Source organism: Melozone crissalis, unplaced genomic scaffold (genome assembly GCF_028551555.1).
Source record: "Melozone crissalis strain CALT ecotype California unplaced genomic scaffold, PUWL_Pcris_2 ptg000005l_1, whole genome shotgun sequence".
Taxonomy (NCBI): domain Eukaryota; kingdom Metazoa; phylum Chordata; class Aves; order Passeriformes; family Passerellidae; genus Melozone; species Melozone crissalis.
In genome coordinates, this window is record NW_026535783.1 from 2,498,728 (window position 1) to 2,620,124 (window position 121,397).

The following is a 121,397-nucleotide window of genomic DNA, read 5'->3' on the forward strand; positions in this document are numbered from 1 at the left end:
GTTGGCTTTGTAATGCCAAACAAATGCTGTTTGTTCACGTGTCACTTAGGAGCAGTCAAAAGGGATAGTGAGCATGTGATGGGAGAATTTTGGTCAGCAAAGGGGCTGCTGCAACCCTCACATAATTTACATGGCCCAAAATTATACACATTATTTCACTGTCCTGTTATTCTTCAACTGTATAATCTCAGACATGAGGGGAGTAGGGCATTGCTGATACCATCCACCACAGGAGCCTTAACTTATTTTAAAATAAGTGTTTATCCTAGACCCCATAAAAACCTCCATCTTCTCCCTCAAATACTCTCCACTGAGGTGAAATTTATGTAAAGTAAATTTCACCATTTAAAAAGCTGCTAAACACAACTTGGTCTTAGCACTCGGAGCAAACATACCACAAATTATTTTATGTGCTGCATGCAGAAGAATGGCCTGACCCAAGGCTTTTTAAAGGGAAGAGAAAGAACAGCATTGATTTCCAATAGCCTGGAACCCAGTGCTGTCTTGGTGCTCAGTAAATTAATTTTTGGATGCCGTGTGTCACCATGGCAATGGTCCAATGGAAAACATGGGATACAAGAATAAATTCAAAATGCTGCTCACATTGCTGTTAGACAGTGTGTCAATTAATGTGTCACCATGTTCAGTGCTCAGATGATCCTTGGGCTAGCAGACAGTGAAAAGTTCATGGGCAGGCAGTCCCCTCCCTTCTGCAGGTCATTTAGGCAAATGAAAATGTTCCTCCACTGGCATTCCTGATTTAAGGAATACATTATGGGGTTTTTTTAAGCATATTCCTCAAGGTGCTTTTCCTCAGGCTAGGATCTCTAAAAGCTGTCCTTTTACAGCCAAAAAAAAAAAAAAAAAATCTCTTATATTAGAATCAAATCCTCTAATACATTTTTTTCTGGTGTTCCTCTGCTCCTTATTGAAGTCACTGAATATGTGATGCTGTGATTATTTTTTCAATTTGTCACCTTTTCCGTACTCAAGTTATTTGAGCATTAAGAATTTCACTTTTCACAAAATTATTCCTTCCCTTGGGCAGCCTGTTCCAATGCTTGATAATCCTTTCAGTGAAGAGTTTTTTTAAACTTAATATCCTAAACCTGCCCTGGCCCAGCCTGAGGCCGTTCCAAACTCTGCTGCTGTCCCTGTTCCCTGTAGCACAGCCTGACCCCCCCGCTGTGCTGTTGTGAGGGCCCCAGGACGAGGTGAGGGGTGAGAATGGACTCCAAGTTCTCAGAATGCTGATTTATTATATAATGATGTTATATTATGTTAAAAGAAAATTATATACTAAAACTATACTAAAGGAAGAGAAAGGAGACATCAGAAAGGTAGAAAAGAATGAATAATAAAAACCTGTGACAGTTAGAGTCTGACACAGCTGCCTGTGACTGGTCATTAATTAAAAACAATTCACATGCTGGATAAACACCTCTCCAAATCACATTCCAGCGAAGTACAACATAGAGAGGCTGAAGCTTCCCAGCTTCTCAGAAGAAAAGATCCTGGTGAGGGGATTTTTCAGAGAATATCACGGTGACAGCCCCCGGCTGTGCCCTCCTGGCAGGAGCTGTGCAGAGCCACAAGGGCCCCCCGAGCCTCCTCTGCTCCAGGCTGAGCCCCTTCCCGGCTCCCTCAGCCTCTCCTGGGGCTCCATTCCCTTCCCAGCTCCGTTCCCTGCCCCGGCCACGCCGCAGCCCCTCCATTACCCGTGTGAGGGCCCGGAGGTGCCGCAGCCCTCGAGGTGCGGCCTCAGCAGGGCCGGCCCAGGGACGGGCCCTGCCCCGCTCCTGCTGCCGCCGCACGGCCGGCACAGCCCCGGGGCCATCGGCCTCTGGGCCCCGGGCACCCCTGGGCTGTGTCCGGCTGCTGGCACAGCACCCCCGGGACCTTTTCCTGTGGGAACCCACAAAAGCAGAGGGTTTGGGGAAAGCTGCAAAGGCAGGCCCCAGAGACAGCGGGACTGTGAATAGAGCCAAGCAGTAGCCATGAGACTACTTGGAGTGAGGTGCTCGAAACTGACCCCAGGATTTGAGGTGTGGAACGGCTTTAAGCTGAAAAAAGGTAGATTTAGCCCAGTTATTAAGAACAAATCTTTCCCTGGCAGGGTGGGCAGGCCCTGGCACAGGGTGCCCAGAGCAGCTGGGGCTGCCCCTGCATCCCTGGCAGTGCCTGAGGCCAGGCTGGACACTGGGACAGTTGGAGGTGGCCCTGCCACGGCAGAGGTGGCACTGGATGGGATTTAAGTTCCCTTCCCTTCTGTGATTCTAACTCAAAATAACATAGGGAAATAAAATAGAAATCTGGAGTAGAACCAAATTGAATGCAATCCATCAGAGCATGAGTTCTTTCTAGTTCAGATTGCGAAACCATGTCCGCACTTTATTTAAGACATATATTTATAAAGAAAAAATAGGAACACTTGCGCATGATATCATGGTACCTATGCAGCAAATTTAACCATTGAGTCCTAACTGCCCTTGAAATTTAAAGATGTCCTTTGTGCCATAATGAAAAATAGCATGGAGTTGCACTTCTTTCAGATGTCAGAACACATTTTTAAATACCAAACTTTACAGCAATCCATCTCATTCCTAAGCACAGTGATAGTGAGACATGCTCTAAGTAATAATTCTTTCTGCATCTGTCACTATGAAGATTAAGAAGATTCATCTCATAAATACTGGATTAAAACCAAAGCTAATTTTGTGCTGAGATATCTACAGTGGTGTATCAAAAACCTGCCAAAGCAAAACTGGTTAATTGCAAAGGAGATGTTTGTAGCATAAGAAAACTTTTTAAAAAAGCAATTCTTTTCTCCATCTTTTTTCAACCTTTTTTTTTTTTTTCTTACTTATATACTGTATTATAAACAATCTGATTTGAGGGTAAAACCTGTCTATACCTGAGTGCACAACAATAAACACATGTGGCAGTGTAAGAAAATTCTGATTTGGCAGGACCAGTCGGTGGTTTGGTTAATTGAACTTTGTTAGGCAACAGAATGACAATCCTGCTGAAACCAGGAAAGGAACACAGCCAGATCACTTCTTGCCTTCAGCAGCAATTTTATTTAAATAAACTGACCAGTTTTGGGAGCTCCGTCCTCCAAGTTCTTCTTGGAATTTTAGACACATGTCCCAGAGAAGGACAGACTTGCTTTGGGAGCAAGAGGGATAAAACTGAGACCTGAGATGTCAAGAGCATGCTGGTCTCTTTATTTAAACCTGCTTCCCAACCTGCCTCTGCCCTTTCTCTTTGGATGTCCTCCCACCCTTTCTGAGAAAGTAAAATCCAGGTGAGAGCCAGCTCAGCATTTCCCTTGTGTGGGGCTCATCAGGTCTGTCCTGTAGCACAGCCAAACACCAAAGCCTGACACTGGATTTTCTGATGCTGGGAAACAAAAAAAAAAATCCAAAGCAAAGCAAACCAAACCAAACAAAAACAAAAACAAAACAAAACAAAACCAAAAAAACCCAAAAACCCAACAACCACACAAAATGAAACAAAAAACAAAACAAAAACAACAACAAAAAAAAACAAACCCAAACCAAAACAAAACAAAAAAAAAAAGAGCAGCCAGTGTGAGCTTGCCAGCATTACATCTCTGTTCAGCAGCAGGGATTAAGAGAGTGTCTGAAAAGGAGTCACCAAGATCCCAAGCTGACTCTCCCCTCTCCCTTGTGTTAATTTAAATGCTGGTTAATTACATGTGTCACACCAGCAGGGTAGGATCACACCCCTGGAGACCCTTTCCTCTGAGTGCTGTTGTGCTTCTCAGAGCACAGATGAAGAGGAGAAGCTGACTTGAGCCTCTACCCTAAAGATTTGTCTCCTACTCTAGGCCTAGGGACTGCTAGCTACTGTAAGAGTCTAAATGAAGGATGCAGGACTCCAGGCAGCTCTCCAAAATGTAGTTTATTGCATCCAAGGGGTCACAATAGCCCAAGACTATGAGTGACAGAGCTGTGCCCACAGCTGTCAGCTCCAGCTGCAGGCAGCCTGGAGACCCTTTGATTTTTGGTTACATTGCATTCTATACTTTTCTTTTGGTTACATTGCATTCTATACTTTTCTTTTGGTTACAATGCATTCTTTACTTTTCTTTTGGTTACATTGCATTTTGTACTTTCCTTTGCTGAGCATCTTAAAACAGCAGAACCAATCTATACCTTAACTATTATCTATAGCCTATCACAACTACTATAATTACCATATTCATGTTACTGTTCTCCAGTCACTAAAAGTTAGTACATTACAGTTTAAGTTAGAAGTTGTTTTTCAGTTTTCTTGCAGTGGAAAATCCTGAGACCTTTTTTCTACTTGCAGCTTTGCTGGCTTGTTTGCTGTGCTCTCTTTCTGCTTGATAAAAACATCTTGTTTGAGGTGGGTTTATCCTTTGCTCTAAGTCATAAAAACCCCTTCTAACTAACACACCTTTGCCTTCTTGGTTATGCAGTAAGACCAGCTCAGAAATTCTTTTCTTCCATATCAAAACTTGCTTCTATCTCTATTCCTTCATCAGACTCTACATTTAAAAATCTTTCTGCCAAGCATATCTGCGAGACTTTCTTGTCAAACTTTCATCCTTCCCAACAAGCTACTATGGCAAAACCAAAATCCTGATAGAAGTACAGTGTGCATTTACAGGATGTAAACATGAACCTGCAGCTTTAGTTTCCCAGCAGTGGACATTTTTTGCTATTTTTTACTTAAAACTTTTCTGGGGAAAGGAAAATGAACACACCTGACGACTGAAACACCTCAGAGTAGTCAAATGGAGCATCAAGGGCATCGTCCTAGCACCTGTCTTGGAGATATTTATATGCACGAATGAGATCCCATCTCAGTCACCTCTACACTAAACAGACCCAGCTCTTTCCCTGAGTGCTTTTGTTGTTGCGACCCTTTGTGCTCCAGTGATACCCTCCAATAATGTGGATTTTTCCCATTATACAGTACACCTACCTGAGTGAGTGCCCAAATTTCAGGAGGATGGAGGAGAAGATTTTGAGGCTGCTGCCCACTTTCTGGTACATAACAATGTGGAGTGAGGGGAATGTGGGAGCTACCAGCCAGGATTGTGCCCTGGGGGCAGAACTGGAACAAGTGCTGGCCATGGGGAGCCCGATGGCTGTGGAGCCCACCAAGGCTTGTTGTTGCCAACACACTGAGAAAAAGCAAGATGTGAATGGAAAAGGGGCCATGGAGGCAAGGCAGCACTTTTCAGGGACAAAAATCCTTGTTCTAGGACACAACAAATAAAAGGCAGCATCAGCACAGAAGTGGGCGTGAAGTGATGGCCAAAGGTTGATTTGTTTCATTACTACTATTACTCTTGCTATTTCTGTTATTACTATTACATTAACATTATTTCTATTGCATTGTTATTATTGCTGTTGCATTACTGTTGTGGGAAAATGCATATTTTATGATTTTTTTTTGCAAATATTAAAATGAATATTACATGTGTTTTGTTAGAAAGTTATGCTGTGTTAATTTTCTGAAGTAGTGTGTTAAACATAGTTTTAGGTTATAACATAAGGTTGAAATAGAAACTATGATATGTAAGATACCTTTTTTAAGAGAGAACTCGCACTGAGATAGCAGCCACAGGACATCTAAATCTTTCAGAAAAAGAGAATTTATTGCTCTCTTTTCGAGCTTTCTCGCCTCGCTCAGCCCTGAAGACGCCGTCAGGATCCAGAGGAAGAAGTTGACACTGACCAGACAGAATCGTGTGTTTGAATGGAATTTATGCATCATGTATGAAGTGTATGAATATGCAACAGGTTATGGTTTTAAATGCTTATTTCTCCGTTAACGTGGGTCCTTTTTCGGGCTTATGCTACCCAGGAAAAGGTACCCGGACCGTCCGTAACTCTTTGTTTTTATTGTCTCCTATTGTCCTAAACCCTAATTATCCAAATTTTAATTACTCTAAATACATTACTATTTTTATAACCATTTTATCACTATTAAACTTTTAAAATTCTAAACCCAAGCGATTTGCCTTTTTTCACGCTCCTATTCCCATCCTTAATACCTAATACATAATACATAATACCTTAATACCTTAATACCTCGCATTTTACTTCCCCTTGCGGACCTCGGCCGCTCCCTTCGTGCCCCGGCAGCGCTTCCCGGGCCGGCGCCGCTTCCTTCCCGTGGCGCGGGCGCGTCACAGCCGGCGCTGCCGCCCCGCCCGCGGCCCGGCCGAGCTCCACAGGTGCGTGCGGGACCGCCGGGGCTCCTCGGGGCTTGGCTCCTCGGCGTGCTGCTCCGCCGGGAGGCGGCCCTTCGGCATGCAGCGGCCCCCGGCATGCGGCGGCCCCCGGGATGCGGCTGCCCCGGGATGCGGCTGCCCCGGGATGCGGCTGCCCCGGGATGCGGCTGCCCCGGGATGCGGTACCCTGGCTCCGTGTCCCCGCGGAGGGTCCGGGTGCAGGTTTGCGGATATTGGCATCACCTGGCGGGCCGGCTGCTTGCTGGGGAGAGGGAGGAGGCCTCTGGATACACTGTACCCTGCTGGGCGGGGGGTTTCGCTCACAAGTTTCCAAATGGAAATGTTTAAAACTCTTGTTATGTTGTATGTCTATAATGTATATAATGCCTGCATATATATATGTACACATACTCGCATATATATGTATGTGTATATGTATATATATGTGTGTATATATAAATATATGTATGTGTGTACATGTATATATGTATATATGTGTGTATATACATATATGTATGTATGTAAATGTATATATGTGTGTATCTATGTATGTATGTATATGTATATATGTGTGTATATATGTATGTGTATACATGCACATATGTATGTATATATATACGTGTATATGTATATATAAATATATATGTGTGTATGTATGCATGTATGTATGTAAATGTGTATTTATATATGTGTATATATAAATATATGTATCTATGTATATGTGTATATATATCTATATATATACACATACATACATGTGTGTATATATATTTCTGCATGTATATGTAGGCATTATATACATTGTAGATATATAACATAATAAATAGTTTTAAACATTTATATTTGGAAACTTTTGAGTGAAACCACCCAAGCCCTGTTGGCTTGTAGATATGTGTGTGTATATATATATATATATATATATATACACACACACATATATATATATACACAGACACACACACATATATATATATATACATACATATACATATATATACACATATACATAGATATATACACACATATATATATACATATATATGAACATTATAATTGATTTTATAATTTTATACTTATTTATATCTATAATACATTTTCAGATTTATTTTTCACATATACACACAGAAAAATATCTATCATATTTTGTGTTTGGTTATATGTATAGGCACACAAATGTGTATCTTATATGTAAACATTATCTATAATATATTTCATATTATCATCTATTTAATTTGTATGCATATCTGTAGGTATATGTGTATATGTATGTATACATATATGTGTATATGTAATGTATAATGTATACATAAATGCATATATGTATAGCATAGGGATGATATGTATATGCAATTTATGTTAATATATGTGTGTATTTGTACATACACATATATTAACATAAATTTGTATACATATATATAAGTCCATATACATGTATATACACATGCAAATATTTGTATGAATATATGTACGTATAGGTATGTATATATATGCATGTATATATGCGTATACTTAAAACATAAAAGCTGTACATATAAATGAAATATATACATATCAATATATTGATATGTATCAATATAATATACAATATCATTATATACATAATTAATAGACTGTATCACTATATACATAATATATATTTAAATACAGTAGCATTAATATAATTATTCATACAATACACCAAAGCAATATTGTGTATTAATGACATATTGATATTACCTTAATATGACCTACATAAATATTAATATGTATTATATCAGCAATATCCTATATTTTAATGTTATTGATATGTTTGTTAATATGATAACATTATAGACTCTGTAGCATGTAAGATAATATAATTTCATGAGATACATGGTTACATATAAAATATTGTATGCTGTGTTCTATAATATATATGATGTATATATTATCCTCTATTATGCTATTTTTACTATTAATTTTTAAGCTCCATTAGTAACTTTACATTATGGTAGTAGTGTGGTTTTTTGTGCAAGTTCTGCACAGTACTGAGAACAGGCCATTACAGCAACCTGTTGGGTGTAATTTAAATTATCTGGGATTTGGAGTGTGGCCCTGCACCAGATTCTGGGATGCACTTCCATGGCTCATCCCTCTAATTTGGAGGGATTACTGAGCAAAATGTGTTGACAAATGTGACACTTCCATCTTTTCTGGGATGGAATGCAGTTTCTTTGTGGCATTTTCCCCAGGTTACTGTAGGAGAAAATGCATGGAAACATGCACTGATTGATGCATAGCATCACCCCACAGACATAGCTGGTATTGCCGATGATACCTTTGAATTTTGAGCTGCTGCAAGAACCTGATTCTCCCTGAAGGACGTCTAGAGTTATGAGCATGTGCAAACAGTTTTCCTTGTGTTTTGCAGGCCTCCTCTGAGTGTCTGGTGGGGTAAAAGCTGCCTGGGGATCTGCACAGCTGCAGGGCTTGCTGTCCCCACTCACGTGGGCTCCCTGGTCTCTGTCACCTGTTTTCCTACTTAGCATTTCCTTGGTAGGTAATCAAATGCAGACTGCCAGAAAATTTAGTTTCCTTGATGGCCATAGCTGATTTTGAATGAGGGACAAGAGGAGACAGGTGTTTTGAATGCCATCAACATGCATTCTGATAGTTGCACCTACTTTCTCCCCCCATTCTCTTTCAGCTGTTACTTAAAAGGTAAATACTTCAAGGGGAAAAAAAAAATCCATGCTTGTCTTTCCTTGATTGATGCTGAGATTAAGTTTATACAGATACTTACCTCATCTAAATAATGGATGGTTTTAGTGTCACAACTTACTTTTCCTGCAGATGATAATTTATTGGGTGATGTAAATTCAGTTTAATAGGAATTGAGTCCAACTTGGCTTTGCAAAATAGAGCATGGGCCAAGCTCAAACTCAAAAGAATAATTTGTTAAATCTGTAGCATTGTGGTTTAGGGGAAGGTAAATTTTCAAGTTTGCAAGCATCCTTCTTTGCATTTATGCATTTTTTTCCCTCCAGCAAATCTTTATAATTGGGGGTAGTCTAGAGAGAGATCCAGAATAATGATATGGGAAGTTTTGTGCATTTTAGTGTCTTTGGTATCATTTTGCTTAGGTGAATAAGTAGAAAGACAGGACTCTGTTTTCTCTAGGTTATTTGTAAAAACATCCAGCCAGAGTCATGTTAGCCATGGAAACAGCAGATTCTTCTGGTCAGTGGAAATTTGCTGCTGGATTCTGATGGTAGAATTTCTTGTAATTACATAAAATTGATGAAGAAGTTAAGGCACTTCTGGCTTTTTTTTTTTTTTTTTTTGGTGGAATCTCAAAGCTTAGGTACTGAAACTGCTTTATTCATTCCTCTTCAGCTGATGTTTTGGTAGTTGTTGTCCTCAGGACAGCAGAGCATGGAGGGACCAAAAAGTTGCTATATAGGACTAAACTGGAGCTCTTTTATGCACATATATGTGTGGAAAGGAGAATGTGATCTGTGGAAATCTTTGCTTTTTTTCATTCTACTATCCAAAAAAAACCAATTTGAGAGCATCTTCCTCATTTGGAAGGCTTGCTAGGCTGGCAACAAAAGTGTTGTTACAAAACTTGTCAGCAAGCAGACCCTTTTTTTTGCCCCCGTTTTTTATCTTGCATGTGAGCAGGCCAGCATGCTGTAAACACCTCATGCCAAAACTGCATCTGCTCTGGTCTTCCATGTGCTGTGAGTTTAAAAATTTTCTGCGTCTGACTGAGGCTCTTCCTGCCATCCAGATCTGCATTTTTCCAAAAGGTGCCAGGCTTGCCTGTACGTTTAACATGCAGAATCCCAGGCAGTTGTATTTCCACTTTGCTAAGTGAAACAAATGCAGTAGCTGCCAAGGACTGTGACCTTTGGCAGTGTGTGCTGTGCCAGTCGCTGCTCAGTGACAGGAATTTTACTGCTCTGCCCCTTGCAGCTGACTCTTACTAATAGCTGCTGTCTTTTGGCTGTGCGGGAAGATTGGTGGAGCAGTGCCCTGTCAGCCATTTGATTTTTTTCCTTGTGGTTGTGGCTTAGAAATACAGTATTTAAAGTTTAGAGTCCACTGCAGTGTTTTTCCTTAGCAGTTATTCTGGATAAACTGTCCTCTTAGAAAAAAGCTTTGTGGTATCAGTTCTGAGAGATCCAGTTAAGAAGAAGAGCACTGGGTTCTTTTTAACTAAACATCCTAAACTGTGCCTAGCAGTTGCAATGAGATCCTCCTCACTCTTTAGCTGCTGGAAATTGTGACATCAGGTTGTGTGTTTAGCTTTAGATAATAGAGCTACAGGTAAGTCAGGCCTGAAACTGAGCAGAAGCAGTTTGGCTTTGGGTAAAAGGGATTCAGTTTTGTTTTTCCAGTGTAAATTCTGGTATCGGGTGTCATGCCTGCGGGTAATGACCATGCAGACTCCCTTTGGCTTCCTTCTTTGTCCCTCAGTCTTGTAGAGGTCACGTTAAGACAAAAGTTTGGAGGAAGCAGTGTTGCTGTTAATGACATGAACAGGTGACGTCAAGACTCCAGGGTGGCACCCTTCAATAACACTTAACTTATTCAGACTATCTCAAAGGAATCACAAACCCATCAATTAATTTGCTGTTGCAGGAAGGACTTGGGGCAGTATGAATACTTTTAATATTACCAAGTTAAATCAACTTGAGCTTTTTACTCACTGCAGAACACATTGTGTTAATATTCTGATTAGGCACAGATTAGGTTTTTTTTGATGGAATAATTTGGGTAAGTAGACTATGTCAAACGCTGCAGCAAGATTACAGAGGTTCAAAGCACAGCACTTTGCATTTTTAAATATGTAATTCCAGCTGGCATCTGTGGAGCTGGAACAGCATAGTGCATTTATGTCAGCATTTGTGTTAGGGAATTTAAAAGAGGCATTTCGACAAGATAACGTAGGTGTTTTGTTGTTCTTTTCTTCTTTTTTTTTAATGGAACTGCTGCTTTTCGAGCTGCACAATGTTTCTGGCCTGCCACACAGTAAACCCATCTCCCTGATGAATGTGTTGATAGTGTGAGCATAAAATCCCTGGGATGAATGTTTTGGCTGTGTGTGATTTAGAGCCGCCACAGAAGCGTCGCGTTTATCCTGACATTAAATTTCATGAGCTATAACTTGGAACAACTCAGAGTTTTTTTTGGTTTTTTTTCTGCCTGAAACAGGATGATGGTGCTCTGTTTCCTGAGCAGAGCCCTGCCACGAGCCAGGCATTCACCCAGCCCACTGGGGAGGCAACTCTGCTCAGCCAGCATGAATAAACCAATCTTGACTTTATTCACCAAGGTGAGAGCTGTTCACACAATAGAGCTGGGCAAGACTGTGTGTTTGTCAGCTCTGAAACACAGGAATTACAGGTTTAATGGCTTGTCCTTGCCTTTTTTCCCCCCCCCATTCAAAGTAGTGTTGGTTGTTTTACTTAGTGGGTTTCTGCACACCAGGCTTTGCCGCACAGTCCTGCTCTCATTGTAAGAATTAGCAATCAACAATTAGCAATCAACAAATATTTCAGGACAGTTTTGCCTCTGTGACTCTGTGGTTCATTTACTAGTTGAAGATTTGGCCCGGCTGCCAGAGTTTCACCCAGAAAATGGAGAGCAGAGATGAAATGTTACACACAATCTGCCAACCACAAGCATCAGCAGTCAAAGCAGGCTCTTCAAAGTGCTCATGTTTAATTTCAGCACCACCTGTGAGACTGTAAAATGTATTCAATTAGTGTTGGGAGCACGTGAGGGAAAAGTAGATTTTCTTTTACCCTCTTTTTTGCTTTATTGGCAGTGGAAAAATAGGTGTAGAATTCCTAGGCATATTTAGAAAACAGATGAGATGAGCAGGAAGGGTCATTTGTGGTGTGTCACATTCCATGAATTGTTTTCAATTATTACCTCCATAGTTCTGCACTTTTATAAAGGATGGCACAGGGTGGGTTAGGCTGAATTTATGTGGTTGTTGCAGCTTTTAAGAGGAGAATAACTACAAATGCAAAGCACTGAGAGTGCTGACATCAGTGTGGTGGTTTTAGATATGATTAAAATAATTTCCTCCTCCTGCACATATTCCATCCATATTCCAATATTCCATCCATAACCATACAGGAGTGTGGAAACTGTGTGACAAATGAATAGGTTAAAAATAATAGGTCAGCATCCATTTAATAATCAGAACTGTACTTTAAAGTTGCAGCTTTCTCTCCTCGTGCCCAGTTCAGCCTCAACTAATGCATAATTCAAATGGCGTAAGGTAGAGAATACTGCTCTTACCTTTGGGTTAAAAATTGGAAAAAAATTCTCTTTGTGTCTTAAAATTCCTAACTAGTAAGGCACTGTGTGAAATCAAATTTTCTAGTAGCAGATTTCCAGCACTTCTCTAAAATGGCCTTTTGTTGGAGGTGTTTTTTGACTCTAAATGTTTACTGCTAACTTTAAATGTTCACTGGCAATTGCAAAGAAAAGTGCAGTCTATTAAAAAAATCTGATCTACATTATTAGTTTATGCTAATTGACCCCTTGTTTGTCTCCTTATTTTTAATAAGGTGAAAAGAGGAGAAAGCAGAAGGGAGTTACAACTTCTGGATCAAACTGATGGAAACTACCAAATGGTAGTTTCCCCTTGCAGTCCCCTTTTCTGATCACCCCAGCAACATTTCCTTGTACAAATCTACTTCTAGAAAAGATTTCACTCTTTGTTAAAATAATAATTCACTTCTGATTTTAAGCCAGTACCACCTAGTGCTTAAGCTTGCCATGAGAGTAAAAACTATATTTTTTCCTAAAAGTTGGCCATCTTTACCAAATGCATTTATGTGCCTGGTATGTTGGGAAGCTCTCCACAGGCCTAGAGGAACCAAGTGTGTCCTGGTTTAACAGGGTGGAGTTTTTGGAGTTTTTTTTGTGTGTTACAAAACTGATGTGCAGGGTTCTGGGTCCATCCTTTCAGTCACCAGTATCTGTTAAACCAAAAGCAGCCAAGACTATGAAGAACACAGCACTTCAGTGTCCTGCATAGGTTTTCAGAGCACAAGGGCTTGTCCATGTGGGAAAGGCAGTTTAGGTTGGATCTAAATAAAAGCAGAGTGTTTCACCTGAAGTAATTCACATTACTGGAAATTTCACTTTGCAGGAAATAAAAAGTAGCTGTTTCAGATTAACTTCACATTTAAACAAGCTGAAGGAAGACTTTTCAGTGGGAGAATGAGAAGAAGATCTTTTCCAGCTGTGGGAGGTGTTTTGGGGCAGAGGGACAGAGCAGTCATGTTCACCTCCATGTACTTTGCCGTGTGAATTTTTTGGGCCAAATTTTGCTGTTGCAAACATTGGAGCAGCATGCCTTCGTATGAATTACTTTTTCAGCTACAGCCTGGGTGGTCAGCAGAACTCAGATGGGGCAGTTTTCAGAAATGTGAGGGTTTTTTTGACCTGGTGTTTGCCAGTTCTCTTTTCTGGAGGTTACTTTCCTTCCAGCTCTGCAGTTTGGAGAGGATCCTGCTTAATTTCTTCCAGGCAAAGCCATCCAGTGTTAAGCTGCCTTCTTTTCCCATTTGAGCTGAGGCAAGTGTCTTGATCTGAGACAGGCTGGAAGTTCCTTGTGTGGCTTTCTCATTCCTCTTTTAGCAGGAGTGGTACCTGCAGCTGTCTTCATTTGGTGATGACAGTGCTTTCAGATCATTCCCTTGGATCTGCTTTTAGAAAACTGTCAAATTTGCCCCCTGAGAAATGCAATAGCAAATGTAAAGTAATTAAATTCAGTGGCTGGATAGTTTGTTGGGGCTTTTTTCTCATCCATACTGCACTGATAAGTAAAGTTTTAGAAAGCCCTAAGGCAGGGTCCTTGGTGCAGGGAAGAGAACCTGAATTTACAGTAATGAATGTAATGCCTGTGTGTGTTATTTCACAGTACAAACATCTTTTGTGTTTTCATGCATGCTTAAGCTACTCTGAATGTTTTAATTTAGAAACCATGCCCTCTGTGTGATGAAGCAAAAGAAGTTCTTGAGCCATACAAGAGAAGGGTAATGTATGGAAATTCTGTATATGTTTTCTATATGGAAAGAACAGTTAATCATGATTCATTATTTGTAAAAAGAAAATTGCTTGGATTTATTTGCATGTGTTATTCTTTCATGGATGACCTCTTCAAGACAATTTCAGCACTGATTTACATAAAACTCATTATCCAAAAGCATTTTGTGATAATGCTACTCAAATAAGTATTGGCAAACTAAACCAATATAAACTATGTTACAGGAGTAACATAGTTGAATGCTTGAACTTGAAAATACTCCTTTTGCAAATACCGTTGCCTTGTCTGAAGGAGGAGTTTGCAACTCTTATGAGCCAGGATGTGTTTTGGGAAGGATGTAACTAAGTGGGGCTTTGAATATTTGAACTATGTGGCTGCAATTTTTGCCGTTTCTCAGCCAGGTTTTTGATGTCTCTGTTGAAGGATGAAACTTTTAATGGCAGCATTGAGAGCTGTTGCACTCTGCTGCCTGTTTTGTTCCCAGCTGTGTGTTTGTTGATGTTGCTGCCCACAGGAGAGTGGAACAATAATACTCTGGGCTGGGGAGGGAGTCCCTTGTGGAGAGGCAGCCAAGGGTTGTGGCTACATATGTTTTGTGCTCAAAAAAAACCAGGCTACAGCACAAAGAATGAACGCACAAGCTTCAGGAAAGCAGCCTTGCATTTCCGAGGAAAGCGCTGATCAGAAGACAAGCAGGTTTTGTTTTACAGTGTCCAGTAGGAACTGCCATGTCTCTTCTCTGCCACAGTTCATTCTGCAGGAGGTGGATATCACCCTTCCAGAGAACACAGCCTGGTATGATAAATACAAATATGACATACCTGTTTTTCACTTAAATGGGAAGTTCCTCATGAAGCACCGAGTCGACGTTCCGAAGTTTGAGGACCGGCTTAGGAAGCTGGAGCTGCGAAGTGAGGGAAACCAGTGAAGAAAAGGCAGCTGCTCTGAGGCAGATCTCAAAGGGGAAAAGAACTTTGTGAACAAAAACCAAAACATATTCATTATCTGGCCTTAAATTTATTAGGACATACGAGTGTGAAAAGCTTGAATGGCTTGTGTTCTGTTTTGTATTGATCACCCAGCCCAGCTGCACCAGGAGCCACTTTTCCTGTGCTGTTCATTTGCTGCTCTCCTGGGCTGCTTTTTGTTCTCTGAGAGAATAAAAGCGGCTCCACAACGGCAGATGAAGTGAACTCTGTTTGTGTGGGGCTGGCATGGCCAGGTTTGGGTGGTGGTACAGGGGTGGTTTCTCTGAGAAGCTGCTGGAAGCTTCCCCTGTGTCCTGCTGAGCCAGCCAGCTCCAGGATGGATCCTCTGGCCACATCTGAGATGGTCAGTGGTGAGGAGGAGGAAGGAGAGAATGTTTAATAAAAGGACCACAAACCCTGTTCTCCATCTCCCTGAACCACTGAGGGGAAGGAGGAAGAGAAAATTGAGAGTGGAGTTAAGCTTTGGAAGAAGGGAAGGGTGGGATAAAGGAGTTTTAAAGATTTCGTTTCTTTGTCTTTATCCTACTGTGATTTGATTGGTAATAAACTAATTTCCCTAAGTCTCTTCTCTTTGTGTTCTCATCTCAACCCAGGAGCCTTTTATTGTATTTTCCCTCCTCTGCCCAGCTGGTGAAGGGACTGATGGGGTGACTTTTGTGGGTGTGTGCCATCCAGCCAGGATCAGTGTTTAAAAGATGATTAGCACGTGTAGATGGAGATTAGATGTGTAGGAGAATTCCTTGAACAAGTCCAGGAGCCCATCCTGAATGACAATTCAAATTAGAAAATAGGGCATTTACTGTTAAGTTAAAAGGGCACTTGATTAAAGACCACACACTCTCACTGGAATTGTATCTGTAAAATGATCATCACAATTTGATACAGTTATTGCTAACACCTCACACTGAATCGTTTATTTTTCACATTTCAGTTCTGTCTGCCACACAGCTGCAAATCCATTTGTCATGTGGCAAGAAAGCCATTTTTTCCAAGGATTGCTGCAGTTACATTAGTTACATAGGCAATGCAGGCCTGTGAAGGAGACAGAATGCCCAAGTTAAACATATTTTCAGGAAGTAGAGAATGACAGATTCAGGAAAAGACAATCATTTTAGGTTAAATAATCTGTAACAGACTACAGAAGGTTGCTGGTATTTTTGATGTACTCAATAGATTCTTTAACACAGAAATGAATCCCTACCTGCTGCATTTTTGTTCTTCTTATGGCGATACTCAGTCTTTTCTTCTCACTAGGAATTTAAGCGGGTTCACTTGACAGATGTGTCTTCACAGAGGGAAGAATCCAGATGCAATGCCTGGCTGGAACAGCAAACTGAAATACAGCAGGATTCAAGAAGGGCTCTAAGTTTTGGAGTATGGTTTAATGAAAAGTCAGCTGATGGGACAATGGGCTTCATGGCCTCACCCTGCAGTGTCTTTAGCATTTGACAGATTATTTGCAATCTAGTTTTGATGTAATCCCCAAGATTAAAAATTTCTGGGGAGGAGTGAGTAAGAAATTAAAACTTTTCTCCAGTTTAGCAGCTTCAGTCCACTCAGGCTCGGGTCTGAAACTATCCAAGGTTTCCCAGGAGGGAGAACTGTGCCATTTTTATAGCAGAGAACTTGAGGTAAGTTCAGCCAGATCATGGATCCACAGAGTTTTTCATCACCATTATCAGAAGAACAGGGCTCTAGAGACAAAAACTTCTACACTTTCTGCAGTTCATGATGCTACATTCTGTCAAAATTCTGACTGTTTCACGAGTTACTGTTAAATAAAAAATCTGAATTATCTCTGCATCAGCAAGTGCCACTTGCCTCTCTTCTGTGATTTGAGATGGTTTCAGAGGGCCCAGGTTTTTTGCTTACTGAGGTTTTTGTGATAAGAGAACTGCATGGAGCACTTGTCAACCATAGCTCAAGTGCTCTCCTGAAATGCAACAGCATTATCTCAAAGGTAGGGACAACAGAATTCATGTGGACTCACCCCACTTCCCAAAATACATAACTGACAGGGACTGGCAGGGCTCTCAGAGAGCTCTTTGCCTTTGTTTTATTTTAGTAAGGTCTGTTTTGGGAAGGAAAAAATAAAAAAAAAGAGGAAGCTGAAACCAAACTTCTTAATCTTTTTAGAGTTGATGAATCCCTTGTTCCTTTTTGTGTCAGACTGTGGAGAGTTTCCTCTGTAGCCACTGCCAGATACTTTTCCCCCCATTTATTTTGTGAAGTGAATGATAACAGGATTTCCGTAACAGCTTTTGTCCATTGCATAGCTTTTATGAGTGAGATTGAGCTTTTCCATCAGGGCTGTGCTGCCAAAAACCTTCCAGTGGCTTTACTGTTCTGCACTTTTAGGAGAGTGGAAACCCTCTTTTCATCAGCTTGGACACAGGGATGGGAGGTGGGAATGTGTCAACATGGAGTGTGGGTGGCACAGGCTCACCTTCATTTTCCAAAAGCAGGAAAGGATGCATCCTATATAAATTTGAGATATTTTTTCTCCTTCTCCTTGAGTGTAAGAAATGGAGCTGTCTCCCAGCACATGCATCTCTCTAATGATAATCTATGAAGTATAACACAGATATTAAAAGGAGAAGGTATTTGCCCCTGCTGAATATACATTTATGGAGCAATGTGCAACTTTGTGAAAACTGGCAATTTACTCTTCTGGCAGTGAGTATTGGCAGGAGTGCAAAACCTTGTAATGCACTAACTCTGTAGTAAAGGAGAATGAATACAAGATGGATTCATTTCCTATTTCTGGCCAATTAAAAAGCACACAGACAGTGTCCCGTCTTCTTCCAGTAACTATAAAAAGCCAAACACCCACTGGGCATACTTTCTTCTGTGTTCTGCTTCTCTCACTGTTTCTTTGTGTCTTTAAATTGTACACAAGACATGGAAGAAAATGTCTCCTTTTCTTTTAGGCACAGCACTCCAGGCACAACGTCTCCCTGTCCAAAGTGCCCTGTGGTACATAATATCATATTTAGCTGTAATCACATGGCCATCTGGATTAACTACATGTGGAAGTAAACAAAGACCAGTGTGCAAGTGTTTAAAGTGTTTACAAGATCTTTTTTTCTTTTTTCCTTTTTCTTTTTTTTTTTTTTTTTAAATTTCAATGGCAATATCACTTTCCAGGCAGTTTTTCTTTACAGTCTACCAAAACCATCTCCTTTTCCATCATACCCTGGAAGGCTCCATCCCATTCCTGTGAAACTGCTTTGCCTTGTAGACCCAAGCCTGAGTTTTTTGAAAGTCATGACTGGAACTGTGAGAACAGAACAGTTTCCTCCAGTTAGGGAACTCCATCTGAATAATAGCTTGAGCTGCTTAGGCAAACAAATCATGGTAAGAACAACAAATTTATTCTCTGTCCTCTGCCCTCGCCTCTTGTAGCATTTGAGATCAAATTCTGGTTCTTGGTCTGGATCTTCCAGAGATAAATGACATATGAACGGGCCGTCCAAAGGGTAGAAGGAGTTCCTGCAGGAGAAAAACACTCTTTGCTTGTCCATGGAATGCGCTGCAGGGACTGAGGGCACTCCAGACCTTCCTCATTTTCCCTCAGTGCTGCCTTCTGGGGCGCATATGGTTGATTACAAGGATAAAAATTAAATCCCTGCCAGTCATGCACAGATCTCACTGAAATGAGACACTGCCTGCATCCACTCCCTTCTCCTGGAGGGAAGGCAGAAGATGTGGAATGCGTGATATGGATTGCTGGAATGCACCTAGACGCAAGGCCAGGGTGTGCAAAATTCAGGGTCTTGCTACAGCCCAGGTAGTTTTAGCCTGCCACATAAAGAAATGAGACTTACACCACATAATCCTGAGTCAGTCCAATCCTTTCCCTTCTTTTCTCCCCTTCCTGAGTCCTTCCCAGGAATATTTAACCCAGGAACCCATACAAGGTGATACAGATGGGGTTTTTTCTTGAGGGCTTTGGTGCTGCATTTTTTTGTTTGGTTGGTTTTGGTTTTTTGGGGTTTTTTGATTGTTTGTTTGTGGTTTTTGGGAGGGTTGTTTGTTTGGGGTTTTTTTGGTTTTTTTTTTTGTGGTTGTTGTTGTTGGTTTTTTAAATGTTTGGTTTTGTTGTTTTGGTTTTGGGTTTTGGTTTTTGTTTAGTTTTGAATTGGGTTGGTGCTTCTTTCTTCAGTATGACATTCCCTGAACATTCCCTGGAGATCTGCCCCCAGAAAGGTGTCACCTTCCTCTCCACCCAGTGTAGCAAAGCACAGTGAACCAAACCACCAAACCACACTCGGGCCTGATTTGTACACCAGCACCAACTCGAGCTGCTTCTCCAGGAGGTGAGACATCCACTGCTCCAGCATCCTCGAGGTGCCCGGAGCTGGGGCTGCACATCTGTTTGCAAGGCTGGCATCCAAGAGACCTCACTGATGTCCCCACTGCATTAAAACCTAAATTTCTGCTAAATTTGCCTTTCCTGCTGAGATGGGCTGAGTAACTTGAGCATGCCAGGCTCTCCTTTTTTATTTCAATACACACAGGTATCACCTGTGTGCTGTTTCCATCTCCACCTGCAGGTGCAGCTGTGTTGCTGGGGGTGAACATGCAGGTGCAAATATTGGTGGGCATGTCTTTGGAAAGCCAACCGAGGGCAGCTCCTTCCTGCCCCTGTGGTTTGCCTTCTGGTAAAATTTTAGTGCATCTTGCTGCTTTAACAGCTGCATTCAAGGAACGCAGCAATTTCATGAACTAGCGTCTCAGCCCTGCAACAGTCCTTTCATTTCTGAACAAAGCAAGTGTGACAGAGGCAGTGGAATGGAGAACCGTGGTTGGGCAAGGAAAAACATTAGCCTGGGGGGCTTTTCTTTGGAACTTGGGGCTGCATCATTTTTGGATGCATCTTCAACTGAGTCTCAGCAGCTCTGGACCTTCCAGCGCTGAGGCAGCTTCGGGAAAGCTTCTCCCCCTCCCGGACCCTGGACACACGGTGCTTGTGAGGCTTTTTGATCAGGAAAAAAAGACAGGAGAACAAGACGCCAAGATGGAATTCCCTGATTCCCAGCGCTGTTCGCGGCTGGCACGGCGCTGTCGCTAACCCGGGCGCTCCCTTTGTGTCGCTGCTGCTCCGCGGGCACCGCCGGGGAGGAGGAGGAGGAGGAGGAGGAGGAAGAGGAGGAGGAGGGGTTGATGGAGAGAGGTCCTGCGGCCGCAGCTGCTGCTCCTGGCTCTGTGCCGTGGTTCGGCCGCTCCATCCCCGTGTTTGGAAGGGCGGCGGAGGGTCCGGGAGCGGGAGGTGAGTGCGGCACCGGGATGGGAATCCGCGCTCCTCGCGTTGTCGGTGCGGCGGGAAATCGCTGCTTCTTTCTTCTCCTTCTTCTTCTTCTCCTTCCTAATGTTATGGTCATCGTCGCCAGGTGCCCAGCTGGGGTTTGGGGTTTGACTCTTTCGTTAAAGACAAGGAAGGAAATCCGTGTGGAGAGTGGTAATGCCCAGCGTGGAGCGATCCGGCTGGAGGCTCTTTCAGGCAGAATTACCTTCGGCACTTCGGGGAGGAAAGAAATTCAGTTTCTGTCTGTTCCAGAGGCTGTGACAAACTGTAGCCATTTCTGGGATTCAGCCTAGGAACTATAAATCCTTTTGCCTTTTTATTTTATAATTTTTTTTAATTCTTTTTTTCCTTTTAACTGCCGGGTCTCATAGGGCTCTTTGCAGATATATAAGGGGTTACGAAACTCCCCAGTAATGTACCTGCCCAGGTCAGAGGAGTTTACCTCTCGACGCAATTCAAAGCAAAGTTTAAATTTCAAAGCAATTGTTTAAACTTAAATTTAACCCTGTGTTGCCCCCTCTGGGGCTGCTGGCGGTGCGTGCAGGATGTTTTACCAAGTACTGCCTCAACTTTGGCATTCCTGAGCCATCAAACCGGTGAAAGCAGAGCATCTAAATGAATTAATTTGTCTATCAGAGATCACTTGTTTTGGCAATGATGCTTACAAGCCATCCAAGGTCCGTTGGAATAAACAGGAAAACTCTCACTGAGGATGACTCATGTCTATGGGCTTTGGACCCAGTGCAGGATGCTGGAAATGTGCTTTGCCAAGTGGAACTCTGTGGGTAACCCTCCCACAGCCCCTTTGGCTTGTAAAAGGGAGTGGGATGAGGTTTTTAACGAAAAAACCGTCGAGAATGGTCTTGGGGAGTAGTGTCAGACAAAAAAACTTGCGGGTTTGTGGCTTGCTTTAAATACATTTGCTAATTGCACGTGTGCTCCCTGGGGTTTTACATGCCATTGATCTTTAATTAATTGCTAATGGCTGAGCCGGCTGCTGTTTGCGCGGCTGATGAGGCAAATTGCAGCCCGTCCTTCTGCAGTAATTATTTATTTGTGGTGGCACCTCGGGGTGTGCAGCCCTGGGAGCTCCAGGTGTGGGGGGCTCGTGTGGGACTCACCTGGGAGCACGCAGGGCAGCTGGATGATGGATTTCCCCCTCAGAAAGGACTTTTCTGACACCTTCCCTGATCTCTTGCCTATCGCAGGCCGCACAGGATTTCACAGATAAGTTGTGCATCGAGCCCACGGCTTCTGTGAGGTCTCCACTCGCCCCTATGGACGGGCTCCATCCATGGCAGGGCTCCAGGCATGTCTGAGCCACAGGCTTCAGCTCTGAAAGGGTAAGTGATATCTTCCATTTGACACGGCTGTGATTGGGCTGAGAGCTGCTCTGATCTGTCAAAATGCGTGGTTTTGCAAATAATGCCCGTTAAAGCACGCCAGGGTGGCTGCGGTTGTGGTGGCACTGGTGTTGGCAGAGCCACTTTGAATTTGTGCGTGTTCTCCTCCGCAGCAGATGCAAAGGGATGTGTGCAGTTCCTGTAGCAGCAGAAACTTCACCTACATTTGGAAACACACCTACCCAGCCAGTCCTTTCCAGTCCTGCAGGGCTTCTTGACACCAGTTTTAGGGGGGCTGCTTCTGAATGATGTTCTGAGCAGATTCATCCTCGGAACACCATTGACCAGATAACAATATTATCCTGAAGATGACTCCAGCCAGATGGAGCAGGCCCAGAAGAGCCATTGTGGGCATCCTTCCCTTAAAATAAAACAGATTATAAACCAATGAAAAGTATCTGTGAGCATCACAAACGTGACTACAGCAGATTTCTGCTGCCATGAGGGTGTCCTGCTTTCCTTATGGGACCTGGCAGGAAGAAATGCTGCTGCTGCTGCTGCTTAAAAACCACCGCCTGAAAGGGAGGGAAGTTATTTGTGACACAGGGCAGGAAGGCTTGGCACAAAGTCAAACTGCTGGGAGCCACCACAGGGATAATGTGAGCACCTATCCAGGGGTTCCTGCGCTGCTCCTGTGCCACCCTCGCTGTGCCAGCCCCCTTGGTGATGTGCTGAAGGTGATTTTTGGTGTCCTGGCTGTGGTGCACCCCTCCAGACAGCAGAGAATCCCACGTTTCTCTTTCTGGTGATCGCTGAGCCTGTTGTCAGAGCAATGCAATACAAAGCAGCAGGGAGGGAAAGAGACTCTCTGACATCTCTCTCATTTAAGCTTCGTGCAAGGCAATGTAGACCAGAATTAATTACTAATTCTAATTATACTTTGTGTCTTGGAGATATTGATGATATTTTCAATTTCAAATTTATGCATCTGCGGCTTCATTTTTTTTTTTTTTATATTCCACTGCAGCAGCAAAGCCAGGGAAGCTCTTAACACAGATGCCTATTTTAAGCCTGCCAGCAGTCCCTTTGACTTAATTCAGCTGAGTGGCCCAGGGCAATTGTTTGGTATAAAACTCTCTCTTTCCTGATGGCAGTTGAAATTGTTGTGGTTTTTTTCATGGTTTTGAGGGGAGAAGGGAAGTTGCTTATTCCTGAAGATACAGATACTTCCTTACACAACTTGGCCAAGCTTTTCTGGGTAAACCTTCAAAATGGGGATTCTCGTGTGATTCTGGTGTCTTGGTACTGGCTTTCACCCTGAAAAAAAAACCTCTGGGTTTTGTGTGACACTCATTCCGGACGGTTTTAAAAGGCCTTTTTCATTCTCACAAAACTTATTAATTATATATTAATTAATATAATTATATTAATTAATATAATTATCTTAATTAATATATTATTTATAGTGATATATTATATATTAAAATATATAATATATTAATTCTATATTTTAATAATTATAATGAAACTACTGATAGATCTGCCTCAGACATGTCTGTTTCTGACCTGGAGTGAGTCCATGCCTTGGCACTTTACCATCCTTCCACTCTTCCTTGTCTTCACCTTTTTTCTGCATTAAGCTCTTGCACTTTCCCTTTTCCCCCGACAATTTGCCAGTATTTACCTCACAGTTTTTCTTTCCTGGGTAACCTTTCCCCTGCTGGAATGCAGCTGGCAGAACCACTGGATTTGCCAGCATCTTCGCTCTGCATTTTGTGTTTTCTGTGTTCATTGTGGATGCTCTGAGCAGCTCAGGACAAGGATTTCAGTCAGATTTTCCCTTCTGTGTTTGCCCCCATGCTTGGACATTGGCGTGGTGACCACAGTGGGGTTTCTTTGACTGTGTCTCCGAGAGGTGTGCTAGTGGAAAACTGCATGTTGGGTTTGTGTGGATTTACATGGGACCAGTTATTTATGTGGATTTATGTGGGTTTATATGGATTTATATGGGACAATTCAGCACCCAGATCTGGGAGTTACGAGTGGAAAGGAGGGAACAAGGATCAGCACCAGGGCTACAAAGGGAATGTGGCAGTGACACTGATGAAATTTGACAAATATGGGCTGAATATCACCTCATACATCATTGGGCCTGATCTTTGGGCCCACCCTGAACTGAGAGCTGCACCTTCCCATCCTTACTTTTCTTGGTTCATGGGTGTTGTAAGGAATTCCCATCCAACAGCAGTGTGTTTGTTGTGCCCTGTTCTGAGAAATGATGATTACCGGCGCACTTCTTTCCTAACAACCGGCTTCCTCTTGGAGCTGTCGCTCAGTTTGATTTTTAATGCCACAGATTAGCAATATCAGACTAATTCCTGCTGGTGGAAGCCAGTGCTTGACACCCTGGTACCTGGAAATACACAGAAAGGATGAGGGGGCTATTTATAAAACAGGCAAAAAGCTTGTAGCCTGTATGAAGTGATGGAGAAAACGAGGCACTACTTGAAAGAAGTGATGGCAAAAGAGCCTACAAATTACCTGTCCTTGAATTCAGTATTAAATTGAAGTTATGAACAAATCTGTCCCTGACATTACCATGTGGTAATATGCATGAATATTATCTGCTAATCTTTGGTCTCATTTGAAATGCTCTTCTGTTTTTTTTTTTTTTAATTAGCATTTGGTCCCCAGCATTGAAGCTACCAGTGTAAGGTATCTGTATTAAATTTTAAAGATTATCTCCATCAATTTTTAACAATCTCCACTTCTTAAATGTATTACATAAAGAGTTTTAAAAATGCAGTTTCCTGAGAGTTCCTGAGCCACCTTTAAGCAGGTGTAAAGCTGCTTTCACCCCATTTTGGAGGTTTTGGGCAGCAGTGGCAGGGGAGGTGCAGGGCTGTTAGTGATTCACAGAGAATTTCCTTTCTCAGGTCACTTTCAGGTCAAAGGTAGCAAAAAACACCAGAGATTTCGAGTGGGCTTTGATAATAATAAACAATAAGTATAACTTATATATATAAGATATAGATAGATAGATAGATAGATATGTAGATATATAATACTTGTAAGTATTATATATAATATATAATAAGTATTATATATAATATATATTATATATATAAGATTATAAATAACATTATTAATATTATAAATAATAAGATAAATAATCAGTATAACTCCAGCCAGTCTTCAGACAGGTAATTTTCATTCAAACAGGTATTTAAAAAGAGGAGAGAGATATTTCTAAATAAGAGCACCCGTGGTTTAAAAGCAATGACACTTAACATTGTGTTTTAGTCTTAGTGATTATTCAAAATGAGGTTTTATATTTTCCTTTTGCCTTCCAGCATTGCAAGTGACTTTTCCTTGTACTTCTGCCCCTTTTTGGATTAAATTCTGCTGTCTGCTCCTCAGTGAAGAAATTTTCTCTCGTGAAGCCGCTGCCAATGTAAATTGAAAGGGCAATTTCTGGAGAGTTTTGAACATTGTGCCCATAATACTTTTTATCAGAAACACATAAGAACTGCAGTTCTGCTATCTCTGTGAGGATAATATTAGCAGAGTTCTCATCATCTTTGCACTGTCCTTACTGGAGTCTTAGCTTTGTGTTAACAGCTCTTCTGGAGGCATTCCATAAAATTAAATGGAGATTAAAACTAATTGGTTTCTATGTTTCTAAGCCACTGTAAAAACTTGAATAATAAGTTGAGGAAATTGTCTTTTTGAAAGTGTTTTTTTTTTTCCTGCTGTTGAAAAATTTTGTCACAAAAGAGTTATTTTCCTCTCCTGTCCTGTAAAACTTTTACTAATGGCAAAGAATCATTCATTATATGTCTTAAAAGAAAACTGTAAACAATAAGAAATAAGAATCAATGTGATTATTGAGCACAGTTTTTATCCCCAAAGTTTCAGTAATGCAAAAGCAAATTACAGAACTTCCAGTATCTCATTTATTGTATTCTGCTCATATTAGTCATGGTGAGTTTCTGGCTAGAAAGATGAAAAATGCAGTTTTCATATTTAATACCTGATATTTAATCTTTGAAAATCCCACCAAAAAGATGGAATGAGGAGGTGATTTAGAGGTATAAAATGGGACAGGAAATGTCACAGGCTTTAGAAGCCAAACCAGTGCATTTTGTGACCTTTGCTGTTGTCCTCTGGTGCTCATCTGAAATCCACCATGGATTTCTCTGCTTAGGAAAAACCATTTCTTCAGTCATTCCCCATTGCCTGCAGAGGGTTGTTCCCACAGTGAGGAAAATTGAGAATGGGTTTCTCTGCTGCTGACCAAATCTTTGCAGCAGGATCTTCACTGGACCTTCTCTGATTTTTGAGTCCTCTCATCTCTGCCTCTGTTTCCTCATGCAGGGGCTGAGTCTTGGTATTCTCATCTGAAAATACATTTAGGGGGGATTAGCTGAGGCATGGGAGCCGGGACGCTTTTGAAATGCATTATGATCTGAAATAATTCCTATGAACTGTTAGGAACAGTTTTTAATTTAATCTACTCATAATGGAAAGGGAGAAATACAGTGTCAAGGGGAAAAACACATGTAAACATGTGAAACATGGGTAGGTACTTGTACTCTAAATTCCTATGTTACCTTACATTCTGTTTTACTTAGTTAATCTTGGCTGTTAGGTGTCTGTTGCCCAACCCAAATATTTGGCTCCTGTTTAAATTGAATACTTCAAGTAATTTGCCAGTGTTTTGTTTGCTGTCATTGTAGTCAGAGAACACACCAGTGGCTATTCAGACTTTTTTTTTCTCTAAGATGAAAATTTTAAATGAATATTTTATATGAATATTTTAAATGGAAATCTATGCTAAAAGGTATTTTTTAAGTTAGTATCAATAAAGGATTTTTACAAACCAACCTGTGAGCCAGAAGGGGAGAGGCAGAGGTGCTTTCTCAGATCTGTGAGATCCTCAGCATTCTGTAAGAGAACCTTCAAGACTTTGTTGGAAGTTGAAAAAGAAACTGACTCAGTTTATCTCAGAAAATTGCAGTTATTAAAAAAAAGAAAAGAAAAAAGAAAATAGGTGGAAAAAGCAGAATTTTCGAGCTAAACAGAAATCTTTTCTGCATCCCAGCTGCTTACAGGAATGCATCTACTAATGCCAGACTGAGACTGGCTCTGGTTACTGATGGGAACCATCTCCTCATGCTGATTTAACTGGCTGAATAGATGCCCAGAAGTCTGGGGTTATTTAGCTAAAAGCAGGTTTATAGTAGAGTTTTGAAACTGAATCTGTTTTGAGAGAGACTCATCCTTCACTTGCTGGAAGTCCTGAGCAGAAATAACCCAAACCCAGGGTACACCATGCAGGTGACTGCTGTGGCAGCTGTGGAAACTCCTGGGCTCACATTTCCATTTAAAATGCTCTGGATTGAGCACTTTTCAATTCCGCTTTTAATCAGCCTCTCGAGCCCTTCTGGAAAGAGCATTTGGGGGGCATTTTTCTTGCCAGGGGACTTCCAGTGCCATGGAAGGTTTCAGTAAAGTTCCAGAGCCACAATCTTCATTTTGTTATGGATCTGATCATGAGGTCTTGTGGGCATGACCTGGATTCCCTCCCTTCTCAAGGGAAGGAGTGGATTTGCAAGCTATGGGTTTGTGTTCTGCATGTTGGAAGGAATTTGAGGTCTGGCTGTCCAAGATCAGCAATAATCAGTAATAAAAGCAGGCAATATCAGAGAGGCAGCTCCAAACACACCTGTGGCTGCCCAGCCAGGTTGTGCTGGATCTGGCTGGGGTGGAGATGATTCCCTTGAGTGGGAGCCCATAAATTGCTGAGATTTTGGGTTTTGCTGGATTGTATTGTCACGGTTTTCGCTCTCTGTGCCTCCCCTGCCCCACAGAGGGCAGGCTGTGGGTTTTTGGGGGTGACCTGTGCTGACCAAAGGGTTTTCCACAGAATGTGTTGTCATGCCCAGCAATGAAACCTTGGGCAGGGGGAGGTGGATTGAAGGTCTGCCCCCACAGCTGGCATAAAGCTTTCATTGACTGTGATATTTATAAACACAAATGAATAAATAAATGCTGTTGTGAAGCTGTTACAAGCGAGGTAGTCTGAAGCATTTTAGAATTGAAAATTTGTAAAAAGCTAGTATAGAAAAAGAGCTGTACCATATTTCATCCGACATTTTACCTTTTATTTAGTGATCAGGTTATGGCACTATGCGTTTGCTGCCAGTCTCCACTGGGACCATCTCCATCATTCCTTTTGCTCCTGTCTGAAGCCCCTGCTCCAGATTATCTTCATGTTTCACCCATTAAACTGCTGAGCCATGTCCACAGAGCTGAGGGTCACCCTGGGAATGTGGTGGCAAAACAAACCTTTGTTTTTTTCTTTGCTGTGAGTGCCACCACTAAAGCTGGAACCTGTTCCTGTTCTCTTCAGTGAGGTAATGGATAACCAGCAGTGAATTTGAATGCTGCCCCACAGGCAATTAACTGCAGATTGCTCCAACCTTGTTTTTCCCAGGCAGTCCTTGGCACTGATTTGTTCCCTTTTCCCTGGATTCCTCCATGGAACCGAATTAAAATCCCCTTCAAAGTCCCACATAACTCTGCCCGCTTGACACCTCCCTCTGCAGCGTGTTGTGTCCCCTTGAATCATCTCTCTGACCACTCAGGCCTGCCTCACTTTATCCCTTGAGCCTCTTTTCACCATCTCTGTGTTTCCATTTGTGCTGCCACATGTGGGAAGATGTTCGTGGTGTTGTCGCCTGAATGTTCTTGCGGATGGAGTGGAAATGGACCAGGTGGATTCTGGAGGTCCCTTCCAACCTCAATCTTTCTGTGATTCCACTTGGAAAAGCTGTCCTTGACCCCTCACCCTGCAGTTTTCAGCATTAGATATGAGATATGTATTAGATAGATAGATAGATATGTAATATATTAGATATTACATATTAGATATGTGTCATTAGAGCTGGCTGTACATTTTAGTTAAGCTCCAGCCCTATCTCATCATTAATTCCTGTACCACTACAAAAGGGGAATTACCTAGATGTGAGCACCATTTGCCTAAATAAGCTGTCACATTTCCCTCTAATTTACACCCTGCTGCTTCATTGTGTTTGGATTGCAAGTGCCCTAGGCTGAGGAGTTTACTTATTGTTCCTATTTGGAAAATATTTTATCTATCAACACAACCATTAAGAAATAAGCAGACAATTATTTTTGGGTGCAGCGAAATTATCACTTCATGGCTGTGGCCTTCCACAGGAGCGTTGCTGCAAGTCTGCATGTGGTGTCCATCTGTTCCTGTGGTTCTGGAAAGCCAAAATGAAACTTCAGCCCTAACTGAGGCTGAAATTCTTGTGCACGTGCGCTGGCCCCCATCCTGCTGTCACCCAACAAGCTGCTCCAGCCCATGGTGGCATTTTGAAACCCTGGCTTCACCAAACCCAGGAGGATTTCCAGAGCTGACAAAGGCTGACGTGCACTTTTGCAGGTGGTGGTTTTCTCTTTGCTCTCCGGATATTTGAAAAGTTGTTGTGGTAATGAGGATGTGGTAAATGTATAAGTCCTACCTTAAAGGTTTTGGTAGCAAAAAATGGTGGGGTCTCACTTAACCTGAGAAAAAAAGGAATTATTTGTCTATCTCTGAATTGTTAATTAGTCCCTGTAGTATTCAAGGTATGTAAGCAACATAGAACAACAATAGAAGCACAAAAGTGCTTAGAAATACAGGTTTGAAGGCTGTGCTGTTGACCTTCCCAGGAGCCTGTGTTCAACAACTGCACTTCAAAAGAGTGAAGTGGGGATACTTTAAATTTGTTCACTGAGGGTTTGTAGAGTCATGGTGTCTGTAGGTTATCAGCTGTAATGTGAATATTCTCTATCCTGTGCATATCCTGTACAATAATTACACATTAATCTGCAATTATGCGAACACAACTTTTTTTGAAAATCTACTTTCCTTCCCTTCTGAACTTAACAAGTAAAACCAATTCTGTTGGGGTGCTGCTTGTGACTAAACTAATTTTTTAAGTGAATCCTTGTGAATAAAATCTTAGTAGTGAGGCTAGAATTTAACACATTTCTCAGTTGCAGGCATAACGCTAAAGAAAACTTGAATTTTCCTCTGGCTCCTGTTTGAACAGTGAATCCCAGACAACTTGTGGAGCTTCACCTTTGCCAGAGTGCAATCAGTGCTGCCAAGGAGAGTTCAAGGGTTTTCTGGGCATTTGTACATTGGGCAGAGGAGAGGGATCTTTCAACTCGTTCAAGCAGTTTGCAGTGGAGACATGTATAAGAATTTCAGGGAAAAAAAACCTTTTCAGCAGCACCCTTGCATCTGTGGAAGGACCAGCTTAAGCCCAGAGTTACAGATAAATTGGATTTATAGACACAGCAGCCACAAATTGCAATGCGAACAGACATGTGTGTCCTACATCATTTAAAAAAAAAGCATTTTTGTATGTTGTGTGATCCGGTTGTGCTGTTAAGCAAAGCTGGAATTCCTCCCTTTTCATGTTTTTTGGTTTCTCTGCATCCTGCTGGAGCAGCCAGCAGAGAGTGTAGCACCAGAGAAAACGTGGGGGATTAAAGCAGGAGACAAAACCTTGAATGGAAACAGTCTTTCAGAAAACTGTAAATTAGTACAGGAAGAGATGCTGTGAACATACTGCTGTCTTCTTTAAGGAAAAGTGAAATTCTGGCTCACTCTGATCATGCCCATGATTTGTTGTGGCTGTATGAATGTTTTGTGTGGATCAACAAAGCTTAGAGTTTCTCCACCAACTTGTGGTAAATATAAATATTCTCAACCTCTCTCCCTTCCTCTCTCAGTGGCAAATGAATTTAACAGGACTGAATATAAATCTTTGCAAATCTCCTCCTTCACAGAGGTGTTTTTCCCTTTCTGTTCCTCTCTCAGCTCTCAAACTGCACCTTCCTTGTAGACGAGAGCTTTGGGTGGCTTCTGATATTTTCTGGCGTTTCTCATATGTGAATGAATCTCTGTGTGGTCACACAGACCTTCTCAGAATGAAAATCTGGCAGTTTTCAGCCCAAACCAATAGTTTCATCCCCAAAAAGGCGTCTGAGGGAGCGAGTACGGGCAGGCTGGAATGGGAACACGGGCTGTGCTCAGTGCAAGGTGGAAACAAGGCTCTGCCTGGAGCAGCTTTGGGTTTGTGTGCATTTGCTCCACAGCTGACCTTAACGTGCTCACTTTTGGCTGTGCTGCCCAGAGCACACCTCAGGCTGCGTGGTGCTTTGAGAAAGCGATGGAAAATTGCCCTACAGTGTCACAGACGTCTTTTATGGAAAATCCCATTTCCTTAGGATTGTTCCTCATGAGAAGCTGAGAACAAAATGTAAACAATGGTTTACATTGTTTACATTTACTCAGGAACAAAATGTAAACAATGGTTGTCTGCTGCTGTGGAATGCAACAGGTGCATCTGGGATTGGTCTCATGTGGTTGTTTCTAATTAATGGCCAATCACAGTCAGCTGGCTCGGACTCTCTGTCCAAGCCACCAGCCTTTGTTATCATTCTTTCTTTTTCTATTCTTAGTCAGCCTTCTGATGAAATCCTTTCTTCTATTCTTTTAGTATAGTTTTAATGTAATCTATATCATACAATAATAAATCAGCCTTCTGGAACATGGAGTCAAGGATCCTCATTTCTTCCCCAATCCAAAAACCCCTGTGAACACGGTCACACTACAGAACTCAGCTATTCTGTAAACTCACCAACTTTTACACTCTGTGTGTACTGAATGTTGCTGCTGTGGCCTCTGGAGAGAGAAAAGGGAAATTTGCCAGCCTGTTCCTGCCACTGCAAGTGGGAGAAAGCCAGGCAGTGCTTCCTTCCACCTCGGTTTTATTATTTGTAGGGCGAATATGACTTCCTGAAAGTGATGGTTTCACATTTCAATATGGGTCCACTTGCCTTAGAAAGGGTATAGCAGCCTTGCATGCTACCCATAACTTCAGTAAAATTACAATAGCAGAATTTGTTTATCTGTGGTGGTCAAACCCTTCAGGACATCTTCTAAAGCAGCACCAGCCAGACATGCTGTCTTCCTTCTGTTTGTGGATTATTACCCCTTTCAGCAGTGCTCATCAATCACTGGGTTTCCCTTAATGGTAGGCAATGAGTGATAGCCAAAGGCAGGAGTGATTTGTCTTTCCTTAGCTTTGCATTTCACTTCCCTGTGCTGAAGAAGTTACACAGTTCATTCTGCTCCAAGGTTGGCTCAGCCTTCTGCACGAAATTATTGTGATCAAAGCTTCACTTCAGAAAGGAGCTTGAAGAGGTCATTTAAAAAGGACAGAATAGCAATTTTTTGGCTTTTAAACCAGTCCTCAGTTCATTTTTGTAGCTGCACAAATGTATTTCCCCTTCCAGGAAAAGCTTTTAATATTGTTTATTGGTTGCTTTGGTTTTGTTGTGGTTGGAGTTTTTTTAGTTTGGTTGTTCGTTTTTTTTTTTTTTTTTGCCTGAATTTTGTGTTGTGTTGTGCCATTGATGAGTTTCTGCTGGTTCATTACCATTTCCTTGCCTTCATTTTCCCTCTGCCTTGGTTTGTCACCTTCCTCCTCTGCTTCCCCTTATCTCTTTCTTCTCTCTCATCCTTGGTGGTCCCCCTACCACTCAGGGCTTCCCAGCAGCAGGAGCCACCAGCACCTCCCAGTTCCAACTCCTGTAATTCCTGTTGTAATTTGTGTTGGCTGCACAATTTCTGGGACAAAAGGCCCTTTTCACTGCATTTTCCATGCTCACAATGATATTTTCCAGGTGATCATGGCACTCACCTGTGACCGTGTTCACAGGGGTCTCAGGATGAGGGAAGAGATGAGGATCTGACTCCATGTTTCAGAAGGCTGATTTATTATTTTATGATATATATTACATTAAAACTATACTAAAAGAATAGAAGAAAGGATTTCATCAGAAGGCTAGCTAAGAATAGAAAAAGAAAAATTCATAACAAAGGGTTGTGGCTTGGACAGAGAGTCTGAGCCAGCTGACTGTGATTGGCCATTAATTAGAAACAACCACACGAGCCCAATCACAGATGCACCTGTTGAATTCCACAGCAGCAGATAACCATTGTTTACATTTTGTTCCTGAGGCCTCCCAGCTTCTCAGGAGGAAAAACCCTAAGGAAAGGCTTTTTCGTAAAAGATGTCTGCGACACTCACCCACTGGGACGTTTCAAAGCTGATGACCAAACCTTTTTTGCTGTGTGTGTTAGTGCCTCGTCCTAGCACAAACGGCAAAATCTATTTCATTAACCACTGGGGGAAATAATTTTCCTCTGCAGATGTCTGCTTCTGATAAACTCCATTTATGGATTTGGAGATCCTTTCCAGTAGGAAGATAAAACACATTGTCTACTTCATTTGATGTGGTCCTGGATCCACAGAGAATTCCCTATTCCATGTAAAACTCCAGCCACCTGCAGTAGGTTGGTTCTATTAAATTCATCACCCAACTGCAAACAGCAAATGGAAATCCTGGTTTATTATTTATCCCCTTGTCAAGGGCAGAACTCCCTCACTGTGTTTTGGGCACGGGTCAATGAAAAGATGACTTTTTTAGGCACTGAACCAAGCCCTGGATTTCAACCTTTGTGTGCCCCTTGTCTCGTGCCACTGTGGTGGTGCTGACTCCAGTGCAGAACCCTCTGCCCTCACTTTCCTGCCCAAGCAGGTGTGGCCAGAAGCCTTTGGGCTCCTACTTTGCTCTGGATTTATGATTTGTGGCCACTCAGCACAAATTACGGAAGTATTTTGCAGATGACCAAAAAGGGAAGGTGAGAACACTCTTGAATTTCTGCAAGTTATTTACAGGACCAAGAATAAAATCCACAAATTCCTGGGCTTTGGGGATAACCAGGAGCATTTATGGGATGGTTACACCTGATTGTGGATCTCTGGCTGGGAGTTTAATCCTGTTATTTCTGAAAGACATTTTTACACCGCATTGAAGATTCTCAAAGTGTCATGCAACAGTACGGGGGTGTTTAAAAGCGAACACAGGGATGTTGTGCTCTTGCCAACAGCGCTTTCCTGGCCAGAACAATGTTTTTTCTTCCCCAGTGTGTCACATTTTATAGCTTGGTTCACTTTTGAAGGGCTCCTGGCAGGTCCTTAAACTCTGGGCTCCATCCTGGAGAAGCAGCCAAAATTAAGCTATGCCAAACCACAGCTACTGTGCTGTTGATTTGTTCTCTTTTGCACAAATTACAGTATTTAGCAAGCACTCATTCCCTGACATTTGCAGCAGTGTCTGAGTTTCTCAGTGTCTTATTATTAAATAAAAAATAATGATATTAGTCATAAAAAGTCATGAAAAACCTAAAGCAGGATCTTGGGACTTAGTACTACACATAACCTAGATACAATTTGAGCTGGAATCTACTCTGTTAATTCGGGTTCTTTCCTGCTTTTTTAAGGGAAAACTTTGATTTTTTTTTACTTTATTTTTTTTTAAACTGGTTACCTTTTAACAGCTCATATTTCTTGTGTTTGGGAAGAATCAGTAGCCCAATTTCCTCCCAGTGCTCTAGGATGTCACCACAAACTCTGTGTGTACACATATGGATACACACACACACCCCCACTAATATTTATATTTAAGACAGACATTAAAACACTTGAAGCTGATTTACAGGATGTCTTCAGAGTATTGGAAAAAAAAGGCATTAAAAACCCCACATTTTCAGAGTACTGAAAAAACATTCAGCCTTCTCTGGGGGTAGGGGTGGAGGGTGGGAGGTAGCAGCAGCTTTTTAGTACGTGCCACCAAAAATAAATTAGGATTTTCCTTACACAGAGACACAGTGCTTAAAAGAGAAATAAACCCATGCATTTTGTGTCTCCTCAAGTTCTCTGCCTGGAAATATTTTGACTAAACCTTTGGGGTGTAGATGTGGTGTTTCTTTTCAACCTCCTCTTCTGCCTTTTCTTCTTGCTTGAGGGTTCATTGGAATATACATAAATTGGAGTGGGAGTTTGGTCAGGCTCTGCTTGCAATAAAAGAGCAGAGTCTTTCACAGTGTTCTCTCTGTCCTTTATTTCTTACTAGAAGCCAGTTAGATTTAACAAACCCTCACCCAGTGTTTTAAATATTTCATCTCTTGCTTTAAAATATTACAGTCAAAATAGAGGGGTTTTTTTTTAGTCTGATGAGGTCTCCTGCTTCAGAAACAGAGAAGTCAAATCTCCTATATTCCTAAATATTATATCTATTATATTCCTGAAAGCAGAGAGAAATACTTTCAGGGTGATAAAGCTGTGTCTTTATGTGAAAAGTGAGACTGAGAGCACCAACACATTTTCCTGTCATTTGTGGATCTTTTTAATGGGCAAAAATCCATATTGGCAGCCTTGTGTGTCAGCCCTAAGCCTGTGTAATTTCAATCTTGCCTAAACTCTGTTTTCCTTGGAAGAATTACCATTTTTCATCTGTGAAAAGGAACAGAGTCCTTCAGTGCTGTTAAAAAATTTTTTTACTTTCCCAGGCAGCTTCTGAACGAGGAAAGCAGAGGTTGTGTTTGTGATTTAACCTTCCAACGTACAAATATTTGCCAGAATATTTGCTTTTTGAGATTGCAGAGGCTCCTCCTCTCGGGTGATAAGGTCAGGCAGCCTCTGAGCCCAGCTCATTCCTCCCCAGCCCCTCTGTAAGACGTTAACTCAGCAAGAATGAATGAAAAACTTCAATTTTTTTTTTTTCACCCTAGGAAATGTTTCCTCCTAGCTGTAGGTTCATGTGAAAGAGATTTCTGCAGAATAACAAAGAAAAAAATAATGCATACAGTGAAAATCCAGAAAGTCCTGCTCTTTTCCCAGAGGGTTGGGAAAGAGACTTGGCTTTGCAAACATTTGCAAATCTGTTTTCTCATTAGTTTTGTCCACTGACCTCCCTGATTTTTAGATGCCACTAGTTGCAGGCCTTCTGTGTGCATCTTGTACAAGGAGAGAGCAGCTGGGTGAAGAGGGGAAAGAGAATTTACCCAGCAAAAAGGAGTTTTAGCACAGGGAAACAAAGCTTAAGGCTGAGATGCAGGAGTTGAAGGCAGAAAAGTGTGTATATCTGAAAGGAAAAGATTAAACACAACGAATTCCGCTGAGGAAAAGGCACTGCAAACTCAAACAAAATTTAAATTAAAAAAAAAAGGAAAAAAAAAACCAGAAAAAAAACCAACCCAGGAGTCACAGTATAAATGACTTGTCTCTTTCTTATCTCAAGGAAGAGGTGATTTGATCTGCATGCTTCCAAAGGAGGTTTTAAACCTGAAATCCTCTCACAGGTTTTTGGCTGCTGAATGCAGAGCAGGGCAGGTGCAGATAGGAAGGGCAGCAGGGGCTGCTCCAACTGAGGTGATTTTACAGCAGGTTGGAACAGGCATCATTCCCTGGCCCCAGTGCCAGCTAATCCTGAATATTTCAAATATTTTACTGTTGACAACAATTTTAGTTGGTTCTAAGTTCTTTCCCCTTACCAGATGCTGGCCTGTCAAAATCAGGGAAGATAAAGCTGTGCCTGCTTAGCACACTTAAAAATAAAACCACAAACCTTTTTTTACTTCATAGCTGGGATTCTTCTCTCCTTTTTAAAGAAGGAGAAAGAACAGAGAGACAGAAATGAGGATTAGATCTTGTTTTATGGCACAGCCTTCTCATAAGAAGGAATAGCATCCTGTTCACTTATCTTCTGAATATTTTTTAAAATGAAAGAGCCATCTCAGAGAAAGCCATTGCTACTTGCTGGTGAGTAGCTTTTGCAATTCTTGGCAGTGGGTAGGAAATTTATAATTGTTCTATACCTGCTGTAGTTCTGAAGTTAGACTGTGGCATGTAAACATTTCTGTCTAAATTACAAATTAAAAATAATATGAAAATTTAAAAACTGCTATTAGGAAAAAGTCTTTGTCCCATAGCAGTAACCACTCACTGTTATGTGTGGTTTATTTGGGTTTGTTTTGTTAGGTGACCTTTTTCTGGTAAAACTGCCAGAATTCCTCTCACCATTCACCATATCCTGTGTGTTTAAAAACATAATTCTCTGGATGTTATGCTGCCATGCATGTTCAGGTGAACTCCACGCCCCAGGAAGTCTCTCTGTCTGCTGGAATACATGTTCTGTGCCCTCAGTTTAAAAAAAAAAAAATTATTATTATTATTATTATAAATAATCATAACAGTAATAGTAATAGTAATAGTAATAACAGTAATAATAGTGATAATGATAATAGAAGAGTGAAATAACATCACATTTATTTTGATTTCGTATCTTGAAGCTGACATGCAGCCCTTTGTGTGGCATGCACGTGGCATTGCTTGCTGCTTCAGAAACAGAGAAGGTAACCATGAACAGGAGGGTATCACAGGTTGTGAGTGTTCGGGGGTGAATTATGGACAGGTAAAACACCCCAAAACACAGTGAGAGAAAGCAGACAGGACCAGTTTTAATTTGCTTTTGGACTGTCTAGCCTGGCCTTCTCTCTTCAGGTGGTGTGACATGCACAGTTCTGGTGTCACCTTTTGAGTGTGGGATGACTGTGCAAAACACCCAGCGGTGGAAGGACATGATTTTTTCGCTTTTATTTTTTTAATTTTAAATTTTTTTTTTTCTCTTGCCATTTTGTTTCTTGGTAGGAAGGGAAATAGCCCATCTCTGCAGAAAGTGCTGTCAGAGATGCACTTACTCTCCAGGACACAGAATGCTGCATTTGCCTTTGGCCTTTTTATAGCACTCCTTCTGGCCATGCAGTTTCCTTAATGGAGCCACGTGCCTGATCCTTTTAGCTGGAAGAAACGTTTCAGTATTAAAGACTAAGAAAGGAGTTAGGGAGAGGAGGAGAGGACCTCAGGAGCACTGGGGAAGGCAGCTGTACATGCCCAGGTGGTCTTGGTTCTTCTGAAAGGATGAGAAGTCTGTAAGAGTGCAAAAGAAACACTAAGTTTTACAGAATTTAATTAAATACAACAAGATTGTGTCATATAAAAGGAACTTGTGCTCATTTTGCCATATGTGGGGGTTCTTTTTTGATTTTTTTTTTTTTAATGCCAGCACAAAGTAGAATAAAGAGGAGTGGGAGTGCTCAGCTCTATCAGTTCTGTCCTTCCATGGTCACCTTTTAAACCATTTTTAACCATTTTTAACCACTTTTAACCACTGAGCTGTTAATGTATCTGTGAGCTAGAAGTGGTAGAAAAAAGTTACATAGCAGTCAGCTCTTTCAAAATCCTGAGTTTTTTTGAAGAGTCATGCATTTAACAATTAATTAGTTTTTCTCCAATTGAATACTCCTGTGGGAATAAGTTTGGATGATGCACATGTAAAATTAGGCATTGCAGAGGTTTCATGGGTACATTTCCCCAAGTTTTTAAAGCACTTAATTTACAAAGCAGTGTGGAGAAATTTAAAAAATAAAAAAAAAAATTATCTGTTTGCTTTGGAAGTGCCATCCAAAGGTGCACAGGGAGCTGGAGCACTGGAATTCTCATTCTGGGTTTGGAGGAGAGAAAGGAAAATATATGTAGGGAAATGAAGCCTGCTCCTTCATTTTGCTCTGCACACCTTGGTTTTCAGATGTTGATATTTGTGATATTATTATATGATATGTGTTGTACATGTTGATATTTGTGGTTTGGAGAGAAAAGGATTCGTACACAGGATTTGTATTTTTGTTCTTTTAAAACTTCTCCATATCAAAGAAAATTGCTTTCACACAGTCTACTAAGATACGTGGAGAAGAACAGGAATATGTTTCTGGGAGTGGGAAATGCTCCTTTTTTACGAATGCTAAGCTTTGAAATCTTCTAGGGAAGTTTTCATGCCTGGTGTGACAGAATAAAGTGAAAGTAACTATAGTAGGTTTAAAAGTCAGAAATCACAGTTACTGATAAGTGTGCAACATTTGAGATGTGATTTTGGAACTGAGAGTTGAAGACCAGGTACACAAATCATAGGGATGGATAACCTGGAGTACATTTGGATATATCATCTAATTATTGTGTTTTGAAGATATATAATCTAATTATTGGGTTTTAAAGGTTCCTGAAGCTTTTCTCCCATAAGAAACTGGGAGAAAAGTTAGGAGCAGATGGGTTAGAGTTTTGTACAGTGAACAGTTATTTATGTATTTATGACAGAAATAGAACTCTTTATTTGTCCCTAAAATCTCAAGAAAACAAGACTGGGGGCATGTGGGGTGTCTTCAAAGTTGTAGAAAACGAAATGAATTGTCAGTGTTTGTGCAGTGATAGTGTGAATGACTGGCTAAAGATACAAACTCAGTGCTTCTGAACATGTTTGGGATGGCCAAAGAAGTCTCACAAATGCATTGTACTCGGTTTTGGTAAATAATTAAACACATGTTGTGGGACTGCAGCACTAAAAGCTCAGTGTGAGTGCTTGGAACTCAGCTGGTGGGAGCAGCAGCCCTTGGAAGGCAGCCCCTGTCCACAGGGATTTCTCAAGCAGATTGGCTATGTTTAGCCAGCAAGGTCTCCCTAAACAAATAATCTTTTCCTTTTACTGCTGTGAGTTTATAGGGAAGCTGCTTATCAGGGCAAGGAGCAGTCAAATGGGCTGTGAGCACCTGGGGCTTTCTTTTGCATCACACACCTGAACGCCCTCCTGCTTCTGCAGAACTGAGTCCTGGTAAAGCAAAACATTCCCAGAGAGGGGCACTGAAACGTTTAAAATCATCTCTGCCTTTTACCTGAGCTGTGGCTCAGAAAACCATGCTGCCCATAGATGCTGATGCTGTTCTGCAGCTGGGTTATGGTTCCCAACCCAGCCTGGGTGTAATGGAACTGCATGCCAGCTTTTCTTGTGTGAAAAGCGCCAATCATTTGTTTTTTAAAATTTTAAAAGTTTAATAGTAATGAAATTGTTGTAAAAATAGCAATATAATTAGAGTAATAATAATTTGGACAATTTGCATTAGGACAATACGAGACAATAGAAACAAAGAGTTACGGACATCCAGGTACCTTTTTCTGGGCAAAATAAGCCCAAAAAAGGACCCACGTTAACAGAGGATTAACCCTTAAAAACCGTAACCTGTTGCATATTCATACACCTCATACAGGATGGATAAATTCCATTCAAACACAGGATTCTGTCTGGTCAGTGTCAACTTCTTCCTCTGGATCCTAGGGTATATTCAGGGCTGAGCGAGGTGGGAAGAAGTTCATTTCTTCTGATAATGGGGCAATAAATTCTCATTCTCTGAAAGATTTAGGTGCTGTGTGGCTGCTATCTCAGTGCGAGTCCTTTCTTTTTTAAAAAAAGTATTTTTCATAGTATAGTTTCTATTTTAACATTTTGTTATAATCTAAAACTGTATTTAACATGCTACTGAAGAAAATTAACACAGCCTCACTTTCTAACACAACACATATAATATCCATTTTAATATTTGCGAAAATATCATAAAACACACGCTTTTCAAACCTTGCATTAAAGCTTTAACAGGCAAAGGGTGGCCAGCTGAGCCAGAGATGTGCCCCCACAACTGCTTTTTCTGCTTTTTAGGCATGCAAACCCAAAATGCTTCATGGTTTCATAAAACCTAGCACAAAGTGATTCCAGGAAAGTCTTTTAAAGTTGAAATCAATTAGAAACTTGGTACAACAGTCACATCTCCAGCTCTCCAGATTACCCCAATTTTCCCAGAAAAGCCTACCTTCTAAAAAAAAATTAGCATTAACATAGGCATCACTTCAACGTGACCAAAACTCATAGTTTTGCATCACGTTTTTCCTCACAATTTAACTGTGAGTGCTTTTAAGAAGTACTGAAAGTGAAGCATGACACTCAGTTTGGGAAAACTTGGAAAAAAACCCCAGCTTGGAGAACGCTGCCTTTCTCCTTTAACTGGAGCACAAGGTTAATTCCACCAAGTTAATTCCAAGTTAATTCCACCAAGGCACTGGGGGTGGCTGTGCTGTGCAGAGAGGTCCAGAAAATCCCCCTGGCTCTGGTGCAGTCCCACCTGCAGCTCATTGCACTCAGCAGCCCTAAAAACAATGGGATAATCAGCCTGGGCAGCTTGGGCAGCGTGTGCTGGTGCCCAGGAATGAGTAAAAGATTGTGTCAGCTGGTGAGAAAATGTTAAATTCTGTGTGAGGGATCCAAACTTTTCCACCTGTAAATGTTTTTCTCTGTGGTTGCATGGCCAAGGAGCTCCCTGATAATAATGATCAGTGGCTGAGGTGCCCTCTTAACCTCCTTCAGAATAGAGGTTTTTTGGGTTTTTTGTGGTTTTTTTGTTGTTTTTTTTTGTTTGTTTGTTTGGTTGTTGTTCTTGGTTTTTTTTTCCTTTTTTTCACAGCATTATGTAAAAAAATCCCCACAATACAGAGAATAAGAAGTTTCATGGATCTGGGATTTATCCTTTGGAGTAATTAACTTAGTCCAGCTCGCTGGACTGAGGATTTCATCCTCTGCTTTTTGTGGAAAAATAATAAAATTGGTAATAATTGCCATTCATTTTTATTTAATGGAGTGGCGAGGGTTTTTTGGTTTTTTTTTTCATTAGCAGAATCAGGAAATTAACAATCTTGTTAATGTGTTCTGCTCTAAGATGCTGGTTGTCTTTGCAACGCTGCTGTGCCAAGGACAAAGGAATGGCAAATAACTTTGGATAATGTGGTCTATAAATTACTTTCACCTGAAGAGTTAGTGTATTCCTGTGCTGAGCAGATCCTAGAAAAAATGAATGTTAATTAACTGACTGGTAGACATTTGTTTCAAAGGAAAAAAAAATTAGGAGTAGGGGAAAAATGTTATTAAGAGAGAAGAGATATCATCTACTTTTAATTATTCAACAGTATTTTGTAGGGATGAATCATTGCTGGCACTGCTAAAGCAGAGACAAAATATTTAGTCTAACACTGTAAAAAAAAACCCTCTAAATGCTCGAGACAGATCTTGGATGCTTCTCCTTTGATTTGTGCAGATCTTTACTGAGTTTTGTTTTGTGGAAATCACGCAGAACCACAGAATCAATTAGGCTGGAGAAGAGCTCTGAGGCCAACCTGTCAGTCAGAGCAGAGCATTGGTGCCAAGACATTCCTTAAACCCCTCCAGGGACTGACACTCCACCACCTCCCTTCCAATCACCAATCCCCAATCTATTTCTAATCAATTTCACCAATCCCCAATCAATTTCCAATCAATTTTGCCAATCGTCAATCAATTTCTTCCCTTGTGTGAAGAAATTCCTCCTCTAGTCCCACCTCAACCTGCCCTGCTGCAGTTTGGAATAAGTGAAAGTGGAGTGAGAAGATTTTTTTTTTTAACCTTTTAAAACCTACATTATTTTAAATTTTTTTTTAATTTTTTTTTTTTTTATTATTGAATGAATCTGGTTCTACTTGTAACATGAAAGTGCTGAATTTTGAGGACAAAATTTCCTTTTCTAACTGTTATGGCTTCACATAGAGAAGCACATTGGCTTGGATAGAGCACACTGCCTGTGACAAACTCTGTAACTTCCATACACTTTTTCTGATTTTTTAAATGTTGGGTGTTCTGTGGGGGATGTGGAGACATGTAATGACCTCAGGGCAGTCTCTGCAAGACTGGGGATTGCTAGAATGAGGGGAAATAGTCAAAGCCATGAAATAAATCTGTGGCTGATGAAGCTTGCCAGAGGACCTTGACAAACTGCTGCTCAAATGTTGGGTGTCTTTTTAGAAGGAATAATTTTAAAAAGCTGGAAGCCATGCTTTTCTTCCTGGTATAAAGCAGCAGGGGAGATGGCCACTTGAAATTTAGAGTAAAACACTGCTAGATAGAGATGGGTTTTAAAAATTATTTATTTGTTTATTTATTTGTTTATTTATGTATTATATTATTAAATAAAAATTATAAATATAATAAATATTATCTATAAATAGATACAATGATACTATATATAATATATTGTATATGATATCTAATATTATAGTAATAATATTATATATAATCTATTATATTTTTACAATGTAATAAATAAATTTATATTTATATTTATTATAATATAATATATATATTACTATACATGATATATCTATTATATATTATGTATATTTATTATATTCAATAAATATAATAAATATACATAATATATAATATATCTATTTTATATAGTAATATATAATACACTATTAATATAATATAATAATAATAATAATTAGTAGTAGTAGTAGTAGTAATAGTAGCAGTAGTAGTATGTCACACTTATATTAGGCTGCCTAAACATTACAGCAAGTGTTGTAAATATATCGTTGTGCTAAGCAAGTATTAAAAAATTAACACATAAAATTTGCAAAGGCATGTCTGTGTTAAAATACACAGGAAAGAAAAAAGCCAAAACAACACTAGCAAAAGAAAGCTCTCTTTCTGGCTTGATGATGACAGTCATGATGAATAGGCAAAATTTTGCAGAAGGTTAACCAAAGGATACAGGCAACTGGCATAAAGCTTTTATTGGCTGTGATATTTATTGGGATGTGACAGTAAACACAAATGAATAAATACTGTTGTGAAGCTGTTACAACCCAGGCAGTGTGAAGCTTTTTAGAATTGGTGCTTTATAAAAAGCTGGTGTTGGCCATATTTCACCCCCGCAGTGGGATTGCATCCAACATTTTAACTTTTATCCAATGATCAGGTTATGGCACAGTGACAGTGGCTGCATAATTCCATAATTCCTTTTTCTTCTCTCTGAATTCCCTGCTCCAGGTGAGCTTTGTGTTTCCCCTGTTAAACTGCTGAGTGAAAGCTCAGGATCATCCTGGTCCCTTCTGGGGGTGAGGTCAGGGGGCTGATGCTGCTGCAGAGCTGCAGTTGTGCATTTATTGCTGCATTTCATCATTTCTGTAGGCCTGGCATTCCTGCAGGTGGTGTGGAATCTAGAGAGGTTTAAAGCTGCACACTCAGAGTGGTGGCTGCTGCTCTGGGGGTGAGGTTCTGACCCATAACCTGGTGTTTTACTGGGGATTGACCCTTCCATGAAGTCTCAAATAAAGGAAGAAATAATCCAAGATGTTTAGATTGAGGATGAAGTGCATTTTTTTTTGTTGTTGTTGTTTTTGTGAGTTTTTTTTAAATTTGCTTGTTGGTTTGGTTTGGTTTGGTTTTGGGGGTTTTTTTGGGGGTTTTTTTTTTTTTTGGGGGGGAGTTTTGTTTGGTTGGTATTGTTTTGGGTTTTTTGTGTTCTTTTTTGTTTGTTTTTTGGTTTTTTTTGTTTTTTGTTTGTTTTGGTTTTTTGGGGTTTTTGGGGGGTTTTTTTGGTTGGGTTTTTTTTGGGGGGGTTGTTTTTTTGTGTTTTTGTTTGTTTGTTTGTTTGTTGGGTTGGTTGGTTGGTTGGTTTTTTGGTTTTTGTTTGCTTTTTGTCATCACGTCTGGGCTCTGCTGCCCCAGCTCTCATTGTAATCACTGCTTTACCTCAGAGAGAGCATGAGAAGCATGAGGCAGGGTCAGAATACACAGCCCTTCCTCATCCTCCTGTTTGTTCTTTCCTACCTCAGTCTGAGCTGGGTGTTTTATAGGCCTCTCTGGGCTGAGCACTGGGGAGATTATTTTTCTCCAAAACTAGCTTATGGTTGAGGTAATTGGTTTTCCGAGGGCTTAAAAAATAAAAATTGTAAATCTGACACGAGGTCAGTGTTGGTTCTCTGCTTATCTGCTCTAGGCTGTTTATGAGAGGCATCAAATGCATTTATCTCTAAAATGCTTGGAAATAAAACCGTGTAGCATTTCATGGCTGTAGCTGGAACATAAAGGCCTTGTTTAGGGCCTTGGTAGGGCCTCATCTCCACATGAGGACAGGTTTACACCTTCATCTTCTGGGATTTTTGCCCCCCAGTTTTAGTCCTTAAGATCTCTATGAAACAGAATGAAATACCTCCTGTGGATGCCGCTGGATGCCACTTTATGTTCTGTAACATAAAGTTATGAACTTTATGTTTCAGAAATCCTCAGGCTGCTCCTTCCTGACTGTGTCTGAGGGGCCTGGTGCAGCAGAGGGAGGAGTAATTAATTCACACAGGAATGCCAATAACACACCTTGTTTAACCTTTGTTTTCAGGGACCAGCCCCTGAAGACCATCAGGAGCTAGAAACTGAATCCCAGCTCTCTTTTCTCCTCCTCTCAAATTGCAGCTCCACTGTTTCACAGCTGGCTGGAGGTCGTGGTTTCTCTGACTTAGTGCCAGGACAGGCAGGGAGATGCATGTGGGAGCTGTAACCTGCCCATTCCTGCCCTCCTGCTTGCGCCCATAACCTTCCAATCCATGCAGCATAAAAAGCATAGTTTCCCCATGCAGCAGCTTATTTTACATTTAGACATGTTCTGAAACCCAGGAGATCCAAGTATCCTCACCAGCACGAGAGGAGCTCATCCCTGATGGAGCCCTTAAAGCCAGCTCCTTGCCTATAGGCTGATTTCATTGTGCAGCAGTGGTTGCTGGCTCAGTTTCTGTGACTTCAGGGCTCTGTGACAATCCTGCTCTTAAGAACATGTCTTGGGCTGGCAGGAATTGGCAGCTGCCAGGCTGGTGTGGGCTCTCAGCTGTGACACACAACTCACAGTTAATTTCTAGCTGCTGTTGGACTGCCTGCCATTCAGTTTGTGCTGCTTGACACTGCCAGGGGTTTATAAAGACTGAAAAAACTGCAGTGGAGAAGAGCAACTGAGATACTTCACTGGACATTGCTGGTGTAATCAGACTCTGCTGCCGCTGAGGTTTAGAAATTAGAGACAAGTCTCTCAGTTTGAAATATTTTATACGTATATACATATGTATAAAATATTTCAAACATATACATATATTTTATACAGGTTGCTTCTGCTTGCTGGCTCCCAACCCACTCGAACAGATTCCAGACAGAGTTTGATTTAAAAGCTTCTATCAACTACATCATATTAAATAATGAAATGTCAGATGGAAAAATGAAGAAATGAGAGCAACTGTGGCTAAGTTTCCCCTGCATTTTGTACAAATCTGTGTTAAAGCCACAAGGGCAGTTCCCTCCCTGCTCACCTGGGTTGTGGCTGCCAGACCTTCACCCTTTGCCTGTTCACACTTTGTTTAGGAGCACAGCCTGCTCAGGGTGTGCAAACATGTCTCTCCTCCCTGTATGCTCTAAAGGCAAGGAATCTGTTGCCCATCTCCCATTTGGACACACAAAAAAATCCACCCCCAAAATCCAAGTGAAATTTTCTGCCCCCTGGACTCCCTCGTCTCCTCCAGTTCTGGCCTGCTGCAATTAATTGCCTTTGTTGATCATTAGGCTTCTGTTGTTTTGCTTTTGACAGAAGACAAGTGTGCTCTGACCTGGACCAATGTTGTTGAGTATTTTGGGGCTGAGGCAGTGAATTTCCTGTCCGTGTTTTGCTTATTTCAGTCCTGCTTGGCAGCTGAGAGCTGATGGCTGTGTGCAGTGAGACAGATAGTCCGAGCTTCTGGAAACACTTGGTCACAAATTCCTATCCATAATTAATTTATCCTCTATCTGTATCAGCAGCCAGGAGTGTAATGTGCTTGAAACAGATAGGGACTGCCAGAAAGGACAGATGTCACAAATATTGGAAGCAAATAATTGCAGTTATTATATGGACTGTTCAGCTTTGGAGATGAGCTGCACTGAGGAGGGATTTGAACAAGGCTTTGGCTCACTTCAAACTAATTTTTTGTCACTCTTTTAACTCACTATTCTTCATTAGGGCTACAAATTCGTTGTGTGCCTGGAACATATTACATAGGCAAGTATGCCAAGAGTATTAAGTTGTATTTTATAGAATGATAGGATATCAGGGATTCACTCTGCTTCCACTGCAGCTGTGGTAGGAGATAAACCAGGAGTTAGAAAGGAAGAGGAGCCTTTGGAGGATGTCATCTTCCTCAGAAAAACACTGGGGATTCATTTGATGGAAAAATTGAACAAATTTAGGACTAGTATGACTAGCTGAGAACAATGCCCAGATGGTATGGGAAATGTAATTAACCTTTGGCAAATGCAGCAGCTCTCAAAGTGATGATACAGAAATTCTCTAAGATTCACTAGTTTATTAAGATGTTTGTACATAAAGGGATCAGTTTTTCAACTTCAGCATCAATGTTATTATAAAATACTTGTGGAGGTATTCTAATAATTTTTAATTAAAGAGCCAGAAACAGCCACTTAAAATCTCACTAGTCAATGGCAAGGAAGATAAAAGTGATGGAGATAGCCTAACATAAAACAAAAAAATGATTGAATCTTACTTATCCAATTTACAGGGTGAAAAATTATGTTTCCAGCAACAGGCAAAAGCTAGGAGACATGGTACTTAATGAGGAAATTTGTTTCAGTGCTTTTCTCTAACAAGGTGTAATTTCTTCCTGACCTGACAGGCTGCTAAACCTTGGGATGCCATTAAACTGGTAATGAAGTGCCATGCTAAAAATAGTATTTCTGCTCTCCTTCTGGTTGCCAGAGCCAGCAGAATCGCCTGTATACTCCATTTGCCACCGTGTGTGAGACATCTCTGCGTGGAGGCCTCTGGGGAGGAGGAGTGTCACCTTCCCTCTGTCACACAGCGCTGGGTGCTGGGTGCTGTGCCCATCAGGGGCCAAACGGGCAGGCAGGGCAGGGAGCTGGCGTTTGGTCCTGTGGGTTTGCTCTCCAGGATTGTCCTGGAGTGTGCTTTGACAGTCCTGAGCAGCAGCTGAAGCAAGGGAAGGGCTCCTCGTGGAAAATGGGGTGTGCTGGGTTATTCTGTTAAATAGCAGAAGATCCTCAAACTGTACGTTTCATGGGCTGTGTAAATATAAATTGCTCTTGATTAAGAGGTGCAGCTGGAGCACATAGCTAGGGCTGTTTTTAGGGTTTTTACGGCTGTGAAGGTTTCCATTTTTAGGTTTCACTGGTGATTGTTTTTACCTAAATTCTCCTCAATTGCTGTTGCAGCCATTGCACCACACGTGTCAAGAAGGAAGGTGAGTGAGTAGATTCCAGAAATTTCCACAGCCCTGCAGTGAGATAAAGCTGTCTGACCCTAAAAGTTTAAAGTAGTGGAGAGGACAGAGACTCACAAAACCCTGCAGTGTGTTAGGCATAAATCAATCAAGAGTTTGTGCAAAACCTGCATCCCAAACTTCCAGCAGGGTTTTCCTTTTCACTTGCCTCAGCAGCAGGAAGGCAAGTCTTGGGGGAGAAATCTTTCAGTTGCTTGTTTGCTAAGAAAAAATAGTTTTTTGGAGGATGAAGGAGGCTGGTAAAACACATTGCTGAAAGCAAATAAGTATTTCATCTTACTCTTTACTTCTGGCTGTTCACAACATCTGCAGAAACTCCGGAATTTTGCAGCCCCCAGGGTAACACTTGGAGATGTTTAATTACTTTGCCCTTTGGCAACAGCTAACTTCACACAGATTCTTCTGCAACAGAGCCAAAGTGCTCAGCCAACTTTTAGACTGTCCACCCTCCTGGATGTTTTTTGTCCCATCAGTGATGTCTTACGATGTGCAAGGTGGCACAAAGACGTGCAAATGTTTTGATGAGGTACAAGTGAATCTGTAATAAGATTCTGCTTTAAAAGTGTGGTGGAAGGAAAATCACAACCACCATATTCTCAGACCCTGAGTTAGGGGCAGCTCCAGGGATACCAGCCTGGGGAAGGGAAGGTTTCAGGACCTAATTGTGAATATTTGATGCAGAAGGGAGGCTGCAGGAAGGATGGAGACTGTTTGTAAGGGTCTGCAGTGACAGGACAAGGGTTAATGGCTTCAGACTAACAGGGAGTAGGTTTAAATCAGATATTAGGGAGAAATTGTTCCCTGGCAGGATGGGCAGGCCCTGGAATAGAATTCCCAGAGCAGCTGGGGCTGCCCCTGCATCCCTGGTAGTGCCCAAGGCCAGGCTCGACACTGGGACAGTGGGAGGGGACCCTGCCATGGCAGGGAGTGGAACAAAATGATCTTTAAGGTCCCTTCCAGCCCAAACCATTCAGTGATTCTCCTACACAAAGCCCCACCAAGCAGCATTAATACAGTGGTTCATAGATGTGGTTTCATGTTTCTGGGTTACACACACTCAGCTTCTTAGAAAGGATTACTAATTCTCTGGCAGTGAAAACAAATAGCAGAGCTTGCTAAATCACAGTATAGAAATCTATGAAATGTCTTGCAGGTCCAATTACACAATAGTATATATTTTTAGCATCAGTCTGGCTCACTGCTGCTCTGCAAAGTTCTAATAGTCCTATACCAAGCTTGTCTTGCTATGCAAGCAAAGCTGCATGTCAGGGTTGATTTCATAAGAAGTCACAATAACACACAGAGTAAAATCCCAGCTGAGATCAGCTCAAACCCACTCCAGGCTTCCATTGACTTTATTTTTCATAGAAGTAAGGCTAATACCTAGTTCTAACTCTTGTTATTTCGCTTGTTGATATTTCTCTTGGATTTGATAAGGACAATAATGTTGTCCAGTAAAATTTTACCTCTGCCATTTTGATTTAGTTCTGTCTTGTAGTTTTGATTCACTGGTGCAGCATTTCGGTAATTTTCTTGAAGATTACTGAAGAGAAATTGAATTTTATGTGCTTTATTTTGCAGCAATAACTTTTCCTTTCCAGGTCTGCACGTCAGATCTGATTTGTTTGACCAATGCCAACTTCATGTGACAATGACTAAAAGCATTCTTGCTGTGCTTGTTACTGGAAAAGAAATGGAGCTGTTCAGTCCCCACAGCATATAGTTTTATATAACACACCACAAACCCATGTAAAACCAGCTACTGTAGGGAATTATCAGTGATTTTAATTAACTCACAATATCCCCATGTGTTTGTCTCATTCTGGGCTGCAGTGCAAGTCTTGGAGTTTGATGAAAAACTCTTTCCCCTCCCGCAAACTGAAGTTCAGAGGGAATTCTTTATGTAAATATTGCAGGAACCCGTGGAGCCCACACTTTGCTCCTGCTGAGAGAAACAGACTGATGTGGGAACCGGGAGGGTTTATCTTCCCATGTGAAGGAAAATGCAGCAAGAATATTTTTAGCTGCTTTTGACTGAAGGGTAAAAAGGGAAAAGGGAGAGGAACAGACCTGCATTTGGAGGCATTTTGCTTTTTAAAGTGTTTTCCTCTTTTTTCAAACAAGATGTTTGGAAGACTAACTTCCCCCATTGCTAAACATCAAACACTCAGCTGCTGCTGCCAGCCAAAACACAACAAGATAAAATCATGCAGAGTGAGTTCTCTGCAGGGAAGGAAAGTGGCTTGTTGGATGGCACCTCCAGAAACACCCGGGGTGATCCCACAGCCAGAGAACAAGTGAAAGCACAGATTCCACATGTAAATATATTAGTTTGGGACATGCTTTGCAAAGCACCATGCAGAAGCCAAGTTTCGTGTATTTGCAGACTGCCATGCAGGTAGTTCATTGCTGAATAAAACATGAGAATTTAATCCATCCCGTGGGGTTCTCAGTCTTGCTGTGGGAGTGACAGACACAGTGCCTGGGGAAGAAGAAAAAGATCTTCTGAATGTACTTGGTGCATGTAGGCTTCAATGCAGAGCACCAGACAAGGTTTTTAGTAATGCAGGTACCTTGCAGACAGGGAGATGTTTGGGATGCATCACATGGAAAGAAGTCCTCTGTGGAGGAACTGAATATTAAATTTTTACGCAGGTGAAGACTAAGGAAGAAAAGAAATTAATATGAAGGTACCAGAACGATTTCAGGTTAAATTACAATGCATCACAACCGAGGTATGCAGGGTGTGATAATAATCTTTGTTTCAAAACTGGAGTCTTAAAGACAAGTTGTGCTCATTGAGCTTCTACTGAAGCTTTTCTCAAATGCAAGACTGATGCAGCCAATATTGCCTGACTCTGGAATTAAAATATAAAGCTATTAACAAGAGAAATGTTTTCAATTTTCTACTTACTTTAATTTGAAAGTGGGTTTAGTATCTTTTCCAAGTCTCATTCATTGAGCTGTTTTGCCATCAATAGTGAGAAGAATAAATGCCATAATTGTAATAGGATCATATTCATGTGCAGTATTGACTGCAGGAGCGGGGAGAATGAAATGTACTAAAAACAATCAAATAATTAACTTAGCAATGATGAACAGAAGAATTAGCATTTTTCTTAAGCTGTCTGCAGAATTACCATGACCACATTTCTCCAAGTATCCCCCATAAGCAGTTAAAAACATTTTGCTTTTTTTGCTGGCTCTTTTTGCCCCTCAGTTATCAAACTCTTGCCTCCATTATCTGCCAGCACCCTCTGTGCTCTCTGTTGCTGAAACTCTTCTGCAAACAAATTTCTTGGTCACAGCTCCAGAATCTGTGTGGATTTCACCACTGTGAGCCAGGTAAATCCATAATTTAAGAGTTATTTCTCAAAGAGTTAATTTACACAAGATTTACATGACCTGGAGTTCATTACCAAACCCTCAGGTATTAACTATTTACACCATTTGCAGTTTAAACGAGTAATTTTCAGCTTGGCCTTGCCTTGCAGGAGGAATCAAGTTGGATTCAGCTGATATTTACCTGTGTGAGCAAAGACAGAGGAGCCAAATTATGGATTTTTCACATGGGGCAGGGCAATGATCTGTGTGATGCTGGCAGCCCTCCTTTCAGCCTTGCAGTGGAAATGGGGAGAGCTATTTTTAATGTGAAAACGTGGCCTTGGGAGTACATAAACATTTAACTTTTGAGCTGTTTTCCCCTGAGCTCCATCCCAGAACTGTGGGACAGTAGCTCTGAGTCCAGCCTAAATGTGGGGAAGGTCAACAGTGACAGCTCCAGCAAATGCAGCGCATCTGGATCAGATCTGACTGAATTTGCCCTCCAAAGACCTTGTGTTTAAGAAAGACTTCCAGACCCTATATTTGACAGAAACACTGGTCCTCACACTGTCTCCATCCTCCCCATCTGCTGAAGGAATAGTTGAAAACATCAAGGTGTAATTTCTGTTCAGTTTTTGGTGCTGTGTGATTCTCAGGGGGTGGGGTGAGCACCCTGCACTCTCAGATTTTGCCTTTTCTGACAAAACAAGCAGCAGGAATGAGGCACCTAAATGGAGCAGAGGTCAGAGTGCAGAGGCACTGGCTAATGAAGGTCCTCTGCATTAAAACTGAAAAAAAAAAAAAAAAAATTGGAAATTGCAAAAGTCGGATTTTCTGATGAAATCTGAGGTGCTTGCAGAGAATTTGGCTGAAAGTTTTGCAGTTCCCCTGATGAAGGGAGTGCCTCATCAGTGAAACACAGAGTGCAAAAAAAATGCTGTCACTCTCCAGGACAAAGTGATTTTTAAAGAAGAACCCTGGCTTTAAGGACTGACATGGAGTTCTTTGTCCTTTGACAACTTTGAGAGCAAATTAAATTCTCATTTTTCATGTTTTAAGCCAAGAAATGCTTGACTCATTTGTATAAGGTGACCTAATTTGGAAGGGAAAAGAGAATCCAGAGCTTTCCAGTGCAAAAAAACCCCAAACTTCTGGGCCTTTTAATATGCAGTCTTTATAAAGATAAGTATATATCTGCTCATAAGTATACAAGCTGATGCGAATTCTTTCGCTGCATTTTGGTGCCTAAACAATTGTGGTTTAAGTAATTTTCTGGGATATAAGCAGGAATTTTGTGGACAGGAAATAGGGGAGTGGGGATCTGAAGCAGATGTGGCAATGAAAAAAAGGGAATTTAGGAACACATGTAGGTGCCTTTATAACCTGTGAGGAAAGACATTTCTGCTAGGAAAAACAAACTAATAGAAGGAAAGAAAACATACATATTTCCCAATACCTTGGGGGGGGAAAAATCTATTTCCAGATCAGTTGTAAACTGAATTTGTGTCTTCTGGTTTTTTTTATTTATTTATGCAAGGTTAAATGCTGCCACCAGAAGTACTTCTGGTATTTATTGTCATCTGAAAGCTTTCATTTCAACAACCAATAAAAGGATACAAATCTAAGCAAATGACCCAAGTTAGTGGCTGTACAGGCATATAAAGCAATTTATTAAAAAGTTCACAGTGCCAAGAAGGGAGTCTGTTGCTCTCATGGAAAGTGGTTCAAGGTTCAGTACCTAACAAAATAACAATGATATATGGGTGGGCACTGAAGTTTTAAAGGCATGGTCAGACTCTTAAGGGCTACTTTTGCTGAACTGCTTTGTGCTGCTGCCTCAAATGAGCTCTCAGTCTTTCTGATGTGCTTGTTTATAAAATTGCATTTTGAATGCAGCCTACGGTGTGGCAGCTTTTAAAAGCCCCTGCAGCTCTCTGCCGTCAGACCAGACGAATGGGAAATGCTGTTTACAGCTTTGGAAAAATTAGTAAAACTAATTTTAAAAAATTAAAAATTAAAAATTAGTAAAACTAAGAGGGCTGAAACAGAGTAAAATTGCCCAATGACATCTGGGCATTTTGTGCTGTGCTGCTTTCTGTGTGTTGAAACACCTTAGCTTGAAACCTGCCCTCCTCCTCTGGGGAACAATTGCCACATCTTCCTCTTGCACCTTGCAGTGCTCTCTCAGAGCTCCTTAAAAGGTGGTGTGTGATGCAGCAAGCTGGATGCTGGTGACCAAAATGAAATTCTCTCCATCCTCCTTCTCCCGTGTCCCAGAACTGCCGTGCCCTCTCTCACTGATGCCTTTAGAGCTCCAAAATGAACAGGTCAGGCAGCATTTTTGGGTTTTTTTTCCGTCTCTCCTTGTGCTGAGCCACATGCCTTTATCAAATATAGGAATCAGTCTTCTCAATTTAGAGAGATTAATTTTTTACTCTGGGGGACTTGGGGTGTGTTGTGGTGTTTCACCTGGAATTGCCAGTTACTCCACCAATTTCTTCACTCAATATTTGTGTGTTTGAAACCAGGGGGGCAGCCTTGAAGCTCTGTGGTGGAGCCAAGAAACATTTCAAACTATTCCAGATGTGAGTGTTCTAGAAAGGATGTGCATAAAACTCAATTTTTTTAATGCTAAAATAGGATTTTCAGGTGTCCCAGGGGTTTTCACTTTTTAAGGAGTGATCTGTGCATTCCACCTTCACAGTGCCCTGCCTTGTCCTTAGCAGGTGAAAATCCAGGAGGTTCCAGAGTGCTCTGGAGTGGAGGATTTTGGTTCTTGTTCTGTATTTTTGTTGTGGGAAGGGGAAACAGGGATCACCCAGCAGCTGTGTGTGATCCAGTGAGTGCAATGCCTGTTTTGGTCTCTGGGGCATCCTGAAGGGTGGCATACAGTTATTGTCTAATTATTGTCTAATTATTGTCAGTGAGGGACAGGTGAGTTCCTGTTCCCCTTTTGCAGAAACAAAGGCACCGCTTGAGCCAGTGGAGAGCATGGAACACCTTTTGCACCCAGCCTCTGGCAACTGCATTGCTGGCACAAACATTCTGAGGTTTCGAAACATTTATTTGAAGCGTTTATTTATTACTTAGAATGCAGCAATTTGCATTCTGAGCAGCCAGCCAGGATTGATAGCAGAAAAGGAGGTTGGAGATGCTCCTCCATGATTTGCACCATTTCTTCCAGCTCGCAGTGAGGTGGAGAATTCTTTGTGTGATTCAGATCTGCTGACTTGTCCCAGGTGAAGAACTATCCACACACCCCTGGGATCCAAAATTCTGGAGTAAACTGCACAAAATTATGTGAAATTGCATAAATAGTATAAACAAACAAACAAAAAAACAAACAATAGCAATCAGTATATAAATAAATAAATAATATAAATTATATTATTTAATATAATAATATATATAATATAATATAATATAATATAATATAATAATATATTATATTATATTATATTATATTATATTATATTATATTATGTTATATTATATTATATTATATTATATATATAATATATATTATATGTATAAAATATAAAAATATACTAATACTAATAATAATAGTATCTAATATATATGACATAATAATATATATTATAGTATATTATATATTATAGTATATAAATATATACTATTACACTATTATACTATAATGATATATTTTTATATAATTTTATAGATGCATATATAATTCTAATATTATAATATTAGTATAATATTAATATAAATAGAAAGAAATAATAAATAAACAAAAACACATCTCTGAAAGCTTCTGAAAACTGGAGGGCACTTTTTTGATTGTTTAGAGTTGTTTTTGTTGGGGTTTTTTTTATTTCTTTGAGATTTTTTTTTTTTAATAATTTCTCTGTGTGGGTATGTATTTGGGATTTTTCTGCTGGTGTGAGGGATTGTTTGGTTTCGATTTGGTTTGTTGTTGTTGTTGTTGCTATAATTATTGTTAATATTAACATTAGTATTTTGGCTGTCTTTTTAAAATAACCCAGTATTTCTTGGGAAAATGTCTCCAGATGGGATGCTGGTGGTTTTTCATGCATATTTTTAAGTGTTGAAGCTGATTGATGCAAGCTCATGTCACATTTCTTGAAATTAATAGGGTGAACTCGTGGGAACATGGAATAAGAAAGGTGAAAGGGTTTCCAAGTTTGAAACCATGACTGAGAGGCAGGGAAAAATGCTATTCTTAGCAGAGGTGCTGGAAAAATAAAAGGAAAAGGGAGCAACTCCACGAGTATTTGTTCAACATTTGCAACCCACTGCTTGAAGTGTAAAGATCATTTTGGCTTGTGTCAGTCCCAGCCACTCGCAGCTCCAGTGGGGAAACAGCCCTGCTTTAAAAAGCTCCGCTGTGATAATTTAACTCATCATTAACCCTAATGATGCTTTGTGGGTCTCAGAACTGGGGTGAGCTCAGCCACAGCCAGAGAGAGCGCAACAAGGATTCCAGCTGTGCTCCAGATGGCTTTGCCTTTAAATTCCATTTCAGGGCAGTAACTCTGGTTTTCTACTTCTTAGTTGGGTGCAACTCAGTTGGAATGGCGGTGCCTTGCTCACTTGTTGAGCCTTGTAGGTCTTTTGCTTCAGAAGTTATAAATCTCTTAAATAGGAATATACCATCCTGTAAGTCTTTATGGAGCAAAGGATGTCTTCTGCACTTGAATCTTCTACATAGCTTCACCAAGCCCTGGTGTTTGCTGGAGTTTGTGGTTATTTTGTCGTTGTTTTTACACCTACTGCATAAAGAAAATACCTGCAACACCTTTATTTTTACTCTGATAGCCATAAACCCATATACATACATACATACATATGTGTGTGTGTGTGTATATATACATATATATACATATATATATATATGAAAAACTACAAGTAGTGAAAGACAGAAAAGAAAAAACAAAGAGCTAAATACTACCATACATTCATCATGCCAAATTCAGCCACTTTTTCTCAGAATTTTCTGGTGTCTGGAATAAATATTGATATTCTGTCTTCCCCAATGTAATATTGCTTCTCTTCAGAAATACCAGCTAAACACATCTCCCTGGTTTTTTTCTTTATTTTCTCTTTTATTGAGGCATTTTTGACAGATTTCTGCTTGTTTCAGGTGAAAAACTTCTTGACATAATGCATACATATGGTAAATATTGACTTTGGGAGTTTGTGGCTGTTAAAATTTACAATTCCCTAATGCCAGCTTTAATTTGGGATTTGCTTAGGATCTCTGTGCTTCTCGGGACAACTAATCTCCATTATTTACCATGGGGTTCAGTATTAAAACACACATCATTTAATTCTATAATTGTATCACTTTTCAGGCACATGCACTGGTTTTGTATGAAAATGGTTCTCCTGAATTCAGAAAAATGTGTTGTAACTTTCAGCTTCCTTTCAAAAAAAGCAGGAAGTGATTACCTGAACCTTCCTTCTTTTTTTAAAAAAAGTAGAAAGGGATTACCTGTATCTGCTCTGCCAAAGTGGGATATCAATGCAGTGCTGTAGGCAGAAATTTGAATTAACATTCCTGAGATACAGCCAGATAATTTCCTGTGTGCTTTAAAGCTTTGCATTTAGTTGCATCTTCTGATGCTCCAACTCATCAAGTGACTGAGGGATGTGTTTGTAAAGGCCTGGATGACCATTATACATGAAATTATAAAACCACTGTTGTACTTAATGGGGTCAGTGAAGCAATCAGGATAAAAATACATAATTCTGCAGCGTGAGCCTGTAAGCATGATACTTCTTAGGCTTTTTAAGTTCAATGAAGCAGCTACTCAGCAGCTGAACATTCTTGTTAAACAGTCTCAGCATGGATTTTAAAACTAAAACTGAACACCATGGTCTCCTTGGAGAGTCTGTGGCTCTTATTCTCTTGAAATGTCTGCATCTTTTATATGTTAATGGTTTTGACATCAGCCATTTTCTTCATTTTCATTGTAAATGAGGCCCAGAGCCCAATTCCCTGCCCCATTCCCTGGACGCTCTCTGCCCTGTAAGCTGTCTCGTCAGCCTCCAGCTCCTTCCCTGGGGGATGTGTGGTCTGAAAACAGCTGAAGTCATCCTGCAAAACAAACCTATTTTCCTCTTTTAGATGCCTTTCTAAGAACATGGGTCCCTGTGGGAAAACTTATGTGGTGCAAATGGTCCGGCATCCACACCAGTCCTCACGTGCCCCAAAATCTTTCTGCCAAGGCCGCCCCTTCAGGGGGCTTCCCCAAGTTGGTGCTGCTCTTCCTCAAATCCAACAGAGCCAAAATACAGGGTTTTACCTAAATCCTTGGAGAAACACCCCTGTTTACAGGGTTTTGTTCATGTTTGGCTTTTAAAGGTTCTTCTCAGCTGCAGTGCTGACACCATACAGCCGTGGTGAGTGACGCAGAACACTTTTTTTGAGGAGGAAACTCCTGATTTTAACATGGGAATATTATCATTGCAACCTGCAAGGTTTACACAGGACTGCAGCCAAGTGTGCCAGGGCATGCTAGGGAACCTTTTCCCCCTTTTGCAGAGGGATTAACCCACCCTGTGTGTGCGTTTGTGGGGCCTGACCCAAAGGGGAGGAGGGCAGGGACACAGCCTGGTGGAACCCTCCAGGACAGGCACACCCAGCCAGGAGCATCCATCCCACCATGGTATCAGCAATTTGCACACTCAGGCTCCTTCTGGTTGGAATCTGAAATGCAGGGAAATCTCAGAACTTTAGCCTGTAAGCCAAAGCTTACAATTAAACAAAAATTTGATCTGAGACCTGTGATGGTGTTCACGGAGGTTTTCAGGTGAGGGAAGAGATGAGAATGTTGACTTCATGTTCAGAAGGCTTGATTTATTATTTTATGATATATATATTACATTAAAACTACACTAAAAGAATAGAAGGAAAAGTTCACATCAGAAGGCTAGCTAAGAATAGAAAAGAATGATAACACAGGCAGCTGCCTCAGACTCTGTCCAAGCCAGCTGGACTGTGACTGGCCATTAATTACAAACAACCACATGAGACCAATCACAGATGCACCTGTTGCATTCCACAGCAGCAGATAACCATTGTTTACATTTTCTTCCTGAGGCCTCCCAGCTTCTCAGAAGGAAAAATCCTAAAGAAGGATTTTTAATGAGAAGATGTCTGCGACAGAGGCCTTGGAAAAGGCTCCCAAACTGAGACGCTAGAGGTGAGAATGTGGATTTATAGTTTAGAGCAGACACGCGTTAAGTGGAAGAAAGTTTAGAGTTTTAGAGTTTAGGATATAAAAATGAAAGTAGTTCCAGAGGTAAACAAGGAGTTTAGAATGCAGCGCTGTAGGTTTGTGTGTCATAACATGGTTGGCTAAGGAAGCTTACACGGTAGCATGGGTCCATATGACAAAATATTTAAGGATTGGGTCAAAAACATAAATATCCTTGTTGGCAGTGTTTTGTTGATCGATAAATCCTTAAAAGGTCTTGTAATTAGGGGTTCTGTAACCTTCTGAGCCATGGGGTGAAGATGTGAGCCAAATTCACCCTTCCTACCTATGCAGAAGATAAGAAAAATAAACCACATCATCAAAAACAACTCAGAAGTCCTGTCTCAAATTCCATCCAAAATTCCCCACAAGTGGATAATCACACTTGTTCCCAGCACAACCCTTCCTTCCCAACTGCCATGTGTGAAAGCACTGTGCAAAACACACAGTGATGTGAGAGAGCGCAAAGCAGAGGAGAGAGGCACGGGCAGCCTGTGATTTCTGCCTCACCTTGTGGCATAAATTACTGCTGTGCAGGCTGTGATTAAGCAGGTTTGTGTGACTAAAACCCTGTACAGGATTAATTGCCAGGTCTGTGCTCTGCTGTGGGCTGGTGATAGAAGACACTAAGCAGCATGGAAGTGTTTTCAAAGGGGATTTGAAGCCAATCGGCCATTTTCTCCTCCAGCACATAACTTTCCCCCTCGGCAGAGAGTGGCAGCCTTAAATTTGGAAGCGCACAGACTGTATATACCTTTGAAACATTTGGAGGGGGAGTGACAAAAGGTTCAGCCTCTCTGTTTATCACTCATGACTTCAGGAGTGTGCAGAGAGGAGAAGGCAAGGTTGCTGCCTTGCTGCTTGTGGGATGTGCAGGCTGTGTTTCTCTGTGACACCTGTCATGATCACAAACGGGTTCGTGATGGTTCGTGAGGTGATCTCAGGGTGCAGAAAGAACCCACACGGCACAGGGGGTTTGTGGTGATAATCAAAACAAATGTACCTTTATTGAATGACCACAGCAAAATGCGATAGAGGGATTATGGGAGAGAAAAAGATAGAGAAAGAGAGAGAAAAGAGAGAGAGAGGGATATAACTACCAAATGTAGAGACGAAGTCCTTTGGTCCAGTCCAATTGAGGATCTGCCTATTACGTTGGGGAGATCTCAGAGGCACAGTTCATCTGAACCCCAATTATACTCTTTTTGATGGGGGGAAGGGGGGTGCATTTTTCAATTGAAACAAGTGTAGTTTACTGTATCTTCAGGGAGGAAAATAAGGGTACACACAGTCCGAGTTTGGCAGCAGGCGAGAACCATTGTTTTCGTGGTCCACTGCCTACACCTGCAACATCCATCTTGCTTTGGGCAGCTTTCCTCCCCCCCTGCACACCTCCCCCAGGTTTGGGGGTTTCAGTCCCAGTCTCTGGAGGAAGGTGAGAGGGGCCTTCTCACACAGGGATTTCATGTCTCAGTCCCTTGATGAAGAGACTTCTTACATCTCTCCTTGTCTGTCACGGTGGTTATGAACAGGTGAGAGGGCTCTTCCTTTGGAGGGGGACCACCCTAAAGCTGAGGAGCAATCCAGCCAGGCCGAGGGGTGAGGAGGATTCCAGAGCTATTGTGCAAAAGGGCAGGATGCCCTCTGAGCTCAGTGTAGCATACAGCAAACAACACCTGTGGAAACAGTAACTTAGCACTATGCTTTCCGGTCTCAGGGCCTTTGGTATGTGTGACTTTCTCCTACAAAGCCAGAGATTCAAGACAGGGGGTCCTCTCTTCAGTGGTCCCCAGTGACGATCGTAGGGCAGATGAGGGAAAATTTGGACAGACTCTCACAACACCCAATACTGCAAACCCCCTTTCCCTGCTGAGTTGCTTCAGGAACCGGGGGTGGGCACTGAGGGATGCTCCTTCTCACGCCTGCTGTTGGTCAGCCAGGGAGGGATGTGCCGCACAACGCCTCCGTGTCCCCGTTCCTGCCTAGATGGGGACCCTCTGCCCAGCGCCATGAGGAGCAACCGCTGCAGCCACCTGCCTGGAGTGCCTCCAGACCATCCCCAGCCTGCAGCCCCCGATGGGAAGAGCCTGCCTGGCAACAGCGGGGGCCTGGCCACCAACTGCCCCCAGTATGTCATGCAGGTGTCCTCCAAGGATGGGCAGCTGCTCTCCTCCGTGGTGCGGAGCCTGGCCGTGCAGAGGTGAGTGAGGGGCAGAGGGAGGGACCAGCCCTTGCCATGTGGTGTGTGGCTAAACCCCCATTCCATCATCCTTGCTGCAGGATGCATCAAGCTTCCTAAACAGCTGAGCAGCTACACAAGCTGCTTCTACACCAGTGCTGCAGCTTCTGTCGTTGTCCGAGGGATTGACCTTTCTTTTTGCTGCTGGTTTAGAGAGGCAGATTAGTGGTGAAATACACTGTTAATCTATGCCTTTGAAGCATGCTTAGGCTGGCTTTGTTCTCATTAGAAGCAAGAAGGGTATTCTGATGTGCTTGGCCTTATCCAGACTTGATACTTGGGTCAAAATTAAATTTGTCTTTGCTGGTGGTGGTGAGCTGGAAAGATTTCATGGATCTTTAAGCAGTGCAGAAGAAATATCCACCTGCAGCCCCACAGCAGGGCTGTGTTTGGCACACATCTGCTTGTATCCCTCCTTGACCTGCCTGTGGGCTGTCCCAAAGAGAGGGAAACCCTTTCCAGGGCGAGGAGGTTTCTGCCTTCATGTGCTTTTCTGAAGTTGTGGCCCTGCCTTTGGGGTGCTGCAGGGCAAGGTGCTGCTCCTTCAGCAGTCCCTCACTGTTGGCCAGTGAAAATAACATTTATGTATCGAAACAGCACAATCCCTGTGGCAGGGAGGAATGATAAGGACACTTCCAGCTTATCAGAAGGCATATTATATTATATTATATTATATTATATTATATTATATTATATTACATCTAAACTGAATCTGCCAAGCACTCAACTTTGCACACAATTGCACTCTAACTCCACAAAATTTCATGGCTGTCACCCAACATACACACACACACACACTTGGCCCCGATAGGCCAAGGAAACAAAACACCATCACCTTGGGTAAACAATCTCCATATTGCATTTGACTTCTGCACAAACACAGGCACAGCAAATAAGATAAGAGGTTCAGAAAATGTGAAACCCAGAAATATTCTGGGGAAGAATTGTGTCTTGCTTTTCTCTGTGGGGAGAAATGTGGCTACATTTATGTCAGAGGATCACCAAGAAGTGCCCAGCTGAGGCAGATTTACAACCTCCCTGATGCACTTTGGGATTTCCTGAGGTGGCTGCACTACTGCTTTGTGAAGAGCTGGGAAATACAAAATACAAAAGGACTTGGTCTTCCACCTCTCATCTGCCTCTCTGATGTTTTTCACTCTACACTTTTCTCTCCCTTAATAAAAGAGATATTTTAAGCAAGAACACCAAAACACCTTAAACCACTAGCCCACCAGCTTGGATTACTAATTAGAGGTCAAAGCAATGCAAATATTTCTAGCTCACAACAGAGAAGCCACATGTTGGGCACCACTGGATGTATTTGTCCTAGTTCAGGGCAGATTTTGGAGAGAACTTCCCAAAGGGGCTTGTCTAGGAAAGCAGTACACAACAGAGAAGCCACTGGATGTATTTGTCCTGGTTCAGGGCAGATTTTGGAAAGAAGGTCCCAAAGGGGCTCCTCTAGGAAAGTAGTTCACAACAGAGGAGCCCCACCATGCGAGCCACTGCAGGTATTTGTCCTGGTTCAGGCCAGATTTTGGAAAGAACCCCCCAAAGGGGCTCCTCTAGGAAAGCAGTTCACAACAGAGGAGCCCCCCATTGAGTGCCACTGTGTATCTGTACTGGTTCAGGACAAATTTTGGAGAGAACCCCCCAGAGGGGCTCCTCTAGGAAAGTAGTTCACGATGGAGGAGCCCCACGTTGGGCGCCACTGGATGTATTTGTCCTGGTTCAGGGCAGATTTTGTAAAAAAACCCCCAAAGGGGCTCCTCTAGGAAAGCAGATTCAATTGTCCCCACCGCCCAACCCACCACCACAACCCTCCAGCAGTGACCATCCCTTTTCTCTCCCTGTCCTGCAGCAGCCCCTTCAATGAGCGGCCCATGTGCAGGATCTGCCACGAGGGCAGCAGCCACGAGGAGCTGCTGTCCCCCTGTGAGTGCACGGGGACCCTGGGCACCATTCACCGCAGCTGCCTGGAGCGCTGGCTGTCCTCCTCCAACACCAGCTACTGTGAGCTCTGCCACTTCAGCTTTGCAGTGGAGCGCAAGCCCAGGCCGCTGCTGGAGGTCAGTGCAACCCTGAAATCTCAGTTGTGGCTGGGAAAATTCCTGCCTGCTTCCATGCAGGCATCACAGAGGTTCTGTGGCTGCAATGGGGTTTGGCAATGTGAGGGTGGGAGCTCAGGGAAAGGGTGGGATGGGGCAGAACCCCTCCTTTTGGAGGGAATCAAAACCAAATTTTAAGGATCAGTGGGTTTGCTTCACTGCAAACCTGAGTGGTGGGTTTTTTGCAGCACATTCCTGGGATGCCAGCCAGCTTGGCTGAGGGTGGAAGAGAGGTAAGTTGAAGATTCTCTGGAATGTAGGGCAAGACTCTGGACTCAACATATTAAATATAGGTCAGAAATTCATTTATTTCTTCTTGCTTTTGAGAGGTAACAATCTTAGGAGCCTTGAAAACCCAGTTTACCTCTCAAGCCCCCAAGAAGGAATGGTTCTTGTTGAGCATCTCGTGTGTTTAGACATTTGTGAGTCACCTTTTGGCCTATTCTTGCCTATGTGCCAGTCTCAAAAGTGAACTGCACAATTATTTCTCCCTTATCAATGAAAATTCAGTTTTTGCCAACTATAGATAGCAGCTTCATGAAGTTTTCCTGGCTTTAGGGTGTTTTTGTTCCTCAGGAAAAGAAAAGAAACCAAAACAAGTTCACTATCTTGACACTGTTAATGACCTTTTCCCACCTTTATTTTATTTTGGGAAAAGATGAAACAAAGTTAGGAATTCTTTTGTAATTAAAAGTGAAATACAAGTAACACTTTGGCAAAATGAATGAGAAGAAGCATTTTGTACCTGTTGGTGACACAGGCACCTACATGCAGAGCTTGGCTTCAGGACAAAATGTCTTTCCTGTGCATCTTATCTGTTCCTTTAAACTGTGTCAGAGCCGCTGGAGGGAGGTACAGTATTAAAAATGGGTAGGGGGAAGCAGCATTTTGTTCTCCTCCTCCTGCTCACAGAGAAGAGGACACAGGACAGAATTGACTGCTGGGAGGTGGGTTGGGGGACGAGCAGTTCAACACTACCAAAATTGCTCTAATTGAGATAGGCATGCACATTTTGTGTCTGAGCCTGAGAATATCTTCCTTCTTCCTCAAGATCCCCCACAAAAGGTACATGACATGGCATTTAGCACCAGTCCTGCACCCAGAGCAGGCCCCGGCCAGCTGAAATTGGCTCCCTGTGTGTTGCTGCCTGGATCTCCTCTCAATCTTTGGTGCAAGAATATAGACGATATAAAAATGATGCCATTCTGAATCCACCCTCTGAGAGGAAAGACAAGTGATGCTGAGGCATCACAGTTTAATTTTAGAGTCCAGCTTCTGGAAATTGTTCCCTTTGTGATGGCTCCTGGTGAGGCTTGTGCTGCACAAATTGGATGTGGTGCTGGCCAGAGCTGCTGAGGATGGAAGGAGCTGAAAGCAAAGCTGACCCGGCCCAGGATGGGGCACTGTGCTTGCTTGGTTGTTCCCTAATGAAATGAGGCTTCTTTTTGGCAAAAGCAATAATAAGTAGTAGAAACGGCAGCAGTGATATTTAGAGTAATAATGGTAAACCTGCGAGTTGTTTCCTGTTTGCTGGGGACAGATGAAAACCCTGAGCAAGAACATTTTTGAAACATATTGAGATGTTTTTATCTTTACTCATTATTTCCTGACTTCTCAGCTTACACCCACAATATTTTAGTGCAGAAACCAACAGTTGGGTGCAGTTGCAGGAAAGGTCATAAAAAACCTCCAATCCTTTGTGATCTTATAAAGAGAATATGTTTTCAGTTTAGAAGGAAAATGAAGGTGTCCTTTCAAAGCTGAGAGCAGCAGAGAAAAAGAGTAACTAAAATGAACTATATGCCAGGAGGAAAATTAAGCAGAAATATAATCAAACTCCTTGATTTCTGCCAGTGTAATTTAAGTTTGTCCTGGACATTTCTGCTTATTTAATACACAGAGCTTTGAAACGCAGAGACCTCCCCATGCAAATAATAAATAAATAAAACCAAATTGCAGCAAAAATCTGAAACTTCCCAAAGCAGGACTAAAGCAGATGCAAGTTGCCAGATTCCCTCATCTTCTGTGTCCTAAAAGCACCTTTCTGTCTGTCTCTCTCTTACCGAGGGTGTGAGGACATGGCAGGAGGTTTATCCGGTGTAGCAGGACCTTTCCTCACAAAAACCCTGCTGTAACATTTGGATGAATGGCAAGCCAAAGTGGCCACCTGCTTTTAACACCCCAGATTGTGTAGGTTTAGGGGTGGGCTGTCAAAGTTCTCTTCATTTAGCAGTGAGGTGATTAGTTCTCCAAGGATTCCCCTGACCTAGATAATGGGAAGAGTAAATGGTCCTCCTCTCACTGGAGGTGAGTTATGAGTTTTACCAATGCATTTTAGTAGGTCAAGAGGGGCTATTGTGCTCATAAAGTGATTTATAGAGCACAGACTCTAAAAACCTACCCAGTAACTCCTCAACAGGCCCTGTCTCACAGAGTGAATGCATCCCATGCAGGGGTCAGTGACAGGTAGTGAGGAGATGCTCAAAGCAATCAGTCACCATATTGATCTTTTCTCTGAGAGATCTTCCACCAGGAAGGGGGAAAAATGTATTTCTGACTATTCCAAAATGTATTATACTCTTTTTCAAAGGGCCAAAAAAAACCCACACCAAGAAAAACAAAACAAAAACCCCAAACCAACCAACCAAATAAACAAACAAAAAACCCACCCAAAAAACCAACCAACCAACCAAAAAAAATCCCAAAATAACCAAACCCAAAAAACCAACCCAAAGACACAAAACCAACAAATCCACAAAACCAAACTAAAACAAAACAAAACAGACACTAAAAACCCCACCAAAATAGCCCCCAAAAAAACCAACAGAACAAAACAACCCCAACAAAACAAAAAATAACCATGCCTATTGTGTTTTCTCCTCATCCCTTCACTAGATTGATCACTGTCTCCTGGTGGCTTAGGCGTGGGTGTGGAAGAAATCTGTTTCAGTGGAAACAAATTGAGGCATTTTCCTAGTTTTCTCTAGAAATATCAAATGTGAATTTATTCCTGCGGCTAGCAGAAGAGGCTGCAGCAGCAGTGAGATTGAAATGGAACAAGTGGTGTGGCTGGTGGCTCAGCCAAATTCCTTAGTTGACCAGACACAACTCTGTGCTTCTGCTTTGTCTCTGCCACAGGATGTGTATTTTTGTCTGAGGGAGAATCTTCTCCCTGGAAATGCACAATTTGCTGGCTCTTTGATGGCCAAAACCCAACCAGAGCAGCAGGCAATGATGGTGCAGCCTGTCAGGCAGATCCAGCCCCTCAACAATGAATTTGTGATGCTTCTTCTTTAATTTCTTTTTTTTAACTCACATTATTCTTCCCAAAAAATTGTGTTTCCACCCTGGGAATGTGGTGATTAAAACCCTCCTTCAGTGTTCACAATGGTGCAGAATTCAGGGAAAGGAGTCTAGATCTGAACCCAGCCCTCCCCCCCCGACAAAGAGAAATCTATAATATGGTGGCTGATATGCACAGAGCTGATATTCCTTGTGACAAGCCAGCCAAAGACCTCAAAACCAGCACAGTGAAATCTCAAACTGCAGTAATTCCATTACTGACTTTTATGGACCTTCTAGTTCTATATAAGCTGCCATCAACTGCAGCCAATCCACAGGGAAAAAAAAAATCTGCATTAGGAATGTGTGGTATTATTCATGTGGCTGCTTTTGCTGAGTTTCAGCATGAAGATTAGTCAAGCTTTATGTAAGTATTATGTATCATCTTCATTTTCAATTTCCACATTGCATCTGTGTTGCTTCCACTTGACTCAGTGCAGAAGCAGGCTTGAAATGCAGCAGTACAAATATATTTATGCACAATAATAAAATGTTAGGGAACAGCCAGCTACAAAATAAAAATGGTATAAGAGTACTATGTGACCATATAAGTCAGGCTTGTATTGCTTGTAAGTTACTTACATGTTTTAAACCAGCCAGGATTTGGTATCTGTTGGTTCACTTTTTTTTTTTTTCTGCAAACAAACAGAAAGCACTTAATTAACAATACAGAGCTCATAAGCAAAACAGCATGACTAGGAGAAAAAATAAAGTCAGGATAATTACAGCAATATTGGGCAGAAATTAAATTCAGTTTTTCCCTGCTGTGTTGCTGGCTATAGAGCCTTTATGAGTAAGGTAAAATAAATTAAAAAACCCTCTAAAATGTACACCTATGCATGAAGTATTTAAGATGAGCTTACATTATAAATTAAAATCTCACGAAGCCTTACACTGAAATATGAATTCATTTCCTGTGCAAGACTTTGAGTCACGACGTTTTTATCTGTTGGGATTATTTTTACTTATTTTTCCTCTCCGCTGTTCAGTGAAGCAAGTCATTAGCATTAAATTACTGTAATGAACAGACACCAGATTTGCTGCAGGTAGTTTATAAAAGGATCACACCTCAAGTCAGAAAGAAAATAAATGGTTCCTCAGCACAGTCACCTACCAGGAAAACTTTCATAAATCAGAGTTTGGAGGAACTGTACTTGTCCATAAGTATATTAGGGCTGGGAGCAGATAATTAAGGCGTGTCCGTCTTCCTTCCTTTCTTGACCCAAAAAGAGCAGATTAAAAGGGCAAGGTGATAGAGACATTTTTGTACCTAGCTATCTTTGGCTATGAAAATAATCCCCCTAAGACCAACTCACACAGGGAGAATTGGAAGCAGACATGTAGATTTTCAGTAGAAGTATGTCTGAGTTAAAGCTGGTATTAAAAAAAAAAAAAAAAAAAAAAAAAGTAATAAACTCCCCAGCACAGATTTAAAACCATAAACTCTCCAAGATGTATTTTTTTTTTGATCTATTTATTCCTAATGGAGTGAAATCCAGAGACCAAACCAGAATGCTCTTTCTCCTTTAAAGAGAAATTAGGTAGCTGTTTTATGTTCCCTGCAGCAAGGATTTGCTACAATGCACAAATCTTTCTTATAGTACTGGCAGCAAGAGTGCAAACAACAGCAACCCACTCCCCGTAAAAAAATAAAAATTTAAATTACTTGTCAGTGAACAGAGGAGTTCAAACCATCACATCTGTAACTGCTCATCCCTAAATTTATAACAATCAAGGGCAAGAAATACTCAAGGAAAGTTCCCAGGAGAAAGGAACTGAACAATCAGATTTGGTTCTATAATGAGCAAGATGGGGGAAAGATGCTGGAGTTTCCAAAGGCACAGCTTCTTCTGTTTCAGATAATGGGTTTGGTGACTTTTCTTTGGACATCATGGTCCTATAAAATTGTCCTGAACTGCCCAGTTGTCATCTATCTCTGTCCTTCCTGCTGGCAGCGTTTCCTAGCACTGACAGGAGCCAGTCAAAGTTTACATTTTCTAGGAAGATAGAAGTGGTAAGATTTATTGCATCTGTCTTTATTTGTAGACCTATCAAGAATTTATTATCTATCATGTCTTTGCTTCTCATGAATTTGAACTTGTAGATCGGGACATTTACAATGTCTTGAAATAAGTTTTGCCAGTAGCAAATCTGCTTTGCTTTTGTTTTAAAATGTGATATGTGGTTTTTGTTGATTGTCTTGAATGCATATATATTTGTCTGCCTAACTGAGAATACAGTCATCCAAAACAGAATGAGAGCACTGCAAATACAGATAGAAAGACACACAGCTTTTCCCATAGTTCCACAAAATCTTTTTTTTCTTGATACATCCTGAAATCTTTTAACTGATACAACCATCTCCAGAACTGTAAATTAAAAGTGGCTAGTAGGAAAACAGAACAGCAGTGAGCCACACTAATGTTAAAAAACTATACTATTGTGTAATTTGACCTGCTAGACATTTCATAGATTTTATAGTGCCATTTAGCAAGCTCTGCTATTTGTTTTCACTGCCAGAGAATTAGTAATCCTTTTTTAGAAGCTGAGTGTGTGTAAACCAGAAACATGAAACCACATCTATGAACCACTGTATTAATGCTGCTTGGTGGGGCTTTGTGTAGGAGAATCACTGAATAGTTTGGGCTGGAAGGGACCTTAAAGCCCGTCCAGAGCCACCCCTGCCATGGCAGGGTCACCTCCCACTGTCCCAATGTCCAACCTGGCCTTGGGCACTGCCAGCAGTCCATGATCAAATCCATCCTCCCCAGTTTGGACAGAAGGCTGTTCTGGGAGACTCTTTTTGCAGAAATCCAGATAAATGACATCTGTAGCCCTTCCCTTGTCCACTGGTGTGGTCACCTCATCAAGACAAGGCCACTGGGCTGGTCAGGCAGGACTTGTCCCTGTGCTGGCTGCCCCAGATCCCCTCCCTGAGCTCCAGGAGCCTCAGCAGAGCTTCCAGAGGGTCTGTCCCATCAGCTCCCCAGGCACAGAGGGGAATTCAGCTGGGTGCTCCCAGGCTCTTCCCTCCCACCCTTTTTGAAGGCAGGTGCATTATTTCCCTTTTTTCAGCTCTCTCCTGACTGCCAGGACGTTTCCAGTGCCATGGACAGTGGCTTGGCAGCTCCCCCAGCCAGTTCCCTGGGGACCCTGGCCTCCATCCCACCAGGTCCCTCGGAGCTGAGCATTTCCAGGCTCCTCAGCTGGCCCTGAGCAGGATCTTCCCTCCCAGGGCAGAGCCTTTGCTCCCCAGGTCCATCCTGCTCTCCGTCACTGGAGGGCGGGGAGGAGAGGCTCCCTTTGGAGGCTGGGGTGAAAAAGCTCTTGGGCACCTCAGGCTTCTCCCCGTGCCTGTCACCTGTCTGCCAGCGCTGTTTGGAGTGGGGAAACGCCTCCTGTGACCTTCCTGTTGTGTTTCATGAGGCTCTAGAATGTCCTGCTACTCTTTTCCCCTTTCCAGGTTCAGTTCCAGCTTCACCAGGTTCAGTTCCAGCTTCACCTTGGCCCTCCTGACCCCAACTCTCCACAACCTCTCAGAGAATTTCACCTCTGGACTCTTCCCAGGTCACCTGTCCTTGCTTTCATTGCCTGTGCATTTATTTGCTTCTTTCCTTTGGCCAGCAGGTCCCCACTGTCCCATGCTGGTCTCTTGCCTTCCCTGCCCAATTTCTTGCTCCTGTTTTTCAGCTGGCAAGTGACCCAAGGTCTAAATTGAAAATTGAGTTGTGGTGTGACAGCAACAACAGCCTGTGGTGATCTCCTCACACTGCGGAACCAGCCCTAGGTGTAGCTGTCTGTGCTGTGATTTGCCCTTTCCAGAAAACAAAACGAAACAAAAATCAAAGTTTTATCAAACACCGTCCTTACAATGGAAAATGTAATCTTCCCCCTTTCAGAGGCACACAGAATAATAAAAAAATTATTTGCTAGTTCAAAAAGAAGCCTTGGCTCATTGAGACACTCATTTAAAATCCACATTTCCTGCAATTTGAGTTAAAATAGGGGTCAAACTTAAATAAGAGCACACTCATTTACAAAGAGTCCACGATATTGGCACAATAACATTACAGAGATCAAATAATTTTGATTCCAACTCTCAAATATACTCTTTGAGACCAAAGAAACATCTCTGTGAGCTGTCACCATGGCCTTTCTAAAGGCACCTACTAAAGACAATATCAATGTGTCAGTAACAGAATGTTTGATATAAGGAGGAGACCCAAAAACTGGAGCATAAATATTTTTTTCTGCCAAAAATGTAACTGTCAAATGTGTGTTTTCCTTGGCAAAACATTAACCTAGGAAAGTTTCAAGTCACCCAAAATCTTTCATGACCCTGTAAACAAGCATATATTCCATTCTAGTCTGGAATATTTTATTTTTTAGTTGCATGTAGTTAAGCCAGGTATCAAAACATTTCACTGAAAAATCTTAAAATGGATATTTCAAGTAAAAATTGTGTCAAAAAAAAATTTGCTCAGATGCAGTATTTGGGGATAGGCAATAAATGGGAGGAGGAGGAGCAATAAATGGAGGAGCAATGGTCCTCCTGATCTTTAAAAATGTTTTTCATTCCAGAGAACTATTCTTTGAAAAAAGAGGGAATATCAGCCTTTCTCTGCTTAAAGCCCAAGGCAAAATGCTCCCATTGGTGTCAGAAACCAGAAAACACAGTAATTTCCATCACTTCAGCTTGTGTACAGCCTGCTTCCACCAGGACTCACTGCTGAGCCATCAGCGTGAAAACGACAAAATGAACTGATAAGTTTTGATGTGCAATGAGCTATTTTTGGCTCAAAGGACAATGCATTTAGGGGAGATAATTCCTTCCTCTATGTCCAGAAACTCCAGAAATGTTTAAAATCACTTCTCCAAGGAAAATTAACTGAACCAGAAGGGGCTCTCCAGCAGAAACAGATGGTAGCCTTAGGACCTGATCAGGAAAAACACTGTGCACACACTTTACTTTTACATTTGTGAGTCATCTAATTGAAGTTAGACCTGCAGAGATGAGTACTTCCAGGGTTTGGCCTTTGGCAGTGGTGAGGCAGCTCAGAATGGTGGAGGTGTTTTACAGCAGCACTCTGCTGGCAGCTCATTTTGGTTAGGATAGATAAATTCAGGGAGCCTGAGCCTCTCCAGGTGTTCTGGTCCTTGGCTGCTGCTTACTCCAATGATTTCCTCCTCCAATTTCAACCCTGCTTTGCGAAGTGACTGCAGCAAATCTTTCTGTGTGTGGGGTGGAGGAGCCCCAGGTGTGTTCACAGTGTTTTGTCAAGTCAAATGCAGTATGTAAAAAATCTCTTTCAGTATGTAAGCAACCTCCTTCTCAGAACTCTGTCAGCTTTTAAGGGTTTTAGCCTAAGCTGCTCTTTGGAGGCTGCTCCAGAGCTGGATCCTCTGAAGGATGAGGATGTTTTTTTCTGATTATTATCTTAAATTTATTTGGGAACAGCAATTATCCATCTATTCTTAAGCCAACCTTGTCCCTCACCTTAAGCAGCACTTTAACTTCACTGATGGCACCCTTCAGTTCTCCCTTCTGGCTTTCCCCAAGATGCATTTAGAGAGTGACTTTGTTGAGATAAATGTTGACCCCCCATCTCTCTGAAGTTCTGGATGCTCAAGAAGGATTTCTTGGCTTGTCTCAGTCATGAGCCAAGATTGGGTTTTGCATCACATGCTGTGCTTAAAGTTCTTGAAATAATTTTTGCTGCCATACCTGAAGTAATTTCATGTCTTGTTACTCCAGCTGCAGTTACCAGTGGATCAGGAACAGGGAACACTGATCACTTTAAGATTTCACTTCACAAAAATCCAGGCAGGCCAGCATTTTAATTCAAACATGACCCTTTTTATACCTTTTTTTTTCCCCTCCCCGCTCCCCTAAATGGAAATTATCAGTCTGAGAGTCTGGATTTATTGCAGAAATAATTGGGCACATTGACACATTTTAATTGGACAGATTTCAGGGTGTCACAGTGCAGATCTGACAGCTTCATCTGGGCTTGCATCTCGTTCTTGGCCAGCAGGGTAGTCCATACCATGCTGCCACAGTAATTAATCAGCTCAGGGCTTTGTTAGGATCCCTGTGTGGGTATGAGTTGCACAAAAGGATCTGCTGACTTGGCTTTTTAGCTATAAAGTAACTTGACAGTGCCCATTCCATTCCCAAAACAAATGACTGAGACCTAGAAAAAGAAGCAGATTTAGAAGCAGGTGTGCACTGCTTCAGGAGAAAAATAAGTGCTGTGACTGAAATCTGTACAACCACTGAAATTGCTTAATCTTGCTTTTGACTCATACTTCAGAGCTAGCTAATGAAATCCTTCCGGCTTTTTGAGGTTGGAATGTAGAATTGTGATGGCTTTATTTATTATTTAATACTACTCTTGCCTGTCACAGCCTCATCTAATATTTGAATTGCTTGGGTTTGACTCTTTGTTCGTGTGCCACAGGGCATCAGGAGCAGGCAGCCATCAGCCTGTGAAGCAGCTCCGCACCATTTTAATCTGCTCAAGCTTTCAATCAGGTTTGATGGCACAGTGAGAAATGCTGCCTTAATTCATGTGCACTGCACTGTGTGTAGTGACAGTCACAGGGTGGGGACAGCAGCACATGCCTTGACATTTGTGCTCCCTCCCTGCATTCCTGATGTTCTTCCTCCTTGCTCTGAACTGGGAACTATTTCTTGCACTACCTGAGTGGCACAGGTGCCAAAATTTTGAAGTCTGTCCTGGGAAAGTGGTGAACACCTCCAATTCCTGTTGAGGTCAAGGAGAAGTGTACAAATGCCCAGCATTTCTCTTCCAGGCCACCTTTCAAACAATCGCTTTTCACAAAAACTTTTTTTTTTTTTTTTTTTTTTTGCAGTCTTTAAAACCTTTAAAAGCACAATCTCTGCTATCAAGTGCTTTCAGGTCCTCTTGGTTTTTTGGTGGTTTCAAATTGCAGGGACTCCTGGAAATGGAAAACAAGGGGAAGGCTGCAATCAGTCTTTTCAGATGCAACCAGATATAACCTAGAGCTGTGGTGCATAAACCCTTGGTGCTGTTTTTAAGTACATGGATACAAAGCTCCAAGGAAAGTAGTGTGAGACTTTTACTCACTTTTTAGTATTCCCTTTAAAGCGACAGTAAAATAAAAAGGTGTTCAAATGTAAATGTGTGCCCATTTATTTTCAGCTCTGCTGAAGAAAACTCTGCTTGTAGCCTACTGCTGTTCTCCCCCTCATACTGATGGGATGGAGGAAATGGCTGTGCTGGGGCTTAGCTGCTTCTTGGGGCCAACTGACCGCAGCTGGTTACTCTCTTTCCTGGTTAAGGAGAGTTAAAAAACAGTTTTGAGCCTCCCTCTTTAATTGGCATCTTCCCTTAAAACTTCTTGCTCACAGTAATACGTAGCTGGTTTAAAGTGCTTTGCACTTCCTTAGCACTTCAGAAGTGTTCAAGCAAGTTCAAAGCCTACATCCTGAACAAAAAGAAAAAAAAGAAAAAAAAATTTATGAACGTATTTTTTGTATTTTTTGTGTTGTAAATTCCTGAGTTGTACATGAGACAGGACTTCTGCTGCCAATGTGTATCCCACTTGCAGAAATAAGAGAACCAAAGTGTTTAGGGATGCATGAGCCTCATCTGGCTCTGCTGGCCCCAAAAACCCATGCTGCAGAAGGAGGTTTGACCCAACCCTACACCTCACATTGGCAAAAAGTACAGGGCTGGATAGTTTTCCTGTTCAAATATTGACTTGTGTGATGAGGTTTGGCTTGGTTTATTTTATTTTTTTTTTTAATTAGAAGACCTCAATGTACTGTTGTAGGAACTTCTTTCACCTCTGCTATCTCAAATCCTGTTTATAGAAGGGTGGGTGTGTGGGCTTGATAGCTGTTCAACCCTAACCTTTGCTTCAGCAGCTGACTTTCAGGCACTCTGTTTCTCAAGATTAATACCCTCTTAATAAAAATAACCTTGAGTGCATTGAACTCTGCTTAAACGTGGGGGTATCTGAAAACAAGTTGAAAATGGCTTTGCAAATGTTATGAGCAGAATGTTAAAAAAAAATTCCTAAAATAGCATGGGAAATGTTAAAATAATTTCTGCACGTTTACATATTAAGAAGGGAGTTTTTCAAAGAAGCCAGTGGGCAAATGCTAGGAGCTGCACTACATGAAACATTTCTCAAGGCAGCCTTTACCACAGCTGAATAAATGACATGGTGGGTACAGATAAATGTGGACATCAGCAAGGCGGAGAAATTCAGGTCTCTAGTGTTGCCTAAAATACAAAGGAAAACAATATTAAGAGTAGTAAGATAAAAAGCAGCTCTTTAATGAAAACTTTCAGGTGCACAAAGTGTAGGTATGCAAGTGAGTGATACAGGATTTCTACAATTTAAAAAATTAATTAGTATTACTAATAATAAGGTTAATTAATTCGTATATTTAGCAGGTGAATGCAATGAGAGACCTGTTGCCCTGGGGTCTGTCCCTTGGAGTTGGTCCAGGGGGTTGTTTGCCCCACATTTTGTTATGCCTCTCAAATTCTGGTGACAAACAAGGTTTCCTGGTTAAAAGTTCTCTTCTTGAGAGTGAGGCTAAAGAGAATTCCAAGAACCTGTTAGAAAGGGTTGGCTTCTTATTCTGAAATGTGAGAGAGGGCAGGGAAAGCGTCGGTGATGGAGAGAGACAGGGAAGTCTGATTTGGTGATCAGAACCTGATGTATTTTGGGATATAAACATTTATATACTATTTTAGGGAGGCTAATAATGTTTCACTATAATGATTGGGTTAAAGATCACATAAAAAACTTACGCATTTTAAACATCTCTTGCTTGCAGAGATGGTGTAATTTTCTTTTTCTGGCAAACCAGTCTGATTGAATCTTCTTGCAATACTGAAAGTTCTGTTTGCTTTTGCCAAGGCATGATGTTATCAAATCTCTTACGTTAACCAGGTCCAAAGTCCATCATCTCTCTTGTGCCCCCCAACATTCCAACATTTCTCCCTTTCCTTTCAAACAAGACCACTCCTTTGCCTTATTAATTAATCTATGCACAGATTTAAAGGTATCATGATTAATATAATAATCACATACATACCTTTCCTAAAAAGAATCTTTTAGTTAAAAACCTCCAGCCACTAAAAGGCTCAGGCTCGATTTTTATAAACTAAAAACATTCCTGATGGCAGCTACATTACTGGAATTAGAAAGGCTGCCAGAAGTATAATTGCACCAAAAGACTTGATTCTTATACACAGGGTGACAGGGAGAAAGGTTTAAAAAGTTTTAGACTGATTTCTTCGCATGTATTTAAAGTTAACATAAAAACACATTTTAAAAGTTTTAGACTGATTTCTCCCCGTGTATTTAAAATTAACGTAAAAATCCAATTCCAGAGAACACAGGAACTCTATTTCTTGGGGTTCCAAGGGTGTTTCAGAAGGGCAAGGGATCAGATTTGATGCGATTGGATTTGCTTTCAAAATTTTTGGTGTAAATATTTGTAGAGTTCTGGAGGAGCTATAGAAAAGTACTATAGAGCTATACATTAAAAACCTACAGATCCATGGGAGGCATCCCTGGGGGACGCCGAAGGCCACGCCTGTGTTCAGTCCTACAAGGGTTGGGTTTGTGCTTGAGCTGGGGGGAAAATAAATCCTCCCTGTGCTGACACGTGCCTTGGCTGTGTTGTGCCTGTGCAGTGGCTGAGGAACCCGGGCCCCCAGCACGAGAAGAGGACTCTCTTTGGGGACATGGTGTGCTTCTTGTTCATCACCCCGCTGGCCACCGTCTCCGGCTGGCTGTGCCTGCGAGGAGCCGTGGACCACCTGCACTTTAGCAGTAGGCTGGAAGCTGTTGGCCTCATTGCACTCACTGTGGCACTCTTCACTATTTACCTCTTTTGGACCCTGGTAAGTGTCAGGGGGTTTGTGTAAATCACAGGGGAACAGGGGAAAAAATGGGAAAATGAGGCGCACAGAGCGCGATGGCATAGAGCTTTGCTTCTGTTTGTCCCCTGTGCTGGTGAGTGCGGACTGCACCTGCAAGAAACCTCTTGTTTCCACACCATTTAGGCTCCCTGGGACACCAGAAAGACAGTTTACTTTGGGGTAAGGATTCTCAAATGCCAAATACCAGTGGGGACAGCAGGAGGGAGGCAGGGAAGCAGCATGGGGGAGTTCAAGACAGATGCTGCAGTGTTGGGACCCTGGATGCTGAGAATTTTGGACTTTCTGTGCTGACAGGCACTGACCCCCGGAGAGCACTGCATTTCACCTGAAGCCATGGAGAAGGCTTCCAAAATGGAATGATAGAACTGGGGTTATGAGTGTATAGTATGGATAAAAGTGTGTAATATCTCAGAGCAGAGAACTTAAAGTTTTAGAATATAGTAATATATGTAAAATCAGATAGAGATTTTAGGGTGAAGACTTGTCCTTCGTCTTCACCTTCTTCTTAATGAGTTTAGGTAGTATTTTGTAATTAGATAAAAAAGTCCACATTGCGGGCCACAAGTAGTCAGTTATTAAGTTAAAAGTAAAAATAATATAGATGTCATTTCTTAATTAGACAGTTTATTCTTAGAAGCCTTGTAAAGGGAGAGATACAGCTCCATTTTTAGTTAGAGTGAAGTACTATAGAACTCTCAGTTTGTGGGACTGTAATACAGATAAAAACTAAAAACCATAAGAGTCCAAACAAAAAACACCAACTCACACATTTAATGCCAACCTTAACATTAAAACCCCAAAGAATCCACACTACAGGAGGGAGTTTCACCAAAAGTGATATGCAAAGGGTGAAGACACAGCACACACACACACAAAATAGATTTAGGTGAACAACTTGGCTGCCACAGAGGATTCAGATTTCATTCTAATGCAACATCTTGCCAATTTTACAATTCAAAAGTGTGAGATGTGGCGGAAGTGAGAACACACACTTGCCCAGGTCTGTAAAAATATAGCTGCTTTTCCAGTGCACGTTAAATTGCATCCTGCATCCCAGCATGAGTCACTCTCATGCCAATCCATCCTGAGAGCCACTTGTTCTGTCAAGGTGTTGAATTGAGATAATTTACTGGCCCCAGTCCACTGACAGGCAGCTGGCCCAGCAGAAATGAGGGGAGCACAGGGGACAGCTGCCAAAATGGGTGTTTATCAAGCCATGGTGTAGCAGCTCCCTGAGAAGCCCAGGTTAATGCTGTGTTTGACATTTCACACCTCTTTTTGTGCAGTGGGAAGAGCAGGGTGGGTGCAGAGGGGGAGCACACACAGCAATGTACTCAGATGGTGCCAGGATATGCTGCTGGGGCAGGAGAAGCCCAACCTGCCCATGTGTGTGTCCTGATTCAGGGCAAATTTGGGAGAGAACCCCCAAAGGGGTTCCTCTAGGAAAGCAGATTCAAGCGGCCTGTCTCCCAACTGGGCCTGGAGAAAATACCTCCTTGGAGAAAAGTAGAAAAAACTGTTTATTAAGCAATCAATAAAACCTCTTGCTGCTCCAAAAGACAGACAAACTCACAAAGTCTCCTCCATGGGCTGTGGCTCAGCTCACTCAGTCTCCTGTCAGTCCCAGGGGTGCTGGAAATGCCACGGCCCAGGCCCGGCCCAGTGGGCCTCAGATGTGAGCTGCCAGTGCTCTTCTGGTGTTCAGGCCAGAGCAGGTCTGAACAGGGCCAGAGAAAAGGGAAAAAACTCCACAGTCCCGAGAACTTCTTTGCCTCAGCTAGCTAAACTAACTAAAAGCGAAGGAGAGCCCTGTCCTGCTGTCTGTCCATCTGCAGACATCACAGTCTAGGAGCAGGAATGTGCAGGAGTGAGTGCAGTGTCTGAAAACAAACTGCTGCTTCTTCTCTCCCCTCTTTCACTCTTGGAACAAGTCTTAAAGGTGCAAAACTCATTATTCTGCACAAACAGAACATGACAACTGGGGATAAAAGCATCATATAGTCAAGCCAGGACACCGTGGCATGGCCCCATCCCTCAGGGCCAGCACACAGCTCTGCCCCTCGCTGGCTACGTCCATAAATACCCAGATCCCTTCCAGCAGATTTGGACCTGTGTAGGCTGCTGAGGAGGTGGCACTTTAAAAAAAAAAAACTGCATTGGTGGAGAAAGAAACTCTCCCTGTGCTGAGCCCCGAGGAAAAAGGGGTGTGAGGGGAGCACAAAAACCCCACACCTCCTCACGAGTATCTCCAAGAAAGCTGTGAAAGGGAAATCTCATTTGCACATTTGTGAACACTGTCTCACCCACGGAGGAATGCAGGCAGGAGGGGAAGCTCAGAGCTTTGTCTCAGCCTCGTGCAGTTCATCTTTTTTGCTGTTTTCTGCTTTTCTGTGAGGCAGCAGCACTCTCCTGAGACAGGCCATGTACTCCAGCAGTGAGGCCACACTTGTTTTTCCTGAAGTGCTGGGTGTAGATGTGCCTGGTATGCAAGCACATATTGCTCAAATTTGCTTTGTGTGTGGCTGTCTTGGAAACCAAAATGCTGAACAATTTACCTAGCACACTTAATTCACCATCACCAAATTGTTGGAAGTGGTAAAAGGCATTTTTTTCAGGTAGATTTAATTCAGCCATGACACAATCTTGTTTATTAAGACTAATGCAGCATCCCAACTTTGGTCCCTATCCCTGGGTGTTGCATTTGCAGACTGAGAGGCAAAAATCCCTTACATTCACTTTATAAATTTTACCCCTTCTAAAGCACACAGGAAAATGTGCTGTTAGCTCTTTGAGAACATGCTAGTGATACTGAGCCTTATATAAATACATACCTTGGTAGATTTAACCAAAATTCAGTATCTTTGATGCTCACTCACTTGTGGACAGCTGTAATTCCATTTAAAATTGTTATTTGGGGCAGAAGGAGATGGATGGGCTAAGGGAGCACTGTGTTCACTTGAGAAGGACAAGGTAAGGAAGGCCTTTAGGGGAGTGAATCACCAAATAATTGGAGCTGGGAGGCAAAATAACTTTCCTTTCAGTGAGACAGGAAAGTCCCAGCTTGGGTTTGCCTTGGGGTGGGCCTCAGGCTCCCCTTGTGTGCAGGAAGGAATGGTCCCACACACAGAGAAGTGTTAATTTCATCGAATTCTTCAGCAGCACATGCCCTGTCACTTTCAGGAGTGGGAGAATCCTGTTACATAGCTATGGCTGTGCAGGGAATAGGTTCAGAGCTGCGGGGTAAATTACACACAAGATGACACAATAGTCCTTTAGGTCCTGGAGAAATGAAGAGAACTAAAACTTTGTTTTACTTCCAGTAAATCAGCCTTCCTTCTCTGGAGGCAAAAGCTGGCATACAGATTATTTACACACCACAGTTGTCCCAGTGAGCAGCAGGGCTGTTATTTTTAGCATCCCAGAAGGTGTTTTATCCCTCCCTCTAAAACAGACAAGTTATCCATAAAACACTGTTGCTTTTTACTCTGTATTTTTAACACCCACACACACACCCACCAAAAAAGGCACCTGGTCCTCCCAAGAAGAAAACTCCAGACACCAAAAGGGGATTCTTACTTAGACTAAGAATTTATATTTAAATTTAAATTTTACTTTTAAAAGTAATTTAATTTAAATTTAAATTTTAAAACTTTGCTTTCTCTTGTATAACATACATACCTAGTTTAACACTGCAGCTATTACTCAAAGAATCTCATGTTGTGCTGCTTGAAAACCCAACCTGAGCTCCAGTTCACTCTCCTGAAGCTGTCACTGCATTTTACAGGGCATCCCTTTGCAGATGTTGGGGTGTTTTCACCCTCCTCACTACTCCAATTGATTTCTGCTCCTCCTGCAGTGTATTTTGAGAAAAGATATCTCATATTCCTTCACACACACTGCTCCACGGAAAGAGAAAGATGCAGGATGCTTTTCTTCAGGGGGAGGAGAGGAGGTTGAAAGTTGTGGGGATCAATATGAAGAGATGTCTTTGCAAAAAACTGCTCAGTAAACCAAAGATTTATAGGTTTCCCTCAGACAACTGCAAAAAGATCTAATTAAAAAAATATAAGTATTTGTTAGCCATTGTAGGATGTAGTAGGACATAATTGAAAGGTACATTTCTTTAGTTAAAAGGTACATTTCTTTAGTTCTTTTTGCAGTATGGAAAGGATACAGTGCATGGGTCAACTCCTGCCCACAGCTCAAGAAGAAAACAATCATCACTTGGCACATTTCTCTCAAAATTTACAGTTTGTTCTTAGTTTTTTTGTGGCTTTTTGTGGTTGTTTTTTTTTTTTTTTTTTTTTAAACTGCACATACACGTCTTCTTACACAGCTACAACACCCACAATGCTTGGCTGCCACTAAAACAAGTCGTAAACTATTTTTTAAAACATGAGGCCAAGCTATCTTGCATCTCCACAGCAATCACGTATTTCCACATAAAGGTTGAAACACCTGATAACAACAACAACAACAAAAAATAATTTCCAGAGACAATCTAAATTGAGGCACACCCGTTGTCAGCTCATTGCCTCTGTGCAAGCCCAACTTTGGTGCATTCAGCAGTAAAGTATTACAAGGTAAAACACACCTGTGTTCATCTGCCTGCAAACAATTACATTTTTAGTCAATTTAACAACCTGAGGCAAGAGAGGATGTCCCAAATTCTTGTTCCATCAATGCCAACAGCTCTTGGGAAAGGCAGAGGTGGGATGTCTGATTTTTCAGGCGGTAAAAAAGGGGAATGGGAGGCAAAACAGTCACAGGCTGCTTTTCTCCTGTGCTTTGGTAGCTTGGGCATGGTGGCTCTCTCTTTTCAGCAGTTCTCACCCATTCTGTCCCACTGGGAGGCACCTGGAGCCCCGTCAGGGCCCCCGCAGGGTGTCAGTGACTGAAGGCAGCTCGTGTCCCTTGTGTCCCCAGGTGTCCTTCAGGTACCACTGCCGGCTGTACCACGAGTGGCGTCAGAACAATCAGCGGGTGATGCTCCTCATCCCAAAATCTGCCCACGGCCCTTCCACCCAGCAGTCCCTGCTGGGCCTGCAGCCCCTCAAAAGGAGCTCCAAGGAGACAATCGTGTGATTTGGGCTGCAGCTGCACACTAAAGGAGGTTTGTTTTTCCTCAGACCTGTAGGGGTCGGGCACCCAGCACCCAGGAATGTGCAATTTGGATTTACAGACTGAGTGCAGAAGGATAAACCACAGCCAGAATTCAAGTTGTGGATGCTGCAGTCATCTGTGGCATTTGCTGACCTGCCAAACGTGTTTAGTGAGCAGGGACCCTATGGATTCTGCATATATGTTAATTGTTGCATCATCGAGTGATGCAAACATTTTTATTGTCTAAAGTATTAAACTATGGTAATTAACAATGCAAAACAGGTTTAAAAAGTGCTTTGTTTTCATGATTTATTGCTCCTACAGTACTGTTTCTTTAGGCAGCTGGACAGTAACCAATATTCATTTCTGCTTCCTAAAGTGCAGCAATGGCATTTCCTCATTTGATTTTATCTGCAGGTCCATTATACCAATGTTTTGATTATTAAAATCTGTGTGCAATGAGCTCTACAAATTGGCACATTATTTAAATGCTACAAAGTGATTGGAAAATTGTATTACCAGTTTCTTATTTGGCAGGGAAGGTCTGACAGGAAGATTCTTCAGTTATGACTCTAGCATGCGCAAGAGAAAAATTACACAAATTGCAATAATCTTCCTGTCAAAAGTATTATAGTACATAGCACTCAGGAAAAAAAAAAAAGATATTCTACTTTCCCACGAAGAAGCACCACATTCTTCAGTGAAGTGCACATTCTGCTGGTGTGAATTCAAACTTAGCCAACATATCCTGCATTTATACCAGGCTGAATTTAACTCTACAGCTTACTTTTGTGTAGGGAAAGCTCTGCATGCATAATGAATGAGATCATCGGATAAATTTTAGGAAGCAGGGATTCATCTTGCATGAAGAACAGCATTATTTTAAAGCAGCAGAAACTCCAGCTTGACAGGTAGGATTTGGCAGAGTGTGTGCAAACCCTGACCTCTCATGGTAGCACTGAGACAAAAAAAAAAAATTAAAAATATTTAATAACACAGTCTTCTATGGAGACCAAATGGAATTTGGAGTGTAAAATCAGACCTTATTCCTGGGTGACTTTATCTGCTTCCCCTTGGTTTTTTATGCCTAATTCATTCAGCAATCCTTCACTCCCAGAAGAGACACACTTATTTTAAATAACTAGCAAAACCTCATTGCCGAATGCTGCTAGAATTAGAAATTGATACAGAGCCCCTCTGACCAGATGAATTTCTTAGAATTGTACATGGATGGCAGTACCACCATGTGCTTTATTTTCCAAAAACTGCAGGAACTGAAAATCAAAAGGAAGACATAGCTGGAAGGCTAATAATTTGATATTCATAAATTTCAAGGTTTTATGGGTATTTACCATCAGACAAGAAGTTATCTGATGTTTTGTGTGTGCTCTGTGGGGGTGAAAAAGCTTAGTACACAAAGCCAAATCTGTTAAATTTCTTTATTCTGTCTGTGGACCAGTCTAGCTGTGAGCATGTTATTTAACGATGTTCTTTGTGACTGTCAGTCATGGGGATAGGAGAATCATGGGGATATAAAGCAATAACAGCCTCACTCCAATAGAAAGGCACTTACACAACGAGCCAAGGTGTGTAGGAAAGCCATGAACCTGCAGATCTGTACTCATCAGTCTGACAAGGCTGGGGTTGCTCATGTTTGGCTGTGAATAAATGCTTCTCTTCCTGAGAAAATTAAACAAGGCTCTGAAGATAAGAAGATCACAGTCTCTGTGAAAGCCTAAAACCTGTAATGCTTTATTTTTTTTTTTTTTATACCTCTTCCTAATGGTAAATAATTATTTGGAATGAAGACTGAACACTCACTTATGCAGAATTCCAGATTTTAAATAAATATCTGCTGGCCAGGGGTAAAGAAATAAAGCAAATCTAGCTGGGTCAGGATGCTGTCAGTGTTTTAATGCCTACAACTTTAAGCTTTGTTCAGAACGTTATTACCGCTCTCAAATTCTTTGAAAGAATTGTTATTCTTAATGAGTGCTATTGTTGGCTTTGCCTCATGAAACCACAAATCAGGGTGGATAGGGAATTAAGTGGCAAAACATTCAAGGAAACATTTGTTCAAGTGAAGCTGCAAGGTCTGTGCACAGAGATCAGCACAGTGGCTTGGCCCAGATCATCTGTGTTATTTCAATTTTTTTTTAATTAGTTTTTTGGTTTTGGTTTTTTGTTTGGGTTGGTGGGTTGTTTTTTTTTTTTTTTTTTTTTTGTGTAAAGACATCTTTACTTACCTGAAGAAGGCATATTGAAGCAGACAGAGAGGAAAATGCATGGTCCAGTTCAGCACACACATCACTAACCCAGTTTCTGTGCTTGATGCAGCAGCACAGCAGAACTGTCTGGTGAAGTCACAGTAGCGTCCCATGGATTTTCTTGAGGAAAAAAAAGGGGCAGGAAAAATCCAGTCAGACACTTAACATTGCATTAAACTCATGAAAAAAAAACCATCCTTGTATTCTTCCTTTTTTCCTAAAACTGAAGAACTGGGAGGTGAGAGATGTTACCTCTTAATCCCACTCCTGCTCTAAAGATTTACAGACAGAAGGATCTCCCAGATGGGAGCTGATTTTTCTTCCACGAGTTGATGATGTAGATGCCACACCAAGCCCAAATTTCCATTAAAAACTGGATTCTTACAGCAGATTAGTAAAAAATATGATTACAGAATATTTTCTACAACAGCAGCAACACCCATTTCTGTCTGAATAAAAATGAAAGACAAAATTAATCACAGCAGAAGCTGCAGCCAGCAAAGCTCCTGGTAGTACAATTACATTTTTGTTATGCTCTCCTTAAAAAACAAAATTAATTAAAGAACATATTTAAAGACAGGGTGAGTGACCACCTTTTTGTATTTTAAAAATGTCACTCAACTGCTCTCTCAGCAACTTTATGCTTTCTTCTCATGCAGCTGACCTTGTAATTTACATTCCTTTTCCAGATAAGAAGTTACATGGAACCAACAGTATTCAACAATATTTGAGCCAATATTTTCAGTTGCAAATGATAAAAGCAGCCTGCTCTGATTCAATGTGATGAATACAATGCACAATGAGGAAGTTTTACTTTTTTATATAGTCTTTCCCCTGCAGGACTTGCCTATCACATTACATGAAGATTGAGAAATACCCCAGCTTTCTGTTCAGCTGGAAGGAAGTCACAACAGAAGCAGTTATTAAAGATAATTCAGTTTTTGGTGTTGTTTGGGTTTTTTTTTTTTGGTTACTCAACTGAACAGTTCTGCCAGACTGAGACCTCAAAATGTGCTTTACATTTCATTTATTTAAACCAGCTTTGCACCAGGACAAAGTCACACAGAGCAAAGTGACAACTCTGCAAAAAGGGACCTGGAGCCAATAAATGCAACTGGCCTTTGATGCAATGGGTACCAGCAGAAAAAGGTTTGAGAACAGGTACTGGGACACACTCAGGCACTAAGAGAGCTAAAAAAGCTCTCCCTTTGAAATAAACAACAAAAAAAACCCCTGTTAATAATTAAACATCTTGATTTGCTACTTTTTGTGAGATGGCGCTTCACTTAACACAGAACTGGTTAATTAAAGAAGCATTTTCCTTGTGAGCAGAACTGAGCCCTGCCTCTTTACTGCCATTTATTGGGAATTCAAAAGTATCTTTAAAACTACAAGGCAAACTCATAGAATCACACAATTTTTAAGTCTGGAAAAGATGATGCATCGAGTCCAGCACTGCCACGTTGACCACAAACCATGTCCCCAGGTGCCACACCCATAGGTTTGGTTGAAAAACTCACAGGGGATGATAATTCCATCAGCTCCCCAGGCATCCCATTCCACCCCTTCAGTGAAGAAACTTTTCCCAATATCCAGTTCAAACCTTTCTTGGAGCTCCATGGGGTTGCTGTGAGCCGAGGGCAGGACCCAGCACTGCCCCTGGCTGTCCCTCAGCCCACGGATCCGGCCTGTCCAGACCCCTCCTGCCCTCCAGCAGATCCAATTTAGTGTTATCTCCAAATTTACTGAGGGAACACCCCAGATCAATAGAGATAAATAATAACCAGAGCTCGTCCCAACACTGATGGCGACATCTCACTGATCCACTGTGTTATTCCACATTTCAAATTTAAGTCTCATGTGCGTTTCCAAATGAGACAGCTTTTTTAAAAAAATCAAGGGTTACATCTTAAAGCAGGTTACATCCCTTAACCTTCGTTCAGGTATTGAATCTTTTGCTGACAACCTCTCCTCCACACTTACTTCTGGCAAGGCTACTTCTGTCCTCCCTTTGGTGTTGAAAGATTACAAAACCAAAGGGAATTTTCTTTATTCTAGGTGTACCAAATACTTTCCCAATAAAACTTGTCAAAATAGAGACCAAATGTTGATATCCTATGTACAAAATGCCCTTAGGAGCAACAGCAAAACACACCAACCTCAAAAACAAGATGCTGCAGTTGCAGGGGAAAATCAATGTCACAGTTTAATCCCAAAACTTCTATTATTATGCAGAAAGTAAGACTTGCTTGCCAAAAATAATATTGTTTTGTTCTAAAAGTGCAGAACCGCTACAAAAACTCACATCCAAGAGTTAATTTTTAATTGTAGGAAAATTCTATCAGTCAATCATCCTAAGCTGTAATGTGCCTTACTGATGCCCCAAACACAGCTTTTCTTTGGGGTTAATCACAGTGTTTTTATCACACAGGAATCCTGCATTTATGCAAACCCGCTAAAAAGAAACCAGGAGATCAGCAAAAGGCTCTGAGCAATAAATGCACACCAAGCAAAACCTGAGATAAAATAGCAAACTTCTGCCATAATCCTGTGATGGAGCTAGTTGAGTATTATAAATAATTAAGTGTCCCAGCCTTTCCTCAATGTCCAGGAAAGGCTAAATAAGCATTCACATCCATCACACTCAGCCTCCACTCCCTTTCTAAAAACCACCAGCTATTACCACTTGTCCTCTTTGGGACAGGGGCTTTAAGAGCTTTTATTCTCCATCACCTACTTGATTTCTTTGCCTGGAGAAAAATCCTTCATAGTTATCACGTGGCCATTTCCGTAAAAGCAGCTGCATTTAACTTGAAGTACAGATACAGCTTACAGCGCAATATGAATATGAAATGCAGTGTTTCACAGATAAAAACCATCCTCTTCAATCCAGAAACCCCTAAATTAGTATCAAAATGATACACTGATAAGATAAATTTTCATGGGAAAAAATGTAACTAAGACTAGCATTTAAAGTTGCATAATTTAGAGAAGGAAATGAATAATTAACATCTGTTGAACAGAATTTACTGATTAACTTCTCTGCCCATATTTTGCTGTCTGCTTGGAGCAATGTGATGTAAAATCATGAACAAGGAAAAACAAAGCAAAAACCAATTTTTAGCACAAAACTGCTGTCAACAGCACCATAAACTAATTTACACCCGCTTTGACTACACTGGGGTTTTTATAATGAATGGGGTTTTTATATTCTGGAAAAAAAGAATGCAGTTCACAAGTTTGCTGCACAGGTCAAACCACTTGTTTCCTAAATTCCTAATCTGTTCCTTACAGGAGTGAGTGTATTTGAGCAAAACCATTTCTGGTAAAATGTTTATCCAGCAGCAAGCAGTAAATTGCCAAACAGTTTTCACCTGTAGACGATGCAATTTTCTAATGCCAGAACCAATGATAATCAAGTTATGGAAGTTGCAGGGAATGCAGGGAGGGTTGGGCTGTTGCTGTACAAGTATTAAAAAAGAACAAGCAAAACAAGACCTCCACCTTGTGGCAGCATGTTTCACAGTTGTGTTTCCCAACACTCCCTTCTTCTAATTTACAGTAATTCTTGCCACAGCAATGAAAAAAGGAAGAATTATTCTAAAATCTGCATTTCTCCCATTGTCGTCAAAGAACAGGGTCTACAAAAGCTATAACCAAGAATTTGCAAGCAGGTTCCTACCATAACTTAAGAATTGTCCATCAACCCCTCCCTTTCTACCTTCTGCTGGCACATGGTTGAAATTCCACCAGAAAAGGGCTCATCCAAGGTGAAAGACATGCTAAAAAAACCCTTAATTTTGCCATGAAAAAAACCAGTCCAGTCAATTAAAAAAAATTCCAATAAACTTCCATAATTCTGGCTTTGCATTTAAAACAATACATTCAGGCTAAGTCAAAGATAACTATTTTACAGCACTTTTAAATTTCTCTTTATATTACTGTGTTCGCTCACATTGCTTAGGCCTGGTACTTGCAGGAGGCAGTAAAAGCCAGTCCAGGAAGAACAGAACCATCAGCCAAGATGAGCACAAATGCAACAGAGTGTGAATAAAGCTCTAAAGAACTGATTTTCCAAATGTGAAGCAGTATCAGTCATTATTCAGAAGAAATCTTTGCACCTCAAATGCCACTGTTCCATTTAATGGATGTTTCTTCAGCTTCAAAGCCCATCAAATTTTAAGGATTCAACGCTCATTCAACTTTGAGCTCAGCTCTAGGAAGAAACAAATTCCAAAAACTTTACTCTGTAGCACAGACATACTTTATTTAAATGTTTTTCAGACATTGGAATAATGTGAAAAGGACAGAAAAACTTTCAACATTGGCAAAATTAAAACTGTTTTCCATACAAATGTAGACTAGACCTCTAGAGACTTTGTTTTGTTACTAAAAGTTGTAAACAAATAAGGCAATCCATATTAAAACAGCTTTCTAATTTGTTAGAAAAAACCACATAAAAATTTAAGGGGGTAACACTATCTTAACAACACAACTACAAGGTGTAACATGAATCCTCTTCCAGAATTAAAAACTCTAAACCAACAGCACCTAAATTACAAAGAGGTCGTAGCAACTAGTCTAGAGTGGTATAATCTAAAAAAAATCGATCCCCAAAACACACTGGAATATTCCTACTCCAGCAAGGTTTCAATGAAGAGAGACTGGTGTATAAATCTGAGAGAGAGAGACAGGAGCATCTGCTGAATGCTCCTCATCAGGAGCTCACAGCTCACATCCTGCCAGGAAGTCGAGATGCTTGTGACAAACCTTCCTTTTTCCTTTGTTGTTTTTTTTGTCTTTTTTTTTGTTTGTTTGTTTTTTTTTTCAGTGGCAGAGGAAGTTTAAGGCCATCAGACTCGCAGCTTTAAAAATTCACAGACAGGAAAATAACGTTGTGCTTCTCAGAAGGCTCTGTTCTGCAGGCAGGGATTACCACGGCTGGAGGAGCCTGGAGTGGCTGGAATTTCACATGACCACACAGCTTCCTTTGGATGCCCTTTGCTCTGCCTGTTGAGAACAGGGAGAACCATTTAAAACCAACAACAACAAAAAAATCACCCAGAAAAACCCCCCAAAAAACCAACAAACCACCCAGCAGCAAAATGCTCAAACTGCTTTTCTACTCAAAAGAATCTACTGTGCTTTTTAATATATAGTATTAAACAAGTATGTATTAATTTTATATTAATTATATATTAATTATAACATATATTGACTATATATTGACTATATATTGACTATATCATTATATATTCATATATATTCATTATATATTCATTATCTCTCAAACATACATTAATTATATATTTTTATACAGTCAATTATATTTTTAAACATTTAATTATATTTAAATTATATATTTAAATTAGATAATATTATATTTAATATATAATTAAATTCATATATACATATACGTATACATTTGTATATACATACATATACACACACATATATATACACATATACATATATATACACATACATGAAATTATTGCCCTGGCAGGGTACAAATAAGAGACAGCAAAGCTGTACAACCTGTTTTATCCTGGAATTAAAACAATGTTACATGTCCTTTCCTATGGAGGAGTAATAAGATGACAGGCATCAGAAAAATACAAATAATTTCTATATTTGAATCAGGGAGCATAAAGAAGAACCTTGTGAGGTTCTATATAATAAATCTAACATTGCTGATTTCCAACACAGTTCTTGTTTTTTTTGTTTTTTTTTTGATCTTCAGAACTTCATTTTTTTTTTCAGCATGCCAGGCACATTTTCTCTCAAAGAGTTTTCAAATCTCAAATTATCTCAATCAAAGAAAATATGTGAGTATCTCTCTTTATCAGAAAAAATATTTGAATATAAGACACTAACATGGCCTTCTCTATGAGAGATAAAGAGAGATTTAAATTCTGAAAACTTTTAGTAAATTTAGCTGCTTAAGCCAAGCTCTGTTATAAATTGGCATGGGGGGTAATCTTAAGAGGAACAGAGTTTAAGGGGAGGAAAAAAAAAATCCCCATATCTTAAACTTTTAAAAAAAATGTACTTTTCTGCAAGAGGATATGTTAGGCAATATTTTCAAAAAGACAGCTCCATGCTTTCCTTAATTACTGATTTTAAAAAATAAAATAAATTAACATCTGCACTCAATTTTTAGTTTTTTGTTTTAAGAATTCATGACTTAAATCTCAATTTTTTCAACATAAATAACCTTGTTAGCCCTAAAAGAAAATACCTGCTGACGGTAAATGTCTTCCTCATCCAGAGCTTCAGCTACTTCTTCCTCAACTTCTTCATCTTCCCCTTTACGTGCTGTTGTTTTGAACACAGTGCTTCTCTGAGCAACCTCCTGCAAGACAGTTTTAAGACTCGAACTCGTCAAAAAAACAACAATTACAAAATCTCCTGTTTCTCACCTGCTCGGGACTTCTGAGAAATGAAAGCTCCAGCTGCTGGGAGAACTCCTTGTACTCATTTTGTTTGTACACTTCTCAAGCATTGATCATAAGCAGCTTAGTTTTAAATATCTTAAAGATTAAAAGGACTGTTTCTGACACCACAGTCATCAGGTCCTTCCAAAATATTATTTTTTCATATATATTTAAATATTTTCTTTCACTTGCAGCATGTCACAGCAACTATCCCATCCCAAGTTTTAGTAACCCCTCATTGTTTCATGTGGATTTCACTGTGTGATTCCCCATTCCTCATAAGCACACAGGTTCAAGAAAAACTGATTTAGAAGACTGATCAAGAATTTACCAAAACTCTCTTTTCAAGGTGTGTTCTAAGGCACTGCCCAGCTCCTGCCATGAGGAAGGTGCCTGAATATGTAATTTTTTCACTATTTAGACTCAATACAGAGTAAAAAAAAAAAAATCACAGGCTTCAGTAAAGGCATTTCTAAACTGCAGCTAGTTCTCCAAAAGGAGAAAACTTTACCAAAAAACCCCTGCAGTGCATTCCTGTATGGAGCCCTCATCTGAATCCTTGTAGGTGATGCCACCTAGAGAGAGAAAAAATCTCACACAGATCTGGGGTGCTTTACCTCTCCCTGAGAATTCTTCAGCACAACTTTCACATCTTCCCCGGTGCCCCAGGAATTCTGGTTCTTCCAGATGAGGTCAGTGGGAGGGCTCGCAGTTACTCCAGCATTTGCAGCCCAGATCTGACAACACAAGTCACACAGGAACATATTTTGCCATATTTTACCACATTTCCAAATTCAGTTAATGTTATTTCATTTAAGTGACGCTGTGAATCCCTTCCAGTAAGGAAAACCAAGCAAATCTAAAGTTTTGTACAATAAAGCACATGTGTTTTTAATGCAGGGACTTCAGAATATGTAATGTGACGTAAAATTTTCACCTGCACAGGGCGAAAATTTGTGCTTCACTCAGAAAATTCTGAAAAGCATCTCTATATTAATTATCCCAGCAATTAACACAACAAATGCCCAACACTAACACAGGTGATAACTTCCTGAAAACACACAGAGAAAGGACAAAACTAAAAACCCTTTTGTCTTTTTCACCCACAGAAATTGGCCTGAAGTCCATTCCAAGTGAAACCTGACCACTTACTGTAACAGTCTGGCCTGCCTTTAGTACGTATCTTGAGGTATATCTGTAACTTGCAGAAGTGTCTCCTATTTTTCGGATCATCTCCCAACCTCCCATAGGTTGATCCTAAAAAAAGGGAGAGGAAGAAGAAAAAAATTTAGTGTTTCCACTAGCATTAATTTTTCTGCTATGCAATGTAGTGTGTTTTATCTTTAAGGCTGTGACACACATAAAACTTTCAGTGAAAGGGTTTATTATCACTTGATCTTCAGCATGGAATTAGAATAATTTTAGGTTAATTTATTTTACCTCTTATTTGAAGTTAAAGCTTAATACATTCTGCTTTTGAGTTCTGATGTTAACTTAACTAATGTTTATGATTTGCATCAGTTTTGTTATCACTTGGGCCAGAGAAATACATATTAGTAACAGGTATTAAATATTAAAATCCCCTTACAAATATTTATTGTTTTTTTGAAGCACAGAATGGCAAGCAGGCTTCCTAGAAAACAAAATATTGCTGTTAGTATTCTTGAAATATTTTTACATATGCACACTTGCCACCACATGCTCCCTATGTTATTTTTTTTTCCTATCAACTACTTTAAAAGTATTAACAAATCACATACAGGTCATCTTTACAGAATGACTCCTTCAAAACAAGAGTAGGTATTTTTTTAAATTCAAAACAAGCATTTTTTCAACTCTCCCACAAACACAGGTTCTGATCATTCAACAGTTCCCACTGTCAGTCAAAATTATCTAAAATAAACAATCTTATATAATTCAATGGATGTTGACATTCAGTTTGTCATTGCACCAACACATACCATCCCTTAAGAGTGTTTTTTAAAATTTTAAAATCTATTTATTTATATAAACTGTCGAAACACTTATGAATATTCCCCAAGTACAGTTTATTACACTGCACTACAGGGAGTTGCTCAAATATCTAGACGCCCTAGAAAAGTGCTAAAAACATGAACCACCCATGGTTACTGGGAACAAAACTGATGCTTCTCCTTCCTTATGAAACAAGGGATGTGCAGGGTAATTAAATAAAAGGTGGGGGGAAAAACCTATGTGTTAAGCATATGTGTGGGGGGAAACTCAAAAAAATCCCTCAAAAAAGCAAAAAAGAGGCAGATTCTGACTCACCAGAAACAGTTTTTGACCTGGCTGAATTGAGTCATCTACAGAATGAAGTGTCTAGACCAAGAGAAATGTCAAGGTTTCTTGAATTCACTAAATGAAACCATTGCTCCCCAGGTGTGGTAATTACAGGTAATTAAAACCCACATGATCGCTGTCTGGAGGAGCCTGTCCATATCCTCACTGATTAGAGGGGACTGGGACACTTGGAACCAGGCCAGCTCATCACAACAGGCTGCCTTTTAGTGATGATAAAGGAGGGAAATGTGCTGTATGTAACAGCAAAATGTATGTAACAGCAAAATAAGGAAGTGGTTATTATTTATCAAAGAGTTCTTCATTTGTGTAGATGTGTGTACCCTCCCAACACAAATTCTAACCTATTCACAGAACCATATAATCTCAGTGGTCACTCTAGCAGTGGCTTTGGCATGAGAGTTGAGGGCTCATAAAATTGTGTGTGCAGCCAAGGAAGAAGAAAAACCATAATTTAGGGAAGCTCTATGCAGATACAAGGGACATTGGCAGTTAATTTCATCTAGACCTCTATTCTGCATATGTATTTATTTGTTTTGAGCCTTTTTAAGGCAGAAAAAGTGCTGAAAAGGCATCTAAAGCAGCCTGGTGTCTGCTTGCAGTATTTCTGATCAGGAAGAACGTCACTGGTACAGTTTTACAGGTGCATTACTTGCAAGGCAGAACGCAGAAGCGCGAGGTAATGATTTGGTGGACGGGCCACCTTGCAGTAAAACAAAAGCACCAAAAATCCTTGGGGGAAAGTCACCACCAATCCAGATCAGTGTGTGAAAGCTTTCTTTGGGACACACCAGCTCCTTAATGCCACAAGCTCTGGGGTCAAAGTGAAGCCTTGGGAGCTGCAAGGGCACCGAGGACTCCCTCTACTCGGGACACGCGCGGTCACTTCCAAACCTGCTCAGAGGTGTTCTTCAAGCGAATGAACTTCCCGTCCACGTCTATCTCCTCGATGGACACGTTCCCCGTGGCGGAGGCAGAGTGGGAAATGGTCACGCTGCTGCTGGCTTCGGACTCCTCCACGTCAATCCTCCTCCTCTTGCCGCCGGCCGTGCGCACGCTGCGGCTGGACGAGGCGTGCGAGACGGTGACCCGCGAGGAGGGGCTGGGGGACAGCTTCAGCCTGGCGTGGGCAAGGGAGAGAACACACACACACAGAGAGCACATCAGAGAACAGGGGGCTCAGGGAGGGACCTCCCTGCCCTCCACAACCCGCTGGCAGGAGGGCGATGAGAGCTGGAGGCCGGGGCGCGCTTGCGGGGAATGCGGGACAGAGCGAGAGGGAAGAGCTGAAGTGGGACAGGGATAGTGCGCACTGGGTGTCAGGAGGAATTTCTTCACTGAAAAGGCAGTCAGGCTTTGCCCAGGGACGTGGTGGAATCATCATCCAAACATCCAAGTGTTGGAAACGTGTATGCGGCACTTGGGGACACCGGGGCACTTGGGTTTAGTGCTGGCCACGGCAGTGCTGGGTCTGCAGCTGGATTCATATCTTTCCCAGCCTTAAAGATTCCATTATTTAGTTTCACTTTTTCCACCTTTTTTAAACTAAACTTCCTTTCATCTCCTCTTCTTCCCATAGATTTATACAGCAGCCTAGTAAACAAAGCATGTTACGTGAATAAGCGAAAGCTGAAGTACTGAAGAGGTGAATAAAATGTTGTCAAACAGCTGATTAATGCTCCTGGAGCAGATAATACTAATGGATTACTATATTAAGAGCATAAAAGCATTTCTGTGCATTTGTTGAAGACTACAAAGAAACAAAAACCCTAGGGAGACTTAAGCCACTGTGTGAAATTAATGCAAAAACACAGTGGCATAAAAGCTTTGGCTGTTCCATCCCCACAGTTGAGAGGAATCAGCAGAGTGTAGCTCAGAACACAGTGAAGAACAAAACTGCTTTAAATGACAGTTGTGACAGTGGTGAAAATTCTCAGTACTGGAAGAACTCTGACGCCAGATGTGGAAAAGGCAGCTGGCTGATGAGCTGGGCCATCACAATGGCTATGACTTTATTAAAATTATTCTATACTTGGGGGAATGTGGGTAACAAATAATTAACCCTGCAACTAATTTTGCAGAAGAACATTAAGCACAACACCAAGCAGGCATACAAATGACAATTCATTACTTCTTCTCCGCTGGACCTTAGGAAAGGGGAAAAGGAAAGGGGAAAAGGAAAGGGGAAAAGGAAAGGGGAAAAGATTTTAAAAATATTAAAAAGATAGATAAAAAAGATTTTAAAAAGAGAAAAAATATAAAAAAAAATAAAAAAGAAAAGGGTAAAGTAAAGGGTGTTTGCTGCCTTGAGAGCTGGTCTGATAATCAGTGTTCTTGGTCTCTTGATGACTTAGAACTCTGTCAGACAGGAGGAGGCAAAAACAGTGCCATGGAAAGCAGTCAAGCACCACTAAAAACTGCTTTTTAACAGAGAAGGAGACAAGAAAAGCACAGAGATAACAGAGACACCACCTCCTTGCCATGTCTTCCCTACCTCTCCTCTTCACCCTCCAGCAATTTCCGGTATGCATTGATCTCCATGTCAAGTGCCAGTTTAACATCCAGGAGCTGCTCGTAGTCATTCAGCTGCTCCTGCATCTGATTTCTTATCTCTGCAATTTCCTTCTCCTTCTCTGCCAGTGTTTTGCGGCAGTTCTCCTGCTCCTGGGCCAAGCTGCTCTCCAGCTCCTGTGCTCTGTCCTGCCATGCTCTGGACTAGAGGAAAAGCATTGAAAACATCAGTTGTGGTGCAGAGAAAGCCCAGCCAAGCCTCCCCGTGCTGCTCCCCTGTTGTTCAGGCAACACCAAGTTCAAAATACAGAAGTTACACCCTCCCATGAGTTCAAACTCACCCATGTGTTCAACTCCCTCCTTTCCAACTCACCTACTACAAACGTAAACACATAAAATTCCAGTGAAACTTGCAACATCTTTGGGGAAACAATGACTTTGCTCTGTTTTTCTGAGGTCTGAAAATATGCTACAGCACTTGAATTTACTACTCAGGAAAGAAAAATTGAGCTTAAGAGTTTAACACATTCCAGACAGGACACAGGAACACAGTCCTGAGCTGCACGAGGGGAGGTTTAGTCTGGATGTTAGGACAGATTTCTTCACCAAAAGGGTGGTTAGATATTGGAGTGGGCTGCCCAGGGAGGCAGGTGGAGGAATCACCACCCCTGGAGGTGTTTCAGTGCTCTGTGTTTTCCAGGTGTCTGCTCTGTGCTTTGGCTTGGTGCTGCTAATCCTGAATTCTGGGAGGCAGCTCCCCTCAAGGAACAGGGGTTGCTGTCAGTGCAAACCTGCCTGCCCATCCCCAAAGCCTCCAAGGCCTGCTCAGAGTGTGGTGATAAGCACTCCTTGAAGAAATCTGATTTGTCTCCTGCTTCAAAAATTCCATCAGGTCAGCAGATCTCTTAAAAGTGCACACCCAGAATGGAATGCTTATCAAAGAAAGCCCAAAATGATGGCAGCTTTAGGGTTTCCATAAGCGTGCTTTCTTCTGTTTCACAGCCCCTTGAGATTCATTTTTTTTCTTTAAATTAAGGAGCAGACAGATGAGCCGATGCCCCATAATCACAGAGTTTGTTATGCATGCATCCAAATTTAGGAAGTCACCACATATTCCAGAGACAGAGAAGAGGAGAGGGAGTCTCCATGTCTGACACAAGGGACCAGTATAACTGGTTGTGAATGCTAAGAGCCAGATAAGGAATTTAATAAATGGAGTTTTGTGTCACATGGAAGATCACAGCGGAGTCTACTACAGAGCTCAGTGCTGGCAACTCAAACCAGACCAGCACCAGGGATAAGAGATTTCCAAGAAAGTAATGCTTAACTTAATGCTACTAAAGTGGAAAACAAAAGTGTCCTGGCTGACTTCACTAATGCTACCGTAAAAAAACGACCTCAAAACCACAGCAAAATGGTTTATTTGGTGGAAAAATCATGGCCAAAATGACAGAAGTTGATTTTCTCTGAAGTTGAATGCCCTGAAATGAGCAACAAACACTTCTGCCAGTTCAGGAGCAAGTCCTCTGAACAAAGCTGTCACTCCTGGAGTCACAGAACAGAGGTAATTAACTTAACAAACCTCTTGACTGAACCACCAAAAGATGATGGTAATCTAAAGGCAGAAATAAGATCTAAGTGGCCAAAATTTTCCATCCAACTCTGTGGCACATTCATTTTACCACCTGATCTTTTCCAGAGACTAACCTGACTAGATAAAAGGAAAACTAGGAAGACTCTTACAAGTATCTGCCAATTTATTTGGAAAATTAGGAAATAATATCCCCCACATTTATATTTCTCACTGGAAATACACAGAATTTTGATGCCCTATTAGAGTCTACTGTACAGGAGGAGTAAAATTCAAAGTGTATCACAGAAAGGATAGAACACTACCAGTATTTTATATTAATAAAAATGTTCACATGTTTTTCTTGCGTTTTCAAGTAAGTTACAAAAGCTTACTGCAGAACCTACTCCTAACTCTTCTGATTTTCACTGTGGATTTCCCACTGCAGTGCACACAATGTTACAAGCAGGCCAGTACTGAACATATCACTTGTCATACACCATGTCATACTTCTCTGGGTGTGATCTATGCCCTCTGTAATCTAGGAATAACCAATTTCTGTTTGAGGCCCTGCCCTACAGATGCTTGAGTACAGTTTTTTGATGTTGTTTGCTCAGTCTCACATTCCTAATCTGGGCAAGATCTTGTCAACAGTTTTGGATTTTTTAGATGTCTGGATGCAAACTGGATCTAGAATGAAAAGAGCCTCCAAATTCCATTTCTGGCTCTGAATGTTGCTTTGTAGAATTCTACACTAGGCTGGTCCAGTCAGTACTAAACTGCTCAGAGCGTCAAGAACATTTAATACACATTTGCCTAAAATTGCCTCATCTCTCCACAAAAGCCACTTCACAGTACCCCATTTCAAACACTGGCTCCATAGCAGACTACTACACACAGAAAAATAAAATAAAAGCTTGTCAAGAGGAGATACAAATGAATTTGAAACAGCACAGAGCAGGAGGAGAGAAGACAAAACTCGGGTTGCGACACTGAACAAGCTTGGGGAAAAAACACACCTTTAACACAAAACCCAACAAATGTAATGGGAAGAAAAGCCCTTTGACACCAAACCCAGCAGGTGTGAACAGCGGGAGCGAGGGGGCAGAGCTGGGTACCTCTTTCTGGAGGCTGGCGATGTGGGAGGACAGGCTGTCGATGCGCATGTGGCTCTCGTTCAGCTGCTCCCGGATGGTGTTGGCCGCAGAGCTGCTCATCTCCGAGGACAGCCTGGCGCTCTCCAGCTGCAGGGCACCAAAGCCAGCACGTCAGTTTCGCAGTAACTTTCACCAGAAGGAGGAATGAATCACCAGAAACCCACGGGCCACGCTAAGCCGCCCGAGTTCCTCTCTGCAGCCCCAACGCGCTGAAACCTTTCTTTCTTTGGGGCTAAAACGTGGGTACCGCGTTCGTTTGCCCTGCCTGGAATTCCAATTCTCTGAGTATTTACTTTAGGATTAAAACTTTCCCTTGTAGACATTACTGAAACTGAGCTACTGAGCCCCGTTTTCATGCTGGCTAAAGTTTATTCAATGCACTTAAATGTTTATTTAACGCGCTTTAGCTCCCCCTTAGTGAAATGAGTTTACATTCTCTAAACTGAAATGAGTTTACATTCTCTAAAAAGAGGCAAACTTGTTACCTTTCAGGCAATAAAAGCAAATTGGCACCAGTACTAGTGTCCTAAACCACTATTGTTTCATTCTATCACTTCAAACTTCAACAGTTTTACTTTTACAGAGTAACTAAATCGTTCCTGCTGAACACTACCACACACATTTGAGCTGCACCACAAATTTATTGAACTCGATGATGATGGTGCAAAGCAATCCAATTTATTTTTTTTAACTAAGTTTCCAAAAATACAGAGAATTATACCTGATGATAAAGACCAAGGAAGCAATGAGAGGTTGCATTTTTGGCTAGACTGTATTTTAAATAATCTTTTCCAAGCCAGATTGAAGGCCTGGAGATAAGCAGGCTGAAAAGACCAAAACTGATGCTAATAAATTCAGTTTATATGAACTTTTCTGATGTAAAATCTCACCCTGCTTTTAAACAATACTAACTGCAACAAGCACAGCCACAGAAACCAGGTTCAGTTGAGACATCAGGGTGCTTCCTGACATAAATGCTGAGTAACAGCAGAGGAAGGAAATGATGAAGTCTAACTGATTTCAGATTTCTGTCTAGATGAGTGAAAAACAGAAGTTACTGGGCATTGTAAAACTTCCCCATGTTTTGTACAGGCTCAGAAAACTCTATTTTCTATCTTCTCAGCAGCCCCATTATGAATTTTTATAAATATATATTTATCATTGCTCAGTATCATGCTTAACAATTCAAAAAATTTTCCCTGAATTCGTGGTAATCCCAGCCTTAATCACTTTTCCCCCCACACCACCTTCACACAGTGCTTCCCTTCCCTTCTGTTGCTGTACCTGATGAGCATTAAACCTGCTCCCAAAGCAAGATGTGAAAGTGCGAACCCACACCCAAACGCGTGCTAATTCCAAGCCCCTCCAAGCCGCCACAAATTGCGCTGTTAAGCCAAACAAAACCGAAGCAGCGCCAAACAGCTGTGTGAGAACACTGCTCTCACCTTGGAATGGTAAGTCTCCTCCAGCTCCTCCTTGTAGAGCTTCACTTGTGCGTCGTGCTGCTCTCGGATCTCGTGGAGGGCCTGGGCCAGCTTGTGCTCGTACTCGATCTGGCGCCCAGAATCCACCTCCACCAGGCGCGTCTCATGCTTCCTTCTCGTCTCGTTGATCTCCTGTGGGAGCCACAGAAACATGCCAACACCCGGGAAATACGGGACCAAAGTTTCCTGCTGAGCGGGGAGTAATGCAGGTTCCAGGGTCGGATTATTCTGGCGCGAAGCTTTTGGTAGAAATGGTCTCCCCAGCCTTATCTTGCAAAAGCTAGTCGTTAAAATAAGAGCTAGGATACCATCAGTATTTTTTTCTCTGGGAGTTCCCTGAACTTGCAACAAACACACCTCAGAATCATCAGATTTTGGAAATAGATCCCTCCTTTCTTGAGGTACCTTGTGTGCTTCAACAAAATCAAACTGCTGTGAAATAACAGTCAACTCACTTTCCCCATTTACTTGTGTGCTTGCCTGTGCTTTCTCTGGAAAGAAAGGGATTCCAACAATATGAAACAAAGCTGAAAACACTTCTAGCAAGGAAAAGCACACATGGAACAAAAGACATTTGTTACTGCCCTACGGTTCCTCCTGGAAAGACTCAAATGCCGCAGGTGAAAGGGAGGGTGGCAAGAGAAAGTTCTAAGAGACAACTATTCCTCCACCTTTGTTTCCATTATTCAAGAGCATCCTATTAGAAAGGTTTGAAATTAAAAACATTGCAGGCCCAGAGCACCTGTTTGAGTCTCCCTCCACTTTATTTCTTATAATGGGATTATGTGGGAAATTAACCTACTTTCTCATTAACAGAAAAAGACGTGCATTGCATACCATGATCAGAATTTAAGATGAAACAACATGATACATGAGGTCATTTTACCACAAGAATTCAGAATTAAAATCATTTTTCCTAGAAAAAGGAAGTTAGAAACCTTCATGCCAGAACAGAGGTAAACCCTACTCTGAGTAGAAATTCAGACAAATTGCAGAGGTACCTCCCAACAACCTAAGTTATTTTCCTATTCTAGGATTTCCCACACCAGTTGCCGCCTTCTCTTTAAAAATGTTAAATTTACCTCCTCATACATATTTTTACGGAATTCCAGGTCCTCAAGGAGGCTCTGACAACGGTTCTCAAGGTCCACTTTCTGCAAAGTTTCGTTTATAAGCTGGCTCGTGGCAGCAGCTATAGAAGCTTCAAGCTTTAAGAAATAAAAAAAAAAAAATTAAAAAAAAATCAACACAAATTATGCAGTAGAACTCACACAGGGGCCAAAGCCTCACAGAACTACAGCTACTACATATTAAGGTTTAACTTCACAATCAGATCCCAATATTTATCCCAGTAATATTACATATCACACATGGACACTTTTGCAGTTGCTTATACAAGCGAGTTCTATATATTTCACATTAGTAACTGGCATTAAAATTGCTCCCTAATAATTTTCCTTACAAATCAATTTTTAATACATAGAAAACACCATTTATTCCTTCTCTCCACAACTTGTCTTCTTGAGGTGGCGATGTTCAACATTACAAATCTAAAGGCTAACAAAACTAGGAGAAGAGGTTTTCCTCCTCATTGTTCCAGCAGAACATGCAGAACCAGAGGCAGAAACAAAAGGGGGGCAGAGAGAAATTGTTATTTGTCACTTATTATCTGTTCTTGTCAAGCCAATCTGCCCCCAAAACAATTCTGAAAAGTGTCAAGTGTACTTTGAGTCTTGATCTCCTTTCTTCGCCCTAAGTAACATCCCTCATAATTTCAGCATCTTCGATTTTAAGAGCTGTCTCAGCTCTGGACAGGTTTTCATCCTTTTTTTTTGGTTACAAAGTTATATTTCATCAGATTGGCAGCTCATAATACAGAAAACCACCTCACTCGCTAAGAGAACCTGATGGTTAAGATATTAATTTCTTCTCACCTCTCTAATTTGCTCTTTCAAATCTTCAATTTCTCCCTCCAGACTCTTCTTATCACCAAGAGCTGTGGCCAGTGCAGCTTCTTTAGAATTCAGGGCTGCCTCAAACTCACGAAGTTTGACCTGGGCTCCACTGAGGTCAGATTCCTTTTTTGCATAGCTGGAACAAACCAGAGAAAGTGATTGTAAGAAAACCTAAAAATGCCTAGAAATGGTAGCAAGAAAACCTAGAAATGTCCCCAAAATAGACTGCTGGCTAATAAAGCAATCTGAATCTTGAACTTGAGAAACACCTGTCAAAAACATTTTGTTTTAGCTAAATTTACTGGGCTTTGGCAGCAACCTTCAAAAATGGCAAAGCTCCACAGACCCAAATCCTGTCTATACAATATCCGCCATCACAGAAATTACACTGGGTGCAGAGGTGATTTCTTGATGAAGGCAAGCACAGAAGATTTTCAAATTACCTTAAAATTAGCTTTTGTGTCTAGACAAACATGTTCTAGGTGTTTATCTCCTAAACCAGCATATTCAAACAGAGAAATCAAACAGGGGGGAAAAGTAATGTCACATAAACACAAGTTTATTATCCACAAATAACACTGTAACAGGCTACTCTCAAAAACAGGAGAAAGGAAACCCAAAATCATGAATCAAAGTGTCTCTTGTCCTTAGATAGCACAAGCAGCCATTAAATGTGTAACAAGTTCTTCAGCCTTGGAGTTCATTATTTTTCTGCCTGGGATATCCACCCTTGTCTATCAAGGGCAGTAGCATGCACAAGTCCTAGATGGTTTTAATTGAACTGTGAACTTTTTAAAGGGATGGACAGATTTAGGCTCAGTAATAATGAGAGCTGACATGTCCTTCTTCAGTTTTTATGCTTTTCTTTCCAGATGTTAAAAAAAACCCCAAAACAACACAAAAGAACCAACCCAGAATAAACAGCATAACATGCAGAAAATTGAATAAATCGAAATCAAAATAAAATTAGATAGATTCAGAATACATCCACAACTCTTTTTAGTCGCTGTAAGGTTTATAAGACACAACAGCAATGCATCTCGACAGAATGAGACCGAAGGCAAAAATCAACACAATTTTAAAAGCAGACACCCTCAGCTTTAAAAAATCCCTTTTCCCCCCCAAGATTACCTGCACTTGTCACGCTCACAGGCGAGGTGCATGCACACGGAGGGATGCAGGGATGGAGTGCCTGCCTGCCGGTTTCAGCACACAGCCACACCACATGGCAGCCCTTATGCAACAGACTTAGCGCTCCTTAATCCCGATCCCTGGGATTAGCACCTGCTGCCCCCCCGGCATCCAAGGGCCAGGCTGGGAGCCCCTGAGACACACAAAAACACTCTCCTGCACTCAGCTGCTTCCTCCAGCCCAGCACTCCCCACCGCCTTAGCGGGATCTCACTCCTCAGACCCACGGCCGGACCCGGGGCTTGGACAAAAATACAGGATTTGGGGTTTGGGCATTCCTGCTTCCAGCTCTCTGCATTATTCCCCGTCCTTCCTCTTGCACCCAGCCCTGCCGGAACTTCAGCACGCAAGGAAAGCGCGCAGCAGAAGAGGAAAAAGAAGGAAGGGAAGGTGTGTTGCACATCTGTACAAAAACATCTGTAAAAAAACCCAATCCCTCCATCCCCTATTAGGAAGTATGAGGGTCCACAGCAGACATTTCTTGCTTGATCACACTTCTGGAAAAAAAAGCTTTAATCAAAATGTGAAGAAACTGCTTCTCCTAAGCTGAAACCAAGGCTACCAAGTCAGATCCTGAAATGAGAAAGTTGCAGAACTATAAACAGTGTGCTGCTCCCCAAATTATCCTGGACTCTGAAACAGAGAGTCCCCAAAATGTGCCACTACCCAAGGTGGTGGATACCTTAAACTGCTTGGATCCTAAATTATTTTAATACAAATACCTTTTTAATGCATTTACAGACTGAGAGCCAGCTGAGAAGAGCGTTCTTGCCATGCATCAGCAAAGAAAAAAGGGTATTATAATAAAATAGACTAGCAACAACAACAACATGATTAAAACCCAGGGTAGTACCTGTACCACAAAAAGTATTACCAGTTAGATCAGCCCTTTCTGGCTTGTTTGCAACAAGACTGTCTGTGCAGCCACACTATAATTTAATGCAACAAAAGCCACAGCAGGGGGGTGGTGGGTGGGTGGAGAATTAAAATTAAGCACTATTAGTTGTTAGTGACATGAGCTGTCTAACTGTGAGACAGCTCATCTGAACACGTTCTCAGAGAGAAAACAGAAACTGGAGCTCCACACTTCAAACGCTGGAAGCCAGATGAAATCTCAGCAACTCAACAGTGTCGTCCCAGCCCTGAAGGGAATTCAGGAAAGGAGGAGAAGATCAGAAAAGCCTCTGTGATGTAGAAAAACAAACACCAATGTATACAGCACATACTTCACCCTTACATCCATTAATTTTGACCAGGAAAAACTTCAGCCTCCTGACAATAGACGCCTTCTTCCTCCCCAGAGAGCCAAAGCTACATCTGAATACAGCAAATGAAAAAACCTCAAACACCTTCCTGTTGCAGTGTTCAGAGATCACCTAGAACTGTGCTCCTTTTCAAGTAGTTTGACTCATGAAAGGAAAATAAAAGCAAACAAGTAATTGCTGACTCGCATCTTTTTCAAAGAAGCAGTTTGGTTTTCTCTCTTTTGACTTCAAAGTGCGTGCATCTTCTTATCCATGGAATTGTTTACAACAACCTACAATTTCCCATCATCTCCTTAAACTTCTTGCTAAGTTAATAGAAAAGCCACACAAAAAAGCCTCAACTAAACAAAAACCCCCAAAGAAATAATTTTCTAGCTGAGCTGACCATCTGGAGCCAGACAAGCCACACACCCTAGTGCGAGGTAAGCAGTCAGCAGCCAGACCTTGGGAGGTGTAATTCAAAATTTCGTTTGGAACTGACCGAGCGCAGGATGCCACCAGCCTACCGCAGATCCCTCTCACCTCCCACACCCCACCCACTCTTCTCCGCAGCTACTTAAGAGCCTGATCACCAAGCTAAGCATTGCCAACATTAACCAAACCCTCCTCAGAAAGCATGGGCTTTCAGCCAAGTCGTGACATAGATACACACGTGTCGCCACTCCTGATAATGCAACCTATATTTAGACCCCTATAAAATTACATTTACTGCACAGTGGGTTGGTTTTCTACTCCACTTGTAGAGAAATATGAAAATAATAATTAAAAAAACCCAACTACAGAAATGAATTTTCTATGTTTTATTTAGCTAGCAGTCAGTTTCCCACATTTTCCCCCCATGGCAGACAAAATGCTAGGGCTGTATTTTGCAAGGAAGTGACTTAAATAACGTAAGAAGCACCTAAGAGCATTCAAATATTTGATTAGAGACCGACATAAAAGTAACTGGACAAGTATGGCTTTCCTGTAAATAAATATATGCAATGTTGTTTCAACCTCGTCTCATGTTACCCATTTTATTTAAATGTTTGCAACCAACAACAACACATCATCTCTAGTCACACCCTGCTTGAAGTCACAAATCCAACCTGAAGCTCACGGTCATCTGTGTGAGCCCCATAACCCCATTTTAAGCAGAAACTACACACACAAACACATATCAAGCCACTGCCCACTACCCTGTCTTCATTACATTTCCACGTATTTGAGCCCAAATAATTATGTCCCACACTGCACAGAAGACGTGCTGACTTCAGAATACAAATTCTTACATTTCAGTGGCTTGAATGATTTCACAACAAGCCAACCACCCCACTCCTTCCCCCTCTGGGTGCTCTGTGGTACACATCCAAACGGCGACAGATCTCAGATTAAAACCTCTGAAATTCCAATCTTTGCCTCACTTTTCAAGATCACCTACAATAACAAAAATACGCCTGAAAACAACTCAAGCCAGCTTCCTTTCCAGCTCCTCGCAGCACATATGCACCCTGGCAAAGCCTGGGACAGGTGTCACATCTCTGCCTGCACCAACACCACATGGCTCTGTGTGGCTGCTCGGGGTACCAGCTGCACCCTCGATCAGCAATTCAAGCCACAGGCTGATGGGAAGCTGTTCCTGATATTCATTTTACTGTCCAATCTCAGTGCAGAAATGTACTTTAGAGTGAAGATGGGAAGGAAGGCCAGATGGAGATGCAAAGCCAGCCAGCCACATAAACTATCTCTTTGATACTTAAAACTAAAGTTTAGTTTCTTGCCACATTTACTATTAATGCACTTAACACAACACCTGAAGATAATAAAGGAAGATTAAGTCCTTCGCCAACACCTTCAATAAAACACACAATTTCCTTCAAAGTTACTCTAATCACATTGTCTCTCCTCTTCCAGGAGGCAGATGTCCCTCAACACTGGCAAACTGCCACAGTGAAACCCCAGCCTGCCAAAGACAAATGCAAACAATGGGTTTCCTAAATTAACTGGAGTTAACACCAGCTCACACCTCCTAAAGAACACAATTTCCTCACACCACCAACCAGAACTGGGCAAGTCCAGCCAGGGATTTCTGACCATTAAGTCTCCATCAGAAACACTCTTCGAAATAAATTTTCTTTATCTTGGAAACCACTTCCACCAGTGGGAAACTATGCTGAAACCTGACCCATCAGCAGAGGCACACAAACACAGCAGCCAGCCAGCCCCGGCTCTCTGAACGGCCCCTGTTCAGCAGGACTTGGTGACACAGCTGTGCCAAAATTCACAATGCGCGCCCTTGTTAAGTTAATTGCTCCCAGTGACACACGAGACCTTTCTGGCCCAGCAGTTCTCCCTGGTGTGCACTTGTGGCAAACGATGAACCCATGACACGTCTCCCCTCAAAAGCAGAAGCTTTGTCCAGTCTTGTAGGATGCGACGGAGCAGCTGGGACCTGCTGCTTAAGTGATGGCATTATGACATGCCCAAGGACGACATCCCTCACTGATTTGTACGCCTTGTCCGTTTTTTAATCCTTTTCCCAAGAAATATGGAACTCGCAGCAATCTGAACTCCCAGCCGAGGCAACGCTGCTCTGTTGTAGGAAGCGCACTCTTACCTAAAAATAACAGGAGTTGTTACCCCAAAATAATTTGTTGCTAATTGTATCATCACGAATTTTGAGCGTTCATGGTCCTGCTACCTACAGGAAGCATTTCTTCGCCTCTATTGCTCACGAGCAAGCCCAGCAGCTGGAAATCAATATGCACAGGCATTTTATTCTGTGGAGCTACTGCTGGTGTCTGCCACAGCCCTTGACTGGCAAAAGCGTAGCAGTCACAATTAATTACACAATTTTATTACAAAAAATTATTACAAGTTTATTTAAAGTACAGAAGTAGAGGCATGTCTCTACAACGGCCAACACTGATAGCAAAGCATACAGTTAAGTCTTGTCTAATCACTAATGAGAAAATAAACTGGAAATACTGTGAAATTTGTGCTGTCTCTCAATTTCTCAAACCATGGAAGAGAGATCTCCCTCTCCTCCACCTCCCAAGCATTCTATACACCCAAACCCAAATGGCATGGGGTTTTTTTTCCCCTAAGTCTTGAGACACAGAGATTTATTTTCCTTTATCTCCATTCTGCCCATCACTTAAGCCTCCTACCTACACAACCATGAGTATCACTTTCCCATCCCCTCTCCAGAACAAAAATAGGGAAGCTCATTTTTTAAATCTCACTTTTCCCCCACTTAGTTCTTTAGAGATTTGAAGTATCAAGGGAAACCCTCATATTTTTGCTAGAGCAGAACCTATGGCTGCATGGCAAGCACTCTAGGACAGCATGCAGCAAGACTGCTGTATATATAGGAGTGTAAACAAACAGTAAAAAAATGCAATTTTCTTGAGGGATTTGAAGTATGAACAGAGCAAGCTTTTTGGTGCATCACACTGTACAGACGGCACTGAAGTCAGCAAATCCAACAAATAGGTGACCGGAGCTTTAATTTTTGTGAAGAAAGAATAGGAAAAGTCCTACAGCACTTTCAGAGTAACTAGAAGCTTGAGTTTGAGGCACTAAGTGTGACTGAGAGATGCCTGGAATAAAATGGATCAAGCAATTAAGGATGCTGTGCTAACCAGAGGAAACAGAGTGGCACAAGAACACACCTGCAAAAATATTCAAGTAACACAAGAAGGCCAGCTAGACCATGAAAGGTATTGCCCAGCTTCAGATAATCAAGTGGCAAATCATCTTTGCTGCCTCCACAGACCCAGAACACCATTTCTCCACCACCAGCTCTGTAAGGAAACAAAGCCATCACTAATCTCAATGTTATGGCTACCAGAATATATATATATATATATAAACCACACAAACCAAACATGCCAGGAAACTTTTTTTTTCCCTTTTTCTTCCCCTGCAACTGGCTCTGTTAGATCCAAACTACAACAAACTCACATTTTAACTAAAGCCAGTGCATACAGCACACTGCAGTTCTGCTTCCAGAGAGGGCAAGGAAAATCCTGCTGAGAGCACACATCCTCATGTTACCTTGCAAACCTTCACAGTGCTCCTATGCACACTTGTGCAAAGTGCTTTCAAGAGCATTTTTTGTCAGGTTACAATGTGATTTAACAGCTTTAAGAAGCCATGAAGGAGCGTGCTCCAGTTCAAGTGAAAAACCCCTCTGCTCCTTTTTAAGGCTTTGCAAATAGAATTACAGATAAGCTTAGATATCCCCAAGATATCCATCTTAGCACTCAAAGACGACTAAGAAACTGCACGCCCATCCTGAGGTCTGGCAGCACCAAACCACACCAAAGAGCCACAAACAAGTGGAGCCCAGGAGCCCCAAACAGCACCGAGTGTTCGTTTCACTAAACCCTCCAGGAGTTCTTGGCAATCAACACCCGCCCCCAATAAAACAGGTTTTTTGCCAAGTATCACAGGCAAATGCAAGACAGAATATGCAGATGCCCGTGTCCACGTTATTAGAGCCTTGGTTCCAGCCACAAAAAGGGAATCCACCACAGCCTGCGTTTGGATCCCAGTCCCACGCACGGCGTCTATGTGAGAAGCTGACACAAGAGTGTGTCCTCCTCAATAAAATCATCAAGAGATGGAAATTCCTGGCTTGACCCCGGAGTCAAGCAATGCTGGTGCCTGTCAGCAGCTACACCTGGCTTTCCCCTATCACTGTCAATGACTACTTTGATTTAAGACTTTCATGAGGCGCCAAGAGAGAGCCTCCAGATTAACCAGTCTCACTAATTAGAAGCTCACGGTTTTGGTTTTTTTAAATAACCGAGTCCAAGAGATATCAGAGCTGTCTGCAGACGCGGGAGAACATCAATGCGCTGGTTACACACGAAGTATCTTCCTCATCACGAAACATCAGGGCTGAGAGGGCATTTAAGACACAGTAGCAGAGGAAGAATAACAACTCTGGAGGTTTTTACCCCCCATCCCAATATTGCCACACCTTGTGATTCCAAGGGTAAAGCGCGAACGCCTAAAACTGTGCAGCAGCCACAAAAACCAAGTGGAAGGTAAACACAAACAAGGAACCAAATAAACAAATTAATCGTTTTAAGAAGCAAAATCTAGTGTCTCAAAATCAGTTCGCGGCAAAAACAGGGATCTTGGCAATGTGCCCTAAAGCCGTCAATCTGGGGGATGTGCGGACACAAATTCTACCTTTGGAACATCTGAACATCCAGGAGGGCGTTCACACAGAAATTACAGCCCCCTTTGGTTTCAAGCATGATCCATGTATTACCTAGTCAGTATTTTCACATTATGAAGTTGATCTCTTTGAGAAAGGCTCAATTTTTCATCCCGAAGCAGCCTGAGCCTTCAGGACAGCCCCTCAGTCCGTGCAGGGGGAGGCGAACACTCATGGAATCACATTCTAAGGGACTGGGATGGACTCTAAAGCCCGTCCAGTCTCCAGTTCCCAGACTAAAGCAGACCATCCTGAGCTCCATCAAGCCTGGCCTGGAACAATTCCAGGGATGGGACCATCCACAGCCTCCCTGGGCCACCTGTGCCAGGACATCACCTCTCTCACAGCCAAGAATTTCTGCCCGATATCCCATCTAAACCTGCCCCTCTTCAGTTTAAAGCCGCTCCCATCTTATCCGAACACCCCGCGCCCTTGTCAAAAATCTCTCCGCAGCCTCCCTTAGTTACAGGAAGGTGCTCTAAGGTCTCCTTTACTCCGGGCAGCAATCAGAGCACTTCACCTCATTTCTTACGCTCCGGCCTCCCTGTACAACCTGTTCCAGCGCACAGTAAGCAACTCCTGCCTGATATCCAACCTATCTAACCAAACTCCCCCTTTTTTCCGTGCGCACCGGAGCACCCCGCGGATGCTGCGGGGGCCGGGGCACTCGCACCCGGCAGGGGCGGCGCTCGGGGCCAGCTCTTCGCGCCGGGGCGGAGCGGCGGCAGCGCTGCCCGTCGCTCCTCATTCATTCCCCCATTCATTGCCGGCCGCGGAGCCCCGGCCGAGCGCCGGCGGGACGGGCGGGGTGCGCTCCGCCGGTGCCTCCTGCGCCGCTCCGCCCGCATCCCCATCTCCATCCCGCCGCGCCACCGATGCTTCCCGGCCTTTTTATCACCCACCTGCCCAGGAGCTGCTCGTGCTCGGCGCGCAGCTTGCCCAGCTCGATCTGCAGCTTGGCGCGCTCCCGCGCCGTGTCGTCCAGCGCCCGCCGCGCGTCCGCCAGCTCCGCCTCGTAGATCGCCTTGAGCCCGCTGACCTCGCGGCCCCGCACCTCCTCCCGCTGGGTCACCTGCAGCTGCAGCGCGCTGTTCTCCGTCTCCAGGCTCCGCACCTTGTCGATGTACACGGCCAGCCGGTCGTTCAGCTGCCGCAGCTCCTCCTTCTCCTGCAGGCGGGAGATGCGCGTCGGACTCTGCGGCATCGCGGCGACGGCTGGGCCGCGGGTCCGCGGCGGCAAGGGGTCGGCCATGGAGCGCGGGCTTGGAGGGAGGACACCGGCAGGGCGGGAAACGGGCGGGGAGCGACGGACAGGCGGCCGCGGGGACGGACGGACCGACCGCCGTCGCCTCCTCCTCCGCCGGCTCCGCACCGATCCAATATGGCCGCGCGCCCGCCCCGCCGGACCGCGCTCGCGGCGCTCCCGCCCACGTGACCGCAAGCCAGCCAATCGCGAGCCGCCTTCTGCCGCGGGCTAAATTCAAAACCCGCCAACGGCCGCCGGGCGCGCCAGTGAGGCCACGCCCCGCCGGGCCACGCCCACGCCCCGCGCGCGTTCCCGCCCCTCATTCCGCCTCCCGTTCCCGCCCATGGCTCCGGACAAAGGGACCGGGAGGGAGCCCGCATCCCCTCCCGCCGCCCCGCCCGGGGGTCGCCGCACGGGCCGCCCGCAGAGCCCCGCGGCTGGCCGAGCGCTCCCGGGAGAGGCAGTGGTTCGGCGGCGTGCCTGTAAATTACAGAATGGCGGGATAAATCAGGCGGGGGTGATGGAGCGCAGCGCACGGCCGAACACTACCCTGTCAACAAGAGCATAGTAGTGGCAGCCGTGCAGGCTTTCCGTTAGCACCTCCGGGGACAGTAACTCAGTGCGTCCCTGGGCAGCCTATTCCAATGTCTGGCCACCCGTTCGAGGAAGAAATTCCTCCTGATGTCGAACCTAACTGCCCCCAGCCCAGCTTCAGGCCATTTCCTCTTGCCCTCGTTCCCTGGAGCACAGCCCGACCCCCCCGGCTGTGCCCTCCTGGCAGGAGCTGTGCAGAGCCACAAGGGCCCCCCGAGCCTCCTTTGCTCCAGGCTGAGCCCCTTCCCGGCTCCCTCAGCCTCTCCTGGGGCTCCATTCCCTTCCCAGCTCCGTTCCCTGCCCCGGCCACGCCGCAGCCCCTCCATTGCCCGTGTGAGGGCCCGGAGGTGCCGCAGCCCTCGAGGTGCGGCCTCAGCAGGGCCGGCCGAGGGACGGGCCCTGCCCCGCTCCTGCTGCCGCCGCACGGCCGGCACAGCCCCGGGGCCATCGGCCTCTGGGCCCCGGGCACCCCTGGGCTGTGTCCGGCTGCAGCTATAAACCCCTCATAAATAAGGAATTTTGCTGTGCCACGTTTCCTACCCAGAATTTACGTCTCTCTCACCCACAGGCTGTTCGCTGTGCTTTAAAAAACAACGTCGGCTCCTGCTGCTGCCTGAGCACGCAGTGTGGGGCTGCTTTGAAGGAATGCGGTGTCCAGGGATCTCCCAGGTACAGGATGAGAGGGCAGAAGGGGCTGTCGAGGGAGGTGGTTAAGGAAAGGCTGGAAGTGGCACTCAGTGCCATGGTCTAGGTGACAGTGGTGTTCAGTAACAGGCTGGATTGATGACCTCACAGCTCATTTCCCACCTAACTGGGACATGATTCCACGATTCTTCGAGTTTCAGGACTCGGAGTGCAATTCCTCAGGCGGAGTCAGCCCACCTTTGGAGTGTACACTTTCATATTCCTTGGCTGATGCCATTGAGGCTCCTGAAGTTTTGCTGCCACTGAGAGGCACTCACTTTCAGGCTGAACATTAATTCTTCAGGAAGAACGGGAATCCTTTTGCAAATTTTCCCTGCTAGGTGACAGCCCTTCAAACTGCCAAAAGAATATATTCCAATCACAGGGGTGTACATAACTAAAGTAATTAAGTCATAGCTGGGAGCTCCTGCTTTTCCCACATTGTGCCTTTGCTGACACAAACCATTCTCTCTGGTTTTTCCTTCCCTGCCGTTTACTAGAATTTGCTCCTTTTCCACTGGAAAAATAAAAAAGCTGGGTTACAAGAGTGATAGCAGCTGGTAAAAAATTCTAGGGCACCTGCTGGAACATAAAATTGTCAGCACAGTAGGATTATAACCCAGGGTAATTTTACACTGCAGCTGGCACTGCTGTGAAAGGATCTGTGTTCACAGGCAGTACAAGAGACAAAATTTGGGAGGTTTCATTGTTGGACAAACTGAGCCCTCTGCAGGTGTTTAGTGTTGGCTTTGGTTCTGTCTGCTTCCAGAATTTAGTTTGGTGCTTGGTTTTAAATCAAGGAGTTTTCAGTTTGTTATAAAAAATTGTGGTATCATCCCTTCCCCACCCCACTATATTTGTCTGCCTGAAGCACAGCACTTTTCTCTCCCGACAGAGGTATGGGTGTGATGTGTTCTATTTCACCTCCCAAATCAAAAGGATGTATTAAAAAATCCACACTGTTTGTAAGGAGGCCTTCTTTTCCCCCTCAGAAGCCTCAAAATTCATCTTTTTGTTATTGAAACCACTGCATTTTAGCTTCCTGGTCTACCACATGAGATTAAACTAAATGGTGCTTATTTAGCAGACCAGATTTGCTAATACGGTAAAAAAATATTAATGGAAACAAATATTGTAGTGGAAGCAGCTGGCCAGATCAGTCTTCTTGTTGTAATTACCCAGTGAAAAAACTAAATGTTGATCTTGCCTATTCCATGCTTATTTTTCACCAGTCTGTGTTTTCAGGTTGCTGCTTCCACCTATTAAAAAAAAAAAAAGATGTAGCATTTCCTATGCACATAAAATTATAACAGTTGAATCCATTAATATCTCATTATTCAAAAAAAAAACAAAAAGAAAATAAACTTGTGTTGGTTTCACCAACAAGACTAGCTTCCGTAAAGAAATAAGTAATTGTTGCTGCTGTCAGATTTCCCTGCGATTTTCTTTATATCTGAGGTTTCTTTCTGGTGCTTGTGTGATTGAATTTTTCCTGCTGGATTAGTCTGAAAAGGGAAGCGAGTAAATTATGGGTCTTCAAACTGTACCTGGGCTGATGAAACTGAATATCAGCACTGTTCCTCTTTACTCAGGGCAGCTCCAAACAAACAAACAAAAAAAAAAAGGAATGTGGTGTTTACCCGAGTGACTCAGCCCTGCCTCTAACACACCTCTAAAACACATCACACATACTTTCCACACGGGTTCAAAATGCCACTGCAGCTGCAATTTATTAGTTTTAATTTACTAATTTTTTTCCAGTCAGATAAATTGTGTATATGGGGCTTGTACACAACTTACAGACCCAACAGACTGCACCTCTTGGACTCATCTCCTCAAAATGTGGAAAGCATTTCAATAACTGAGACATTTTTAAACAAAAGCCTTCCAACGTGCACCATTTAATAGCAAAGGTTTTCTCTGTGCACTGATTTAAGTTTTGGGAAATTTGTATAGATCCTGTAATTTCTAGTAAATGAGCCATTTTTGCTGTTGCCAACTTTGTATTGCTAAACAGATTTTATATGTATATATAACAATTTGTATTTATACCATATTTACTTTTAAAGTGGACACAGTGAATACATTCTGCATATGTGTCCATAGTCTGAGGGTTACCTCAGTGATTCAGGTATTGTTCTCCTAAAGAAGAAAAACATAAAAATATTTAAATTTATATCACCTAACCTGAGTACTTATGAAAAAATACTGTCTGTTTGTTTTCACCTGGGAATGTTTGCTAAAGAAGAATCAAGAAGAGAATTTGCTTCAGTCTGAGCTTTCAAGAAACCAAGCAAAACAACCAAAAATTAATAGAAATGGGGTTTTTTTGTAACAGCCACAGTAGGAGGAGAGAGCACGGGGGTGTCTGCAGCTGTTTAGAAAGAGAACAAAATCTGGAGACTCTTCACATGAGCAGATGGGGTAATAGTGATACTCCTCCCTGGTTTTTGGCTTCAGCAATGTGAAAATGATAACTGTGACTGCTGCATGGTCCCTGTGCAAATTCCAGCGGCTGCTCTGTATAGCAATAACTTAAGTATGACTACACTGCCCTTTGTAGGTTCCCTTGTGCAGAACTTGAAGCCTTTCCTAGAAAAAGCACTTTAAAAATATTGATTTAGCACTGTGTCTCACCAGGATTCAAAGAGAGCTATCAATATCGTTTGAGCTAAATGAGTATATGAAATGAAAACAAACAAATGACATAAAAAATCTGCATTTTTTTTAAAACTGTTGTTTCAGGTAGAATGGAAAGCTTGTTTTTCATTTCTGTTGAATCTTTCACAATGAAAACTTTCTCAGAAAGCTTTGTTCAGTGTTCTGCAGGGTGTCTTTCTCCAGGAGAAGCCAAAATAAGATGAATAAACACATTCGGGACACGGACACACAACGTTTGCCTGTGACCGTCTGGAAGATGACGGAGCGCTGAGGCAGGACAAGCAGAGCAGGAGGAACAGAAGCAAGAGAGAACCGTCACAAGAACTGCCCTGCTCTGGTTTCCATCGAAATCATCACCTAAGCCAGCACCCTCCACCCTAGGCAGACGCTGAGCCAGGCAGGGAGATGTGTTTGAAAAGATAAACACGCGGGGTGGGCGTTTGGAGAATGGCCCAGGGAGCTTTCCACCCGCACTGCAGAGCTGCCCGCAGGGGAGAGGCAGCGATACGGCTGCTGGTTGTGGTTGGAATCACTCCCCGCAGTGATTGCAAAACACTGAGAAAGAGAGAGAGGGCAGGAGGAGCTGTGCAAGGTAAAGGAGAAGCAGAAACTCGCAATTACACAGTGCCACGTGAAGGTCAGGCCGGGCTCACTTTAAAAAAGACCATGCAAAACTGGAAAAGTTGCATTTCTCCAGAATAGGCTAGTGTAAATACAGAATCCCCTTGCTGAAGAGCCCAGTTGTTAGCACAGAGGGCTTATGCTTATAGAGAAGTACTAGTTTTTCGTAAAAAAAAGGTTTTTGCCATGAAGTTACAGAGGTATTAACCCTATTAGTACATGAGAGTGCATTGCTGCTCCTGTGACAGGACAACTTTAATTCACATTGTAAGTGCATAGTTAGGGAATACATCAATTATTGCCATCTTCTGAGACTTTGTAATTAGTTTTATGAAACTGTCAGCTTTGTTTTCAAAGGCTAGTTATGTGAACTTGTCATATTAATCACAACTCAAAGTCTTAGTTAACAGATCCTTGACCCCTTAGAGGCAGGGGAGAAAAGCAAACCTGTTGTGTGAGTGTCCTGGTTTAGGGCAAATTTGTTAAAGAATCTGCAAAGGAGGGCCCCTCCAGAAAGCAAAACCCACACGGCCCCACCCCCCAACCGGTTCGGGAAAAAAATTCCTTGGAGAGAGGTGGAAAGAACCTGTTTATTTCAGGCACAGCACCCCCAGCACACAAAATGAACCATACCCGATGACACCGCTCTGAGAAAGATGACAAAATCAGAAAGGCCGTTCCCGGGGTCCCTCTTGGGCGGCTTGGCTCCGTCCCCCCAAGCCGAGGGGACGCCCCGGGCAGGGCCTCGGCCTCTCCCTGCCCCTCCTGCCCTCACAGCCGGGCTCGGCGGGCACGTCGGCCAGCGCCGCGTCCGGGCTAGCGCTGCTGCTGCTCCTGCTGCTGCTGCTGCTGCTATTGCTGCTATTGCTGCTATTGCTGCTATTGCTGCTATTGCTGCTATTGCTGCTGTTTCTATTGCTGCTGCTGCGGGTCACCGGGGCCAGCCCCTCTGAGGGGCGAGGGCAGCGCCGGGGGACCTCCGGGCAGGGCCGGGGGAGCTGCGGGAGCTGACGGAGCTCCGTGCCCCGGGATGGCCGCATCGAACCGAGGGGCCGGGCTGAGGAGAAGCCGGCTCCGATCTGCAGCTGAGTGCGGAGCGAGGGCCACGGGCAGCTCTGCAAACACGGGGGCTGATCTGGGCTCCGTTTGTTTGGGTCACAGCCCTCCAGCCCCTGTTGGTGCACCTCGATCCCACCATGCCCGGATCCTGAGGAGCCCAGGGAAGCAGCACAGACCAGGACGCTCCCTTGGGTGCTGTGCTGCTGCCACTGTGCCAGCAGCAGCCTGGGTGACAGCTTCAGACAAGGTTTCACAGAAAGCACAGTGTGAAAAATGCATATGTTATATTATTAGCTTTTCGCAAATATTAAAATGGATATTATATGTGTTGTGTTAGAAAGTAATGCTGTATTAATTCTCTGAAGTAGTGTCTTAAATACAGTTTTAGGTTATAAAAAAATGTTGAAATAGAAACTATGCTATGTAGGATACTTTTTAAAAAGAAAGGACTCGCAGCGAGATAGCAGCCACAGGGCACCTAAATCGTTCAGAGAAAAAGAATTTATTGCTCCTTTTCAGGAGAAACAAACTTCTTCCCGCTTCGAAGGCGCTGTTAGGATTCGGAGGAAGAAGTTGACACTGACCAGACAGAATCCTGTGTTTGAATGGAATTTCTGCATCATGTATGAGGTGTATGAATATGCAACAGGGTATTGCTTTTAAGGGTTAATTCTCTGTTAACCTGGGTCCTTTGCTGGGCTTGTGCTGCCCAGAAAATGGTACCTGGACGTCCGTAACTCTTTGCTTTTATTGTCTCATATTGTCCTAATTCAACATGTCCAAATTATTATTACTCCAATTACTATTTTTATAACCATTTTATTTCTATAAAACTTTAAAAATTTTAAAAACAAGTGATTGGCGTTTCTCACGCACAGAATTCTGAGCTGGAAGGGATGCAGAAGCATCGCCAGAGTCCAGCTTTTAAGTGAATGGCGCATAGAGGGATCCAAGCCACAACCTTGGCGTTATCAGACACCCACCTGTGTCACTACAGGACATGAAACAACATGAGCGCACACACCGCTGCTCTCAAGGTGAAGAAAAAGGGGAGTTTATTGGCTGATTCTAACATTTATAGTTTTCTAAAAGAGACAGTGGATTGGAGGGTGAAAGCGTCACCTCTCCAATGACGCTGGACAAACCAGCCGTCCATCAAATTTCTCCTCCTCCATAAAAGAATGCAAAACAATAAGTTAATTACAGAAAGTGTGTGAGAAAGTTTGCTGAAATCTTAAAAAGTCAGGGCGACACACCCGCAATGTCATGAGTGGCAAAAATAACCTCCAGGCTTCCTGAAGTGCTTCTCAGAGAGAAGGTCCGACCCCATTGCCAGGGCTGGTCAGCAATTTATGTCTAAAGCATCGCACAGGTGTCATTGAGCCTCACAGGACTCAGGGTGCCAAACTGACTCTATTCATAGAGGTAACACAAAATATTTATTTGGCACTCCAAAAGGCCAAATGTGCCTTGGGCTGAGACCCCATTGTGGGCAGCAGGGGAGGGGGGATTTTGCCCCTCTGCCCTGCTCAGGTGAGATCCCACCTGCAGAGCTGCTCTCAGCACTGTTGGAATGAGTTGGGGTAGGCTAGGCTGCTTTGTGAGACCATAAAAACACTAAAATCTTAGAATGGGAACAGTCTGTTTGCTCCTAGAGGAGTTGCTGTGGGTGGCAGTGCTAATAAAATACAATAAACATGCAGCAGACTTCTGGTCCAGACATGCCCTTATGTTTAGTTTTATTCCAATAGCCTCTTCTACGTGGCTGCAAAGATAAGGAGTGTCAGAGTTTGTTCTAGGGGTGTTGCAGGCTTTGGAAACACCAGCTTTCATACTTTGAGGACATGGGTGTACAAAAGCCTTATGGTTTAGCAATATACTAATTATGATTTGAAAGTTTGGCATCTTGACTGCAGAGTTATTCTTTAAAAGTCACATTCGTGAAGAAGCCTTGTGAATATTGTCTCAGAGTTAGGAACTTTGATGACTTCAACCTGTCAAGGGATTTCTGATACAGAGGACTGACATAAGGAAAATATTGTAAGCCACAAAACAATTTCAATGCAATTAAGGCAAGTCTTCCTCCTAAGCCCAGAAGAAAACTTCATTTCTTAGATATGTAAGACTTACAGTATCTCTGCAGTGGAAATTCTGTATGTGTTTTTTATGAGTTCTCTGGAGATTCAGAATAAAGGAGGCTTGCTCAGGCTGCTGAAGTTGATAGTTGAAAACTCTTCATTTTAAGTGTTGCTTTACCTGTGTCTGTCAAACTGTCCAAAATCTCGTTTGGCAGAAGAAAAATATTGCAATTTCAAAGCAGTGTCTTTTCCCAGCCCAGCTGTTTGTGGTCCTAAGTTAGGTGGGACTGTTGATCGTCAGAAAACTATACAAGCACTCAAGAAGTCATTTCAGAAAAAAAACCAAAAAACTATTTGAGAACAAATAAAGATTTGCCAAAACTTGAAAAGGAAGTTTCCATGTGTAATTGGTTATAGGTTTCTAGTTCTGGGCTTTATGAATACAACATTGTAACCACAAGTATAGGAGAATTTCAGTTCTGAAAGTTTAAGGAGTTTTATTTTTTATTATTTTATTTTTTACTACTTTTTAACTATGGCTGTATTTAATTTTGCCATGCTACTTCTTGCTTCCGAAGGGAAATGCACATTACTGGCAGGTTCTTAGCTTTTAAATTACTTCTAACATGATTATAAGCGTTTTTCAGTGCACAGGTATGTGCAGGACTAATTATTCAGAAAGAAAGATCTATACCAGGGTGTAGAGCTTTACTGTACAGATGCTGGCTACTTCAGCAAAACTGATCTCACCCTGTAATTTTCATTAATAACTGCCTTTCACAGAATAAATTTGCTCATAGAACAACACTTCTTGAAGTTCTCCCACATCTGCTACAAATGGTGCAAGAGCACCCTGGAATTAACTACAGAAAATTAAAAGTTGTTTATTTCCACTTGGCTTCAGTGGCTAAAGTAATGTGTTGTGCTCGCCTCTAATATTCAGCTAGCAAGTTCTCTGAAAGATCAGCTCATTGCCCCAGCATGAATTAAGGAATAAAGCCGAGATAAGCCAAGATCCAACAGCACAAAATCTGATCTTTCAGCTTGAGGACCACAATTCCTGTGGTGGAGATGGGAGGGGAAAACTTTAGCAGTCCCCTCAGCTACTAAATTAACAAAGCACGGACTAAAGATAGGATTATTTTTTCTATAACAAGAATAGAAAATTTCGTTATTTTATTATTTTTTTACCTGCAACTATTTTCAGCTCTATATGTATACTTGCAAATTCATGGTCCTGTATTTTATTTCATTTTATTTTTCTGCCAGATTGTCCTGGTTTAGGGCAAATTTGTTAAAGAATCTGCAAAGGAGGGCCCCTCCAGAAAGCAAAACCCACATGGCCCCTCCCCACAACCGGCTCGGGGAAAAAAATTCCTTGGAGAGAGGTGGAAAGAACCTGTTTATTTCAGGCACAGCACCCCCCAGCACACAAAATGAACCATACCTGATGACACCGCTCTGAGAAAGATGACAAATTCAGAAAGTCTCTTTCGGGGGTGGTTGCTCTGTTCTCAGTCCCTCCGGCTCTGGGCCAGCTGCTGCAGCCACACGGTGCAAACCCTCGGTGTTCCCGGGTCCCAGTCCGGAGCAGGTTTGAGATGGTCACAGAAACAGGAGAGGAGAAACAGTCCGGGAAGGGATGTGGGCTGTTTAACTAGACTAGCTAATAAGCAGAGAGCAGAAAAGAGCAAGCAAAGCAGCAAGCTGAAAGCAAGAAGCGAAAACAGCCCTATGTACTGCCCGTCTCTGTGTCCCTGATAAGAGAAACCCAAATAAAACTTCCACTCTTCAGGGCCGGTCCTAAAGGCACAGAACAGATGAATGGCGATACAAGCATCATAACGTCACCCCAGGACAGTGAGTCAGCGCAAAATTAAACATCTTAAAGAAAATTAAACAGTTGCCCGAAGTCGAATCTGGCATGTGACAGGTAACAGCAGGCATGGTGAGTTTCCCAGATTCTCTGAGTTAAGGTGAGTGCTTGTGAAGCTGATGTGCTCCATATCTCTGGGCAAGTGTAGCACACAGAATTTCAGAAAACCAGATTTTACCAGCCTGCTTGTCTCTCACATATGCTGCTCTCCTGCCAGTCAGGGAGCCTCTCTTCTGTTTTTACAGAGATTTAGAGAGTTTGGGGCTCTTCAGGGCTTTAACTTCCACAGCTGCTAGAAAAAATAATTTTGAAAATTATAATTTAGAAAAATAATCTAGAAAATAATTTAGTGCTTTCTGGAGTGAAAATATCTCATTTCAACTCACCCACAGCTGGGACACTGTCATTATCAACTCTTAAATAATTACTAAGTACAACTATGTTTATTATGTTTGCACACCCGAAAGTAGTAGTAGGGGTGGAAAGGCAACCTTCTCCAGCAGGTCTTGCAGGGGAGAGGCTGTGGGGTGAGCCCAGAGGGTTTAGGGAACCCTGAAATTTCACATACCCTGGACACGGGGCTGCAGTGTCACCTGTGTCACCCCCACGGAGGGCTCCCACCCAGCACAATCCAAACAGGGCAGGGCTGTCTCTGGAGAGTTCCTGTTGTCCCCGAGCAGGGGACACTCTGGTGTACCAGCACAGCTCCAGCCATGCCCACCAGCCTGCCCTGGGTGTCTGTAGGGCCCATGAGCCCAGCCTGTCTCCCAAGCCCAGGTGCACCTGAAACCGCCTTTCAGCAGAAGAGAGGGATGGGAAGGGCAGCTGAGGACAAGGCTGCACTCCAGAGGCTGCACCACCCTCACCTGTGGCCCTTCCAGGTCCCAAAAATTGTGGACAGCAGCCAAGAAAACCTGGAGCACACCAACGCAGCGTCAGCTGGGGAGAGCCTGGTTGCCCTGCCTGTAGCTTGGCCCACAGCATGTTGACCTTGAAGGCAGAAAATAAGAGCTATCAGCCCCAGCAGCCACAAGATCTTGTTCCCTGTGGGCAGAGGGATCCTGAGGCTCTCTGGCTGCCAGAGCCGAGGAATGGGACATTCCCTAGCAGGGACAGCTTCAGACTATGGGACACCTCAGACTCTGGAAAAGGTCTTTAGAGGCTAAAGGTTTTACAAATTGAGCTGTTAACATCTACCTACTTCACCTTGAAGTATCAAGGCTCTTGTATCTACTTTATGTCTTTTTTAGAAGTTTCTGAACTTCAGTGAAAGTGTGCTGGTCTGAAAATTGCAAGTAATTACATTCTCAGACAAGAAAATTCTGCTTTTCCCACTTAAACTCATTCCCTCATAAAAATCAAATAATCCTAATTATTTTATTGCCTTATTACTGAAATCAAGTAATTTCACAGATGCGGTTTAGCATTGTTATAAATTCCTGTTCACTGCTGGGAGGCTTAAGTTTCCCTACATAAAACTGGCAGCTCTTAAACACTCCCAAAAGTCCAAAGGAGCATTGTGGGGTTTTCTGTGTGTAGTGTTGGGCACAGTTTAAGCAGCATATTAAGGCACTGGAAAGCACCCAGAGTTCCATGTCCCAGGAAGAACACTGAGGAATTTGGGTTCGTCCTGTTTGGAGGGATGACCTTGTGATTTTCCACAGCTTCCTGAAGAGGAGATGTGGAGAGGGAGCTACAGAACTCCCTGGGATCCAGGGACAGGATGGGTGGGAATGGCTCCAAGCTGTTTTAGAGGAGGTTCAGGAGCAGAGTTCCTACAGAGGTGATGGATACCCCATGCCTGACCCCTGCCTTAAAACAAATTATTTGGACAATAGCATGAATAAAAGGGTTTAAATTTTCTCAGCTCTGGAATGATTGGGCACTTGAACTAGATGATTTTCATAAAAATATTTCTATTTCTATTTCTAATTTCTATTTCTATTTCTTTCTATTTCTATTATTTCTATTTCTGTTTC

The 121,397-nt window shown here is 42.2% G+C and overlaps 3 protein-coding genes across 3 annotated transcripts; 2 read left to right on the forward strand and 1 right to left on the reverse strand.

Moving 5' to 3' along the window:
* The first annotated feature begins 6,170 nt into the window (after window positions 1-6,170).
* On the forward strand, window positions 6,171-15,819 carry CUNH5orf63 (chromosome unknown C5orf63 homolog). Its single transcript, XM_054288864.1, has 5 exons — window positions 6,171-6,238; window positions 8,625-8,749; window positions 11,414-11,534; window positions 14,203-14,259; window positions 15,019-15,819. Exons 3-5 carry the CDS (start codon window positions 11,415-11,417, stop codon window positions 15,196-15,198), a joined length of 357 nt encoding a protein of 118 aa, XP_054144839.1. The 5' UTR covers window positions 6,171-6,238; window positions 8,625-8,749; window position 11,414; the 3' UTR covers window positions 15,199-15,819.
* A 4,631-nt stretch (window positions 15,820-20,450) lies between these two features.
* Window positions 20,451-83,135, forward strand: MARCHF3 (membrane associated ring-CH-type finger 3). The gene is made up of 6 exons (XM_054285985.1): window positions 20,451-20,531; window positions 21,776-21,910; window positions 60,474-60,687; window positions 62,588-62,795; window positions 75,881-76,090; window positions 81,056-83,135. Exons 3-6 carry the CDS (start codon window positions 60,497-60,499, stop codon window positions 81,212-81,214), a joined length of 768 nt encoding a protein of 255 aa, XP_054141960.1. The 5' UTR covers window positions 20,451-20,531; window positions 21,776-21,910; window positions 60,474-60,496; the 3' UTR covers window positions 81,215-83,135.
* A 5,200-nt stretch (window positions 83,136-88,335) lies between these two features.
* Window positions 88,336-109,886, reverse strand: LMNB1 (lamin B1). The gene is made up of 11 exons (XM_054287089.1): window positions 109,502-109,886; window positions 100,912-101,068; window positions 100,060-100,185; window positions 98,939-99,109; window positions 97,455-97,580; window positions 94,750-94,970; window positions 93,150-93,375; window positions 91,089-91,193; window positions 90,554-90,673; window positions 89,741-89,854; window positions 88,336-88,509 (listed from the first exon to the last, which is right to left on the reverse strand). Exons 1-11 carry the CDS (start codon window positions 109,849-109,851, stop codon window positions 88,468-88,470), a joined length of 1,758 nt encoding a protein of 585 aa, XP_054143064.1. The 5' UTR covers window positions 109,852-109,886; the 3' UTR covers window positions 88,336-88,467.
* Between the last annotated feature and the right edge of the window lie 11,511 nt (window positions 109,887-121,397).

Excerpts from the sequence above, each read along its gene's own strand:
- CUNH5orf63 (XM_054288864.1), top strand. The coding sequence starts at position 11,415 with ATGATGGTGCTCTGTTTCCTGAGCAGAGCCCTGCCACGAGCCAGGCAT. Across the intron at positions 11,535-14,202 it reads TCTTGACTTTATTCACCAAG|AAACCATGCCCTCTGTGTGA; the intron begins GTGAGAGCTGTT and ends GTTTTAATTTAG. Across the intron at positions 14,260-15,018 it reads TTGAGCCATACAAGAGAAGG|TTCATTCTGCAGGAGGTGGA; the intron begins GTAATGTATGGA and ends TCTCTGCCACAG.
- MARCHF3 (XM_054285985.1), top strand. The coding sequence starts at position 60,497 with ATGAGGAGCAACCGCTGCAGCCACCTGCCTGGAGTGCCTCCAGACCAT. Across the intron at positions 60,688-62,587 it reads CGGAGCCTGGCCGTGCAGAG|CAGCCCCTTCAATGAGCGGC; the intron begins GTGAGTGAGGGG and ends CCTGTCCTGCAG. Across the intron at positions 62,796-75,880 it reads AGCCCAGGCCGCTGCTGGAG|TGGCTGAGGAACCCGGGCCC; the intron begins GTCAGTGCAACC and ends GTGCCTGTGCAG.
- LMNB1 (XM_054287089.1), bottom strand. The coding sequence starts at position 109,851 with ATGGCCGACCCCTTGCCGCCGCGGACCCGCGGCCCAGCCGTCGCCGCG. Across the intron at positions 91,194-93,149 it reads TGAAGAACACCTCTGAGCAG|GATCAACCTATGGGAGGTTG; the intron begins GTTTGGAAGTGA and ends CCCTTTTTTTAG. Across the intron at positions 89,855-90,553 it reads TGAAGAATTCTCAGGGAGAG|GAGGTTGCTCAGAGAAGCAC; the intron begins GTAAAGCACCCC and ends ACTGTCTTGCAG.